Source organism: Lithobates pipiens, unplaced genomic scaffold, assembly GCF_037356315.1.
Source record: "Lithobates pipiens isolate NorthernLeopardFrog02 unplaced genomic scaffold, aLitPip1_a1.2 Scaffold_1, whole genome shotgun sequence".
NCBI lineage: Eukaryota > Metazoa > Chordata > Amphibia > Anura > Ranidae > Lithobates > Lithobates pipiens.
This window is the reverse complement of record NW_027507685.1, coordinates 1984670-2128848: the sequence shown is the minus strand read 5'-3', so window position 1 is coordinate 2128848 and position 144179 is coordinate 1984670. Positions and strand designations below refer to the sequence as shown.

Genomic DNA, 144179 nt, shown 5'->3' with positions numbered 1-144179 from the left:
CCCAGATCTACCCCACCTGTGCCTAGATCTACCCCACCTGTGTCCAAATCTACCCCACCTGTGCCCACCTGTGCACCGCCAGTGCCCACCTGTGCACCGCCAGTGCTCCATCTGTGCACCACCAGTGCCCATCTGTGCACCGCCAGTGCCCGCCAGTGCCAATCGGTGCCCATCTGTACCAATCGGTGCCCATCTGTGCCTCAGCAGTGCCCATCTGTGCCGCCTCAGCAGTGCCCATCTGTGCCGCCTCAGCAGTGCCCATCTGTGCCCATCTGCTGCCTTAACAGTGCACATCCGTGCAATAAATCAGTGCACATCTGTGCCGACCCATCAGTGCCCATCTGCCGACTCAGCAGTGCCCATCTGTGCCGACTCAGCAGTGCCCATCTGCTGCCTCAGCAGTGCCCATCTGCCGCCTCAGCAGTGCCCATCTGCCGCCTCATCAGTGCACATCCGTGCAATAAATCAGTGCACATCTGTGCCGACCCATCAGTGCCCATCTGCCGCCTCAGCAGTGCCCATCTGTGCCGCCTCAGCAGTGCCCATCTGTGCCGCCTCAGCAGTGCCCATCTGTGCCGCCTCAGCAGTGCCCATCTGTGCCGCCTCAGCAGTGCCCATCTGCCGCCTCAGCAGTGCACATCCGTGCAATAAATCTGCACATCTGTGCAATAAATCAGTGCACATCTGTGCCGACCCATCAGTGCCCATTTGTGCCACCTCAAAAGCGCCCATCTGTGCCACCTCAAAAGTGCCCATCTGTGCCACCTCATCAGTGCCCATCAGTGCTACCATGGCTAAACGTGTCTTTTCCACTGAGGAGGCGTACCAAATTATTTCCACGGCCGACGAGAGCAACGAGGGAGCTCTCCTCTTCAGATTCCTTTTCGGATTCAGATTCTGAAGCCGACGTAAATTATGAGCCAGTCCTCAGCAGTGAAACACTGACTGAATCCGAGGAGGAAGATATCCGGCCCATCAAGCGAAGGCGTTCTAGTGAGGCAGTGCCGTCCACCAGCACCGAAGTGCCGTCCACCAGCACCGCAGTGCCGTCCACCAGCACCGCAGTGCCGTCCACCAGCACCGCAGTGCCATCCACCAGCACCGCAATGCCGTCCACCAGCACCGCAGTGCCCCAGCAAGAAAGGCCAAGTACCAGTGGGGTGTCATCTCAGCCCCAAAGGGTTAGGAGCCATGCTGGCCTTCCCTATGCCCTTCAGAACCCCTTGTGGCTTCCTCCTAATTCAGGAGAGGCCAATGTTCCCCCTTTCACCGCCCAGCCAGGAGTCCAGGTGGACACGGAGAATTTTAGCCCTATAGATTTTATTAATTTAATTTTTACGGAGGACATGTTGGCGTCAATTGTGGCCCAGCGCAACCTGTATGCACAACAATTTATTTTTCAAAATCCGACCTCCTATTATGCCCGTCCCTACGAATGGAGAGACCTAACGGTGGAGGAGTTCAAGCTTTTTTTAGGCCTCACATTTAATATGGGACTCAACAAAAAAAATCAATTACGTACCTACTGGTCAACCCACCCCCTCCACCACTCACCGCTCTTCTCCGCGGTAATGCCCAGAACCAGATATCAGATCATCCTGAGGTTCTTACATTTCAGTGACAATTCCCAGTGCCTTCCACGAAATGATCCAAAATATGACCGCCTTTACAAAATTCGACCAATACTAAATTATTTTTCAGAAATATTCCCCAAATTGTTTACCCCGGACCAACACATATGTGTGGATGAGTCCCTTATTAAATTTAGTGGCAGGCTTAGAATGAAGCAATTTATGCCCAGCAAAAGGGCCCGCTATGGGGTGAAGGTCTACAAATTATGTGACCGAGCCACAGGGTACACATATTCATTCAAGGTGTACGAAGGGAAGGACACCCAGCTACAGCCCCCTAATTGTCCGGACTACTTGGGATCCAGCGGAAAAATTGTTTGGGACCTCATATACCCCCTACTGGATAAAGGCTACCACCTCTATGTAGATAACTTCTACACATCTCTGCCCCTGTTCCACAACCTTCACCGGAAGAAGATGCCAGCATGTGGCACTGTAAAAAAGAATCGGAAGGGCTTTCCTCAAAGTCTGGTGAACAAGAAGCTGCGGAAAGGAGAAACCGCAAGTCTAAGAAACAAGGAGGTTCTGGCAGTGAAGTGGAGGGACAGAAGGGATGTATACATGTTATCTTCTATCCACAACGATACCTTCGTGGAAATCCCCAGAAGGAATGGCCCCGTAAAGAAACCCAAATGCATTTCCGAATATAATTTGTTCATGGGGGGAGTCGACTTCAACGACCAAATGATGGAACCATATCTGGTCACAAGACGGACATACCATTGGTACAAAAAAGTAGCAATTTATTTTTTTCAATTGGCCATTTATAATTCATATGTCATTTACCGCAACGCCACCCAAAACCCCAAACGTTTCTTTGGCTACCAGGAGGAAGTTTTCACTGCCCTTATTTTCCCAAACGGCCCACCAGAAAATATCAGATCAGACGTTGTTAGTCGACTCTCCGAGCGCCACTTTCCGGATAAAATCCCCCCCAAACCAACAGGCAAAAGACGCCAAAAAAGATGTAAGGTGTGTACCAGAGCAGGAGTCAGAAGAGACACATCTTATTATTGTGCACAATGTCCTTCCCAACCAGGCCTCTGTATAGGTGACTGTGTTCGGCGTTACCATACTTCAATACATTTTTAGTGAAGTATGGTAAACATAATCCTCAGTTCCTGCCTTCATACACCTTCACACCCCTTATGCCACTGCCTGCTCTGTAACTGACCCTGGCTTGTTATTTGACCACTCTTATGCCTGCCGATTCTGTACATACCGCTGCCTGATCTGGAACTGACCCTGGACTGTTATTCGACCATGCTTCTGCCTAACGATTCTGTACATACCTCTGCCTGATCTGGAACTGACCCTGGACTGTTATTCGACCATGCTTCTGTCTAACGATTCTGTACATATCTCTGCCTGATCTGGAACTGACCTTGGACTGTTTGACCACGATATTTGCCTGCCTCTTGGACTGATCTTGTATTCTGCAACTGGACTAGTGGGATTCAACACGGGGTCTCACATATGTGAGGGGCTCCAGTATAGTTTTTCTGGAAGAAGAAAACAATTTTCTTTGTTTTCTTATTCCTAGATTAGGGTCTGGAGACTCGGAGGCTTCAAAGAGATTTGGGAGGGAGAAGCCTCTACCCCTATCCCCATTCTGTCCTGAACGAGGCTCTACTTCTGTCTGCTGCCTGTAGGACTTACTGCCATCATGCCGCACTGACCACACCACAAGGACCTGCCTACTACCAGGACCAATATTTTTGGCACTGCTGACATCTCTGCACTGACCCTGGACTGTAATATGGACAGTATCCCTGCCTGCTGCCTAAAAAACTGTGTTCGCTGTTGCTGACCAAGTCCCTGCCTGCTGCCTGGACCAGTGATATCCTCCTGTGGACAACTGCGCTTCTAAAACCACAGGTGATCTTTTCTTTACCCTTTGCTCAGCATAATGTATTTGGGGGTGTATTTCTTGGTATGTGCAGGCTATGTGTCCCTGGAACGCCGACGGTGTTTCTTGCATGTTACGCCTCTGTATGTGGTCAGGCTGTGTAAACGTCTCACACATGTGGTATCGTTATACTCAGGAGGAGTAGTAGAACGTATTTTGGGGTGTTATTTTTGCTATGTAAATGCTATGCGTTGGAAATATCTTATAAACGGACAACTTTGTGTAAAAAAAAAATGCGTTTTCATTTTTTTCCACATTTTCCGAAAACTTCTGGAAAAAAATGAACCATTGAAAAGACTCATTATGCCTCATAGATTATACGTTGGGGTGTTAGCTTTCCAAAATGGGGTCATTTTCTGGACGTTTCCATTGCCCTGGTGTTCCAGGGCCTTCAAAACTGTAATAGGTGGTTGAGAAATTAAATGTGTAATTTATGCTCGTAGAATGCCTGAAGGTGCTACTTCAAAATTAGGCCTCTGTATGTGGTCAGGCTGTGTAAAAGTCTCACACATGTGGTATCGTTATACTCAGGAGGAGTAGCAGAATGTATTTTGGGGTGTTATTTGTGGTATGCACATTCCGTGTGGGAGAAATAAGCTATTACAATGAAAATTTTGTGGGGAAAAAAAAAAAAAATCGTAATTTTGCAAAGAATTGTGGGAAAAAATGACAACTTAAAATAACTAACCATGCCTCTTACTAAATACATTGGAATGTCTACTTTCCAAAAAGGGGTCATTTGGGGGGCATTTGTACTTTACTGGCTTGTTAGGGTCTCAAGAATGGAGATAGGCCTTAGTACATCAGATGTGATCTTTTTTTGCAAATCTTTATGATTTGCACCATAAGCTTGTAGACTCTATAAATTTCACACAGATCATATAATATGCAAAAATTTGGGTTATTTTTACCAAAGATGTGTAGTAGTATAAATTGTGGCCAAAATTTATGAAGAAAAATTGCTAATTTGCTAAATTTTGTCACAGAAACTAAGAAAAATTCTTTTTTTTTTCAAAATTTTCGGTCTTTTTTCATTTATAGCGCAGAAAATAAAAAAACGAGAGGTGATCAAATACCACCAAAAGAAAGCTCTATTGGTATGAAAGTACAAAAAAATCATTTGGTTACAGTGTTGCATGACTGAGTAATTGTCATTCAAAATGTGATAGCACTGAAAGCTGAAAATTGGTCTGGGACTGAGGGGGGTTTAAGTGCCCAGTAAGCAAGTGGTTAAAGAACAAGTTAATCTTTTGTAACATGTAACACTGATATTGAAGGTGTAACATGTTACGAATGGTCTACCCCTGACCTGACAGCTAGCGGGGATCTTGTCCCTTCCCGCTAGCTGTCACAATTTTAAGAAAAAACATGACACTTTGAGGCAGGGGAAGCATTTTCATTCGCCAGAACCGATCAGCAGGATTGATTGGTTCTGTAACAAATCTGACTGCCGCAAGTATGGGGGGGGGGGACCCTGCCCGCGGGAGCAAGGGACGTACAGGTATGCCCATTTGCACTACCTGTGCCATTCTGCCGACTTATATTGGCATGCTGCGGTCGGCAAATGGTTAATTTAACTGCCTACTCCCAAACTATCATTTGAAGATCAGGAACAATCTGAAAATCGCCACTCAACGCTCACCAAACTTTTACTAACATGAAATTAGCAGAGGGGGCCCAGAGGTTGGGCTCGAGAAATGAACATCCTCTTTAATACTTCCGTAGTTCGTCACTACGTTCGCATTTCTCGAAAGAACAATTTGTGGATCGTGTGCTGGACAAATTCCTGCACGTGCGCTTTTGACAAAAAAAAATAAAAAATTTTAAAAATCAGATGCTCGGTCATATGCCGATCAAACAGTGTGTACGAGGCTTAACGGTCTCCCCATACCACAGCTCATCTTACCATTCCAGAAGCAGTCGGTTTTGCAACCATCTCAAACAAGGTCTTGCTGAGGCACCCAACATCAAAAGGAAACTATTCATTATGGCCAATAACCCACCAGGCGGAGACTGGGAGAAGAGACCGCCAGCACCGCTCACCCCTGGTGCTGACACTTTCACAGATCCCACTTGTAGAGCTCCGCTCCCTCCTCTACACGCCCCTGGACCTCACAGACACCGGTTGTGTGTATCAATAATTGGGATTATTGATACAGCTTATGTTATTTTGTTTTATTTTATTTTTTAATCAAAGTGGATGTAAAGCTCAAGACCCCTTTCACACTGAGGTGCTTTACAGGCGCTAAAAATAGCGCCTGTAAAGAGCCTCTCCTGTCTCTCCAGTGTGAAAGCCTGACTGGAGCGGTGCACTTGCAGAAAGGTAAAAAAAAAATAAAAAAAGTCCTGCAAGCCAGATTTTTGCAGCGCTGTAGAAGCGGTGTATACACTGCTCCTAAAGCTGCCCTGCCCATTGAAAACAATGTGGCAGCGCCGTCAGACTGCCGCTGCAGTGGCACTTTGAGGGCGGTTTTAACCCTTTTTGCAGGCTTCTAGCGGGGGTTAAAAGCACCCAGCTAGTGGCCAAATAACGCTGCTAAAACGATGGTAAAGCGGCGCTAAAAATAACGCCCCTTTATCGCCGATGGCCCGCCCCAGTGTGAAAGGGCTCTTAACATATTTTTACCTTAAAGCGGAGTTCCACCCATATAAAAGTCAGCAGCTACACTTTTTGTAGCTGCTGACTCTTAATAATCAGACACTCACCCGTCCCGCGGTCAAGCGATGTGGGTGCATGAAGCCCCGCTCCTCTTCACGGAGTCGGCATTCTTACTGTGGCTTAATAGCCGGGTGCACACTGTGCATGCCGTGCTGTGAATGGCTGGGCAATCTTCTGGGACCTGTGACGTGTCTCAGAAGATTGCAGGGGAGGGAGATATGATCTTCCTTCTGGCGCCAGGGGAAGAAGTGGGAGCTGGGAGCCAAAAAAAAAAAACACACAAACAGGATACCTGCTCCTCCCCCCCAAAAAAATGACATACCAAATGTGGCATGTCAGGGGGCCACCAGCACTTAAAGTGGAAGTTCCATTTTTGGGTGGAACTCCGCTTTAATGAATTCCTTACTTTAACCACTTAAGGACCGCCGTATTGCCATTCTACGTCATCAGAATGGCACAGGCAGTCACAAGCACGTAGATGTACGTGCCTGCCTTCCAGCGGGTGGGGGGTCCGATCGGACCCCCTCCCGCTGGCTACAGTGGTCCGTTTCCCTCCGGGAGCGATCCATGATGAGGGGATGGCCGTTGGTTTCTGGCCACCCCCTCTCGATCGCTCCTGGCCAATGACGAACTTCCTCCCACTGTGTATTGTTTACACATGAAGGAGGAAGTGATGTCATTCTCCTCGGGGCGGTCTTTTTGACTGGACTACGAGGAGAAGACACAAAGTAAGTGCACCAAAACACTACACTGACACATAGGTACACAAACCCCCCCCTGATCGCCCCCCCCCCCCCCCAGTCACAGTGTCACTGATTGCATTGATCATTTCTTTACTGATCAATGCATTCAGTGTCAGTTGTAAAAGTAAAAACTGTCAGGGCAGTTAGTGTTAGGTCCAGGGTAGCCCCCTACCACCCCCCAATAAAGATTTAACCCCCTGATTGCCCCTAGAGTTAACCCTTTCACCCCCTTTTGCCAGTGTCACTAAGCGATAATTTTTCTGATCGCTGCATCAGTGTCGCTAGGTAGCTAGTTATTTTTTTAGGTTCACCGCCAGGTTTTTATATCGCTAGGTACCCCGATATACTACCCAATAATGGTTTTAACATCCTGATTGCCCCTAGTTAACCCTTTCACCCCCTTTTGCCACTGTCACTAAGCGATCATTTTTCTGATCGCTGCATCAGTGTCGCTACAGTCGCTAGGTAGCTAGTTATTTTTTTAGGTTCACCGCCAGGTTTTTATAGCGCTAGGTACCCCGATATACTACCCAATAATGGTTTTAACCCCCTGATTGCCCCTAGTTAACCCTTTCACCAGCGATCACAGTATAAGTGTCACTGGTGACGCTGGTTAGCCAGTTCGTTATTTAGGTTCCCCGTCAGGTTTTTATATAGCGCCAGGGACCCCCATATACTACCTAATAAAAATTTGAACCCCCTGATTGCCCCTAGTTAACCCTTTCACCACTGATCACCGTATAAGTGTTACGGGTGACTCTGGTTAGTTTGCTTTTTATAGCATCAGGGCACCCACCATTTATTACCCAATAAAGGTTTAACCCCCTGATCACCCGGCGGGTGATATCAATTAGGTTTTAGGGTCAGGGTCTGCGTCGCCCCAGGCAGCGCTAGGTTAGTGCCAGTACCGCTAACACCCACGCGCAAAGCATACACCTCCCGTAGTGGTATAGAATCTGAACAGATCAATATCTGATCTGATCAGATCTATACTAGCATCCCCAGCAGTTTAGGGTTCCAAAAAAACGCATTGTTAGCGGGATCAGCCCAGATACCTGCTAGCACCTGCGTTTTGCCCCTCTGCCCAGCCCACCCAAGTGCAGTATCGATCACTGTCACTTACAAAACACTAAACACATAACTGCAGCGATCGCAGAGTCAGGCCTGATCCCTGCGATCGCTAACAGTTTTTTGGTAGCATTTTATATTTAAATCCGGAAGGCAGTGCTTGGTTTTCGGGGTCCCGTACGTGGCTAGGCTCCCAAAAAGTCCCCCACATGTGGTATCCCCGTACTCGGGAGAAGCAGCAGAATTTATTTTGGGGTGTAATTTGACTTCTGCCCATAGCATGTGTGAGCAATATATCATTTAGTGACAACTTTGTGCAAAAAAAAAAAGTTTGTAATATTCCCGCAACTTTTGGCAAAATATAAAATATTCCATGGACTCAACATGCCTCTCAGTAAATAGCTTGGGGTGTCTTCTTTCCAAAATGGGGTCATTTGGGGGGGTTTTGTGCTATTTTGGCATTTTATGGCCTTCGAAACTGTGATAGGTAGTGGAGTTAAATCAAAAATTTGCACCCTTAGAAATCCTGAAGATGGTGATTGGTTTTCGGGGTGCCGTGCGCGACTAGACTCCCAAAAAGTCCCACACATGTGGTATCCCCATACTCGGGAGAAGTAGCGGAATATATTTTGGGGTGCAATTCCACATATAACCATGGCATGTGTGAGCAATATATCATTTAGTGACAATGTTTTGTAAAAATTTTTATTTTTTTGTCATTATTCAATCCCTTAGGACAAAAAAAATAAATATTCAATGGGCTCAACATACCCATCAGCAATTTCCTTGGGGTGTCTACTTTCCAAAATGGGGTCATTTGGGGGGGGGTTTGTACTGCCCTGCCATTTTAGCACCTCAAGAAATGAGATAGGCAGTCATAAATTAAAAGCTGTGTAAATTCCAGAAAATGTACTCTAGTTTGTAGACGCTATAACTTTTGCGCAAACCAAAAAATATACGCTTATTGACATTTTTTTTACTAAAGACATGTGGCTGAATACATTTTGCCCTCAATGTATGACTAAAATTTAGTTTATTCGATTTTTCTTATAACAAAAAGAAGAAAATATCTTTTTTTTTCAAAATTTTCGCTCTTTTTCCATTTATATCGCAAAAAAAAAAAAAAAAAAAAAAAAAAAAAAAAAAAAATCGCAGAGGCAATCAAATACCATCAAAAGAAAGCTCTATTTGTGGGAAGAAAAGGGCGCAAATTTCGTTTGGGTGCAATATTGCATGACCGCGCAATTACCAGTTAAAGCAGCATAGTGCGAAATTGGAAAAAGACCTCTGGTCCTTAAGGTGTTTATTGGTCCGGAGCTGAAGTGGTTAAGGTAAAAAAAATTTAGGTGTCAGCACCCCCTCTACCCCTTTTTACTTACCTGAGCCCTCATTTGATCCAGCGCCGTGCACATTTACCACTCTTCTCTGTCCTCACTTCCAGGTCTCACTGGCTTTGCTGGGGCACTGGGAGACATTGGTTCTCAGTGCTATCAAAGCCAGTGACGAGGGAGCAGAGCCGAGTCTTGCTGTCTGTGCCAATGCAGCGGGGCTCGGGTGCGAGCACTGGACAGAGGGGAGGAGCCACCAGGGACCCAAAAATATTTGTTCGCTCCCACTCTGTGCAATTCCATTGCACAGAGCAGGTAAGTATAAAAAAATAATAATAATAATATTTACCTTTATAATCACTTTACGTTGTATACGCTAAAGATTTGATATGTTAAAGACACAGGTATACTGTAAGTAGCTATTCTACACACAAAAGACTTCCGGAATTCCGTTTATTTTCAAAACAGGGCTTGCTTTACAGAGTCACGTTTCATAATAAAATCCAATTTTCTGGACTATCAGTGCTCTCACATACAAAGCATGGACTATTTACACACAAGACATTATAAAACCTTTGTAATAGAAAAATCACTTGACATTAGATTTGGCCAAGTCCTCGGGCATGATGCGCCCTTTCTTGCGTGCTCTGCTTTTCTTCTTCTCTACCTTGGCCATTTTCTTCTTTTTGATGTTGCGTTTCCTCTTGTCCTGCCGCTGTTGCATTCTCTCCGTAGTCTGCAGCATTCGATTGTCCCAGCGCTTCTTCCTCTGCTCCCGTTTCTTTTCCTTGCGCTTCAGGGCAGTTTTTAACATCCCTTCATCATCTTTGATCTTCAATCCTTCAGCTTTATACAACACATTAGTCCATTTAATTTTAGATTCATACTCATTGGCTTTCGCCTGGTCTTTGGCCCTTAGTTCTTCCAACTTACTCTTTTGCGCCTCTAGGCGGCTCAGCAGCTGTTTGTAGTTTTTGCCAGTCATGGGCGTTATTTGCCCCTTCACCCTTTCTTTTTTCTCTTTTTTCTGCAAGATTTTATTGAGAGGTTCGTCATGGACTTCCACCTTGTTGAAAACTAGCGGGACCTGATGCGTCTCTTCTACATGTTTTTCTACAGTCTGCTCCACTTTAGCGGCTTCACCTTCTTCTGTCTCCTGCAAAGCTTTAAGTTTCAGCTCCTTCCTTTTTCTCTTCTTCCTTTCTCTCTCATGTTTCCTCCTCTGGCGTCTTCTTTCAATTTCATCTACTGAAAGAGATTTGTTGGAAAACTGTAGAAAAATAAAGTTAGATTAGATAGATAATTGCCATCAGTAGGTAGAAGGGTTCTATATATAGAAAGAATAAGAGACTAAGCAACTTGACTATGATAACTTATTACGGTGCCGTTATAGAAACATCCAGCCTCATACCTCCTGCTATCCTACTAAAAATTAGGCTCTACATCCCTGTGCGGTTTCCTCAGTGTCCACAGCTACAGCCAAAAGGCTGTGATGTGCAAAGCTCATCATATATTGCCCCTAAAGGACACTAATCAGACAAAAATCTCAGTTTAGCTTATGGTAGAAAAGACTCTGGGCCACATTTATTGCACCCAGCGTGCTCATTTAACTATGATGGATGAGTTATTTTAAAGTAAACTCAAAAAATATTGCAGGTTACCAATTAGATGTGGTGGCTGCATTTTTAGATTTATTTCCTATTTTCACCTGGTAATCCAGCCAGCAAGTCTGTTATTTTTCAACTTCCATTAACAGACCAAGCTGTCCAGCAAAGTGGCAGTTAGACGACTGGAAGAAAAACATTTAACACCAACAGTTAAGCAGTATAGTCAGGGTTTATCTGGCACCCCAGATGGAGTAATACTTAGGGGTATAGTCTGTGGCTGTAATAGCTGGATGGTTATGTATCCATAAAAAAGGGGTATTAAGGGTTAAAAAGGAAGGCAGCCATCCTTCAAAGTGTGTCCAGAACTCTGCAAGACATGTAAGGAAAAAACAGGGAGGGGAGGTGCCAACCTGAGTGTAGCATTAAAATGATGACTTTAATAGGATAAGATTAAAAACTCTTACAAGATGATAGAAGATGCATGCTCGTCAAAGTAAAGTGCAGTCCCGGCATTCTACATGGCTCTGTGGGTCCCATCGCTGTGCCGGATAGCTGGAAAGGATTGAGCAGCTGGCTGGAATGGATCACAGTGTTTTTCCATCAGCAAAGGAACCAAGCAGCTCCACACAGACCAGCATGGACCGTGGTAACAGGAAGCGATATCACCGGCGGATGCCAAAAGAAGGAGCAGTCAGCTCAGAGCGCGTAGCCTTTCATCACTGCAGCCCTGATGGACAAGATTCCAGCCCTACCTAGGTCCAGACACCGGTGACATCACTTTCTGTTCCACGGTCATTTAACACTGACAGGGGTACTTACAACGGCCAGTATTTTATACATTTGTATAAACCTTTAAAAGAAACAAAAAAACGCCCCTTTCTGTAACAGCTTAAAAAGTTTTAGCTGAAGACTAAGTTAAGTTTATCTACATTTGCTAAGTGCTTGTAACGCTAACCTCTTCCAATGTCACTGTCCAAAGGTGTCTTCGTTGCTCCTAAAGACAGGAAGTGCGTCACTGGCCAGATCAGCAGGTGAAAATAAAAGAAAAGCTGAGTTAAGACTTCCCGGGAACTCCCTTTCTGAGAGTCTTCCAGGACAGCCCATGAGACCTACAGCTCCTCCTACCAGGACAGGAAACACGTTAACCCCCACACCAGATAAAAAAGGGTGGTCCACCAGGCCCCATATCAGTATTCTCTAGAGCTGTAGGATGTCCCTGTAAAACATATGCATAATGCACATAACTTCAACACAAAACCGGGTGGGAATTCGGCTGTCCTGGAAGATGCTCAGAAAAGGAGTTACCGGGTAAATCGAACTCAGCTTTTCTCTAAACGTCTTCCAGGACAGCCCATGAGACGATGAGCCAGAACATACCAGTCTAAGGGAGGGACAACTGCCTGAAGGACCTTACGACCAAATGCCAGCTCCTCCGCAGATAGGAGATCCAGGAGATAATGTTTAATGAAGGTCGAAAAACTAGACCATGTGGCAGCCCTGCACATTTGTTCCGGTGAGGGTCCTGCCCTCTCAGCCCAAGATGCAGACAGAGATCTTTTTGAGTGCGCAGTGACAAAAGGAACTTCCCCAATTTTGTAAGTTTCAGAAATAGCTTGCTTTATTCATCTAGCCAAGGTGGCTTTAGGTGTACTCTTTACCTAGTGTGCTCCTGAAAAGAGGACAAACAAGGTGTCTGTTTTTCTAAAGGTCTTGGTGACCTCAAGGTAGAAAAAAAAAACTATTTTCTTTCATGGTTGCCATTTGGCGAACTACAAAAAGGTTAGTAGTACAACATACTGGGATCTTTGGAATGTACTGGCCATTTTAGGCAGAAATCCTGGATCAGTTTTCAAAACAACCAGATCCTCGAAAATTGTGAGGAAAGGCTCCCTCACTGATAGGGCCTGTAACTCACTTACCCTACGAGCTGAGACAATTGCCACAAGAAAAATCGTTTTTAGAAGGCAAGTAACTTAACTGAAATATCCTCTAGGGCAGGAGTCTCAAACTGGTGGCCCTCCAGCTGTTACAAAACTACAAGTCCCATGAGGCATTGCAAGGTTGACAGTTACAAGCATGACTACAGGCAGAGGCATGATGGGACTTGTAGTTTCACAACAGCTGGAGGGCCACCAGTATGAGATCCCTGCTCTAGGGGCTCAAAAGGGAATTCTACCAGAGTTTGAAGCACCAGGGATAGGTCCCAGGTTGGACAACTTCTAACCACTACTGGTCTGGACCTAGAAATTGATTTGAAGAATCTAGTTATAGTGGGATTTTCCAAGACAGAAAATTGGAGAAAAACACGGATAGCTGCCGCCTGTACCTTTAAGGTACTAACTGAAAGATCTTTGTCAACACCCTCTTAAAAAAACTCCACTGGGTTCAGAGAAAAGAAATTCCGTGTCTTGCGATTGTTCTGCTCTGCGAACAGGTCCACTTCGGGGTATCCCAATCTGTCGGTGAGACCCGCAAACATTCGGGGTGAAAGGACCGATTGTCTCAACATACCCGGTAGCGGCTGAGAATCTTCCAGAAAGTTATGTGTCCCCTTCAGGCGCATTGCTGTAATTGAGGCTAGATTCCCTTTTGCCCATGATAAAATCTCCTGGGCGATAGATTGAAGCATCTGTGTCCTCGTACCTCCCTGTTTGAGGTACGCAACCATAGCAATATTGTCGGATAGAATCTGGGAGAAGATTGTGACCCCTGATTTTCATCTGAATGGTCTGCAAAGCTCTCCGATTCAATGAAGCTCTTGCTTCCATTAAGGACCATTCTCCCTGTGCCATTGTGCTGCTGAGGTGGGCTCCCCTTCCCCAGGAACTGGCACCCGTTGTGATCCTCTCTGATTCGATGAAACTCTTGCTTCCATTGAGGACCATTCTCCCTGTGCCATTGTGTTGCTGAGGTGGGCTCCCCTTCCCCAGGGACTGGCACCCGTTGTGATCCTCTGGGATATAGGAATGGACCATAGTAGACCTCGTTAGGTGCAGGTGCGTCCTCCACTACCACAAGCTTCTTTTTACCCTGGAGGGTAACAAGACCCTTGATTCCAGAGAACTTGCATCTCCGTCCTAGCTCCTTAGCAGATACAGCTATGGGCGTTGATTAAATCTTGCCCATGGACCTGCGGGAAAGCAAGAGGTCATCAGACCCACTGCTCTTGAAAGAGGAAGTAAAGCCTCTGAAATAAATAAATAAATAAATACACCCTGCAAGACAAAGCGATATTCCGCGAGTGGCACTTTCTCCCAGCGCAACATGGCACCGGAAGGGAGAGCACCTCTCCATCTCAGCAATCCTCTGGGACAATCACAGGTCCCAGATGATTGATCGGCCAGTCACGGCGCACCGCTCACCCATGCCCACAGTAACAATGCCACAGTAACAATGTACACAGCGTGGCCATAGACTTGAAGGAAGTTCCCCAATTTATCTCAATACTTTTCTAAAATGTTTTTTTTTTTTTTTTTTTTTAAAGACATTTTATTGAAGATGCAATTCACAATACAGAAAGTATGAACAGTGCAAAATCAACAGGAATCAATAAAGAACAAAAAAAAGAAGAAAAAACAATTGAATCAATGGCATTTGTTACAATTTGTAAGCGAACTCAAGCGCCTTAAATGAAAGACAGGATATAATAGTAGACAACAAAACGTTCTGTGTGATTATAAAGGGGTGTATTAGCAAATAAAAATATACCATGTGACATATATAAGGTAACTAGCTTGCTTCCTGTAGATCATAGGTGTTTAATCGAGTCTCTGAGGATGTTAAGTGTGATTTGAGCATCCCTGCCAAGGCAGATTAATCGTTAAGAATATAGACAGAGGAATAAAGTGATTCATGCGAATAACTATTGGAAAGTGTGTGTATAATATATCAACATGAATATTTAGCAAAATACATAAGGGGTTTTGTAGACTTCTGAATCCTGGGAGTCTAAGAGGTTATATGCTGTATTACAATAAGTAATTTCATTTCCAGGGGTTAAATTCCTATGAGAGAGGTCCTGGCCTCATTCCTAGCTCTCAAGTCTGCATAAGACTTTTGTATTTGTCAGAGGTCTGAAAGTGAATCCAACAGGCCCATGTAGTTGTGAACTTTGCAGGGGTATCATTGGCCTGGTGTATTAAGTCCTCCATAGTCATTACATTGTTAATACATTGAAGCCAATCCTTGAGTAGGGGGGTGTCAGGGGTGCGCCATTTCCGTGGAATGCAAGCCCTGGCAGCATTGATCATGTGCATGGCTAGAGATTTAAGGTAGGAACTATTTGAGTGGTCTGAGTGATGCAGCAAAAATTGTGCCGGAGTGTATTCTAAATGGTAAGTCGTGACTTCCTCTATTGTTTTATGTATTTCCGACCAATAAGTCTGTATGGCCGGGCATGACCACCAAATATGCAAAAAGGTTCCAGTATCCGTGTTGCATCTCCAACATTTCTGGGAGATGGAGGGGTCAATTATGTGAAGTTTGTGTGGCGTAAGGTACCACCTGGAAGCTATTTTAAAGGCAGTCTCTTGCGTGTTGGCATTAACCGAACCCTTATGGACACATCTATATATACGATCCCAATCATTTTCAGAAACTTCTATTTGAAGGTCAGTGGACCATTTTTGCTGTATATGGAGGTTGTGCTTCGCGCTGTCTTGAAACAGCAGTGAATATGTGTGCGAGATTAAGTGGCGTTGGGGTTCTTCCTGATTGCATAATTCTTCAAAGGCAGTCAAAGCTCTGGACCATTGTGGTCTGATTGTATGATTAAGTAGAAAATGGTGGATCTGTAGATATGCCCATAATGGAAAGGTTTCTTGCTCTACGAGAGATGCCAAATCCTCCCTGGAGAGGATAACATTATCGTGGAAGAAATGTGTCGCTCTGACCGTCTTATATGGCCACCTTAGTGTAGGGAAGGATGGGAGGTTACCTGGTGGGAAATCTGGATTGCCGCGAAGAGGGGTCATTGGACCTTTTGTAGAAGAGATGTGGTGGTGGGTGTTCGCCCAGTGGAAAGAGTGTAGTGTTGGAGCTATCAAAGGGTGGGACTTAAATGTTCGCTTTTGATAGGTATGATCTAGCCATGGGAGAGAGGTTAATGGGTTAGGGGACATAGCCTGTTCGAGACGAACCCAATCCTTGAACGGGGCATGTATATGCCAATCGATAATCCTGGTAAGGTGGCAGGCCACCTGGTATTTGTGAATATCTGGGAGGCCTGTACCCCCCTTCAATTTAGGTAAAGTAAGTTTGGGGAAATTTAGGCGTGAACGATGTTTGTTCCAGACAAATTGTGTACATAACTTGCGATATGTGGAGAAGAATGTAGAAGGAAGTTTTATAGGGATAGTCTGCAATAAGTATAAAATTCGTGGGAGAATGTTCATTTTGATTATTGCTATTCTACCGAACCAAGAAAATTTTTCCGGGGACCACTTCTGAAGATCTGCCCCGATCTTCTGTATCAACGGGGTATAATTTAAGGAGTATAGGTTTGATAGAGAGGCTGGGAGTTGGATTCCCAAGTAAGTAATTGCAGTTTCTTTCCATTTGAACGAAAAGTTAGTACGGCATATCGAACACAGCGAGGCAGGCAATGATATATTCAAGGCGCTAGATTTGTCAAAGTTGATCTGTAAGTTAGAAAGCGTTTTAAAGTCCGAGAAGTCTTGTAACAAGTTGGGGATGGACGTCAGTGGGGCGGAGAGGAAGAGGAGAATATCGTCCGCAAACGCTGCGACCTTGTATGTGTGATTTTTAATGTCGATTCCTCTAATGTCTGTGTTAGCTCTGAGCCGTCTTAATAGGGGTTCTAGTGTCAAGACAAACATCAAGGGGGATAGAGGGCATCCCTGACGTGTACCATTCGATATGGAGAAGGCGTCCGACAGATGGCCATTTACTTTCACCTTTGCTGTGGGGACAGAGTAAAGAGCTAGAATTGAATTCAATAAGCGAGGCGGGATATGTATAGCCTTCAGTACCTCAGACATATAGTCCCAGGCCACTCTGTCGAACGCCTTCTCCGCATCCAGCGATAGCATGAACCCAGGTGTCTTAGAAATTGATAGCCAGTGACCTACATTCAGGGCTTTAAGGGTGTTATCCCTAGCTTCTCTTCCCGGAATAAATCCGACTTGATCTGGACTAATGAGTTGGGGTAGAAGTGGTAAAAGTCTATTAGCTAGGGCTTTGGCGTACCATTTAAGGTCTACATTCAGTAGAGAGATTGGTCTATAGTTCGTTACTGTCAGGGGGTCCTTTCCCGGTTTCGGTATAACCGCTATATGTGCTTGTAAAAATTCAACAGGGGGAGGGATAGGCTCAGCAAGTGAGCGGAAAGCCTTCAGAAAATGTGGTAACAGGATGTCAGTAAACGTTTTATAATAGGCTACTGTTAACCCGTCAGGGCCTGGGCTCTTCCCTGGTTTGAGCTGTTTGAGAGCTATAATGATTTCTTCTGACGTTAAAGGAGAGTCTAAATCTCTAGCTGTGTCATCTGAGACGGGGTCGGGACTGTAGCGAAGTAAAAAGTCTTTGATTTTTCCTTGTCGTAAAGTCGATTGATCTTCCGTCTGTGTCGGGGGGGTTAGATTGTAAAGCTTTGTATAATACTTAACGAACTGATTAGCTATTTCTTCAGATTTGTGCATCTTTCTGCCATTGACATCGGACAGAGAATGAATGGTATTGGCGGCTCTTCTAATTTGAAGTGCTCTGGCCAATAGCTTGCTAGTTTTGTTGCCATATTCGTAAAAAGATTTTTTGTAAAGAACATATTTGCGTTTGGTTTGTGTGTCTAACAGTTCTAGGAGTTTTGCTCTAGCTTCCGTAAGTTCCGTAAGTGTAGCTACTGCTTGGGAATGTTTGTGGGCCGCTTCTAGTCTCTTAATTTGAGTGGTGAGGTCTAAATATATCTTCTTTTTTTCGCGGTTGCGTTTGGCTTTAAGAGCAATCATTATTCCCCTAATTACACTCTTATGTGCCGCCCAATTATTTAAAGGGGAAGTATCTTCAGCTTTGTTTTCGGTAAAGAAGTGTTTCAAGTGGGTATTGAGTTCTGCCTGAATGGATGCGTCGGTGAGTAGGGATGAGTCAAGTCTCCAACTTGGGGTCAGCGATTTGGCTATCGGGAATTGTAGGGTGATCGAAATTGGGTGGTGATCCGATATGACCATTGGGTCTATGGAAGCTTTTCGTAGTAGCGGTAAGTCTTTTTGTGTTAAGAATAGAAAGTCAATACGTGAATATCTGTCATGGGGGGCTGAATAATAGGTATAGTCTCTACAGTCAGGGTTCAAAGTACGCCAAGTATCATGGAGTAACAGTGTAGTCAGGGATGAGTTGATAGCCTTCAAGGCTCTATATGGAAGAGAGGACGTGCCGGTGGATGTGTCAAGGATGGGTACAAGGGGAGCGTTAAAGTCTCCTCCCAGGATCACAAGTCCTTCCTGGAAGGAGATTAGTAAGGTCGTTATCTTCTTGAAAAAAGCCACCTGTTGAGTGTTTGGGGCATATAAGTTGACTAAGGTAATTGTTGTGCCAGCATATTGACCTTTGAGGAAGATAAACCTGCCGTGTTCATCTATTAATTGATCAGTGAGTTGAAAGGGGCTATTTTTGTGAAACAATATTGAGACTCCTTTCGACTTTGTGAGAGGGGAAGTAGCGTGGAAGGCTGTAGGGTATTTATCATCCCGAAGTTTTGGGGTTGCGTTTGTCTTAAAATGTGTTTCTTGCAGAAAAATGATGTCTGCTTTATCCCTGTGCATAGTGAGGAGGAGTTTGGATCTTTTCTCCGGGATATTCAGACCCTTAACATTAAGTGAAATTATTTTAGCTGTGAGGGGGACTGATGGATTCAGGGTAGAAGACATGTTGGGATATTCCTCTGTCTATGTGGAGAGAGGGGATGCAGTGAGAGCCGAGTCGACTCTAGGTGAGGGAAGAGGTTGAGTAACCGGAGTTTACCCAACCAAGGTTTAACTGGCGTGGTAAAGTCCTTGGAAATCCTCAAAGGGACACCCGGACTATGTATATATAGTCGCCAGATAGGGTCCGCGGTGTTGTAGGGTAAGTGTTATTGTATATCTGAAAGGTACCGCTGTAGTGGGGTTGACTCAACCCAGGACGAAGATGGAGCGCCTATAGAGTTGAAATTCTATCAAAATTGGTATTGTGACAAAAGGTCAACTTTTTCCGTTGGTTTGTACCAAAGAACTGAAAATTATACCTAAATCGGTACGGTATCCAAATCAATTGTGATCCGTCTAGCCTGCGGCCGGATCAGCAATTGATAAAAAAAGATTACCATCAGCTAGTGTAGGGGATGTCATGTAAACCTCTGCTAGCCCAGCTAATTATGCCTAAGGTCGTTATAGGATAGAATCCTCGACTTGAAACAGTAATGGGCTATCAGTGGAATAGATTACCTCCGCTCAGTTAGTTTAATTCTTGAGTATGTCGCTATGAGCGATGTTAGTGACATAGATTATCTAGGCCATAGATCACATCAATGTGTGAAAGACCTGGCCCGTGGACTTGTTATCAGCTACTTAGTGAAGCAATAGCTTGAAAAATAAGGTGTAAAACATAAACCAGAACCAATGTCTAACTAAAATATGAACAAACAATATCAAAATCCCAAAAGGACTGTTGCACTCTCATGCGTTAACATCATCGTATAATCCCCCTTGTCTTTGAGATAATAACTCGGTTAAAAGAACGAAAGACTAAAATATGAAAACACTGAAGGTCAGACGTCAAATATCACAGTGAAGAGGGCAGCTCTATCATTATGAGAAATATTGTCACCTCCGGGAAGGCCCCCACAGAGCGTCATGGAGGAGCCCGGAAATGTCAGTGGGTGGCGATGAGCCTGTCACCCTTGTTGCTCCTGTGCGACTACTAAGCCCAGGCTTACATGAGGTCTGTTGTGTCCAACCCCTTGGGATGGAATAAAATTATCACTACCTCGTACCTCTCTAGCGTGGCTAATAGAGGATGGACACAGCAGAGCCCGCCGGTAAAAACCACATATGCTGTCTAGATCATTAGTCTCAATAAAGCAGGATGAAGCTCCATTTACAAAGCGTTACCGTAATTCTGGAAATGAGCCCTTCAGTGCGAGGACATGAGCACAGTCCTATCCCTTTCGGCATATCTTCGAGTTTAGATGCAGTCCACGTTGCTGAATAAGGATCCTGCTGTTTCCATGTATAATGAAGTCGGTCGTGCTGGAAGGGTGCGAACGCCCATGTAAGGTATGGAGAGCAAAAGTTCGGATTAACGTTCAAGTCGTAACGACCTCCTTCGGTCGGAGGTGTAGAGTTCCGTGCATACATCCGTACGTGAGTACGTTCGCAGGTGAAGGTTCTAAAGTGTAGCCTTCCGATCAAGTCAGTGGAAAGCTGTCCGAAAGCAGCACCGACGGTGTATGATGGTCGTAGCGTCCGATCGAGTTTCTTAGTGAAAAGGGACGTGTTCGATCTTGATCCGAGGGAACCCAGTTGAGAAAAGAGGTTCAAGGAGACGTGCTTGCGTCTTTCAGTGGGAGTAGCTTGGCAAAGTGAGCTGGTTAGTAACATTAAGATCGGATCAAAGACAACCATGTACATAGATAGTAGCGTACAACGGAGGGTATATACGAGAGTTTTAAAGCGGAACCATAGTGGTGTAACGACAGTCTATAACTGGGGAAACAACAGTGTTAGACATGGGTTGCTCCAAAGGATGATATGTATACCAGCTTACCGATCCCTTCGTGCCCTTCTCGGTAGCGGTGCCGCAGAGGGGCTCGGTGGCGGGTGCCTGACGCTGGAACCTCCTCCTGCCCTGCTCAAAGAAGGGGATCTGCGTCTCCGTGGATTCGATGTTTGAAAGTCCATGCGTTCATGGTCTGGGTAGCCACGCACCGGGATTTGAAAATCCGCATACCAATTCGGGAGGTCTATGTACGGGATGTCCAGCACACGGCAAAACGAATCCAGCTCCTCCGGGACCCTTAGGGTGGCGGTGCGGCCAAGGTGTGTGGCTTGTAAAGCGAACGGGAACCGCCAACGATAACGTATGTCCCTGTTCCTCAAGACATCCAATAACGGGCGTAAATCTCGTCGGTGCCTCAATGTTATCGCCGATAAGTCTTGAAAGATATTAATAGGGTTGTCCTCATATGTTAATCCTGGTCGGTCTCGGGCCTGTTTGAGAATCTCTTCCTTAATTGCAAACTCATCGATGTGACAGATTACATCCCTTGGTGGGTCCGCTTCTTTGCCCTTGGGCCTCAGTGCCCTGTGTATACGCTCCATAGCGATAGCAGTCTGTTGAGGCCTATCCAGGAGTTGATTAAATACAGAAGTCACAGCCGGGATCAATTGTTCTTGGTCGATGGATTCAGGCAGGCCGCGCACCCTGAGATTATGCCTGCGGCCTCTATTATCAATATCCTCGACGTGGCGTTGAAGATCACGGAGCTGCATGGTGTGGGTGTCAACACGACGGTCGGTTCTGTGTATGGCCTGTTGGTGCTGTGAGGCCTGAGTTTCCACCGCGTGTACGCGACCTGCGATGTCATGGAGTTCTCGGCGGAGGTCGGAGATCGCAGCTGTAAGTGTGTCTTTTATGTCCGCCGCTACCGCCCTCAGGTCTTGTAGGCTGGGGTGTTGATGGAGCGGAGGGTGAGCGGGTCCTGGCGCCGGCGGTGTGTCCGTTGGGGTAAGTGTGATGCCGACATGGCCACGGGCGGGAGAGTTCAGCGCCATGTTTGCTCCTTGGGTCCGGAAAAGTTCCGGGATAGTAGGGGCTGAGCGAGTGCTAAGGTCTCTTGGAGAGCGGGAGCGGGATGTCGAACGACTCCGGGAAGAGGTGCCCATTGTTTGAGCGGAGTGTGCTGGTGGAATTCCCCGGTAATCAGGTTATAGGCCACAGGCTAGACGGAGCTAAGGAGTCAAGCAGCCATCTTCATCCCAAGGCAAGCCACGCCCCCTTCTAAAATGTTTTATCCAACAATAGACAATATGTTCAAATTGAAAACATTACCTTTGCTTAAATTTTGAATCATCACATAAAATGGACATCTAATGGTTAAAAGCCTTATTCTCTGATTAATTCTTATTTAAACTATACTAAAGTCTTGCATTTTTTTTAAATAACAAACATGTTATACTTACCTGCTCTGTGCAGTGGTTTTTCGCAGAGCAGCACAGATAGTCCTCTTTTCAGGTCCTCGCTGGCGCTCTTGGCCCCTCCCTCCTGCCCCCACAGCAAGCAGTCCATATAGACACAAAGCCAAGGCTGGGTCACACACCCCCTCCCTCCTCATTGGCTCACCGACTGACAGCAGTGGGAGCCAATGGCTTCCGCTGTTGTCTCAACCAGTCAGGACGAAGAGCCCAAGACAGCCGAGGCTCTCACATATCGCTGGATCGAGATGGGGCTCAGGTAAGTACTAGGGGGGCTGCTGCACACAGGTTTTTTTTTATCTTAATGGATAGAATGCATTAGGATAAAAAAAAAAAAAAAGTTCTGCCTTTAGAACCACTTTAACCATCTCCTCAAATAGCACTTTGCCTGCTCTCATTTTAACGTAATCCACAGTTGTCACCAGTTAACATGTGTGATAATATTTGAGAATGGACTTCAAGACTGGGTTCACACAGCTTCTGTGTGGCAATGCATGCACATTAGAGTGTGTTTCACCAAGATGGCCCAATAATCTAAATGGTCTGCCTAAAGTAGCAAAAAAGGTGTAAATTATATATATTTTGTAACAATGTACAGTTGTGGTATGTTGCAATGTACGTCCATTAGCAAGGTACTGTGGGGTGCTGTTAAGAATGCACATACTACCTCAGCAAATGAACCCAGCCTTAGAGACAAAAGTAAAAAAAAATAAAAAATTGATATAGAATATATATATATATATATATATATATATATATATATATATATATATATATATATAGTGAACGCATAAATACAACATGCATGTGATAAATCTTTTTGGTTCACTGACAAAAATTTGAGGTGTCCAAGTACCGATTCACACTACAACACTACAGCGACTTGGGATCCGACTTGTCAGACCTCAAATCGCCCCAAGTCGATGGACATAAGAAATTCCATTGAAGTGAATAAGAGCTGTGTTAATGTATACTACTGAAGTCGCTCTGATGTCAGAAAAGTTTCCTGTACAACTTCAAGGCGACTTCTAGCCGACTTGAACCCATAGATTTCAAAGGAAGGTGCCTCCAAGTCGGATCCTTAAAGCGGAGGTCCACCCTAAAGTGGACCTTCCGCTCATTGGAATCCTCCCCCCCCCCGGCGCCACAATTGGCACCTTTCAGGGGGGAGGGGGGTGCAGGTACCTGTGCAGTACAGGTATCTGCACCCACTTCCGGCGTAGATTCTGCAGAAGGTACGCCCCTTTCCGCAGAATCTACGCCCCTTTCCGAAAGTCCCCCGCTGCCTGCTGGGAAACACACGGATCCCAGAGACAGCGGGGACCATCCTTATTGTGCAGCGCGACTCGCGCATGCGCAGTAGGGAAACGGGAAATGAAGCCGAAAGGCTCCACTTCCTGATTCCCATACCCAAGATGGCGGCGGCAGCACCCGAGAGACGATCGAGAGATTGGCTTCGGGTGACGACATCGCGGGCGCGCTGGGCGGGTAAGTGTCACTATTTTAAAAGTCAGCAGCTGCAGTATTTGTAGCTGCTGGCTTTTAAAAAAAAAAAAAAAAAAAAAAAAAACGGGGGACTCCCGCTTTAATTGATGTGAATTGGATTGAAATTACAGGAAGATTACCCAGGCATTCCCTGAAGTTACCTCCAAGTTGCCTGGCAAAGTCATGCAACTTTCAGGTTGCTGTAGTGTGAACCGGCACTTGCTTTAGCTGTCCAGGCTTTTTAGCCATAAGCATCTGAGCAAATGGACAGAAATGAGTCAGTCTAGAAATTTTAGGTCATGGGGAAAGTAAAATTAGAGTGGAAGGCAAGCTTTGCAAGTATTCCGCCAGAACTTGGTTCTGGAATACAGGATCCTACTTATTAAATTTCCATAGTTCAATTAGCTGCAGTTTGATAGACCGATATTGCAGCATTAGTCCATTGCAAAGCTTGACTTACAAGAGCAGAGTTTTCAAAGCAAGTGCAACTGCAGCCAAAACTTTTGCCCTCATGTTTCCATTGTTCTGGAGAGGTTTTTCTCTGTGGTCAATGTTACAGCATAACTAAAAAGGTAGAACTTTTTGGGGGCGTGGCCTGAACCTGCATGGAGTAGGACGCGTGTCTCCGGAGCTCCGCCGAGGAATCCTGTTTCCCACGCTGATCCTGTGACACCACAGCACCGATACTCACCTTAATACTTCTGGCAGGCATCCCTTCAGTCCGGAGCATATGTCTCCCTCAAAATCTCAGCGATCAGCGGCGGCACGGCTGTCCCAGTACCGCCGACATGTGAGTGAGGAGGGGGAGGAACATGGCGGCGCGGAGGACCCGGGAGGGCCGCGTGTGGCGGGAGACACAGACCGGCTACTTGAAGCAATTACATTATGCCGCACGTCCCTTGCATCCCAGATTGAGGAGGTGCAAATGGACATTTCTTTATTAAGACAAGATTTCCAGAAGCTGCGGGACCGGGTGAGAGACACTGAGACCCGTATCAGCCATGTGGAAGATGCTCTATCACCTCTGCAAAATGACACTGACCACATGCAGAAGCAAATAGACCTCCTGATTACTAAACAGGACGAAATGGAAAACCGCATACGCAGATGCAATATCCGACTGATTGGTCTTCCGGAGGGGGCTGAAGGTAAGGACCCCACAACTTTTCTGGAGCAATTGCTGATAAGCACCTATGGTAGAGAGTCTTTCACCCCCATGCTGGCGGTTGAACGCGCGCATCGCATGCCTGCCAGGCCTCCACCTCAGGGTGCACCTCCACGCACCTTTATTGCAAAACTCCTGAACTATAAGGACAGAGATGCTGCCCTCCGCATGGCCCGGGAAAAGGGTAATATCCCGGTGGGCAATACTAAAGTTGCAATATTCCCTGATTTCTCCGCGGACGTCCAGAAACGCCGGCAGGGTTTCATGGAGGCCAAACGATTATTGCGTGCACAGCAAGTGAAATACTTGATGCTTTTCCCTGCGCGCCTCAGGGTGGAGGCAGGGGACCGGGCGCTCTTCTTTGAACAACCCAGAGAGGTCATAGCATGGCTGGAACGCAGGGCGCCTCGTGATGGAGCCGCCTGAAACTCCTTGGGACATGTAAGCTACCAATTTTCTTATCCCATCCCTGGGCTCCTGGAACTCTGACAGATTGCCTGATCTTTTTGTGCTGTTCTATTTTTGCTCAAGGAGCCTACACCCGGAGCGTATGTTAAACTCTTACTGCAGTGTGACCTGCTGAACTTCTTGAATCTGGAACATATGCACATGCTGCTGGTGTCAACGTATATGCATCAACTTTTTCCCTTTTTTGTCTAGTGTCCCTGATGAGGGATCCTTTCTGCAGTACATTCCTGTTTGCTTTGTTTCAAAACTTTTTTGGTTTATACTTTTTCTTTTTTTATTCTTTTTTCTCCCGGAGCAAGGGGAGACATGTTGGACCTACGGTCTAATTGCACGGTGCAGCGGAAGACTGCTCCACTGTCTGCTGGGCCTCTTTTTTGCTATGAGGGAGATGGTCACCGGGGCTGGACAGCAACAGACACTCTTTCTTGTTCAACACTGTGTACCTCTATACAGGGGGTTCTATTTTACCTTGCCCTCTGGTACCGGTGGCCACAGCCCTCTCTCAGACTTAATGTTCTTAACTGTTTTATTGATTTCATGAAACAGATTTTCCCAGCCAGACGTGTTTGGTTTTTCAGGGAATATACCCGCACGAGTTGGGGTTGGTGCAGGGTAGGGTGGGGGGAGGGGGGTGAGTTGGTTGGGGTTTCCATGCAGACAGTTACTATAAATGTGTTAGAGTATGTACCTAAATTAAGTGTTGCTTTCCCTGAATGTCTTTTACTACTGCTGTCTATGAAGCCCCTGCTCGGGCTTGACCTAGCACAACTGCTTTGGGGTGTGTTTATGGGAGGGCTGTGTGGCGGTGGGTTGCCTGCACTTGTTACTTTCTATGTGTCCATATGGCGTCTATACGGTTTCTTACCTGGAACGTGAGGGGCCTGCGTGACAAATTTAAGCGCACGGCAGCCTTCACGTTCCTCAAAAAACAAAGGGCGGAGGTGATGGTTCTGGTTGAGACGCATGTAGAGGGTGGACTGCAGATGGCCCTCAAACGCCCTTGGATTGGGTGGGCATTTCACTCCACCTACACGTCTCATTCGCGGGGGGTTTCGGTACTTGTAGCCAAGTCTGTCCAATTTGAACTTTGCGAAATTCTTACTGACCCACAGGGCAGGTTTGTTTTTTTACATGCTAAACTCTATGGGGAACCCTACCTTATTATGGCTTTCTACATCCCCCCCCCCCATTTAACATGACGTTGGTGGTTGAAGGACTGTCTTATGTCCAGACACCAGGCGGTTCCTGTTGTCTGGCTGGGGGATTTTAACACTACGCTTAACCCCTCTCTTGATAGGCTCAAGCCCCCTGAACTGCTGATGGGGCAAGCTGGGTCCACTAGGCTGTCCAGGCTTATAACTACTGTTCACCTTGTGGACACTTGGAGGTACAAATTTCCTCAAAAGAAGGAGTATTCATGCTTCTCACCCACACACGGCTCTCTTTCCCGGATTGACTTTATACTAATCTCTAAACAACTCACTCCCAGACTTAAGGAAGTATTGTTTTGCCCCAGATTACTATCGGACCACAGCCCCTACTCTGTAGTGCTTGACGTACCCCTAGGTAGACCCCCGCGGGCGTGGCGACTGAATCCGTTCTGGCTGACATTACTGCCCGATGATGACACTATTGAGACGGAATGGAAAACGTTTTTTGAGAATAATGACCACACGGCATCAGTTCCGGCAGTGTGGGACACGTTTAAATTACACGCCCGATCGGTACTGACTGCCCGCATTAATAAACTCAAGGCTGACTCGGCCACTGTTATTGTTGAGGCTGAGGCAGAACTGAGCTCCAGGGAACGCACCTACGTCGATGACCCGTCTACGGCAAATGCAGATGCCCTTAGATTACAGTCGAGAGTGGTTTCTCAGCTGCACCATGACAAGGCCCGACAGAAACTTTTTTTCTCCAAACAAAAATATTTTGAATCCGGAGAAAGGGCTGGTAAGTTGCTGGCATATTTGGTCCACAGGGAAGACAGACCCCCGGTTGTTATTTCTTTGCGGGGTCAGGGTGATGAGATCATCACGGACCCTTCTGCGGTAACAGAGAGGTTTCGGGATTTTTTTGCGGACTTATACACCACTACAGTCTCAAATGACACCACCCCGATGGACCGTTTTTTGGCTCAGGTTTCCCTCCCTCAAATTTCGGAGATGCAGGTGCAGGCTCTGGAGGCCCCCCTGACCACCGATGAAATAGTAGAAGCTATTGCGGGATTTGCAAAATCCAAGTCACCAGGGTCAGATGGTCTTCCCATTGAATTTTATTCCCGTTACCAAGACATGCTGGTGCCTAGGCTTCTCGACCTTTATAGGAATCTTTTTGACACGCTAACATTGCCTCCGTCAATGAGGGAGGCAACGATAGTTTTGATTCCCAAACCTGGAAAAGATCCGGGTTTCCCGGAATCCTACCGCCCAATATCCCTATTACAGGTAGATGTTAAGATTCTGGCCAAAATACTTGCTACCAGATTGAACGTAGTGATTCTCAGTCTGATTCAGGCTGACCAGGCGGGGTTTATGCCGGGGCGGAATACGTCGTTCAATCTGCGTAGGCTATATATAAACCTTCAGGCAACCCATGAGGAGATGGGTGAGCGCGTGGTTGTGTCACTTGACACGGCCAAAGCATTTGACTCAGTAGAATGGGAGTATCTTTGGAAGTGTTTAGCAGGGTACGGCTTCGGCCCGAACTTTATTCGGTGGGTGAGACTGTTGTACCATCACCCAACGGCTAAGGTGGTGGCAAATGGATGGCCTTCCCGGGCGTTTGGCCTCGGTAGGGGTACCAGACAGGGGTGCCCACTGTCCCCGCTACTATATGCCTTGGCGGCTGAACCTTTAGCAGTGGCGATTCGGGCCGACCCTGAGATCAGGGGACTGGCGATGGGTCGACTTATCGAGAAAATCAGTCTATACGCTGATGATACATTGTTATATCTAGCGGACTCTGGCCCTTCCCTTGCAAAGGCCCTCCGCATGATAGAATGGTTCGGTAGCTTTTCCGGTCTCCGCATAAACTGGGATAAATCCCAAATTTTACCTATTGACAGTTTTCCACAGTCGGAGTCCCAGGCCAGTCTGCCTCTTCAGCGAGTAGGCACTATTAAATATTTGGGGGTCTATGTCTCTAGGAACCCAGCTGATTATATTGTGTTGAATGTAGAACCATTGTTTGCACTGGTACGTACCAAGATTCAGGCCTGGTCCCGTCTCCCCTTAGGGGTTTGGGGACGAGTTAATCTGATTAAAATGGTCCTATTACCTAAACTATTGTATGTATTGTGGCATGCCCCGGTGTATTTGCCATTGAAATATTTTAAATCCCTTGAAAGTCTCCTTAGGCCCTTTGTGTGGGGGACTGCTAGACACAAGCTTGCTTGGCAGGCTTTGAAAAGCCCGACTGATATGGGGGGCTTGGCCCTTCCGGATCTGAATCTTTACTATGTTGCCTCACAACTGTCTCAACTTTTTCACATAGACAAGACTGATAAACAACGCTTTCTAACTCTTCTATGCCCCACTTGGGCACAAATTGCAGATGACCCGATTGCGGCTATCTCGACGGGAGCGGGGAACTCTTCCATGGAGCCCGGTAAACATTCCATGCTCTTTCATTACAGAAAGATCTGGGATCTGGCATCCACTAAACTGAATGTGGCATCGCCGAATGACTATACCCCACTTTGGCATAACAAACATTTGCCGGAACTTCAAAAGCTCCAGGGTATACAGCTATGGGTATCGAGGGGAATATACTACCTACACCACCTAATTCACCAGGGTGTTGTTAAAACGTTTCGGGCACTGCAGGAGGAATTTAATGTTCCAAACACTATGTTATTTCAATACCTACAGGTTCGGCATGCACTTGGAGCACAATTTTCGCAGTCGTTGCCTCGGCCTGCTCCCAATCCTGTTGTCGCCATAGTGAAGGATAATGATCCCAAAAAGCTAATCTCGTGCTTCTATGGCATGCTTACGGCCCCCGTCTCGGCGAGACTAGCGTATGCTCTCAAGTCCCGCTGGGAGGGCGATGTGGGTGCTTTGACAGACGAGGAATGGGAGGAGGCTCTGGAAACGTGCAAATTGGTGTCCCCTAGGCTCCAGGACAGGCTATCTCAGATCTACATAGTACATAAAGCATACCTCACCCCACTCAGGACTGCTAAATATAATGCGAATCAATCAATGCTCTGCTCAATGTGTTCCCTTGAGACTGGGACGTTTTTCCATCTTATATGGGCTTGCCCCAAGCTGCAGGAACTCTGGCAGCAGGTGGTGTCATTTCTACATGATGTCATGGGTTCCCCTTTGGCCCTCGATCCCAAACCCTGTCTACTAGGGATATTTCCTGACGTATTGGATAAAATTACTAGCACTTTCTTACAGGAAACTTTGTTTTCTGTTCGAAAAGTGATAGCTAGACAGTGGATGAGGCCCCTTCCACCCCGAATTGAGGACTGGAAGCGGGAAGTTAATTCCACTCTCACATATAAAAAAATTTTGTATAAAAACAGGGGTTGTCCAGCTAAATACCATAGAATCTGGGATAAATGGTTGCAGGAGGTTGCCACGTGTGATGAGGGAATTTGATGTTCTGTTACGATGAATAACATGTCACTATTGGGATCCTTTGTTCTTTGTCTGTGATGTATGGTGTCTACTGGTTTGGAGAACTGTATTTCCTTTACTGTTATGGCTATGATACAACACCTCTTTAATGTTTGATATGTACCTTTATGACTGTACTCTTGCACTAATGTTCAATAAATATTACCTGTTTGAATGGAAAAAAAAAAAAAGGTAGAACTTTTTAGGATAGGGTGGAGAGGAATTATAAAAAGTATCAGGTTTTTATTGCTGTCTGTGCCCCCCCCCCGTCAAGGATATTGACCCTCTCTATTAGACCCGTTTACCATTATCATCAAAGTAAAAAATAGAAAATCCCAAACGTTGGGTTGTCTCCAGAAAAGTAATAGGAGAAAGTCTTCCAATAAGTACACTAGTTCTGGTGACCAGGGGTCCCCAAGGAATTACATTCAATTTTCAGGGATTTCCTCTCACTTCCCGTTTGGCTATGGGAAAGGAAATTATGTGAAATCTCTGCAATGGGACACAAATGGTGGGGAAAAAAAAAAAATCTGACAGGTGTCGTTAACCCTCCCTTATACTATCCAAAATAAAAAGAAAAGTTTTGCCTATGGTTCTACTTTAAAGTGGTTGTAAAGGCAAAAGGCATTTTATCTTAATGCATTAAGATAAAAAAAACAAAAAAAAACTGTGTGCAGCAGCCCCCTCATACTTACCTGAGCTCTATCTCAATCCAGCGATGTTGTAGGAGAGCATGAGCAGTCTGGGACTCGCCCTCCTGATTGGCTGAGACACAGCAGCAAGCACCATTGGCTCCCGCTGCTGTCAAAGTTAGTGAGCCAATAAGGAGAAAGAGGAGGTCGGCTGAGCCGTAGCTCCATGTCTAAATGGACACACAGGTACCCCCCATTGCAAGCTTCTTGCTGCAGGGGCAGGAGGGAGGGGCCAGGAGTGCCGGCGAGGGACCCAAGAAGAGGAGAACCCGAGTTACTCTGTGGAAAACCACTACAGAGAGCAGGGAAGTAGATTTTTTTTTTCGTTTAAAAATAAAGCACACAACAAGATATCACTTTAATTCCTGCAATAGCAGTGCTGTGTTTCTGCTGTAGGATAATTCAAACCAAAGAAAGCAAAAAACTGAAGCCATTGACATTAAAATGAATTCAGTTTCCATATAATAACCCATTACAAAAACATGGATGCTGTCTGTACTGTGCCCTCACCTGTCCACGTGACTCCTCAATCTTCTCACGTAATCGCTTCTTTAATATATCAACTGTGGAAAAGGAGTTCAGAGGGGTATCTACAAAAGGAAAAATAAGTATGACAAAAAAATTACAGGTCAACTACGACTTTTTTTTTTTTTTTTTTTTCTCTAATCCTAATAGATTTGAACTCTTCCATACACTATCCAAAACGGAAAAAAAATAACTTGGCTTGATATTTAACCACAAAAACAGCAAATGACAGGGTGACCCCTCTTGTTGCAAAGTTTTACATTTACAGTGGGTATAGAAAAGAACCCAACCCTTTTAAAATGATGACATTTTGTTGCTTTGCAGCCTGAAATGAAGACACCGTTTTTGTGTTATTCAGCTGTATTTACTATGGAAGTGATATAACAACATGATGCAAGGAAAAAAAAAAAATCTAGAATTGCAGAGTTGGAAAAAGGATCACCCCCTTGCGTCGGTATTTTGTTGAACCACTTTTTGCTTTAATTACAACCTTTAGTCTGTTGGGTTATCTCTCTACTAACTTTTCACATCTAGACTCTGCAATATTTACACATTCTTCTTTGCAGAACTGCTCAAGTTCAGTTGAATTTGATGGTGACTGTCTGTGGACTGCAGTCTTCAAGTCATTCCACAGATTTTCAATGGGCTCTGACTAAGACATGGATATTCACCTTTTCCTCCTTCAATCACTGTGCTCATTCTTGCTGTGTGCTTTGGGTCATTGTCATGTTGGAAGGTAAACCTTCTTCCCAACTTTCTGGCAGAGGGTAGATTTTCCTCAAGAATTTAAATTGTATTTTGTCCCATCCATTGTTCTTCTATCCTGACAAGTGCTCCAGTCCCTGCTGCAGAAAAACATCCCCATAACCGGATTTTACCACGTTCATGCTTTACTGTAGAAATGGTGTTATTTGGATGGCGAGCTGTATTGGATTTCCTCCAGACAGAACGTTTGGGTGTGGAGGCCAAATAATTCAATTTTAGTCTCCTCTGACCCATAACACCTTTTCCCATGTGGCCTTAGAATCTTCAAGGTGCGTTTTGGTAAAGCTCAGTCCTGACTGTGTGGGGCCTTTCTTGAGGAGCGGCTTTTTTCTTGCAACCTTCCCATACTGTACAAGCTACATTTGTGGAGAAGTTGTGATAATGTTGTCAAATGTACACAATGACCCTTCTGTCAAATTCCTGCAACTGCTTCAGAAACTATCTTTTGGTAGCCTCTATGACAAGTTTCCTCCTGGCCCTTTCATCCAGTTTGGACCGACAGTCTGATCCAGGGAGAGTCTGTGTTGTACCAAAATACCTTCCACTTCTTAACCACCTCCCACTGCACATATATGGCCAGGTGGGTGCTTCCCCCCCGAGTGGACATTCAGAAACGTCCTTCAGAAGGAGAGGGATCGCGCGTGAAGTGGCGCGATCCAGATGTGCTGTGTCCAGGTGACGCGAGCACATCTCAGAACGGCAGGAGGGCTCTGAAAGACCGCCGCGCAAATACAGCGTGACATAAAATATTCCAACAACCACCATTTTCTAGGGTCTCTGCTAAAAAAAAAAAAAAAATGTGTATGTATATATGTTTGTATATATGTTTGGGTCCCAAGTAATTTTTTAGCACAGATTTTAACTTGCAGGAAAATGCTTAGTCTAAGTGGTTACGCTGACCTCATTTACAGACCGAAGTTCATCCCTTTGAGCTAAAAGAACCAAATGATACAACGTTTCCTTTCATCTCAGCGCTTAGCAATGTTGACATTTAGCAAAACATTTGCCGGACATTTTTTTTTTCCTTTTTTGACAGCTGTGAGTGAGCAGAGAACAGCTCTGCACTCGTTACATGAACGAATCGTGGAAATGCCGGATTAAGATCGTGAGGGGGTTGAATCAAGATCACAATTTAACGATTAACCATACAGCTCTAATTCATAGCATGCATGATCTGGATCAGTCAGCAAAAGAGCATTTCCAGAACAATTCCAGCAATAATAGGTTCCCTTCAATAAAAGCTACAGTCATAGGGGAGAGATGAGGGAGGCCTGGCATAGTCCCTTTTATTGCTCACCTTTCCTCTGGGATTTCGGGAAGACGGGATTAGACGTTTTGGGAGGAAATCTCTGCGTGCGGTTATCATGTTTCAGGTTCTGTGGCTTTCTAGTCCTCTTTTTCTTCTTCCCAGTAGTATGCTTCTCAGTGCCATCAACAGCAACTGCTGTAGGAGAGTTGGGAGACATATTAAAGCATACTGCCTGCTAAAACACATCCTTCAGCATTGTTTAATATCCCCAACTTTGAAAGATTTCCCCTAAATCACCCTATGCAATCCCATATGCTCAGAACAGTACTGTACATACCAGGACATCCTCCCCTTACACATGCAGCTGTTGGGAGGAGCTACTCCACAAAAACCGCTGGTGCCTCAATCCCACTCATCCTGCTGTCTGCAGAACATTACAATTGTGCGGCCACTCTGGGCCCTTTAAACTGTGCCTGTACAGTAGGGCTGCAACTAACGATTATTTTTATAATCGATTAGTTGGCCGATTATTGTTTCGATTAATCGGTTAATAACCTTAAAAAAAGTGTGGTGTATCATTTAGTTAATATGTAAAGTTTTAAAAAAAGGCAATGTATTCTTAAAGCCAGCAGCTACAAATACTGCAGCTGCTGACTTTTAAAATAGTGACACTTACCTGTCCAGCGAGCCCGCGATGTCGGCACCCGAAGCCGATCTCTAGATCGTCTGTCGGGTGCTGCCGCTGCCATCTTGGGTATGGGAATCAGGCAATGGAGCTTTTCGGCTTCATTTCCCGGTTCCCTACTGCGCATGCGCGAATCGCGCTGCGCAATAAGGACGGTCCCCGCTGCCTCTGGGATCCGTGTGTTTCCCAGCAGGCAGCGGGGCACTTGCGGAAAGGGGCGGGCACCTGCGGAAAGGGGAGTAATCTACGCCCCTTTCCGCAGAGAGCTATCCCGGAAGTGGGTGCAGAATACCTGTACTGTACAGGTATCTGCACCCCCCTCCCCCCTGAAAGGTGCCAATTGTGGCGCCGGAGGGGGGGAGGATTCCAATGAGCGGAAGGTCCACTTTAGGGTGGACCTCCGCTTTAAATATCTCTATGCAGTCGTAAATAAAAATAATCAACTATATAGTTTTGGAGCAAAATATCTAATCCACTCTGAGAACAGATAGAAGAGATATACTGTATATACAATTAGAGAAAAAATAAAAAATTATACACACACAATTAGAGATATATAGATAGAGAGAGAGAGATGTGTGTGTGTGTATATATATATAAAAAAAATTCTCTCCCCTAATTGTATATATATATATACACACACACACACACACACACACTTATATATATATACACACAATTAGTGGATATATATACTATTAGAGGAGATATACTGCATATGCTATTAGAGGAGATATACTGCATATGCTATTAGAGGAGATATACTGCATATGCTATTAGAGGAGATATACTGCATATGCTATTAGAGGAGATATACTGCATATGCTATTAGAGGAGATATACTGCATATGCTATTAGAGGAGATATACTGCATATGCTATTAGAGGAGATATACTGCATATGCTATTAGAGGAGATATACTGCATATGCTATTAGAGGAGATATACTGCATATGCTATTAGAGGAGATATACTGCATATGCTATTAGAGGAGATATACTGCATATGCTATTAGAGGAGATATACTGCATATACTATTAGAGGAGAGATATACTATTAAGGGGTCAATCTGGTAAATATCATCAGACTCATTAACTTTAACCCCATTTTGTTACTGGCCGATTAATCAATTATGAAAATAGTAATCGATTAATTTCATAATCGATTAGTTGTTTCAGCCCTACTGTACAGTGCGCTCTCCCCACTCCAGGCTGCTCAAACTGTACGCTTGTTGCGTGCACCCTCCTCATCCTCTAGCTGATGCTGGAAAAGCGCACTGTGCATGCGCAGAATTTGTATGGCCCTTGTATTTGTATTTGAGTCGCCACCATGGTGCACAGTTGTAATGTCCAGCCCAGCCTGCCATTTGTGGAGGGGGCAGCGATTATATAAACAGAAGAGGTGCTGGAACACAATAGCTCAGTAGGAGTGTTTCCCCCATTCACCTCGAGTGCGTGGATGGGGAATCAGGTCATTTTTTTTCCATTCAATGAAAAAAAAAAAAATAAACATTGACTAGTGTATGGGCTGCCTTAGGCAGGCTACCCAGGTGGGGATTCTCGTTGATTATCTTATATTTCACTCTATGGCAATGTATACATAACACAGAGGGAGGTCCAGCATCCTGTATTAGCTACATATTTAATGACATAAACTGTAATTTCCCCACCATTGTGGTATCAGCACTGACATGGAGAAGAGTCTACTATCCTCTGAAATGGGTTGGATGTTCCATCTCTAACAGCAGTTGGCTGCCCACAATGGCCAAGGCCATGTCTGCTCATGTATGGTGGGTTGACTCACCTATTTTGCGTTTGCGACGTTCTGTAGCTTCCTGTGCACAAACCTTTCTGCCCAGACTCTGTAGGTAGGAATCCTTACTGGCCAGAGAAGACATTGCCATCTGAAAATAAAAGTAATATCGTCATGATAGGATACAGATTGTCTGTAAAATAGCATCAATAACAATACAATATAGAATCAATGACTGGATGATGTATGCATATGTAATAAGGACACAACAGGAACAATCATTTAGAGAGGATGATATACCTGGGTGTAATGATACAGGAGTAACAATCACTGATACTGAATGATATAATACAGAGATAAGATTCACCTATATAGGATGATATAGTGAGGCTTTATAAGGATCTGATATGGGAAGAACAATCACTTATACCAGCTGACATAATATATTTAGAAGGCCTAGTTTACATTTAAGGCTCGGTGTGGCTAAAATGTAAAATGTGCGGTTGAGCCATATTTTTACACCCCAACTGCTCCCCATTAAAGAGGAAGTAAACCCTGATGGGTTTACTTCCTCTTTGTCTCCCTGCAAAGGCAAAGCATAATGGACTACTATGCATCATATTGCAGCCCATTATGCGTCACTTACCTGACACAGGAGCCAGCGATGTCACCGCTGTCCCCTGTAGCGCAGAGCGTCCATCTTCTTCCGGGTATCGCTGCTCCGGCCACTCACAGAGCCGGAGCAGCGATGACGTCACTCCTGCACTTGCACACGGGAGCCGCCACTAACGGCATATCACAGTTAGCAGCGGCATGCTCAGTGCGCCGTAGACAGCGGTGCCTGTCTTTTTGTAAATATCTAATAAACCGTGTAGGTTTAGGAGATATTTCTTGGACCTATAGGTAAGCCTTAATCTAGGCTTACCTGTAGGTCAAAGTAGTTTGTAAGGGTTTACAACCACTTTAAGCTGCAAAGGCAGCAAGATTTACTCCCTGTCATGTTTGGTGTGCAGTACTACCTGCTGAAAACAGCCCATTCAACCGAGGAACAAAGCATATCCCTCTAAAGTGTGTACCTGTCTGAATTCAGAGCACCAAGTCTGCTGCTTGGTTCTTCTGCTATCTGCACAAGACATTTCTGACACCGAGAGATAAAAAGGTGACAGGGGAGGGTGTTCCAACACACAGCCTGTGATTGATAGCCACAGCTCTGCTTCTGTGTGAAGGCGGGTGTCCATCAGCTTTCACTGTGCTCCAGTTCCACCTGCTGAACACAGCCCATTCAACTGAGGTGGTGGCAATTCGATGTGGATTGCTCTTCAGCGGGCACTACAGGGAAAAGTGTGAGCTGGAGTTTGTTAGTGTATTTAAATCCGCTAGTACATCTAACACCCACCTCTCCCCCCCCCCACCCCAGACTGACAATGCTGCTGTCTGCTGTGCCCCGTGTGCTCCTTCATCCAGAGCAAGGAAGTCTTAGCCTAGATTCACATTGGAGCGATTTGTCATGCAATTTGAGAGATCCAATCGCAATGACAAGTCACAGCCTATTGGAGGCAATGGCACTGTTCTAATTGGCGTGACACCGATTTTGCGGCGCTGCATCGATTTTCAAAAGTAGTACAGTTTTTTCAAAAGTAGTTGGTGCGGTGCTGTAAAGTCGGCGTCACACCGATTGTGATGGTGTCATTGCCGGCAATAGGCTATGACTTGTCAAATCGCCTGACAAGTTTAGGGCTGCAACTAATGATTATTTTCACAATTGATTAGTTGGTCGATTAATCGGTTAATAACCTTAAAAAATAAAAAAAAGTGGGTCAAATTGATGTTCATTTTCAACCACGGTGACAGGAAAATTTGGAAATAATAGAAAACTTCTCAGTCAAAGGAATTTTCAGACAGTGTATGTGGTTTTTGTTCAGAAATGAAGTGAAAATTTCAAACAAAATTCATTCAGCGAATGTACAAAGATTTTTCATCTGAATATTCTCACCTGAAAATTGACCTGTGAGGCGCAGCATAAGGCTCGGTGCACACCTATGCAGTTTTTGCTTTTGATTTGTTTCTGCAGTGCCTTTTGCTGTGCGTTTTTGATTTGTGCGCACGTGATTTTACTGCAATTTGCTTTTTTTTTTTGGGGCAGATTAAAAAACACAAATTGCTGCAAAAACACATTACATGCTTTTCTGCAGCTTCTCTATTGAAGTATATTGAACCAAAAAAAAGCACAGTTTTGCGTTAAAAGTCCCCGACCCTTTCCAAATACGCAGCAGCTGAAAAAAAGCACAGATGTGAACGTGTCCCATAGGAAACCATGTAAATGAACTGTGGTGCGTTTCTGCAAAAAGCACCAATAAACACATAGATGTGAAGCAGGCCTAAGATGTGTAGTAACATAATGGGGTTTAAAAAGACTAAAATTAGCCCTTTATAGTACCAAAAAAGCAGATAATCACTACTGGAAGGGGTTAAATTTTTACTGTAGAACAGTGAAAGTAATATTTGTAGTAGTGATTATATTTTTGTACTATAAAGGGCTCATTTTAGTTTTTTTTTAACCCCCTTATGTTACTGGCCGATTAATTGATTATGAAAATAGTAATCAATTAATTTCATAATTGATTAGTTGTTTCGGCCCGAGACAAGTCGCTCCAATGTAAACATCTTTCAAGTCGCACTCAAAATGCGGCTTCAAAATCATGCAATTAGAGATGAAGTCGCCCGATTTCAAAGCCGCGTTCAATGTGAACGAGGACTTAAAGTGGTTGGAAACTCAGAAAATATTTACCTTAGATCGAAGCTGTTGCAGCGGCCCCCGGCGTTATTTCCAGGTTTGCGGGGCTCCGGCACTGTGATCACTGACATCACTCCCGGGAGCCGCTGGTCACAGCACAGCTACTGAAGAAACGGCATGAGGGCAACGTTTCTTCAGTTCTGATGTTGGCACGTGCGGATACATTGAATATCTCCTGGTGCACATTTAGGACATAGTCACGGCGGTTAGGGATGGGCTCAGGCGTGTTCGCATGGAACACGTGCAGAGCCCGCCAGGAAGTTGGTGCAGTGCTGCGCTTATCACAGGCAGCGAGACATTTCCCCAATGTGCAGCTGCAGAGATCGGACAATGTCTCCTTGCCTGTGATTAGCGCTGCACCGACTTCCTGGCGGGCTCTGCACGTGTTCCACGCGAACACGCCTGAGCTCATCCCTAGTCACGGTACCTACAGGTAAGCCTTATTATAGCTAAAAGTGGCAGTTTTGGGTTTACAAGCACTTTAATGTGTCTGAGGATTCTTTGATCCCACTGATACCCATGATATGGGGTCTGTTTGTCGGTCGTGTACTCCCTGGCCCGATTCTGTATAAAATGTGGTGAAGTAGATGGGGAAAAAAGGTTCCCCTAAAAAAAAAAAAAATACACTGTGACCCCCCCCTCACATGGAGAGGGCACTTTGCACGCTGCATTTCCCTCTTGTATCCTTTGTAGATGTTCCTCCTAATTCTCCTCAGATGATGGTAGCTGTGACCACGTGGTACCGGAGGTGTCAGGAGAGGAACATGATAGAGTGGAGTACAACGTACAGGTATTTACAATCAGCGGGAACATCATACCGTGTCACGGATCACAGCCCCCCTTCTATAGATATCTCTGAGGAATCATCACCCCACACACGCTACAAGCAGAATCCGATACTTCCAGCCCTCATCGTCTGCTGTGTGCACCCACTTCCGGTCCCCCCTCTGCGCCGCACATGGACTGCCAGACCCGACTATCGGAGCGCCGATCTGCCCGGGGGGGGGGGCGTGGTGTACGGCTGTGTCAGTGCGCCCCCTACCTCCGCCTTCCGTGCCATGTAGTGACGTGTCTGTCTCAGACTCAGGCATGAGAAGTAGAGGTCAGAGCGGAGCCTGCAGTATGGGGCTGTGTGGCCGCAAATCCAGTGCTAGCTCCTGGCTGTCATCCCCGTCCTTTGGCTTCAGTTCTGAGAATTTGGATTAAAATGCAGATTAGGAGGCGTCATGTCCATGAGCTTCAAGCCTTGTTGTGGGTCCCTGTATTGGAGGATCAGCCTGATAGCCAGTTAAAGCGGTAGTAAAGCCACTGAGTTTTTTTTTTTTCATACCTGCAAGGGAAATGGCATAATAAGCTAGTATGCACAGCATACTAGCTCATTATGAAATACTTACCTTATAACGAGGCCCCCGACATCTCGCCTGATGCATGCCGAGGGAGCTGACATGTTCCCTCGGCGTGTCTTCCAGGTATCGCGGCTCCGGTGTTCTGCCGTATAATGTCCGGCCATCAAATAGTGTCCGGCCCATACTGCGCATGCGCAGTATGGAGCAGACGAAGCTTCGGAAAATCTCTGAAGCTGAACGGCGCCTGCACCGTGAGTGGAGGTGGTAGCCCCACCATCCAAGCGGACATAGGGTTGTGAATATTAGAGGGCCCCTCGCGGGCGAGCTTCGCTCGCCACGCTTTGGGCTCGTCCTCGCTGCGCTCGGCTCTTTTTTATTCCTACTCTATGTCCACTTGGATAGTGGGGATAGAACCTGGACTCGCGACGCAGGCGCCGTTCATCGTCGGCAATTTTCGGAATCTGTGTTGCTGTGTACTGCTCATGCGCAGTACGCAGCGGACACTATCCGATGGAGGACGTTATATGACAAGACACCGGCGCTGTGAGTGGCTGGAGTTGCGATATCGTCACTCCCGCGCATGCGCATGGGAGACTTCTTCCCAGCAGGGTCCGGCATTTGCCGGACTTTCAGCCGAGAATCACCTGTGCAGTCAGCGGCGCATTTCGAGGGTAATATCTCCTAAACCGTACAGGTTTAGCAGATTTTTTTTTTTTTTTTTACCTACAGGTAAGCCTTATTTTAGGCTTTCCTGTAGGTAAAAGTTGTAAAAAGGACTATACAACCGCTTTAACCAGTTTCTAGAGGCAGTCAAGGGGCCTGTGTAGAGCGCACACCTCCCAACATTGTGAGTAATGTTGTTGTGAGGAGATGAGCTCCGGCATGTCCGCACAGCCCACTTGCAGAGCCCGCCAGGAAGTCGGCACTGCGGAACGCTAATCACAGTGCCCACGTGCGGGCTCTGCGAACACGCCCAAGCTCACCCTTAATTGTGAGCTGGGAATGAGCGACACCTACTAATAAATGTATGTAGGCATAGGACACGCCTCCTGCCACACCCCCTTAAAGGAGAATTAACCCCCCCCCAAAAAAAGGTTAATTAAATCCAGAAGTGCTTTTTTTTTTAGCATTACTATTCCATTATATTGGCTTTTAATAAGAACAAATGCCGCAATTTAGAATTTGGATGGATGGTTTAGCTCTGGGAAACACTTTTTGAAAGATAGAAAGTGAATTTTATACACAACGATATAGATCTGATTAAAATGAGGAGGGCAGAGGGACATTGCTCCAAATCAGGGACAGTCCCTCAAAATCAGGGACAGTTGGGAGGTATGAGAGGGGTGTGGGCATGTCAGTGACATTAGGGCACTTTCGCACTGCCACCAGGGTGCAGTAAAAACAGGCATCAGACTGGTTTTGCCAACCTTACAGCTAGACACGCCACGGCTGGAATGCTCTGCGAGTTTGATTGTCATCTGGCAATTTTTTTTTTGCCTCAGGAGGTGGCAGTTGCACCTTCTGAATGCTGCTGCTATACACCCCTTTGAAAAGCAATCCACAACCAATGCTTTTTAGAGTGCAGTGAGTATTAAGTACCTGAAAGAGCCCTCAGCGTGATCAGAAATCATTGACTGGTGTACTTGACCTGCATTCCCCTGTGCCAGGTGGGTCTGTATCTCCTTAGATTTGTGTGGGAATACAAAACCCATCTGACATGAACCCAGGCCCTCAGTTGTGTGGTTGCTATGGAGACAGTGCAGTTTGGCTGCTTGTGTAGTGAAGAACTCTCATGAGCCTTAAAGCAGAACTTAAGTCATTTTTTTCATATTTCCATCTATTAAATATTCTGCCCTTGTTTTACCTTTGGATAGTAAAACATTTTTCTCTTATATTCACCGACCGACACGGCTCCTCGCTGTAACAAAATGGGTTGTCAGCCCTATCACTGGAGATTACTAGGCAAAGTTGTAATACAACACGTCAGAACTCTTAGTTCTGCCCAGGGGGCGGTCCCTCAGGCTACAATCCCCCACACTCTGCACTAGAAGCCTCAGTTTTTTTTGTTTTTTTTTGTCTAGTGAGGAGATACACCTAGGAACCCTGGGGGCCCATAGGTCCCGGTTTTCTGATGCAGAAGCTTGGCTTTTTGCGCAAGATGAATGATCCTGTGATCTTCTATCAACAGCCGGCTGGGGGATAGGCTGGTTCACTTTTCCTTGTAGTCTCCCCAGCCATCGAGCGCGTGCAGGTCGCAGCTACGGCTCGGCAGACCACGACATACCTCAGCTCCAGAGGTGGTCAGTGAGCTTTTATGCTCCGGGGCATACATTTGACCGGGCTACTGATGTCTGCGTCACAGTTACATAGTTACATAGTTAGTCAGGTTGAAAAAAGACACAAGTCCATCCAGTTCAACCTTAAAAACAAATAAATAAAATAAAAAATAATCGTACAATCCAGATACCCAATTTTATGCCCACAATTGATCCAGAGGAAGGCGAAAAAAAAACCCAGCAGAGCATGCTCCAATTTGCTACAGCAGGGGAAAAAAATTCCTTCCTGATCCCCCAATAGGCGATCGGATTTTCCCTGGATCAACTTTACCTATGTTAGTACCTAGTTATATTATGTACCATCAGGAAAGTATCCAAGCCTTTCTTAAAGCAATCTACTGAACTGGCCAGAACCACCTCTGGCGGGAGTCTATTCCACATTTTCACAGCTCTAACTGTGAAGAAACCTTTCCGTACTTGAAGATGAAATCTCTTTTCCTCTAGACGTAAAGAGTGCCCCCGTGTCCTCTGGGTTGACCGTACAGAGAACAACTCAACACCAAGTTCACTATATGGACCCCTAATGTATTTGAACATGTTGATCATATCCCCCCTTAATCTCCTCTTCTCAAGAGTGAATAAATTTAGTTCCTCTAATCTCTCCTCATAGCTGAGTTCCTCCATGCCTCTTATCAGTTTGGTTGCCCTTCTCTGCACTTTCTCCAGTTCCCCGATATCCTTTTTGAGAACTGGTGCCCAAAACTGAATGGCATATTCCAGGTGAGGTCTTACTAATGATTTGAACAGGGGGCAAAATTATATCTCTTTCTCTGGAGTCCATACCTCTCTTAATACAAGAAAGGACTTTGCTCGCTTTGCAAACAGCAGCTTGGCATTGCATGTTGTTATTGAGCTTATGGTCTACCAAAACCCCCAGATCCTTCTCCACTATGGATTCCCCCAGTATGCCGGGCCAGTAGCCTTCCCTGTACTGATCAGGAGTTGGCTACAATGGAATGTCTCCCAGCTCTTTAGGACTGGTAAGTACAGCTCTCCCTGTCTCGGCAGGGTTGAGCAGCTGGGCATTCCCTGGGAGGTCGATTCTGGGGCCCCCTCTCTTCTCTTTCCCTGTCCTCATTTCCCCTCCTCCCCCCCCCCTCGGGGGGGGGGGGGCTGTGCATGGGTACTGAGCGGTGTGTGTGTGTGCCCCTGGGCTCTCACCTGGGTTCTGGCTGACTGGAGGTGCCTGGATCCTGAGTGCTTAAACTCCCGGGAGGTGCCTGTGAGGTTTGCCCCTGTGTCGGTGCAGCGCTGTGTCTCTGCCACATGATTGGCATTAAGCACCAGAGATTGGTATTAAGCACCATCAAAGGACAAATTTCAGCCTTAGCTGTCTTTTTTCAACGACCGTACTGATATGCAGTGTTGTTTTTGAGCCAAACATCTTTTGGAATTGTGGCCAAAAAGTACCTTGCTTTCATCAGACCATAACACATTTTCCCACATGGATTTGGGAGACTTCGGATGTGTTTTTGCAAAATTTAGCTGGGCTTGGATGTTTTTCTTTGTAAAAAAGAGACTTCCGTCTTGCCACTCTACCCCATAGCCCAGACATATGAAGAACACTGGAGATTGTTGTCACATGTACCACACAGCCAGTACTTGCCAGATATCCCTGCAGCTACTTTAATGTTACTGTATGCCTCCTGGCAGACTCCCTGACCAGTTTTCTTCTCGTCTTTTCATCAACTTTAGAGGAACGTCCAGTTCTTGGTAATGTCACTGTCTTGCCATATTTTCTCCACTTGATGATGACTGTCTTCACTGTTTTCCATGGTATAATCTAATGATTTGAAAATTCTTGTGTACCCTTCTCCTGACTGAAACCTTGTAACAATGAGATCCCTCTGATGTTTTTGCTGTAGGATGCGACTAAGAAAATGTCAGGAAAGACCTACTAGAACAGCAGAACTTTATTTGGGGTTGATCAGAGGCACTTTAAATGATGGCAGATGTGTACTGACTCCTATTTAACATGAGTTTGAATGTGATTGCCTAATTCTGAACACAGCTACATCCCCAGTTATAAGAGGGTGTTTTTCCACATTATTATATTTTTTTATCCCCCCCCACATTAAAGGTGGAAAAAGTTCTGAAATGGTTTGTCTTTGTCTCATTTCTTTTGTTACATCACAGAAACCTGACATTTTAACAGGGGTGTCTAGACTTTTTATATCCACTGTGTATACAGTGGTAAATATAAATAACCAGCTATATGGTTATGGTGCAAAATCTTTAATCCACTTTGAGAATAACAGACAGACTGTATATGCTATTAGAGGGTGAATCTGGTAAATATCATCAGACTCAGAGATCAAATTTGTTAAAGAAAAAAAAATTAAAGACTGTTTAGCGGATTTTCAGACAGAACTGTCATCTATTATGTATGACAGACTCCCTTGTCATAGGCAGGTGGCTTGATAAAAGATCCCTGCTCCTGCTGTCACTTATGCTGGCTATACAAAAACAACGACTTCCTTCAAAAAGTTGAAAAAAAGGGGGGAGCAGATACCTATCTGATTCAGGTATTTGCTCCAACTTCTAGCAAAAGAGCGCCGCAGAATCTGCGTTGAACTATGCCATGTCTGGCCCCTCCTCTGTCCCCCCGCTGTCTTCTGGGAGACACACAGGGCCCAGAAGACAGCAGAGACCATTCAGAACGAGCCGTGCGACTCGCGCATGCGCAGTAGGGAACCAGGCTGTGAAGCTGTAAGGCTTCACTTCCTGATTCCCTTACTGAAGATTCCGGCACCTGCACCCGGAGCCAAGTGATGGGTCGGCTTCGGGTAAGGACATCGCGGGCACCCTGGACAGGTACAGTGGTGTGAAAAAGTGTTTGCCCCCCTTCCTCATTTCCTGTTCCTTTGCATGTTTGTCACACTTAAGTGTTTCGGAACATCAAACCAATTTAAACAATAGTCAAGGACAACACAAGTAAACACAAAATGCAATTTGTAAATGAAGGTGTTTATTATTAAAGGTGAAAAAAAATCCAAACCATCATGGCCCTGTGTGAAAAAGTGATTGCCCCCCTTGTTAAAACATACTATAACTGTGGTTGTCCACACCTGAGTTCAATTTCTCTAGCCACACCCAGGCCTGATTATTGCCACACCTGTTCACAATCAAGGCATCACTTAAATAGGAGCTGCTTGACACAGTAAGGTCCACCAGAAGATCCTTAAAAGCTACACATCATGCCGAGACCCAAAGAAATTCAGGAACAATTGAGAAAGAAAGTAATTGAGATCTATCAGTCTGGAAAGGGTTATAAAGCCATTTCCAAAGCTTTGGGAATCCAGCAAACCACAGTGAGAGCCATTATCCACAAATGGCGAAGACATGGAACAGTGGTGAACCTTCCCAGGAGTGGCCGGCCGCCCAAAATTACCCCAAGAGCGCAGCGACGACTCATCCAAGAGGTCACAAAAGACCCCACAACAACGTCCAAGAACTGCAGGCCTCACTTGCCTCAGTTAAGGTCAGCGTTCATGCCTCCACCATCAGGAAAAGACTGGGCAAAAATGGCCTGCATGGCAGAGTTCCAAGGAGAAAACCACTGCTGAGCAAAAAGAACATCAAAGCTCGTCTCAATTTCTCCACAACACATCTTGATGATCCCCGAGACTTTTGGGACAACATTCTGTGGACCGATGAGACAAAAGTGGAACTCTTTGGAAGGTGTGTGTCCAAGTATATCTGGCGTAGAAGGAACACTGCATTTCATAAAAAGAACATTATACCAACAGTAAAATATGGTGGTGGTAGTGTGATGGTCTGGGGCTGTTTTGCTGCTTCAGGACCTGGAAGACTTGCCGTGATAAAAGGAACTATGAATTCTGCTGTCTACCAAGAGATCCTGAAGGAGAATGTCCGACCATCTGTTCGTGTACTCAAGCTGAAACGAACTTGGGTTCTGCAGCAGGACAATGATCCTAAACACACCAGCAAGTCCACCACCGAATGGCTGAAGAAAAACAAAATGAAGACTTCGGAGTGGCCTAGCCAAAGTCCTGACCTGAATCCTATTTAGATGTTGTATTATGACCTTAAAAAGGCCGTTCATGCTCGAAAACCCTCTAATGTAACTGAATTAGGACAATTCTGCAAAGATGAGTGGGCCAAAATTCCTCCAGGACGCTGTAAAAGCCTCATTGCACGTTATCGCAAACGCTTGTTTGCAGTTGTTGCTGCTAAGGGTGGCCCAACCAGTTATTAGGTTTAGGGGGCAATCACTTTTTCACACAGGGCCATGATGGTTTGGATTTTTTTTCACCTTTAATAATAAACACCTTCATTTACAAATTGCATTTTGTGTTTACTTGTGTTGTCCTTGACTATTGTTTAAATTGGTTTGATGTTCCGAAACACTTAAGTGTGACAAACATGCAAAGGAACAGGAAATGAGGAAGGGGGCAAACACTTTTTCACACCACTGTAAGTGCCCTTGTTTTAAAAGTCAGCAGCTGCTGTATTTGTAGTTGCTGACTTTAAAAAAACAAAAAATCCCCCATGTGAATGAGTATGGGATACAGTCTACCCCTACCCTTTCAACAACAAAAAAAGTAGTGTAGTGTGAAAGAATACAGTAGACAGTTTTTGACAAGTCTTCTATTAAAAATATCTTGTCCGCTTCTTCCTCCATCTTTTCCCGCATCTTGCTCATCCAGTCTTCTCCTTCCGCTCTTCTTCTTCCTCCTGTCTTCTTTGTCCGGTGTTCTTCCTCTGCCGCAGCCGACCCTCCTCCGATGCTACGTCCGGCTGATCTGTCTGTGCCAACGTCAAGCATTTCCTAGATAACTACAGGGGCGTGGTCATCGGATTACATTATATGGAGGCCCTGCCCCCTTGTGACATCATGGATCCATTATGTCCTGGTCGGTGACATCACAAGGGGTGGGGCCTCCGGATAACATAATCCGATGGCCTCCTCACTTGTCCCTAATTTTGGTCTGATCTATATAGTTGTATGTTCTGCATTTGTAAATTTCAAACGCTAGGTATAAAGGAATAGTAGTGGTTAAAAAAAAAATACTGTTGGGTTTAACTAAATTTTTTTTTGTGTTATTCTCCTTTAAGGAGTGTGTCCTTTGTCTACATACTTTTTCTAATAGGTTTTCCTCATACCCATCTCAAAAGGTTGGGAGGTATGCTGCACAGAGTCTTTAAAGTGATTTTTTTTTTTAAACACCAAACATGTTTTACTTACCTGCTCTGTGTAATGGTTTTGCACAGATCAGCCCTGATTCTCCTCTTCTCGGGTCCCCCATTGACTCTTCTCGCTACTCCTACCTTCAGAGTGCACCTACAGCAAAGTAAAAAAAAACTTCTGCCTTTAGAACCACTCACTTTGTGTCCCATGAGGCATTGCTCCTCACACATTCACATTCACAAGTTTTCAGACCCTTACTGACATGTATGGACTGTGTAACGAGTTGTATGTGTGTTTCACTGTATTTCCTGATATGTAAACAAATAATAATTCTGTATGCTGATCAACTAATCGGCTGACCAATTAATCAATTATGAAAATAGTTGACAACTATTTTTATAATCGATTAATTGTCAATTGTTTTGGTCCTACACTAGCGTGAACCCAGGCTTAAGGGTCCTTTCACACATGCAGACCATTTAGGTCCACCTGTCAGTTTTTCAGGCGGATCTGAACGGATGCTCCATGCACCTCTATGGAGCGATGGATGTCAGCGGTGACATTCGATCCGCTCCCCTGTGCTAAATCCAGATGGATGGAAACCCTATTTTCCATCTGACCTGACAGGTCCGTCTCTGCACAGTGATCAGAAATGGATCAACGGAGCGATCCCTGCTGAGCAAGCGGGGTCCGTGAAAATCAACAGATGTGTGAAAGAGCCCTAAAGCAGAACTAAACCCATCAATTTAAAGGGATTGTAAAGTTACATTTTTTTTTATTTTTTTTTAAATAACAAACATGTTATACTTACCTCCACTGTGGAGCTCGTTTTGCACAGAGTGGCCCCGAACCTGCTCTTCTGGGGTCCCTCGGCGGCTGTCTCTGCTTCCTCCCACAGGTACTTCTCATGTTCATGTGAGCTCCCTCGCATGGTGAGAAGCATCTGCAGGTGCGCTCCCGTGATATAGCCGCTCGCTGTATCACACAGCCCCGCCCAGGCGCTGCACTGCTTTCCATCCATCCACTCCAGCCAATCAGCGGCCAGGCTGAGTGGTGAAGAAGGACGGCAGGGGCGAGCGCGGGATTTTCGAGGGGTGAGGTAAGTAAAACGGGGGGGGGGGGGGGGGGGGGGCGGGCTTGGGGGCTCGGGGCGCAGGCACTGTCAGATGTTTTTTCACCTTAATGCATAGAATGCATTAAGGTCAAAAAACATTTACCTTTACAACCCCTTTAACAGTTTCACAAACAGTAAGGCTGCTTTCACACTGGGGCTGTGCGGTAAAGCACCGCTATCGTTTTAGCGGCGGTCTGCGGGCGCTAGCGGGGTGGTTTTAACCCCCGCTAGCGGCCGAAAAAGGGTTAAAACCGCCCGCAAAGCGCCGCTGCAGCGGCGCTTTGCCGGCGGTATTGCCACGCTGTCCCATTGATTTTCAATGGGTAGGAGCGGTGAATACACCGCTCCAAAGATGCGGCTAGCAGGACTTTTTTCACTGTCCTGCCAGCACACCGCTCCAGTGTGAAAGCCCTCCGGCTTTCACACTGGAGTGAAAGGGGCCAGTGTTTTTCAGGCGCTACACAGGCGCTATTTTTAGCGCTGTAACGCCTGAATACCGCCCCAGTGTGAAAGCAGCCTTAGGTTCCTGATAACTGTCACATTGGTTGTGCTCTCAAACAAACTGTCTACCATCAAATGGCCGGAGTCATAACTGATCATGCGCAGCATCATGGCAGTTACAAATTAAACTGAGGCTGAGATGGCGGCTTCTATGGCTGAAAAGTATAGGAGGGTTTAGTTCCATTATAGAGCCTAAGTTTAGTTTGAATAAAAAAAAATAAGAACAGGGGGAACCGTTTACCATAAATGTTATGTGCTCTTTGTGCGGTTATCTCCTAGTTGGAGTATCTCCTGCCTCTAAAGCCCTCATCCAGAGCCGCTGTCCTGTCAAAATCTCCAATTACGTCACTTCCAGTGACTCTCCAGCATCAGTAATTGGAGATTTCTACGAGTTACCTGTTTTCACAGAAAAGGCAGCGTACACAGTACAGTACATAATATAATCACTAAACATTGTGAGCCTGCTGATAAGCAGACAGCGACAACTTTTTTTTCCTCCTTAGCTGCTGTTGTGTCAAAACAGCCAACTCATTGTGTACCATACTGTATACACTGCCGGTGTTCTATGAATACAGGTAACTTGTCGAAATCTCCAATTACAGCTGCTGGAGAGTCACCGCAAGTGACGCGGTTGGAGATTTTGAGAGTTGGCTCTTTTGACAGAACACCGCCAGAATGCACTGATGGAGAAGATTTTACCTGGGCGGTTGAAAAGAAGTTGATCAATAGATGGACTTCTGTTTAACTGAAGTAGCCACACATCAGCTGGACCTGGCTAAACTGGCCAAATTTTGATCCATTTATGGCCACCTAAAACCATTTCCCTATGCTGTCTATATCCGTGTTTTTACTGCGGCAGAAGGGCATGGGTGGGCGAAAAACTATGTTACCTTATGTCGGATCACCTTTTGACCACTGGGGGGGGGGGGGGGGGGGCGTGTGAGCGCCGCTGGAGGCGCACACTTGCGCCCGCGGAGCCGATGACCGCCGGGCACCTGCGATCGCTCCACACAGACACAGAACAGAGTTCTGTCAATGTGAACAGACAGGTCTCTGTGCTGTCAGGGGTGAGGTGAGCGATCTGTTGTTTATACTAAGTATGAACAATGATCGGTCTCCTCACTCAGGCTATTGGGGATATTTATCATAGTCAAAAGTACAAAATATTGCGTTTTTTTCAACATTGACGCTATTTTTTTGTTTATAGCGCAAAAAAAAAAAAAAAAAAAAAAAAAAACGTAGAGATGATCAAACACCACCAAAATAAAGCTCTTTGTGGGGAAAAAAAGGACGTAAATTTTGTTTGGGTACAACGTCGCACGACTGCGCAACTGTTAAAGTTACGCAGTGCCATATCGCAAAAAATGGCCCGGTCATTGAGCAGCCAAATCTTCCACGGCTGAAGTGGTTAAAGAATACCAAATCACATGCAACGAAATTGAGAAAAAAAAAACCTGTATTTTGCCTGCACGTGATTGAGTGATAGAGGTCAGCAGAGCATCGACTCATTGCCTAAGCACTTGCAAGGGTCAACTTCCCTTGCAAAGTAAAGTCTGCCTTTAGGCCTCTTTCACAGGAGCTTCAGTTGATATAAGAGCAGTGTGAACAGCAAGCTTTGGTAGATCAGTTGCAGAGCCTTTCGCTTTCAGCTCCAGTTTGTAAGGCCTCATGCTCACGGGCGTTTTTACAGACACTTTTAGGAGCATTTTTTACTGCTTAAAAATGCCTCTCCAGGTTATTCTTTGGCTTCCTGTAAACACAGACGTTAAGGACCTGTAAGTGGCATAGGCGTTAAGCTCCAAAAAAAAAACAAAAAAAATAAAAAAAAAAAACAGCGCAGTCTGAGGCTCCAGCACTAGGGCTGGAAAAACGCCAGACGCCGGTAAAAGCTGTTAAACGTAGTTTAACGCTTTATACAGAGGCGTTTCTCTCCCTATGGGAGCCCATTGATTTGAATAAAAGTTGCACCAGAAGTGGGATCATGATGATCGGACTTGCGGTGCGACTTGTGCAGTAAGGATCTTGAAGGGGAATCCCCGCCAAAATGTAAAAAAATATATATATAATTGGCATGGGGTTCCCCTCCAGGACAATACCAGACCCTTTGGTCTGGTATGGATTTTAAGGAGAACCCCCACACCAAAAAATCCCCCCCCCCTGAAGTAACTGATCAATTCAGTCTAGTACTACTATTATCAGTTATGTATTCCTTTGTCTAGTCCCTATAGTTCAGCTAAGCCTCAAATACGCCAAGCACATGTTATTGTTAATATCACAATACTACCACCCTTGGCTATGAAATCAATACACGGTCTAAGATCAATCAAATCTCATTTATTTCCCAAGGAAATAATACAGCGTGCATAAGGTATCAATAGAAGTTACAATAATACATAGCATACAATCAAAGTACAATATAAGCCATACTTATCGATCCTCGTGACTGGGTCTCCTGATGGAATAAAGAGACCCAACTCATGGTTGCAACCCTTTTTGTTAAACATACCTCAGCCATACCACACCCCATAGCCCATCCTACTTTTCCCGTAGACCAATCAGCGTCTCTGGGGCGTTTCCTCCCCCAGGCTAACAGTCCTGCCATACTTTTCCTCTGGGGGGGCAGTGTTTGCCCATGAATTGCAACTGCTCCGACTGGATTGCCATCTTGTGGCTCGATCTCGGACGCCCCACCAGCTGTCCTTTGGTCCTTTCAGACAAACGGCACCATATTGTCTTTGAAGTTCAGTACATTCCAGGTGGGCTGAATAGAACTCATTCTGCTATTCAAATTGTGTCACATTCCTTGCTTTTAAACATGTGAGACTGCCTGGCATCAATATGGCTGAGTTCGGCTGTACAAACAGCTGTGTAGATGTATAATATTAATTCCTGTCTGATTCCAACACCCCCCCAACATCCATAGCAGACGAGCGAGTTTTGGGGCAGGGGGTCCTGAGCCCTCAACCTGGGGGGTGGGTGATTTGTAGCAGGAGATCCTGTGTCCCCCACCACAAAGCACCTTGTGCCCATGTTGATGAGGTCAAGGGCCTCTTCCAGATAACCCTGGCTGGTGGTTGTTGGGGTCTGCAGGGGGGGGGGATTATTGCAGTCTGGAAGCCCCCTTCAACAAGGGGGCCCCCACCCTGTCATTCAATTGTATTAGATATCCCGGGGTTTGGGTATATTTTTTCTTTCACAGATTGTAAATAGTCATCTGTGAAAGAAAAAATATACCCAAACCCCGGGAGATCTAATACAATTGAATGATTGGGAATGTCCCTTGCTAAAGATGGCGCTGGAAGGTTTGGCGCATGGGTGGAACACCGCACCCTATATAAATCAGAGAGGAGCACCAATATGGCCACTCTTGATGACGTCAGTGTGACGAAACCGGTAGGCGTGGCCATAGAGACGTGACTTCTCCTGGATACACCGCAGCAGCTAGCGGTGAGAGGATTTTACACAGCGGTTTTAATTCTGATGTAATGCGAGTAGGTTTTTTTCTTTTGCTTGCAATAAACCTCCTTTAAAGACTGATTACACTATGGGCTCTCTTCCTCTTTCCAGGTGATACATGATTGGAAACTAAAAACGTGGATGAATGGCCAGATTCCCAGGGAGACACCAGAAAGTGACACAGGGGCTTAACACTGTGAATGCCGTTTTTCCCCCAATAGGGGCAAAGGATCTGGTGAGCGCAACATAATTTATTCACATCAAGCGTACCGGGGATCTTTTTTGGATATCTGCACAAGACACCACTTGGAAATTATTTTTTTATTTTTATTAACCGTTTGACATATCTGAAAGGACTCATTGGCACTTTATATTTATTTTTTTCCACACTGAGGATATGAGTAGATTATTGCACGTATACTATTAATCTTTTGAACACAATTAGAGGCTGTATATGTTATACATTGTAAATGTAAAAGGTATAGCGCCATACCTACCTGATTTCTTTTTTACATGTGTACCAGCCCCACTCACTTAGGGAGGGGCATACCAAGTAGAGGCAGCTCTTACCTTAAATATTCACTCAGTATATTACCTTATGTATCACTGATAAATTGGTTTATCTTGCACTATTCCATAGCGCAATCTATATTATTATTTTTTCATATTACCATAGGTACTATGCATGTTGTGGACAGGTGGAGGTTGTTCACCATATACCTCGCTGTATGAAGACAGAATTTTAAAGTATTGATTTAAAGTGATTGTAAAAGGCTCATTTTTTTTTTTTTTTTTTTTAGAAATAACAAACATGTTATACTTACTTCCTCTATGAAGTTGGTTTTGCAGAGAGCAACCCAGATCCTCTTCTTCCCAGGTCCCGCTTTGGTGCTCCTAGCCCCTCCCTCCTTTGAGTACCCCCTCAGCCAGCGGCTTGCTACAGGTTCTCACCCAAGCCGAGCCAGAGCTCCGTGTAGCCATTCAGACACTGATCCCCAACCTGGCCCCGCCCCCTCTCTCCCCTGATTGAGATACTTTGATTGACAGCTGCGAGAGCCAATAGCATCGTTGCACTGTCTCAGCCAATCAAGAGGAGTGTACTGGATGGCTGGAGGGAATCGTGGACATTGTTGGAGAGAAAGGAGCTCAGATAGGTAATTGGGGGGGTGCTGGGGCGGCTGCATACAGGGCCAGATTAACAGCATCATGGGCCTGGTGCTGAGGATTTTGGTGGGCCTTTTTTACGGAAACAAAATGAAAATGCAAAAATGTTTTGCTAAAACAAATTAAATATACTTTCACCAGTAATATCGGCCGTGCAGCCTTTGAGCAGCAGGAACACCCCCAATACCACCTGCTATGCGGTCTCTCAACAGCAGCAACATAGGAGACCACATTTCCAAACTGCCATTCAGGGAGATCCCCCCCTTCCCAAAAAAAAAAAAAAAGAGGGGGGATGTAGTCTCGGGTTGATGGGGAAATAGGTGGCGGGGGGTGATTTTTCAGGCAAATGGCACTTAGCACTTAAAATCATCCTGACGCTATGCTTGATATGGCATCGGGATGATCAAATTCCATTATTTCTATTACTACATTGTAATATATAGTGAAATAGTTCAACTCACCATGATGCATTATCAGTGGGAACCTGAGCTTGTCACTTCCCACCAGATGCAGTGTGTCGCTTGCCACCATTGCCTGCTGCCAGATGCCACCTGCAGCCTGCCACCAGATACAGTGTGCCACTTGCCACCAGATACAATGTGCCACTTGCCATCAGCATGCCACCAGATACAGTGTGCCACTTGCCACCAGCAGCCTGTCACCAGATACAGTGTGCCACTGGCAGCCTGCCACCAGATACAGTGTGCCACTTGCCACCAGATACAGTGTGCCACCAGATACAGTGCCACTAGCAGCCTGCCACCAGATACAGTGTGCCACTTGCCACCAGATACAGTGTGCCACTTGCCACCAGCAACCTGACACCAGATACGGTGTGCCACTTGTCACAAGCAGCATGCCAGATAGTGTGCCACTTGCTACCAGCAGCATGCCACCAGATTAAAGCGGGATTCCACCCTAAAGTGGAACCTCCGCTGATCGGAACCCCCCCCCCATCCGGTGTCACAATTGACACCTTTCAGGGGGGAGGGGGGTATTTTCACCCACTTCCGGGCATAGACTCCCACGGGAGTCTACGCCATTTCCTGCCCTGCCGCGCTGTCTGCTGGGACACACACGGGTCCCAGTGACAGCGCGGAGATTTCCTATTGCGCGGCGCAGCTCGCGCAGTAGGGAACCGGGAAGTGAAGCCGATTCGCTTTACTTCCTGATTCCCTCACCTAGAATGGTGGCGGCAGCAGCCGAGGCACGAGCGGTCGATCGGCCTCGGCATCGCTGGAACCCGGGACAGGTGAGTGTCCATTTATTAAAAGTCAGCAGCTGTAGTATTTATAGCTGCTGGCTTTTAATATTTTTTTGGGGGCGGAATCCCTCTTTAAGTGTGCCACTTGCCACCAGCAGTCTGCCACCAGATACAGTGTACCACTTGTCACAAGCAGCCTGCCACCAGATAGTGTGCCACTTGCCACCAGCAGCATGCCACTAGCAACCTGCCACCAGATACGGTGTGCCACTTGTCACAAGCAGCATGCCAGATAGTGTGCCACTTGCTACCAGCAGCATGCCACCAGATACAGTGTGCCACTTGCCAACAGCAGCCTGCCACCAGTTACAGTGTGCCACTTGTCACAAGCAGCATGCCAGATAGTGTGCCACTTGCTACCAGCAGCATGCCACCAGATACAGTGTGCCACTTGCCAACAGCAGCCTGCCACCAGTTACAGTGTGCCACTTGCCAACAGCAGCCTGCCACCAGTTACAGTGTGCCACTTGCCACAAGCAGCCTGCCACCAGTTACAGTGTGCCACTTGCCACAAGCAGCCTGCCACCAGTTACAGTGTGCCACTTGCCACAAGCAGCCTGCCAGATACAGTGTGACACTTGCCACCAGCAGCATGCCAGATACAGTGTGACACTTGCCACCAGCAGCATGCCAGATACAGTGTGACACTTGCCACAAGCAGCCTTCCACCAGATACAGTGTGCCACTTGCCACAAGCAGCCTTCCACCAGATACAGTGTGCCACTTGCCACAAGCCGCCTTCCACCAGATACAGTGTGCCACTTGCCACAAGCCGCCTTCCACCAGATACAGTGTGCCACTTGCCACAAGCAGCCTGCCACCAGATACAGTGTGCTACTTGCCATCAGCAGCCTGCCACCAGCAGCAGTGTACCACCAGATACAGTGTGCCACTTGCCACAAGCAGCATGCCAGATACAGTGTACCACTTGACACAAGCAACATGCCACCAGATACAGTGTGCCATTTGCCACCAGCAGAATGTCACCAGATACAGTGTGCCACTTACCACCAGCAGCCTGTCACCAGATACAGTGTGCCACTTGCCACCAGCAGTGTGCCACCAGATACAGTGTGCCACTTGCCACCAGCAGTGTGCCATCAGCAGCCTTCCACCAGATAGTGTGCTACTTGCCACCAGCAGCAGTGTGCAACCAGCAGCCTTCCACAAGATAGTGTGCTACTTGCCATCAGCAGCCTGCCACCAGATACAGTGTGCCACTTGCCACCAGCATGCCACCAGATACAGTGTGCCACTTGCCAACAGCAGCCTGCCACCAGTTACAGTGTGCCACTTACCACCAGCAGCCTGCCACTGCCTCCAAGACTCTCCCCAATTGGATAGAAGAGACAGGGCCTGCATAGTCAATCAAATCCCTGGAGCCCCCACCCCTCCTGAGCTGGGATGGTATGTATGTATGCCAGGAGTTTTGTTTAGACCAAGTTGTACAGGGTTGTGTGTGCAAGCTTTTGGGCTCACACTGGTGTGCTGCAGTTGGCTGCACTGCTCATGTATCTGCAGTTTTAGCTGCAGTCCTATTGATTTATATCAGGTTGCAGGTTTTTGCTGCATTTTCTGACAGTGTGCCAAAGATGCAGCATGCAGGAATTTTGGTGCGCTTTCAGAAAATGCAGAAAAAACAAACAACCTAATAGAAATCTATAGGACTGGGGGTAAAACGCAGGAAAACTGTGGATACACCAGCAATGGGCCAAAACACAGCAAATCAGTGTGAACCACCTAAAAGCACAAGGGACCACCAAGCACTGCCACAGGCTGATGACACAATTCTAAACACTTTGGCTGCAGTTATAACAGCTACTGCTGGTGAAAAAAGTTAAAAACGAGGGAAAGGGATATAAGAAACCAGTCACTGAGCTCACATGTGGACGGTCCCTGGAGGCTCATCACTCAGAGATATCCTGTTCACCTTCTATCTGCCGGTGTTTCCCACCCACACGGCTCCTTCACTGCACAGACTTCACAGAGGGGGAGGGGAAAGGCAGAGCCGACTCAGCCTCTTCCATTTGTGTAGGGGGGGAACTGTGCACTGTGACATTGTAATAACCACAGTGAGCAAACACAGATGCAGCCAGACACCCCTACATTTACACACACTTCTCCTGTCCCATAGAAGTTTATGGACAGGAAAAAAAAAAATCGGGCTTATGCTGCTGGCTGGGTGGGCCTATTTTAAGGCAGGGGCTTGGTGCTGCAGCTCCATCAGCCCCTATGTTAATCCGGCCCTGGCTGCATAGAATGCATTAGGACAGGGATCTGCAATTAGCGGACCTCCAGCTGTTGCGAAACTACAAGTTCCATAATGCCTCTGGGTGTCATGCTTGTGGCTGTCAGAGTTGCATTTCTGCAACAGCTGGAGGTCCACTAATTGCAGATCCCTGCATTAGGATAAAAAACCTTCTGCCTTTACAACTCCTTTAATGCAACCTACATTCTATATGTGGTCTGTAAAATGGGTAGAGAAGCCATATGTCTGCAACGGAGATTGAATACAGACTGGGCAAAATAAAATGCAAACACAATGTTAGAAAAAAAAAAGTTTTAATTTTTAATTTTACCTTCTACAATATATACAGAACAAAACCAAAACTCGACTGGCGAGCAGCAGTGTTACTTGTCTACATGGTAACCAAATATAAAAAAAAATAAATAAAAAAAAAACACTTAGTGCACTGCACTTTACCCGACACTGGAAATAAAGGGTTTAAATGTTCACACTTGGCAGTTAAGCCTTCTCTTCCCAGAGCACACAGCTCAGTGAAGCACTGATCACAGACACTATCACAAACAAAAAAAAAAAAAAACAAAAAAAGTATCTGCAGCGTCGAGTCTGTACAGCAAGACAGGTAAGCTGTGAAAGGGTCTCCTACTAGTTGTTCCCTGAAAGTTACAAAAATACTGATCGATTTCCAATCCCCCATGCAGGTACATTTACTACTAACACTATATGTGCTGCACAGTGTCTGAACTGCAAATACCCACATTCTAGGACATTGAAGCAAGGGGTCTTATCCAGGGGTCCTTGGGCAGGTGTGAATAAAGCTTGTATACCACACATCACAGGGGAGCAATCACACCACCGCCTTTAAACAAATAGCAGCTTCATCAGATTTGCCTTATCAAATGTAACATTTAGGCTACTTTCACATGGGCAGTCAGAGCGCAGTAAAACCAGATGGTTGAACCACATTTTTACAACCACCCAACCTACAAGCGTGCACCTACAAGTTCTGCCCGTTGAACTCTCCCATGTAAGTGAATGGGGTTACACCGCAACCACAAGCCAAACAGCTGGCTCACAGTTGCGGTGCAGTCCCACAATGTAAAGTTGCCATTGAGCAAAAAAAAACAAAGAACAAAAAAGCAACAGATATCAGTATTGCCCACTGAACACTAGGCTAAACGCCTTTCACCGCCCTCTGAAAAGCCACCCATTGCACATTGCTTTTTATTGGGGCATTCCATCATACAGCTAGTGTGTAAAGGAGCCCAAGTCCTTGTACACAACAGATTCAGTATGTGAAAGAGCAATGTGTTCAACAAGCTTTTACAAAGATTTAAGCAACATTCAAGCTAGCTTTATTTCAGCCTTTAAAAGAGATGTATGGGTTTGTATAAGAATCATACTTGGATGCTGCATCTGTCCCCTTGCACCTCCAACACTGAGAATCGAGAGATTGAAAAACGCTAATCGCTCGGTTCTCACAGCTCCGTGAGCAGGGAGCTGCTGTCAGTCAGCCGCTCTCTGCTCCATCGCACTCACTGGAGCACTGGGCTGTGGAAGGGGAGAGAGCAGTCAGCTTAGGCTCTCAGTAGCCCGCTGAGAGGCTGAGTCGGTTGCTGGTCCAGGAAAATGGGCAGACCCCAACTCCATTGTCACTATCTTGCCCGAGCCTGGACCAGCTCCAAGATGTCAGCCGACAGTGGGCTTCAGCCTGCTTTCTGATGAAAAGGGGTCACAGGAGTGCAGAACGAACTACACTCCTGTGATCCACCGGAGAAGTACAGCCAAACGAGCTTTGGCTGTACCTCCTTTAAAGTAAAGTAGTTCTCAATTGCAAAACAGTGAGATTTAAATCTTAAGAGGATTGCAGTCTGTCACCTTAAACAGGCTGCTATGAAGCTTCAGCGAGCTCTCAAGATTCAAGTAGTGTTGAAGATTATGGAAGACGGCTAAGCAGCTTGTTTAAAGGGACAGTACTCGGTTTAGCCTCTCCAAACTGGAGCCGAATGGCTTAAAACCCCATGACATCAATTGGAAATACTTTGTAAAAAAGATTGCTGCACACACTGTTCTCATACAAGCTGAAATGTAGAAGGCCAAAGATAAAGCAGGGGTGAGCAATATATCATCTTACACTTCAAACCCTTTAAAGAAAATGTCCACCTTTATAGAGTCAGCACTACCACAAAGTTCGATTTGAAGTGATTGTGTCAGATTTGCCTTTGTCTGAATTCCAAGATCTAGATTCAAAATGCATATGGCTGATATAGCTTGATGCCTGACAAAAACAGCAACAGTATGCGAGTCTGCTGATGCTTGTATCAGCAGCTAGACAAGAAACTCCACTACCAGTTGGGGAGACAGGTGGGCAACAATATGGAGTGTGGGTGATCCTTCCTCTTTGTATGACCAAATACAACGAAGTGGGAGACATGGGAGCTTCTCTCAGGAGAAATGTTGGAGATCGAAGGTCTAATAACATTGCTGCCCCCCCCCCCCCCCCCCCCTCACTCCAAAGCCTCCTCAATCTGCAGATATTGCACCCGAGTACAAGTGATTATAGAACATTACCTATGTGTGATTGTGGAACGGAATGGGCAGCTGTGAGTCTTTAGTAACCATCTATGTACATGCTGACGATGGACCTGGATGTGGAAGTGGACAAATAAACACTCAGCTGTGTTCCACCATGCCTCCGCCATTTAGGTGAGGAGATGCATGAATTTGGTTATTGCTGGAAGCGGTCTCTGCTGATATCAATGGCGAAGAGAAATCCGGAGGCGAGGAGTCCAGGCTGTCGCAGTTCCAGTATGCTTCACACAGCGGGAGATCACTTGGCTCACACACACTGTAGCTTACAACACAAAGGCCAACAGGTAAAGCAGAGAGTGTCCGGGAAGCGAAAGGAAAGTGGAGAGAAAAGTAAGACAGAAGTAAAGGGTTAAGAAAACAGCAGAAAGAATTCATTTAATTAAGGACTGAGATAACGATCCTCATATATGCCATAACTACATGGAGCAGCAGCTGGCCATATGGGAGCGCGGTCACATATATGTCACCAGTTTACACCCCGTGCTGGGAGAAGATGCTAATAGTCACTATAAAAGGGTCGAGTACAAATATATGGCTTATCTTCATTCTATTATAAGCACAAGATATTTACTTCCTGTTAGGTTAATTAAACTTGAAAGAATTTATATTCTGTATATAAAAACTACATTTTTGTTACAATACAAGATAAAAACAACACAACCATGTGCTGTATGTAGAAATACTATTTCCAATGCACACTATGGAAGTTGGATCATCTATGGGCATGCCATACATCACATGGGTTCAATGCAAAGGCTGCACTCTGCCAGAAGGGGCGCCCTCATCTCCCAGCATCAGCTGCCTATGGTGATAAACAGTACTTACACACTATAAAATAACTTGTCATTGAAACAAAACCTTATTTTCTATAGTGCCATGTGAAATTTGTGTGTACCTAGATAATAGAACCTAGGTTTTCAGCTTCTGACATTCCCCGTGTGCTGCGCTCTACTAACAGGCAATACCACTTATTACATGTTCTGTCATCCAGAGTCTTCAGACTGGCAGCAAAGAGAAGTTGTGAAGCTGCGGTCCTTATCGCTGGACACATGAACGCACTTAGGTTGCGATTTAACCTCCCTGGCAGTATGATTATTTCTGATTTTAGGTGCTGAAAGCGGTACAATTATTTTGGATGAAAATTTTGCGTTTTATATTGTAGGCCTTCTTAGGAATAACTCTCTTAAATCCGTTCAAACCAGAGTCTAGTAGACATCCCAGGTATGATAAAGTTTATAATATAATAAATAACTATAAATAATGATAACAAATAATACAAATTATTCAATAATGTAATCAAATCCAAAAACACTGAAATTTGCTCATTTGCAGAATTGTCGCTGTCATTACATTTAGTGTTTGATGACGGATCTCAATCGCTAATCGCTCAATTGTGCAAGTGATTCTAATTTATTATCGCTGTCTTCTAGCTGGTCTAAAATCACTTTTGACATAAAGGGACACTTTTTGGTTGCTATGGACAATCTCTTAATTCCAGGCAGAAAAAAAACAGTATTTATAATATAAAAAAAGTGCATGCAGGGCACTGGACAGACCACTAGGGACAAAAGGGGTGTGTATTTTTTTTTATACAGTACTGTAATCTGTAAGATTACTGTATGTGTATTTTTACTTTTTTGAATTTGGCGCCGATCTCCGCTCCCCTGCGTCGTAACGTCGCAGGGAACGGAGCTCGGTGGCACTCGGGCACTGTGTGAATCGAGCGGAGGGCGGCTCGCACACACAGTGTGGAGGACATCGCTGGATCCAGGGGACAAAGTAAGTAAGTCTCCCTGTATCCAGCGATGCGATCCCGAGTCTGGCATGGGGTTACCACTCGTGGTACTGAAATTCCAGCCCGAGCCAGACTTGGGATTACCGCCAGGGAGGTTAAGAATCAAACTGACCGAGATAATATGGAAGAAACAGTTGGTGAGAAGTGCAACTTTATATGAGATATAACATTAAATGTTCTATTGCTCCCAGTCCGATTGAATGTCACAAGATATACAGGAGATTTTATTTTATTTTTTTCAATAAATGATTCTATACTGTATATTCCTTCATATCTGACAGCATGTGTACATAAATAGAGAACAAAGAAGCTGTAAAAAGACAAGTTTCCCAAGGGATTCTCTAGCTGAGCCCATTCATTTCTGGACTCTCTTTTAGAAACATGCACATACACTACTAGAGTACCAAAAGTATTTGGACACCTGCCTTTACACGCACATGAAATTTAATGGCATCCCAGTCTTAGTCCGTAGGGTTCAACATTGAGTCGGCCCACCCTTTGCAGCTATAACATATTCAGCTCTTCTGGGAAGGCTGTCCACAAGGTTTAGGAGTGTGCCTATGGGAATGTTTCACCATTCTTCCAGAAGCGCATTTGTGAGAACAGGCACTGATGTAGACGAAAAGACCTTGCTCGCAGTCTCCACTCCAATTCATCCCAAAGGTCTTCTATGGGGTTGAGGTCAGAACTCAGTCAAATTCCTCCACCCAAAACTCGCTCTTCCATGTCTTTATGGACCTTGCTTTGTGCACTAGTGGGCAGTCATGTTGAAACAGGAAGGGCCATCCCCAAACTGTTCCCACAAAGTTGAGAAAATGAAATGGTCTTGGTATGCTGACGCCTTAAGAGTTCCCTTCACCGGAACTAAGGGGCTAAGCCCGACCCCTGAAAATAACCCCACACACACACACACACACACACACACACACACACACACACACACACACTATAATCCCCCCTCCAATAATGATTTGGACCAGTGCACAAAGCAAGGTCCATAAAGACATGGAGGGGTGAGTATGGGGTGGAAGAACTTGACTGGACTTCACAGAGTCCTGACCTCAACTCAACAATACACTTTTGGGATGAATTAGAGCGGAGACGGTGGACCAGGCCTTCTTGTCCCCATCAGTGCCTCACCTCACAAAATGTGCTCCTGGAAAAAGGGTCGAACATTCCCATAGACACACTCCTAAACCTTATGGACAGCCTTCCCAGAAGAGTTAAAGTTGTTAAAGCCACAAAGAGTGTGCCAACTCAATAATGAACCCTACGGACTAAGACTGGGATGCCATTAAAGTTCATGTGTGTGTAATGGCAGGCATCCCAATACTTTTAGTAATATAGTGTATGAAGGGATTCTGAGGTGGTTTATCTTATGCAACTTCTCACACATGGAGCCTACTGAGAAGAGAGTCTTCTTAGAAAATGGTTTAGAGTGGAACCCTGAGCACAGAGATTTTTTGTAAATTCTGGTCTATAAAGAAATCTTAGCACTCCTGTCAAATTTCAACAGTTGTTACAATTGTAATTGATAATTAAGAGCCGCATCTACGTCATGTTCAAAATTTAGAAGAGTTGTGCAAGACTGCGTTTGTGTTCTTTGCCAATTCCCTCCAATGTTTTCCTTACACAGTCTCTACTTAAAGCCAACCCCAGGACAACTTTTTTCTCCCAACATTCCTCAAAACTTGTATTATACACTATCCACCATGCAGATATTGGCAATACTATGAAAGAGAAGAATGGTTGTGTGTGCCCACCTTAAGACAAGTTAGGCAAAATAGAAACACTTAGGGAGGTCAACGCAGCTTTATTCTTCATATATTACTATCATAATATAAAACCAATTATATATTCATTAAAAGCCACAGGCAAAACTTAACTGAAGTATACAAAAAAAAAAAACCACCATAATCTGGGCCTATTTATAAAGATCAAAGAAAAAAATTAAAGACACCATTGCACCACCCTGAGAAAAGGTCCTCCTTTCTTTACACTAAATTGAAACTGATGGATCATGGTTTTTATAACTTTATGATGTCTGTCTGCAAACTACATTTAAAGCGATTATTACATTACTGGGCGGTGGAGGGGAAGAGGAGGGGAAATAATCCTGGGGCAGCAAAAAAAAAAAAAAAAAAAAAATTAAAAAAAATTGTTCTTGCGGGAAAACAGTGCAAAAATTAGGATTTTTGGTTTACCTGTAAAATCCTTTTGGACTACATCACAGGACACAGAGGGGTTAATAGTCATTAATACATGGGTTATGCTGCCACTTTCAGGGGAATGGACAGTGGCCATAAAAAAAAAAAAAAAAAAAAAAAGGCAGTTCCCACCTGGGCATAACCCTTTCCAGCCCAGCCTAAGCCCTTATACACAAACAGTCGGACACTCCGACAACCAAATCCGTCGGATTTTGTCCGAAACTGTTGTATACACACGGTCGGACGAAGTTGTCAGAAAATCCGATCGTTCAGAACGTGATGACGTTATTTTGTTACGCCGGGACTACGTTCAGGCTAGTAGCCAATAGCTTTGATGTAGGAATTTGATCTGAGCATGCGTGGCACTTTGTCCGATCGGAATTCTCTACACCTGATCGGAGGATGTCTGATCGGAGCATTATGTCGGAAAATTTTACCAACAAGTTGGAAAACTTGGTCCGTCGGATACTCCGACGGAAACAGTCCGATGTAGACCACACACAGTCGGATTATCCGACAAAACGGTCCGATCGGACACATTCCGTCGGAATCTCCGACCGTGTGTACAAGGGCTAAGTTTTGTAGCAAGCAATGAGGAAAAACAAGCCAGAAGTGAGAGATCTATATGTCCCGTTTACAGGTAAACCAAAAATCCTAAAATTTCTTAATCGTACATCACAGGACACAGAAGAGTTAATAGTCAGGGATGTCCCAAAGCAATTCACCTGAGGGGGGAGCAACACAGCAACAAGCCCAATCTCAAACCAGAAAAGGGGAACCCCCTTCCAAAAGCTGCCTGCAAGACCGATTCGAAATTGGCATCAGTTGAGGGAAAAACCTGGTAGAATGTGTGAAGAGAATTCCAGGAAGCAAACTTACAAACTTATACAAGAGAAGCTTGAGTGGCCCAGGAAGAGCATACATTCCCAGTGAAATGGGCCTCAACTGGAAAAGAAGAAGAGCTCTGATCCCATAGGCCTGGAAAACGAGCTGACACATCCACCTAGAAGTGGATTTAGAAGCAGCCCGACCCTTACAAGGTCCTTCAAGCAGACCAAACAGGAAAGCAGACTGTCAAAAATGAAGTCGCAGATACATTCGAACAGCATCCAAAAGTGTGAAGTACCCCCTCTTTTGGATGCTTAGCAGTATGCCAAAAAGGATAGCAACAAATTAAACCACCTTAGACAGAAAAGAGGATGGAGGCATCAACACCACCTTATTCTGTGTAGAAAGTGATAAGGTAATCTCTCAGCCAGATTTATAGAGAAGGCTTTGACCAAAGAACAAGGCCCAATTAGTATTTTAAAAAAGCATAGCCAAGCCGGAGTTTTGTCCTTTGAGGGTAATTAAAGTGGAGGGCCAACCTGAAAAAAAAAATTCCATTAAAAATTATAAAAAATAAAAAAAAAAAAAATGAAAAAAAATTTTTTTTTTTTTTTTACTTACCAGAAATGCCTGTTGCTAGGCACATCATCCTAATCTGCCTCTTCCTCCTCCGCGGAGATCTTTCTTCTCTCCTCTGTGCGGCGTCTTCTGGGTAATGGGTCGCACTGTGTTTTGGGAACTCTGTCTCCCAGAACACAGCACGTCCCATTCACAAAGCGCTGCGCGACTCACGCATGTGCAGTAGGAAACGGGCAGTGAAGCCGCAAGGCTCCACTGCCTGTTTCCCTTAGCCAAAATGGCGGCGCCGGGACACGAGACCGAGGGACGGGTCAGCCTAGGGTGGCCGACATCGCGGGCGCTCTGGACAGGTAAGTGTGCTTATTAAAAGTCAGCAGCTACAGTGTTTGCAGCTGCTGACTTTTAATTTTTTTTTAAACCGGCCCTCCTCTTTAAAGCCAAGGACATCTTTAGACCAGGCTACAGAACAGCTAAAATAAGCCCTATGACATACCGTTGATGATGGAACTTACAAATTTCACGCTAAGTAAAATAATGCCTTTCCTGTACAATGTTACACTTTTCTAGACGTCAACTTTGTAGAGTCAGAAATGTCCCTGTCTCTCAGGACCTGGGCTTCAACAGGATGGAGAATCAGATCCTGAGAAAACACTTTCATGCTGTCCGGATCTGTGGATCTTCCAATGTCCTTAGACTCCCACCTGGGCTCAAAGAACAACCATTTTTTTTCTGAGCAAGCCTGAGCCATATCCAGGGCTAAGCCCAAATGCCTAAGGCATTGGATTGTAACCAATTCTGATGGTTTGTCACCCAGCCGAACCTCTCCAGAACTTGTACGGTCATCTGAATGTAGCATGTCAGCCTTCAATGCAACTGCTGAGTAAGTCATCCATGTAGCCCAAACCAAACTAGAACCAACGTCTCGATAAATACCCTAGGTGCCATGGACAGCCTGAAGGGTAATGCCACAAACTGGATCTTCCACCATAAAATGCAGAAATTGTTGGTAAAGCTGGAAAACTGGGACATGTAGGTAGGTATCCTTGCTGACTGACACCAGAGGGTCCTTTGATTAAGTAAAGCAACCAGTTAGTGGGAGGACGCCATCCTGAATTTTTGTATTTTCAGGATCTTGTGGAGAGCCTTGAAATTGAAAATAGAGGTTTCTGATTTGACTAGGGAATCGCGAACATGTCGAGTACAAACCTTGAGACCTCCCCTCTACTGGCAAAAGTGCAACGAACCTTTGGGACAGTAGCATTTCCAGGGCTACAAGGAACAGGTTTTTTTTTTTTTTTTTGTGGATCAGAAAGCACATAAAGCATGAAGAGGGAAATTAATGAAATTCTAGCTTGTATTCCTCTAGATACCATTCTGCAGACCCAGTTATTTGTGATCTCACATCTATGTGGCTGAAAAGGCTCTTAGAGATCCCACCACCTGAGCAAGTAGGTGCAGCCCTTCATCTAGAGCAGGATTTGCCTCCACAATTTGAAGTGCTTGGGGTTCCAATTCTTCTCATGAAACTGGTATGTGGGCTTCTGTTTTGAGCCCTACACTGGTTTCTTACAAAATAACTCTTCTTGGACTCTCAAGACATTTTTGGCTTCTGACCAGTAATATTAGCCTTCTTAAAGTGGTTGTAAACCTATGGGGGGGGGGGGAAGCAACCTGCAAGGCAAAGGCATAATGAGCTAGTATGCATAGCATACTAGCTCATTATGAATAAAAACTTATCTGAGAACGAAGCCCCCGAAGTGGTCCTCCGTCTTCATGTTCGCCGCTGCCATGTATCCCGGAGTGACTTCCGGGTCTCGCTGCTCCGGCGCTGTGATTCGCCGGAGCCGCGATGACGTCACTCCCGTGCATGCGCACGGGAGCCGACACGAGCGGCATATCGCTGCAATCTGCGGCCTGTCCAGTGCGCCTGCACGCACTGACAAAAAGACAGCGGTGGCTGTCTTTTTGTAAATATCTCCTAAACCGTATAGGTTTAGGAGAAATTTCTTGGACCTACAGGTAAGCCTTAATCTAGGCTTACCTGTAGGTCAAAGTGGTTTGTAAGGGTTTACAACCACTTTAAGAGGTAATAGAGTACTCTTCCCTACAGTTATCTTCTGGATATTGACATCCAAGGACAGTCCTAATAAACATTCGCTCTCAAAAGAGCAGCCTCTAAAGTTGCTTCTTGGATAGAAGTTCTGCCAACCAACACTTAAAGAGTAAAAACACACCACTCTGGGTGATCAATGTATATTGCAGGAATTTTATCTTTTGTGTTGACTTCAGGGAAAAATCATTGAGTCAAAACACACAAAGCAGGAGATAATGCCTTCTGAAGGCATTCCTTACACCAAAGGTGTACAGAACGCCTCCAATCCACTGCAGATTAAAAAAGGAAAGCTAATTTTAATAACAATTACAACGTGGCTTGTGTAACAACTGTATGTGCTATATTTTTTATTTGCTTTATATTTTTTTCTCATGAAAGTGGCATTACCCTTTAAACCATGGACTCCTCATGTGGACAGACATAATGTCAACTTCTAAAAGCTGACTTTTGGAGTCCTCTGCGGCATGCACTAAGAAGGTCAGGGCTCTCGGAAAGTCTTCCAGGAGCTGCTAAATGGAGTGAAGCATCTTCAACTCCAGATTCCCAGACCTTAAAGTGGTTGTAAACTCCTATTAGTTAATTGTACCTATCCGTAAGCCTATAAAGAAGGCTTCCCCATGGGTACTGTAAATATCCCCTAAATGTGCCCCATTTAGGAGGTATTTACTATATATGCAGCTGATGAGATCATTGGCGCATGCGCTTTGAAGGAACAGCCACCCGTGCCATGACTGGCGGTGCTTCTGCAGGAGTGACGTCACACGGCTCCAGCCAGTCACACAGCTGGAGTCCATGCTCCCGGAAGGAAGACAGGTGAAAAATGGATAAAAAAAAAAAAAAATCAACCCTCCACAACAGGAGGCTTTATTTGCAGGTAACTTTCACAGAATGTGCTAGTATGCAATGCATACCACTACATTATGCCTTTACTTTGCAGGTCAGAAAACAAACAAGTGGTTTACTGCCTCTTTAAGGCCTTAGCACACTTCTATTGCAGCCACCGCAGGATGCAAAGCAGCTCCCAACTGAGAAAAACGCCTCAAAGCTCTTATCTGTGGTGTCTTTAAAGACTGAGATAATCAGGGTGTTCAAATAGGAAAGGGCTAGGTAAACCGCTGACTAACCCCATTTCTTGTAGTATTCTCTCTTTTTCTATGGGGCTCCAGTGACAAAAAAAAAAACCCTTCTGTGGGTGAACCCAATCAGCATACATCCCTTCCTGCAAGCCGGGGGTACACTGGAAAGCATTTGAGAATTTTTTTATTGGGTCAGGCCCCAAAACCAGTTGACCTTAAGGGAAGAGTATTCTGGCAGCAGGAAACTTATGGTTAGTGTTAGAACCGCATCTACCAAGAAGCCAATATATACAGTGTTCCTGATCCTCCACAGCTTCCACTCCTTCTAAGTCCAGAGAAATTTCCTCAGACGCTTCATACGCCAGAAAAAATGGGAAGGGAAGGAGAACACTTATGTTTGTGTCCCAGGCATTCCTGGCGAGTGAGCACCACTGAGAGATAATCTCGATGTCCCGATATGACTGCAGAGAATTCCTCTCTTTACACAAAGGAAGTGAAGGATTGTGCCCCTTAAACAGCCAAGGTACCAGATAAGGGAAGGCTATCAGAGCTTATCTGATCCATGGGGGACCCATTGCAGGGCAAACTTTGCAAAGGGACCTCCCTACCCGATAAGGACAATGGGATGCCCAGATTCCTCTGTTCCAACTCCTCTGTCTGCATGAAGCCATGGCTTGCTGAGGAATGAAAGGCCTGTAATCCAGCAAGAAGCAGTGTTGGCCTATGCCAGAATACCAAGTTGGCACCACTTACAGGAGCCCCTGTACTTGCTGTAGTCTGATGTTAAGAAGTCACTCACCAGATCACATTGCAGGTCCTTAACAGGCCCAAAGGCCATCCATTAGGCAGGCAAGCCCTGCAGGGTCTTCAGCAACTCAACTCCCCTCCAAAAAAAATCTTTGCCCAGGACCAGAAAAGAACTGTGCCAGCGAGATCACCTGGTACACTGTAAGTGCATGCTGTTGTGTCACTGTTCGCAGGATCCCGTGTCAAACTCAGATATTACTGACTACCCCCACTCTTGTCTGCTGGCTATAGTAACCGATCCAGATAGAGCCCAAGGAAATAGGAAGACCCCAAAAAAAAAAAAAAAAAAAAAACATCTTCGGAGAGACTCGCGGAAGCACGCATCACCTTAAGATGCCGGCAGCATAACCCATGAGGTAATAAAACTGTTGATGTACAATTAGGAAATTCAAAATTCAAACTTTAGAAAACAAGCCCTAGGTGTATCATAAGGTCATGGAGGAATATCACTCCGATTATTACAGTCTCTCAATACATTAAAAAAATGACAAATCCCCATGAATAGCAAGCAGAATACCAGAGGTGGAATAAAATGTCCTGGGCCGCAATCTGCAAATTTATGTAGGACAGAACAAACAAGTCTCAAATCCAGTTACTATGAGGTGCACAAAGTAAAAAGCTTCACTTTCCCTGCTGAGCCAATTCCCCTTTTTAATATTGGTCTCACACTCTCCCTCCCTGACACTGCATATGACAGAGGGAGAATTTAAGTAATATCATACTGAAAGCAGTGAGCAGGACTAGGTGTGAACAGGAGCTGATTGACAAGCTACAGGTTTGTGAATTAGTGCGACAATGCTCATAACCACATCTCTTGCAAAAAAATTCCAACTCACTGTAGTGAAAGGGGACTCCACCTACATGAGTGGCAACTCTGCTCTGAATTCAGGAGTAGTGCAGCATCATTGTCACATCATCACATGAGCCTACATTATAGGGACTTCAATGGCAGGATTAACAACTATTTATGGGACTTTTCAGGGGGACTGAGAGAAAACTGAGTACATTTGCACTTATAATGAAGTGCTGCAGCACATTTTTTTTTTTCATATTTTAAGTGGGAGACCATAGTTCTATTTTAAAGTGTATTTTTTACCCAGACTGAGGCCTAACTTTTGTAATGCTTACCATCTAGTATGTATTACAATATGGCACACAACAGTGATTCTACAGGGTTCATAGGCAAATATATAACCCAAAACACTGGCAAAGGCCATCTCTTATTTCATTAAGGCACATATGTCTGCCGTCACTCCAGCCACCAATATAAACTACATAGTCCAAGATGGCTGACAAAGGCACGCTTCCTGCAAGATGCCATTTTCAGTTGGAGCTGCACCCAGGCCCCTATTTATACCTGGAGGAGTAATATTCCTCTTCCAGCTCATAAAGATCGATGGCAATCTCGTCCCGTAGAGAAATGAGCTTTTTGTCGCATTCATCCTGGAGTGTTCGCAGCTGTTGGTTCCTCTGATTGATGGCCTCATTCACAGAAGGAAAATCATTCAGAATGAGGTACTGCTTCAGATCGGAGACCAGTCTCATGAGAGATTCACCTGCACGCACCTACAATGCATAAGAACAGTGATTGGTGCATCTAATAACACTTTTCAGAATAGTAAACTGGTGATCCCAAATCTATTGGGAGTCTGCAAAGGGGAGGTTACCTCCAAAACATGCCCTACTGTGGACAAGTTACCCATCCCAACGACCTGAAGAGAAGGATCTGTTTGGTGGCTGCATCAGATACAATTCTTTAGTTGGCACGTCAGTAACTGAAAATAGCGAATTATAACTGGAAAATGGTAGTGACTTTACCACTCTGCACCCCTTCAGAAAAAGATAATGTACTCTGTGGTGCAAAAAGTTGTAGGAGGGGTGTATTTCATTTGTGCTCAGTTGACTTTCTCCAGGAAACTATTCTCTGACACTACATAAAAACAATGGAGAATGACAGCTCAAGAAAACAAATGTTCACAAGAAGATTTAACAGACTGTGCAAGCCATTGTACACAGGGGCGGAGATTCCGACAACCAAATCCGTTGGAGTAATTCCGACAGATTGATTCTGGAAGAGGTCCGGAAGTGATGTTGCATACACACGGTCAGACTAAGTTGGCGGAAAATCCGATTGTACATAACGTGATGACGTTATTTTGTTACGACGGGACTACGTTCACGCTAGTAGCCAATAGCTTTGGTCTAGGAATTTGATCTGAGCATGCGTGGCACTTTGTCCGTCGGAGTAGGCTACACATGATTGGAGTATGTCCGATAGGAGCATTTTGTCTGAAAATTTTACCAGCAAGTTGGAAAACTTGGTCCGTCGGATATTCCGACGGAAACAGTCCGATGCAGACCACACAGAGTTGGAATATCCGACAAAACGGTCCGATCGGTCGGAGATTCCGACGGAATGTTTCCTATCGGACCGTTTTGTCGGATATTCCAACTCTGTGTGGTCTGCATCGGACTGTTTCCGTCGGAAAATATCAGACGGACCAAGTTTTCCAACTTGCCTGTAAAATTTTCCGACAAAATGCTCCTATCGGACATACTCCAATCATGTGTAGCCTACTCCGACAGACAAAGTGCCACGCATGCTCAGATCAAATTCCTAGACCAAAGTTATTGGCTACTAGCCTGAACGTAGTCCCGTCGTAAGGAAATAACGTCATCACGTTATGTACAATCGGATTTTCCGACAACTTATTCTGACCGTGTGTATGCAACATCACTTCTGGACCTCTTCCGGAATTAATCTGTCGGAATTACTCCGACGGATTTGGTTGTCGGAATCTCCGACCGTGTGTACAAGGGCTAAGAGGTGTCTTATGGAAGATCAATATTGGCACGGTGATCCATACAGGGACCTTTTAGGAACATTTTAGCCCTAACTGCACAAGGGACCTTAGTTTAGAACTAAAGTTCAAACAGGTTATTGTCGTTTCAGGAAAAAATAAATTGGAATGGTTTCTTATTTATAAAGCTGGTCTGCACAATCTCTTTGCTAATATTTATATTATTACTATTAACCCCAAAAAAATCTGCATGATCTACTCTATACGGCAAATTATGTAGTCAATTTCGAATTACTCTCAGGTATTTGCACCAATAACAGATGCCAACCAGACCACTCTCCTTAACATACATGAAGTATAGGCAATCTCCACAATAAAGATCTGCATATAGTATAGGAGGGTAACGTGATGCACTTTGAACATAGAATTCTGTTTGGTGTGCAATGCAGGCATTGGATAGGCCATCATATAGGGTGTTCAATCCTATAACCTTCAGCAGTGGTACATTTCCCATCACCCACTACCACTGCCTGCCATACTTACTATGTTAGCAGCTCGGACGTGCATCTCATAGTTATCCTGCTCTCCTTGAGTTGAGCGCAAGACTTGATGCTCTTCTTCAATCTGTAAAACATAAATGAAGTTGAATTCTACATTTGTTTCAAAGCTTGACTAGAGTGAGGAAAAAAAGTATTTGATCCTCCTCCGATTTTGTACGTTTGCCCACTGACAAAGAAAATATCAGTCTATCATTTTAATGCTAGACTTATTTTGAACAGTGAGAGGCAGAATAAAAAAAAAAAAAATAAATAAAAAAAAATTCCAGCAAAAACTAAAACTTAAAAAAAGTTATAAATTGATGTGCATTTAAATGAGTGAAATAAGTATTTGATTCCCTATCAAACAACAAGATTACTGACTCCCAGGTGTCTTCTATACAAGTAACGAGCCGAGATTAGGAGCACACTCTTAAAGGGAGTGCTCCTAATCTCAGCTTGTTACCTGTATAAAAGCCACCTGTCCACAGAAGCAATCTGATTCCAATCTCTCCACCATGGACAAACAAAAGAGCTGTCCAAGGATGTCAGGGACAAGATTGTAGACCTACACAAGGCTGAAATGGTCTACAAGACCATCGCCAAACAGCTTGGTGAGAAGGTGACAACAGGTGGTGTGATTATTATTCGCAAATGGAAGAAACACAAACAAGCAGTCAATCTCCCTTGGTCTGGGGCTCCATGCAAGATCTCACATCGGCGCGTTTCAATGATAAATGAGAACGGTGAGGAATCAGCCCAGAACTACACGGGAGAATCTTGTCAATGATCTCAAGGCAGCTGGGACCATAGTCAGCAGGAAAACAATTGGTAACATATTACAACATGAAGGACTGAAACTCTACAGCACCCACAAGGGTCCTGCTCAAGAAAGCACATGTACAGGCCCGTCTGAAGTTTGCTAATGAACACCTGAATCATTCAGAGAACTGGGCGAAAGTGTTGTGGTCAGATGAGACCAAAAATCAAGCTCTTTGGCATCAACTCAACTAACCATGTTTGGAGGAGGAGGAATGCTGCTTATGACCCCCAAGAACACCATCCCCCACTGTCAAACATGGAGATGGAAACATTATGCTTTGGTGGTGTTTTTCTGCTAAGGGGACAGGACAACTTCACCGCATCAAAGGGACGATGGACAGGGCCATGTACCTTCAAATCTTGGGCCAGAACCTCCTTCCCTCAGCCAGGGCATTGAAAATGGGTCGTGGATGGGTTTTCTAGCATAATGACCCAAAACACATGGCCAAGGTAACAAAGCAGTGGCTCAAAAGAAGCACATTAAAGGTCCTGTAGTGGCCTAGCCAGTCTCCAGACCTTAATCTCATAGAAAATATGTGGAGAGAGCTGAAGTTTTGAGTTACCAAACGTCAGACTCGAATCCCTAATGACTTGGAAAGGATCTGCAAAGAGTAGTGGACAAAAGTCCTAAAGATTTGTGCAAACCTGGTGGCCAACTACAAGAAACAGCTGACCTTTGTGATTGCCAACAAGGGTTTTGCCACCAAGTACTAAGTCATGTTTTGCAAAGGGGTCAAATACTTTTTTCGCTCATTAAATCCAAATCAAATTTATAAATTTTGTGAAATGAGTTTTTCTGGATTTTTTTGTTGTTATTCTGTCTCTCACTGTTAATATAAAATCGACCATTAAAATTATAGACTGATCATTTGTCAGTGGGCGAACGTTAAAAAAAAAAAAAAAAAAAAATAAAAAAAATCAGCAGGGGATCAAATACTTTTTTTTCCCCTTACTGTATAATAGATAAATGTTTGTAATCATTTTGGATGAAGTTGGAAGTTGATGAAGTTGGCGGGAAAGCGTTAGCTCAGGTTTACATTCACTTTGTCTCACGATTATGGCCTGCAGCACATGAAGTACTATACGAATTTGGTAATTATCGATGTGCTACTTAACATGCTTGGAGGCTTCACACACTACAGCTAAGTTTCCATTTAAAGCAGGAGTCCGCCGGGACTCCGCGTTTTTTTTTTTTTTTTTTTTTAAAAGCCAGCAGCTACAAATACTGCAGCTGCTGACTTCTAAAATAGTGACACTTACCTGTCCAGCGCGCCCGCGATGTCGGCACCCGAAGCCGATTTCTAGATCGTCTCTCGGGTCCTGCCGCCGCCATCTTGGGTATGGGAATCAGGAAATGGAGCCTTTCGGCTTCATTTCCCAGTTCCCTACTGCGCATGCGCGAGTCGCGCTGCGCATTAAGGACGGTTCCCGCTGCCTCTGGGATCTGTGTGTTTCCCAACAGGCAGCGGGGCACTTGCGGAAAGGGGCGGGCACTTGTGGAAAGGGGCGTAATATACGCCCCTTTCCGCAGAGAGCTATCCCGGAAGTGGGTGCAGAATACCTGTACTGTACAGGTATCTGCACCCCCCTCCCCCCTGAAAGGTGCCAATTGTGGCGCCGGAGGGGGGGGGGGGGAGGGTTCCGTTGAGCGGAAGGTCCACTTTAGGGTGGACCTCCGCTTTAAATATACATGCTTTTGGGCTCAGTGACTATTCAGCATCTGTAGCCATCAGCTCACGTCGTACTGCTGTATTTTTTGTTTTTCTCCTCATTAGCTCACTAATTTCGATTGACAGCAGTGAGAGCCAATCAGGAGGGAAAGTCCCAGGTAGTCACTCGTGCAGCATCGTTGGATCGAGATGGAGCGCAGGTAAGTATTAGGGGGCCTGCTGCCCACAAAAAGGTTTTTTAACCTGATGTATAGAATGCATGAAGATAAACAACCACTTTAGGCTAATTATAATATTGGCAAATATTGACTGTCAAAGTTAATTTCTCCCAATCAATTCTTGTGTGTCCCTTAAAGTGGTGTTGCCACCAAAAAATTAAAACAGCTTAAAATTCGTAAAAAAAATAAAAAAAAAATAATTGGCAAAAAAATAATTTTTTACTCACCTCTAAATACCGGTTGCTAGGGGGTCCCTCGTAATCTGCCTTCCTCATTGCCCGGGCTGGTGACATCACTTCCCCTCACGCCGCACATTCACCTGGGACCTGTCATGTGTCCCAGGTGACTGTACGGCGTATCACGGCGCCCTGCGCCGCTCGCGCATGCGCAGTGGGTGCCCGGGTGCCCACAGTATGCATGACGCCGCGAGCGGAGCGGGGAGCGAGGGGGGGGCTTCGTTCCCCCGCATCGCTGGACCCTGGGGCAGGTAAGTGTCCGATTATTAAAAGCCAGCAGCTGCAGTATTTGTAGCTGCTGACTTTAAATTTTTTTTTTTTTTTAGGGGGTACCCCACTTTAACATGCCACACCAGGTACAAAGTTAAATATAAAAGTACAATACAACAAAACATAGAAAATGGTGCCAGAAATTAAAGCAGTCAGTGTCCGAATACATTTTTTCCAGTCTCCCAAAATGTATCAAACTTCAAGGGGTAGCCTCATGGTTTATAGATCAATATACTGTATACAGGAGGTAGTATTTGATTTATTAATCTGTTCCAAGTGTTGAGGTGAATTAAAAATCAGTGGATATCTAGTGGAGTACCACTGTTTTCCTGGCATAGAATTAAAGTGATCTTGGGAATGTTTTATTAAAAGCACCAAAGACACAATTTTGGGATACAACGGTTAGGGGCATCAAAGTTGTGCAAGGTAAAGGCTGTGTCTTGTGTCCAGAAAGGTCTGACCGTCTTACATGCCCATATCATATGCTGCAGATCCCCATCGCGTTTTTAAAATTTATGTCAGGAGTCTCTTTTATCAATCTGAAGCAGGCAGGTGTGCAAAACAGCGTTTCTAAACCTTTTTTCAGCCAAGGCACCCTAAAATGATGCAAAATCTCAAGGAACGCTATTCTTAAGGTGATACTAAAGTCTTTTTTTTTTTTCCATTACAAATAACAAACATGTTATACTTACCTGCTCTGTGCAGTGGTTTTGCACAAAGCAGCCCCAAATCCTTCTCTTCTGGGATGCCTCTTTGGTGCTTCTGGCCCTTTCCTCCTGTTGAGTGCCCCCACAGAAAGCAGCTTGCTATCGGGCACCTGAGCCGAGCCGCAGATCCCTGTGTCCATTCAAACACAGAGCCACGGGCCCGGCCCCTTTCTCTCTTCATTGGCTCAATGACTTTGACTGACAGCAGAAAGAGCCAATGGAGCCGCTGTGCTGTTTCAGCCAATGAGGAGGTGAGTCTCAGACAGGCGAGTCTCTTGTGCAACATCGCTGGATAGAGATGGGCTAAGGTCAGGGGCGGACTTACCATTCGGGCACTCAGGCACTGCCCGAGGGCCCCATGCCACTAAGGGGCCCCATCAGGGTTGCCAGCCTCAATGAAACCAGGGACAGCATGTAAAAATCGGTTTGGTTTTAAAAAAAAAAATCCCAAGATTATAGCTGCCCTGCCTCTCCAGTACCCTTTCAGCGTGTGTATGTGTATTCTGTGTGTGTATATATTGTATGTATACTGTGTGTGTGTGTAAACTGTGTGGCCCTATAATCTCCTTTTGCCCGGGAGCCCCATAATCTTTTCCTATTGCCCGGGGGCCCCATGAGTTGTCAGTCCGCCCATGGCTCAAGTATGAGGGGGGCCTGCTGCATAGAGAAGATTTTTATCTTAAGCCATAGAATGCATTAAGATATAAAAAAATAAATAAATAAATAAAATAAAAAAACCTTTTGCCTTTACAACCACTTTAAATTTAGGAAACTGAAATAATAGTTGTACATAACACAGCAGCATCCACAAAAGTAGCTTTGCACACCGGTACCGGCTAGTATGCCACAGCATTTCTCTTCTCATTCAATTTATTTCCCTCACACAGCTAAAACAACCCCGTAGCTGACAGAGAGGGGCAAACGAAGATAATGTGCAGGCTCTCACTGTTCCAGATCTGGCCCACACAGTGCCCAAGGCTGTTAATGCTGCAAAATAAAAACCCATGGCTTTGTGTCACCAAAAAAAGTTAAGCTTGAGCCACCCACTGGCTTATTGAAAATGCTTGGGCGATTTTAAGCATTTAGTAACGGCACTCCTGAAGAACCCAGGTAGCACCGAAAGATGAAAAAGCTGTAATAGACTATGAAAGTATCTCACTTCAATATGTTTGTCCCTAGAAGAAATAACTATAAAAATAGGAGTTAAAAATTCCTGCCAACTTTGGTCAGAGATATTAGGAATATCTTTACTCCTTTATCTTAGTGCGCTTATATGGTCCAGAGATTAAAGTGGTTGTAAACCCTTACAAACCACTTTGACCTACAGGTAAGCCTAGATTAAGGCTTACCTGTAGGTCCAAGCAATATCTCCTAAACCTATATGGTTTAGGAGATATTTGCCCGAAAACGGGCACCGCTGTCTACGGCGCATGCGCCGTAGACAGCGGCGCGCAGGCGCACTGAGCGCGGCATTTCCGAAAATGGAGCTGCCGCGTGTGTCGACTCCCGTGCGCATGCGCGGGAGTGACGTCATCGCGGCTTCGCCGAATGACAGCGGCGGAGCTGCGAGACCCCACCAACAAGATGGATGCGGCGGACTACAGGGGACACCGGCGACTTCGCTGGCTCCTGTGTCAGGTAAGTGACACATGATGGTCTACTATGCGATGCATAGTAGTCCATTATGCTTTGCCTTTGCAGGGAATGAAAGAGGAAGTAAACTCATCAGGGTTTACTTCCTCTTTAAGCTGGTATGGACCATCTGGAGAAATGCACGTTGCACCACGTTACACGCTAAATAAAGGGTAAAAAAAAAAAATACTACAAAAGATGGAGGCTCCTAACAGCATGTTAATTGTTAGCGCAAACTGACTGGTTGTCCATTGCTGTGCATTTATCTCTGGGACTGAGCTCTTCTGCACTGGACTGCAAGAGGCTGATGTCAAGTCCAATTCAAATACTTGCACTAGTTACTTTCAAAAACACAGCAAAACTATTTTGTTATGAAACCCATAGCTGGTGTTATTTCTTATCTGCCTGGAGTTCAGCTTTATCATTATTCATGGTTATAGTTAAACACTATACACGTTATCCTACATTTCTATTAGATACCCAGAGGTAAGAGTGTTAGGACCATCTTTTGGTATTCCCTCTCTTCCTGCGTTAATCCATGACTATCAATTAATTATATATTTACAGTCTATTACAGGAACTCCCATATTGGTTGCTCCTGATGAGTGGATACTACTCCACGAAACGCGTCGAGCTTATATATTTGGTGTCCTGTCACGGTATCCATGTGTACGCTATGGGTTTTATTCGCCTGTGTCATTCAAATGTTGTTCTCAGCCCCTGTACACACGGTTGGAGATTTCGACAACCAAATCCGTCGGATCTTGTCCGAAACTGTTGCATACACAACGGTCGGACTAAGTTGTCGAAAAATCCGATCTTTCAGAACGTGATGACGTAATTTGGTTACGATGGGACTACGTTCAGGCTAGTAGCCAATAGCTTTGATGTAGGAATTTGATCTGAGCATGCGTGGCACTTTGTCCGATCAAAATTCGCTACACATGATCGGAGTATATCCGATCGGACCAGTTGGTCGGAAAATATTTCTAGCAAGTTGGAAAATTGGGTCTGACGGAATCAGTCCGATGCATACCACACACAGTCGGATTATCCGACGACACATTCCGACGGATTCTCCGACCGTGTGTACAAGGGCTTAGATAACTTTTTATTACTATATATTTGTGCCCATTTTGGTTATAATATTGATACGTATTTTACTATGTTACATTGCTTACTATGTTATGAATTGTACATTATGTTATGATGGAATAATCAAGCTTTATGTGCATTGTATCAAATTACTGATCCAATTAAAAATGTTTATCAATTACTGTAATACGCCCATTATTGCCACTTATTTAATAATATATATATAGAATATTTATCGTATGTCTCATCCCCACTGAGTGGTGTGCTTCATATAAAGTCTCAATGTCCCTTATATTTTCCCCCTTTTCCCTTTAATGTTTCCATATCAATAGGGATGGAGACCTGTGTACCGGTTGGTCATGGCCTCATATAAAGTCCCAACTTCTTCTCCTTTTTTTTGCATAGTTAAACACTCACCCGGGCAGTTTTGATGATCTCAGTGAAATTGTCCATGATGGACTTAATATCATCTTTCAGTCGCTTGTTGTAGGACTGGAGCAAAGTTTCCTTACTTTGAGGTAAAGCCCGCTGCTGAGACATGATGTCACTGGAAGAGCAGAGAAAAACGTTATGACATCACTGCAAATAAACAAACATACACACCACCCCCCCTCCCCCCCCCCCCCCCCCCCCAACAGCCCCAGATTTCACAGGCCTATCACATGAGTTGAACAAAAACCTGGGTTCTCATGAACATATCACCTGGGGGTTCTTGTCCCTGCCAGTTCCAGTCATTATTTAACCACTTGCTTACTGGGCACTTAAACCCCCCTCCTGCCCAGACCAATTTTCAGCTTTCAGCGCTGATGCACTTTGAATGACAATTGCGCGGGCATACAACACTGTACCCAAATGAAATTTTTATATTTTTTTTTCCCACAAATAGAGCTTTATTTTGGTGGTATTTAATTACAGCTGGGAGTTTTATTTTTTGCTAAACAAACAAAAAAAGATGCAAAAAAAAAAAAAATCATGTTTAATAGTTTGTTGTAAAATTTGGCAAACAGGTCATTTTTCTCCTTCATTGAAGTGCGCTGATGAGGCGGCACTGATAGGCTGCACTGGTGGGCACTGATGGGCATAGTTAAGGTGGCACTAATAGGCACAGATAAGGTGGCACCGATAGGCACAGATGGGTGGCACCAAGGGGCACTGATAGGTACCACTGATAGATGGGACTGATGGGCACCGATAGGTGGCTCTGATAGGTGGCACTGCTGGGCACTGGTAGATGACACTGATGGGCACGGATATGTGGCACTGGGGTGCAGCACCGTTGTTGAGGCAGATTGTGGGCACTGCTGGGTGGCACTGTGGGCACTGCTGGGTGGCACTTATTTTTTAATGAGGTGGCGCTGGCAGGGCTGGCCATGATCGGGACTGATGTCCCGATCACGGCCACCGGTGATCGGCTCTTTTTTTTTCTCCTCGCGCTGTCAGCGCAAGGAGGAACAATAGCCGATTACCGGCTCCGTTGTATCACATGATCAGCTGTCATTGGCTGACAGCTGATCACGTGGTAAGGGGTCGGGATCGACCCCTTGCTCGGATCAGTGATCAGGCGAGTCTCATAGACTCGCCGATCACAGAGCGTGCCGCGCGCCCCCGCTCGTGCACGGGACGACGTCAATAGATGTAGTCCCGGGAAAGGAGGTCCATGCTGTAGCCGTCATTCGGCTATAGCGCGGGTCTCTAGTGGTTAAATTAAAGCAGAGTTCCACCCACTTTTACAACTTGGTCTTAAAGGAAAGACCACCCCTCGTTTTTGGATAACGATTTTTTTTTTTTACTCTTTCCTACCTTTTCTGAAGTACATAATGTACTTCCCCGTCCTAGCTTGTCTGTGGCCCAGTGCGTCATCTCCTCCTGCCCCCTATTCCCCCCCGCTGCCTTCTGGGACCTACGTGTGTCCCAGAAGACAATGGGACATTCAGAAAGCGACATGCGACTTGGGCATGCGCAGTAGGAAACCAGTTGTGAAGCCTGAAGGCTCCACTGCCGGTTTCCCTTAGTTACAATGGCGGAGGCTGCACCCAATCCAATGGGTGGGTCGGTCTCGGGGGGGGGGGGGGGGGGGGCTGACATCGTGGGCTCCCTGGACAGGTTAGTGTACTTATTAAAAGTCCACCTCCACAACTGGGTCATTCATTCCCAGAGATCTGTGAATGAATAAAACTACAAGTCCCATCTGACACCTGAGCTGGAAGACTAGTCTGCAGAAGCCAGAGCATTGCACCCCAAACCACTGATCATAGTTGTAATGATTGCAGATTTCAATGCAAAAAAAATCGTTTTATATAAAAAAAAAAAAAATGCGTACACTTATTTATTTATTTATTTTTTTGCAGGAGGGTTTCTTTCATCCCTGTGTATCATCTGAGGCCGTTCACTTCACTGGGTATATGTGAGGGTTTACATCCATTTTAAGTGAATAAAAAAGATAAATGGATGTATTTTAATGGGCCAAGTTTACACTATCGCAGTACTTTATGCCTCTTGCACACAGGGCGTTTGCCCAGCTCCTCTAAATGCCCATTCTCCTGGCAGGGAAAAAGCAGCTTTAAAAAAAAAAAAACTGCCTAAAGTTGCATTTCGCAAACGTGTTTAGACGCATCAAGCATTTGGGTGTTCATTCATTCCATTGGCAGAATATTAACATTTCTAGCCATTGAAACGAACAAACTCTCAAGTGCTAAACATGCCTAGCATTTAGGTACATTTAGACGCGTTAAGCATTTTTTTTCCCGCTCAAACGCCCCTCTCTCCTGAACACGCAGTTGATAGTGTTTGGGGTTTTTATTGCATGTAAAACACTTCTCTTCTAATACGCCTGTAAACACCCATGTGTGCATGAGTCCTAAGGCCTGATTCGCACATGAACGCAGTCCATATTCCTGTATGACTGAGTGTGGTGGGATTTTCAGCCCATTCATTTGACTGGGCAGAAATCGCACTGCATCACACCAGCAGTAGTGCGCTACTTACCATAAACAAACTGCACCGGAGCACATTGTACTGCAGTACCATACCATCTGGTACAAGCAAACACATGGAATTTGTCATCGGATTTGTTAGGATTATATTGGTACCTGCTGCAGATCACACACCCAGTGTGTTTTGAACAAGATGCATGGAATGTGGGTTTTCCACCTTGCAGTCTCATGTGAACGAGTCCTTAGGGCCAATTCACACCTGCAAATGCAGAGCAGCCAGTGTGATTCAGCACTCCAGCCGCTCTGCATTGCCTGCTGGCTAGGGGGCAGTGTGGTGCACAATTCAGCACACTGCATCGTGCCCGTTTTTCTTTTTTTGGATCAGCTTTATTTGAAATGTACAAAACGTACACTTTTAAACGTTCCAAAGCCGGGTATCACTGCCTGACATTGCAATGCAATTCTGGCTGGTGCTCTGCGATAAAATGCAGCATGTCTGTATTTTAGCACAGCACTAGGCTGTGTTGCAGTGTGAATGGGACACGTAGTTAACCACTTAAGGACCGCCGCATGCCATTGTACGTCATCACAATGGCATGTACAGGCACAAGCACGTACATGTACGTGCTTGCCTTCCAGCGGGTAGGGGGTCCGATCGGACCCCCTCCCGCTGGATGCGGTGGTCCGGTTCGCTTCAGGAGCGATCTGGGATGAGGGGATGGCCGTTGGTTTCTGGCCACCCCCTCTCGATCGCTTCTGGCGAATGAGAAGCTTCCTCCCACTGTGTATTGTATACACAGGCAGGGAGGAAGTGATGTCATTCTCCTCGGGGCAGTCTTATTGACCGGACTACGAGGAGAAGACACAGTAAGTCTGCACCAAACACTACACATAGGCACACAAACCCCCCCCCCATCACCCCACACCCCCCCCCCCCCATCACAGTGTCATTTATTTACTGATCACTGCGTTCAGTGTCAGTTGTAAAAGTAAAAAGTGTCAGGGCAGTTAGTGTTAGGTCCAGGGTAGCCCCCTACCACCCCCCAATAAAGATTTAACCCCCTGATTGCCCTTAGAGTTATCCCTTTCACCCCCTTTTGCCAGTGTCACTAAGCGATCATTTTTCTGATCGCTGCATTAGTATCGCTAGTGTCGCTAGGTAGCTAGTTATTTTTTTAGGTTCACCGCCAGATTTTTATAGCGCTAGGTACCCCGATATAGTACCCAATAATGGTTTTAACCCCCTGATTGCCCCTAGTTAACCCTTTCACCAGCAATCACCGTATAAGTGTCACTGGTGACGCTGGTTAGCCAGTTAGTTATTTAGGTTCCCCGTAAGGTTTTTATATAGCGCCAGGGACCCCCATATACTACCTAATAGAAATTTGAACCCCCGATTGCCCCTAGTTAACCCTTTCACCAGTGATCACCGTATAAGTGTTACAGGTGACTCTGGTTAGTTAGTTTGCTTTTTATAGCATCAGGGCACCCACCATTTATTACCCAATAAAGGTTTAACCCCCTGATCACCCGGCGGGCGATATCAATTAGGTTTTAGGGTCAGGGTCTGCGTCGCCCCAGGCAGCGCTAAGTTAGTGCCAGTACTGCTAACACCCACGCGCAAAGCATACACCTCCCGTAGTGGTATAGAATCTGAACAGATCAATATCTGATCTGATCAGATCTATACTAGCGTCCCCAGCAGTTTAGGGTTCCAAAAAAACACATTGTTAGCGGGATCAGCCCAGATACCTGCTAGCACCTGCGTTTTGCCCCAGCCCACCCAAGTGCAGTATCGATCGATCACTGTCACTTACAAAACACTAAACACATAACTGCAGCGATCGCAGAGTCAGGCCTGATCCCTGCCATCGCTAACAGGTTTTTTTGGTATCGTTTTATATTTAAATCCTGAAGGCAGTGCTTGGTTTTCGGGGTCCCGTACGTGGCTAGGCTCCCAAAAAGTCCCCCACATGTGGTATCCCCGTACTCGGGAGAAGCAGCAGAATTTATTTTGGGGTGTAATTTGACTTATGCCCATAGCATGTGTGAGCAATATATCATTTAGTGACAACTTTGTGAAAAAAAAATAAAAATTAAATTGTAATATTCCTGCACCTTGTGGCAAAATATAAAATATTTCATGGACTCAACATGCCTTTCAGTAAATAGCTTGGGGTGTCTACTTTCCAAAATGGGGTCATTTGGGGGGGTTTTGTGTTATTTTGGCATTTTATGGCCTTCGAAACTGTGATAGGTAGTGAGGAGTGAAATCAAAAATTTGCACCCTTAGAAACCCTGAAGGCAGTGATTGGTTTTCGGGGTGCCGTACGCGGCTAGACTCCCAAAAAGTCCCACATATGTGGTATCCCCGTACTCAGGAGAAGCAGCAGAATATATTTTGGGGTGCAATTCCACATATAACCATGGCATGTGTGAGAAATATATCATTTAGTGACAACTTTTTGTAAACTTTTTTGTTTTTTGTGTCATTATTCAATCACTTGGGACAAAAAAAAAAAAAAAAAATATTCAATGGGCTCAACATGCCTCTCAGAAATTTCCTTGGGGTGTCTACTTTCCAAAATGGGGTCATTTGGGGGGGGGGGGGGGGGGGGTTTGTACTGCCCTGCCATTTTAGCACCTCAAGAAATGAGATAGGCAGTCGTAAATTAAAAGCTGTGTAAATTCCAGAAAATGTACTCTAGTTTTTAGACGCTATAACTTTTGCGCAAACCAATAAATATACGCTTATTGACATTTTTTTTTTTACTAAAGACATGTGGCTGAATACATTTTGCCCTAAATGTATGACTAAAATTTAGTTTATTCGATTTTTCTTATAACAAAAAGTAGAAAAAATATTTTTTTCTCAAAATTTTCGGTCTTTTTCCATTTATATCGCAAAAAATAAAAATCGCAGAGGCAATCAAATACCACTAAAAGAAAGCTCTATTTGTGGGAAGAAAAGGACGCAAATTTCGTTTGGGTACAACATTGCATGACCGCGCAATTACCAGTTAAAGCAGTGCAGTGCGAAATTGTAAAAAGACCTCTGGTCCTTAGGCTGTTAATTGGTCCGGGGCTGAAGTGGTTAATAGGAATGCACCGAAATTTCGGCCGAAAATGCCCTTTTCGGCAATTTGCCGAAAGAGAAAAACGGCCGATAATGGAGCCGAAAATGGGGCGGGGCCTGGTGCCGCCCATCATGCGGGTGTCCTATAGTGCAGGAGAGCCATCTCCGCCGCCTGTTTGATCACAGCGCCCGGATCACAGCTTTCATTTCAATAGCTGTGTGTTCCTGGCCGCGGGCCGTCACACACAGCCCCTCACCTTTGTCCGGGCACTTTGATAGACAGATCACCCATCCCAGGATTGGACAGATGATCTGTCTATAAAAGTGCCCGGACAAGGGGGAGGGGCTGTGTGTGACAGCCCGCGGCCAGGAACACATAGCTATTGAAATGAAAGCTGTGATCCGGGCGCTATGATCAAACAGGCCGAGGAGGTGTCTCCCTTCTCTTTCCCTCACAGGCTAGCTGCAATAGAGGGGACAATGGCTGGATGCATCTGACGGGCACTGGTGAGGCTGCATTGATCTCCTGTACCACGTCCCCGGTCTCTGACCATCTCCTGTACCACGTCCCCGGTCTCTGACCATCTCCTGTACCACGTCCCCGGTCTCTGACCATCTCCTGTACCACGTCCCCGATCTCTGACCATCTCCTGTACCACGTCCCCGGTCTCTGACCATCTCCTGTACCACGTCCCCGGTCTCTGACCATCTCCTGTACCACGTCCCCGGTCTCTGACCATCTCCTGTACCACGTCCCCGGTCTCTGACCATCTCCTGTACCACGTCCCCGGTCTCTGACCATCTCCTGTACCACGTCCCCGGTCTCTGACCATCTCCTGTACCACGTCCCCGGTCTCTGACCATCTCCTGTACCACGTCCCCGGTCTCTGACCATCTCCTGTACCACGTCCCCGGTCTCTGACCATCTCCTGTACCACGTCCCCGGTCTCTGACCATCTCCTGTACCACGTCCCCGGTCTCTGACCATCTCCTGTACCACGTCCCCGGTCTCTGACCATCTCCTGTACCACGTCCCCGGTCTCTGACCATCTCCTGTACCACGTCCCCGGTCTCTGACCATCTCCTGTACCACGTCCCCGGTCTCTGACCATCTCCTGTACCACGTCCCCGGTCTCTGACCATCTCCTGTACCACGTCCCCGGTCTCTGACCATCTCCTGTACCACGTCCCCGGTCTCTGACCATCTCCTGTACCACGTCCCCGGTCTCTGACCATCTCCTGTACCACGTCCCCGGTCTCTGACCATCTCCTGTACCACGTCCCCGGTCTCTGACCATCTCCTGTACCACGTCCCCGGTCTCTGACCATCTCCTGTACCACGTCCCCGGTCTCTGACCATCTCCTGTACCACGTCCCCGGTCTCTGACCATCTCCTGTACCACGTCCCCGGTCTCTGACCATCTCCTGTACCACGTCCCCGGTCTCTGACCATCTCCTGTACCACGTCCCCGGTCTCTGACCATCTCCTGTACCACGTCCCCGGTCTCTGACCATCTCCTGTACCACGTCCCCGGTCTCTGACCATCTCCTGTACCACGTCCCCGGTCTCTGACCATCTCCTGTACCACGTCCCCGGTCTCTGACCATCTCCTGTACCACGTCCCCGGTCTCTGACCATCTCCTGTACCACGTCCCCGGTCTCTGACCATCTCCTGTACCACGTCCCCGGTCTCTGACCATCTCCTGTACCACGTCCCCGGTCTCTGACCATCTCCTGTACCACGTCCCCGGTCTCTGACCATCTCCTGTACCACGTCCCCAGTCTCTGGCCATCTCCTGTACCACGTCCCCAGTCTCTGGCCATCTCCTGTACCACGTCCCCAGTCTCTGACCATCTCCTGTACCATGTCCCCAGTCTCTGACCATCTCCTGTACCATGTCCCCAGTCTCTGACCATCACCTGTATAAAAATATTTTTTTTAAAATATGTTTCGATATCGGTTTTCGGCCTAGTGTATTTTTCATTTTCGGTATCAGTTTCGGCACCCAAAAAAAACATTCGGTGCACCCCTAGTAGTTAAAAACTGTTTCCTGTGTGTCCATGTGGTGAAAGCCAGTTTATCATGCAGTGAAATGTCTGTCACAGCATAGTGTGAATTGGCCCTTCGGTGTGTATCTGCACCGGACCACATGGTACAGAAGTAACATACAATCCAGTTGCAGTGTTTTTCCAAAGATAGTTTCCATTACATTTGGTGCAGTGCGGTGCGACTTGAGTTCTTTCACAATGAATGGGCTGAAATGGCACCACACAGAGCGCTTCTGTGCGATTCCTAATGAACCAACCAGTGCAGTATGCTGCATTTTTCCCACACCACAAAACACACACCAACATGTGTACAACATAAATGCATGCAAATGCAACTTTGTACACAAAATAAAACATTTTGGGATGGGAATGTACAGGGATAGGGAGAATTGTAGGCACTCACTCAGGTTGAACTGGATGGACTGGTGTCTTCATTCAACCTTACCAACTATGTAACTTACTATGTAATTTTAACAAATTCCCTACTGGCCACATCATATATACACTGCAGCAGGGAAGCGGTTATACTGGGATCATGGTTCAGGTTACAGCCACGACCCCAGTGTCTTTTTTTTTTCAGCTGGCGATTCTCTTTCAGAAAAAAAAAAGTAATCTGAGTGGCTGGGCAGCCACTGGATAACTTTTAGAGGTGGCAGAAGGGGGTCCTGCCATTCCCGGGCTCTCCGGAGTGATCAGGAAGCCCGATATCGATGCGGCTGACGGCATCCTTCTCCTGCCTCACAGTGAAAGGAACGGAAGGTGTTCCTTCTGTGTGTGACGTCAGAATCTGGAAGTGACCATTCATCACTGCCGCATCCGGCTCTCTGTTTACAGGCTGCAAAGTGGCCAGTGAAGCAGCCAATCAAACCGATCCGTGTCTGATCGATCGGCTGCATTGGAGCCCAAAGGACAAATGGGGGTTCTAACAGACACCCCCCCCCCCATCTCTCCATAAAGAGTAACTGTCATTGCTGTCAATGGGATGTTTTATTCATTCGTGTATTCATTAGTGTATTTTTTCCCCAAAAAACACCAACCATTTTATTCCCTAGGGTCTCTGCTATATATATATATATTATAATGTTTAGGGTTTCTTAGTAATTTTCTAGAAAAAAAAAAAAAAAGGTAGATTTTTTTTACATGTATGTGAAAAAAAAGAGTCAGACTTGGGCCGGTGTCCTATCACATTGTGTCCCCCATCGGATAGTGTCCGCTGTGTATAGTGCGCATGCACAGCACACACGGATTCCAAAAATATCCGAACATGAACGGCACCTGCACCGTGAGTCCAGGTTCTAGCCCCACCATCCTAGTGGACATAGAGTTAGATTAAAAAGAGCCGAGCGCAGCGAGGCCGTGCCCAAAGTGCGGCGAGCAAAGCGAGCCCGCGAGGGGCACTCTAATATTTGCAGCCCTATGTCCACTTGGATGGTGGGGCCACCACCTCCACTGACGACGCAGGCACCGTTCATCTTCTGAGATTTTCCGAAGCTTCTTCTGCTCCGTACTGCGCAAGCGCAGTACAGGGCGGACAGTATCCGATGGCCTATCATATACTGTCCCCCATCGGATAGTGTCCGCTGTGTACTGTGCATGCGCAGTACACACAGATTCCCGAAAATACCCGAAGATGAGCGGCGCCTGCGCCGTGAGTCCAGGTTCTAGCCCCACCATCCAAGTGGACATAGAGTTGGAATAGAAAAGAGCCGCGCGCAGCGAGGCCGTGCCCGAAGCGCGGCAAGCGAAGCGAGCCCGGGTGGGGCCCTCTAATTTTCACAACCCTATGTCCGCTTGGATGGTGGGGCTAGAACCTGGACTCGCGGTGCAGGCGCCGTTCATCTTCTGAGATTTTCCGAAGCTTCGTCTGCTCCGTACTGCAGTACGGGGACGGACACTATATGATGGCCGGACACTATCTGCCAGAACACCGGACACTATATGATGGCCGGACACTATATGGCAGAACATCGGTATTGAAGTGATTGTAACCGCAGAGCGAATGTAGCGATTGCTCGGTGTGTAGAACGTGTGATGCCGGGCAGTGTAGTGACCCAACACTCCTACAACACTCACAGCAGTTTGGGGTGGAACCAGTGCCCACATGTAGCAACCCCTCCCCCACCACGGCACCGACCTCCTCACCCACCGACTACAGCCCCGTCCACTCACCACCCGGAACTCCGCCCTCTCCGCGCTGACCGATTGCCTCAGCGGAATAGGCGGGGCAGAGAGCCTTAAAGGGGCCGCGCAGATTTTGTGCAGCAGTTGCAGATGAAGGAAGATGATTGGCGTAGCCTCGAGTCCGTCCAGGTTTCCTCAGACAGAGAGAGCAGCGACCTGCACTCCCTTTCCACTGCCAGCAGATGGCGCTCTTTACCTCCACCCACCCACCCACGGCCATACAGCAAGTGCTGCTGTTCCACTCATCCGCCGCTAGATGGGGCTCCTCCTTTGTGATGTAGGCGAGAACTTGCGTCATCCGGCCCGGGATACTTATATTACCCAGAATTCTCCACTCTTCCTTTCTCTCCCCCGTCCGCCATGGTGAGTGCTGTGCGCCTCAGAGGCCTTCTCTATCTGCCGCCATCCTCTCTTGTTACGCCCGGTCCGGAGCTTAGCTTTGGGCTGCTGCTTTCTCCTAGTCATTTCCTCCACACTATCGGGGATATGAGGAGGAGAGCGGGCTGTACGGTGCCGGCAATGAGGGATGGTACCCGGCTCGGGGCTGTGTACACCCGGGTGGATGTGAGGCCTCTGTGTCCCCTCATTGTGTGCTCTGTATAGTCCGTTCCCGGCTGCAGCCATCTATATGTGACGGTATGTGTTCCGGTCCTCTGCTGTGTGTTATTTGTGTATTATACGGTGTGTGCTGCGGCCTGTACCGTGTATATATGCCGAATGTGTGTGTGTGCAGGCCTTCTGCTGTGTGTCATCTAGAGAGTGTGTTATGTGTGCAGGCCTTCTGCTGTGTGTCATCTAGAGAGTGTGTTATGTGTGCAGGCCTTCTGCTGTGTGTCATCTATAGAGTGTATGTATGATTTATTTTTTGTGTATGTGCTCTGTATACTATAGTGTGTTGCCTGTTGCACCCCCCCCCCCCCCCCCACATAGTGGCCTGCTGCAGTGTGTGTGTATATATTTTTGCCTGCTGTAGTGTGACTATGTGCCCAGGTTCCCTAACTCTGCTATATACAGCTAATAATGCGCCCCCCCCCCCCCCCCCCCAGCTATAGTTGTAGGCTCTGTACACGGGGTGATTATTCTGTACACCGTGGTTGGGTTGGAATGTATTGGTGACCAGTATAAGTTCACTGAGGTGAATCTTCAGTGAACCTCGACAAGCCACACCATGTCCACTGATCTGCATAGATCTACACAGGATCAGTGTAGTGCAGTGATTCTCAACCGGGGCGCCTTCGGAGGTTTCTGGGGGGCGCCTTCGGAGGTTTCTGGGGGGCGCCTTCGGAGGTTTCTGGGGGGCGCCTTCGGAGGTTTCTGGGGGGCGCCTTCGGCATTGGGACATTTCTGCCTCTCGGATAAGCTCCCACCGACACCATTGATCTTTTAAGCTATCTGTAAGGAGGTAAATTATTCCCAATAGCCATGCTTCCCACTGACCATCACACTAATGTATCATGAGTTGTAGATTTCTCATTTTTAGCAGGGGGTTCCCTGAGACCGGAGAACTATTTATTTCAAGGGTTCCTCTGTGTTAAAAAGGTTGAGAGGCTGGTGTAGAGAATAGTGTTGTATGCCCAGGTCACACGTTGCTTTAGAACGACGTCCACATAGTTGTGTAGCACAGCTCCGCATGTCACTGAATGAACTGTCACTTTTTTTTTTTTTTTTTTTTTTTAACGTTCAAACGAACACAACCCTGGTATGTGTGGTGAATGAAGCCTCATCCTGCCCTGACACAATCTTGGGCTCAAGTCAATGACTGGGATTTGTCACGGTTTTTCAGCTCCTAGTAGTAACTTCATGTGTATTGAGTTCCTAAAGACGCAGATGATGACCCAATATTTGCTATCTGATCTGTGTGATTACACCAACCACCAAGATCACTGATGCGTCTGTAGGTGCTGTGCCCCTGGTAGGATGCTGTTCCATCGTTGTACTAATTGTCCCTTTTCTCCTCCCCCCAGCCTAAAGGAAAGAAGGCCAAGGGGAAGAAGGTGGCTCCGGCCCCTTCTGTGGTCAAGAAGGCTGAAGCCAAGAAGGTGGTGAACCCCCTATTTGAGAAGAGGCCCAAGAACTTTGGCATTGGTGAGTGAGTTGCCTGAGAATCCACGGTGATGGCCAGTCAGGGGTCACCACACTCTGGAAAATGTAGGGTTTTGCTGTGTTGGAGCTACTCTTCCATAGCATTGCAAGGTTGTATTCACTACTTTGACCAGAAGCCTAAGTCCTCCGTAGTCCTAGATGCTTCTGTTGAAGATGCGGTAGTTTTTCCACACTGTTGATCACTTTTTCTTTTTTTTTTCCTGCAGGCCAAGATATCCAACCCAAAAGAGATCTCACCCGCTTCGTGAAATGGCCTCGCTACATCAGGCTTCAGCGTCAGCGATCAATCCTGTATAAACGATTAAAGGTTCCACCAGCAATAAACCAGTTCACCCAGGCTCTGGACCGGCAGACAGGTGACTGAGGGTGCTGCTTGCAGATAAGATGAGGGTTTGTGTACAGTGGCTGCATGTGGTACCTGAAGCCACTTGTGGTCAATGACACCAGATTCCTGAGACCCTTAAGCCACATCCCTGTTGGACACAAGCTGAATATTTTCTAGAGGACCTGTACTGAGAATTTAAAGGATACGATCACTTTTAGAAAAGTGAAAAAAGCTGTTGGTACTTTTAGTTTTCCCATTCACAGAACACTGTATCGTGTTTGGGGGGCTGGTGCATTTGTAACATGTTGCACCCTGAATATTGGTGTAATGTTACAAAAGGTGGTCTTATCCTTTTTAAACTCCTTTGCAGATATATAAAATGCAATGTCTCTAGTAGTTTCACTGATCCAAAAGGCATCTGTTTTCAGGTGCAGTAGTGATTACCTTTTTCTCTAGTAATATGCTAAATCCTAGAGGTTTAGATTGCTCTCCTTATTGAAAACCTTTCTGAAGAAAGATGGGTTTGCAATTGCTGAGGTTTTTCTAATCTTCCAGGGATCACTGCTTAGAAGAATCTGCACATGTCATTTCACATGTCTGATTCTGCTTTAATGCTTTTTTTTTTTTGTAACAAATGTTTGCTTGTGGAATTTAAATTGGGTCTGTGCACATGATGATATATAATATTTGCTATCTGAGAGATGTGATTACACTCCCACCAAGATCGCTGACGCACAGACTGAGGCCTATAGATGAGGGTTCTTCTGATGTGAACGAAAACTAATCACGTTCTCCTCCTACAGCCACTCAGCTCTTTAAACTGGCACACAAGTACAGACCAGAGACCAAGCAAGAGAAGAAGAAACGCTTGCTGGCCCGTGCAGAGCAGAAAGCTGCCGGTAAACCAGATGTCCCTACCAAGAGGCCCCCGGTCGTCAGAGCAGGTGGGTTGTTTTGGCTGCGTGTGGGTTGCTGGCTGCATGTCACTGCGATGATGTCTGAATTTCTTCACCTGAAAAAATTATGTGGATCTAAACATGAGCTTTTTAACCCTGAGCATTGACTGCTATTCCTGATATTAGGCCCTCATCTAACATGTGACCAGCTGACATGTGTCAATCTTTGCAGGTGTCAACACAGTGACCACTCTGGTGGAGAACAAGAAAGCTCAACTGGTGGTTATCGCCCATGACGTGGATCCCATTGAGGTGTGTACAGCTTTGTGGTGCTATTCTGGGCTGCATTGTAGCTGGACAGTTGTCCCAATTCATGCAATGATTGTCACAAAGCACAAACTACTTTTGGGAAAGGGGGGGGTGGGTGTAGTGATCAGCTTGCATTAATAAATTAAAGTAAAGGTTTTAAAGGGGGTTGTTTTAAATAAAAAAAAAAAGTTTTACTTCCACTGTGCAGCTCGTTTTTTGTACAGAGTGGCCCTGAACCTGCTCTTCTGGGGTCCCTCGGTGGCCGTCTCTGCTTCCTCACGCAGGTACTTCTCTCGTTCATGTGAGCTCCCTCGCATGGTGAAGCGCCTGCGGGCGCGCTCCCATGATACAGCCGGTGTCTATAGCCGCTCTATCACACGGCCCCGGCGTGCTGCGTCATTGGATCTGATTGACAGTAGTGTGAGCCAATGGCTGCACTGCTTTCACTCCAGCCAATCAGCGGCCAGGCTGAGCGACTAAGAGGATGTTGGGGGCGAGCGCAGGACTTTCAAGGGGTCAGGTAAGTAAAACGGGGGGGGCTTCGGGCGTCGGCACTGTCAAATGTTTTTTCACCTTAATGCATAGACTGCATTAAGGTGAGAAAATATTTATCTTTACAACCCGTTTTAAAAGCAAAGGTCAGGGGAAAGTTATTTAGAGGTAAGGTCATTGCAAAAGACAAATTTATTTGCACTTGGAGAAATGGGTTTTAACTGTCGCATATGGAAAGGCTTCTTTAGCATAAGGGCTGCAAAGATATGGAATATATTACAGCTGCTAGTTCTCTGGATTGTCTTGAATAGGGGCTGGCTGAGTCTAAATATTAGTAGCCATGTTTTTTTGTAAAACATTGTAAACTGTTGCTTCAGTGAGTTAAATGCCATTCTTTTAGAAATCAATAAGACATTCTCCCCGCCCCCTACAATTGGTACTGTCTTAGTGGACCTAAAGATGTGAATATCAATTTGGAGTTTCAGATTTGTGTTCTGAGACTGGACATTTCATGCGTGCTTTGACTTCAGAGACCATAGATTGCAATGATGTAAGAATTTCTTCACCTGATTCTACTGTGAAGAGTAAATTTGAGCTTTTTAACCCTGAGCAATTGTGGTCAGTTTCCTGGGTGGTCACAGCATTGTATTCTAGATCTGTCATTCTCATGTATTTATTTTTTTTTCTCCCCAGCTGGTGGTCTTCCTCCCAGCCTTGTGTAGGAAGATGGGAGTGCCCTACTGCATTATCAAAGGCAAAGCCAGGCTGGGACGCTTGGTACACAGAAAGACGTGCACCAGTGTCGCTTTCACACAAGTTAATCCGTAAGTCTCGTATCCTTGCGTCCAGAGTTTTGCATGTTTCTGGCTATGATGTAAATAGAATTTCTTCAACTGAAATGTCACCGTGTGGTTTTCTGAGCTTTTTAACCCTGAGCAGCCAAGGATTTGTGTTGTAATTATAAACCCAGTCTAGTAGACCCTCGCTCACTTGTTTTTCCTTTTACAGTGAGGACAAAGGAGCTCTCGCCAAACTGGTGGAAGCAGTAAAGACCAACTACAATGACAGACATGATGAGGTAAGAGTTGGGCTAAAGTGATCTGTTGTGCATGCTGGTCTGTTGCTGGAATGACTGAAATCATTTTCCTTAGCATCTTTTGGTCATGCCAGTGTCTTTTCTACAGACGAGCTTTTTTTATTAGAAATGTGTAAATATCTAGATATGAAGGAATTTCACAGCCCCTTAAGTCTAATCGTGAATTTTGCCTTTTATGTTTGAATCGTGTCATAAGCATGTGAGACACAAGTGCTTTATGCAGGAAAATTCCTCTAGGGTTTTTTAATTTTTATCTTCCGCTCTTAAACTTTTTTGCTTATGTGAATTCTAGTTTTCTTGTGTACTCGGGTGTCAGCACAGCCTTTCCAGCCAAACACAATCACTCTTATGCTTTGGGGAGAACTGCAGCTCCTATCCCAACACAAAATGCTAGAATACATTTTACACAGGCTAGTTGCTGATGAATTGGCACTTAGTTTTAAAACTGCCTGAATTGCAGCTTTACATGTATGTGCAAGTGTTCTAAATGTCCTAGTTGCGCAAAGATATCTGCAAATCTTAGAAGATTGCTACATTGGATTCCTTTCTGTTGCTTTTAAAAATGGGTTTGCTCAGTCAGTTAATATCTGGAGATGAAATGTAGCATATAGATGTATTTAGTTGCTTTTTGAAAGCAAACACAATTTTGTGGGCTCAAAATTCCCTCAGACGATTACATAGCATATACAAATGCATATCATCTTTAGAGATGTGGAGATGCATTCGTTTCACTTGCATGAGCCTTTAGGCCTGTCACAGGTCTGCCACTGCAGGCCTTTTCTAATTCTCAAAAGCATGGTTGCCTCACTTTTGCTGACCTGAATTAAATGTTCAGATCAAAGTCTGACATCAGCTCACCCAATCTGTATAATTCTGGGTACATTTCCTTACTGAAGCGGTCAGCATGACAACCAGTCATCTAGCATTTTCAGAAGGAGGCCCCTAAGCGGTCTATATGTATTTCTACAAGTTTGCATTAGATTCATATGGTTTGGCTCTTGTATTTTGTGCTTAAAGCAGTTCTAAAATTCTTTCCATTTTGAAACGGGAAATTGATATAACACAATTTTTGCAATCTGTGACCCATTATGTAGATGCTTACTGTCCTGTAGACAAAACAATCTCAAGTGAAGTGACTCTTAACACAATTGTCAAAGTACCCTACCCTTCTGGTGACTCAAAACTTAGAATTTCCAATTGCTCAGTCCCCGCATGATTGTGTAAATATCCTTAATGGGAGTCAGACAGCAATAAAAACATGAAATGCCTTTTATCCTTGACTGCTGTTTAAAACTTGCCTTCTAGTGCACTTTATTGTATGTAGTGTTTGGTCTTATTAAATTCAGAGTGTACAAAAATGTTAATTTTTATCTTTTCCCTGCAGATCCGCCGTCACTGGGGAGGAGGAATCCTGGGGCCCAAGTCTGTGGCCAGAATTGCCAAGCTGGAGAAGGCAAAGGCCAGGGAACTGGCCACAAAACTGGGCTAAATGTACCGGGCGTGTCTGTCTTGTTCTGTACATAATAAAACTTCACCAACTTTCATTGTTTGTGTTTTTTATTTACAAAGGCTTAATTTTGTGAAACCTTTTTGTACAAGTAAAGCTGGCCAAGAAAAATTACAACTTTAAAAAATTCACATTGCCTCTTACTAAATACATTAGACCGTCTACTTTCTAAAAATTAGGGGGGATATTTGTACTGTCCTGGTAGCCCAATGCTTCAAGAAATGGGCAAGTCGGTACATCTGGACTAATCCGATTTTTTATTTTTTTTTATCTAAATACCATCAATTGTAGACTTGGTATCAGACTAGTATACACTGATTTTGTGTTTTCAACAGAAATGTAGCAGAGTACATTTTGCCCTAAATTTAAGACTTTTTTTTTTTTTTTTTTTTTTATTATTTATTTACAACATTTTCTAACCGAAACTGCTTCCCACCCCCACCCCCCCCCCCCCCCCCCCCCCTGGATGGTTTGGAGAGAGGCTCTTAGCACAGAAAACATCATAAAAGCAGGGAAACATGCCTTAGTCCCTCAGTATGTGTTTCCTCTGGCCAGGCAGGAACTCCAAACAGATGTTTATTTTTCCAGCCTTCCTCCTAGGTGACAGGGGTATTCCTGGGGTATGAGTCGGTTTGGGCCACCCAGTGACCTAATGGAACAGTCTGGGGTGAAGGTAAGGGATCCCCCTCTCCCAATTGAGTTGTAGCCTCCGTGAGGTACCTGTGAAGAGTGGAGGAGGTGATTCAGTGGGTCCATTTGAAATGGCACAGCAGGGTGTTCTAGTGGAGGCGCAGGGCCCTGCATGGTCTGGGTACCTCTTTTTCTGTTTACAGATCTCCATGTGCAGGGCTTCTCTCTCACCAGCATGTGGCTCATGCTGGTGGCGCAGAGTGATGTAACTTTTCAGGACTGGGTGACGGCAAGTCCAGTGGTGGCCATCTTGGTACTCCCAGTGAAGCCTAGCTGGGAATAACGGCTGTGCCGGAGGGCAGCATCAGATCCACCCTGTATTCGCCACACTTCCTTTATATAAGGGTCTGAATAGCAAGATGGTGCTGAAGGCTTCCATGTCTGGAGGTGCCATCTGTTGATTCAAGCCCTAAGGTAAGAAAATAGGGGGCAGATTGCCCCTTCCCTTTTCTATCCTCGTGGGGGGGGGGGGGTGTTGTGGTTTCTTCCAGAGCCTGTTTTTGTTATGCTTACTGTGGACAGGGGTTGCACATACTAGCCTAGGCTCCAGAGTTGGGTACTTTTAAAAAGGTTCTTAGATTTGAATTTTTGTTATCCACAGGGTTTTTGTTACGGGTATTGTCTTCAGTGGAAGCAATGTGCTGGTGTTTGTCATTTGACTCATTTCATAACAAAGCCCATGAGCCCAGAGATGGCAAAACAGATACCCAGAAAATGCCTTATGGGTGGAAGAAAAGTGCATGTCAGGGCTGTATCGACAAAGCTCATCTAAGGTTCAAAGATCCTTTTCCTGCACAGGAACTATATTAAAGGCTATATGACACCCTGGAGCTGGAGGACTAGAAGTTGTCTGTACAGCCCGATCTGCTCATATACTGTTGTGCTTCTGCCAACCTAGCAATATATCTTGGTGTTTGTTGGTATCTTTTCATCTCTTTATAAATCCTATTTCTCCACTATGTTTTAACCTCCTCGCGCCCGCCCTATGGCCGAATGACGGCCGTAGAGCAGGCGCCTTCGTCCGGGTTGCCGTCCCTGGACGGCGTGATGTTTACTTCCGCAATGCGCGCCGCCGCGGGCGCACATCGCGGAAGTTCTGTGTTCGCCGTGTCCCCCGGGGACAGGCAAACACAGATCGCTGTAAACGGCCAATCACAGCGGCCGTTAACAGCGTGATCGGCGTGTCCAATGGGAGATGATCTCATATGTTTACATATGAGATCATCTCTCAGCTCCGCTCTCCTTCCTCGCACAGACAGTGCGAGAGGGGAGAGATGAACAGCGGCAGCCGTTCTGCCTGTGAATGAAAAAAAAAGTAAAAAAATAAAATGGTGCCATCCTCCCCCAGCAGTGCCATCCTCCCCCAGCAGTGCCATCCGCCCCAGTGCCACCTGCCCCCAGTGCCACGTGTCGTCAGTGCCACATAGTGCCATCTGTCATCAGTGCCACCTGTCAGTGTCATGTGCCATCTGTTGTCAGTGTCACGTGTCATCAATGCCACTTATCAGTGCCATCTGTCATCAGTGTCACGCGTCATCGGTGCCATGTATTAGTGCCATCTGTCTTCAGTGCCACGTGTCTTCAGTGCCACGTGTCTTCAGTGCCACGCGTCTTCAGTGCCACATATTAGTGCCATCTGTCATCAGTGCCATGTATAAGTGTCATCATTGCCACGTATCAGTGCCATCTGTCATCAGTGTCACGTGTCATTGTCCTGGTGCTTCAAAAGTGTAATAAATAGTCAACAAGTTAGATGTGTAACTTATGTTCCTAGAACACATGATGGCGCTACCTGCATGTTGGGCCTCTCTATGTGGCCAGGCTGTGAAAAAGTCACACACATGTGGTATTGTAATACTCAGGAGGAGTAGCAGAATTTTTTGGGGGGTGTCATTTGTGGTATACACATGCCACGTGAGAGAAATAACCTATTACAATGACAATTTTGTGGAGAAAAAAATAAATAATGAAAAATCTTAATTTTGCAAAGAATTGTGGGAAAAAAATGACAACATCAAAAAGCTCACTATGCCTCTTACTAAATACCTTGGAATGTCTACTTTCCAAAAAGGGGTCATTTGGGGGGTATTTGTACTTTTCTGACTTGTTCGGGTCACAAGAAGCGAGATAGGCCACCAGTACATCAGATGTGATCAATTTTGTGCGATTCGCACCACAGCTTGTAGACGCTCTAACTTTCACAAAGACCAAATAATATCCACTAATTTGGGTTATTTTTACCAAAGATATGTAGCAGTATAAATTGTGACCAAAATTTATGAAGAAAAATTAATAATTTGCATAATTTTGTCACAGAAACAAAGAAATATGCGTTTTTTTTTCAAAATTTTCGGTCTTTTTTCATTTATAGCGCAAAAAATAAAAACCCCAGAGGTGATCAAATACCACCAAAAGAAAGCTCTATTTGTGGGAAAAAAAGGACAAAAAATTCATTTGGGTACAGTGTTGCATGACTGAGTAATTGTCATTCAAATTGTGAGAGCACCGAAAGCTGAAAATTGGTCTGGGCAGAATGGTGTTTAAGTGCCCAGTAAGCAAGTGGTTAAGTACTCCAAATTATGGATTTTATAGATTTTTTTTTTTTTTTTTTTTTTTTTTTCAAACCAACTTTTCAGAGGGAGTCTCTGGGTTTTTCCACTGGCTGGGGATTAAGCTCTTTGCCGCATTTAGTAGGCTTGGGATCAATGATATCATATATTGGCATGGTGGTCCCGTGAAGCAGGCATACCTTTGGATCCTCTGGGATATCTAAACCCGTTATTTCTTTAATAGTTGACAGAACGGTCTTCCAAAGTTTTAATTTTGGGGCATGTCCACCATATATGTACCACCAAACCAATTTCTGCACATCCCCTCCAGCACAAGTTAGAACTCCTGCTCTGAAACTGGTATAGTCTGTCTGGTGTTGGGTACCACCTGGCCATACACTTAGTTCATTTCCAATAGACTACAGTCTGGGGAGATTATATGCGGCATTTTTAGTATTTTCTTAATCTCCACCTCTGTACTTTTTATCCCAATCTCTTCCTCCCATTTTTTAATATATGCTTGGGTATCTGTGTTTTTCAGTCCGCTCAGTATATTATATATCTTCGCAATCCCTCTCCTTCCTTTAGTCACCGTACACAACTGCTCTAATGGGAGCAAAAGGTCAGTAGACAACATCGGATGTGGGAGGGATTCCACAAAATGTTTCAGCTGAGCATATCTCCACCAATTAATATCTAACACCTTTTGTTTCATTTTTAAATCATGAAATGTGCAAATTTTCTCTTTTATTAGTAATATCTTTTATCTGTGCCTCCCTATTTCTAAACCACCCCACAAATATCCTATCTTTCCCTGGTGAAAAATAGTTGGTGTCACATAAGGGTATTAACGGGGAATTATAATCCCTTTTTTGTGAACCCTATCCCATATTACTATTGCAACCCGTGTAATTATGTGCGTATGGGTGTCTAATTCTCTTAACTGTGACGGGATCTAGATCACTTTTCCTAGTGCAACATTACTTATCCCTTAAAATTGCATAGTAATAGGTTTTAATATCGGGAACCCCCAACCCCCCTTGGGTCTTATCTCTAGAAAGTATTCCCATGCTTATCCGTGGTTTTTTATGCCACCAGATAAACCTGCAAAATAGCAGATTTAGTTTCTTAAAATAAAAATTGGAATTGGTAACATTTGAATTGGATATACAACTTTAGGGAGTATTATCAGTTTTAAACAATTTATCCTATTAATCCAAGATTTCTGTCTAGGGGCCATTGTATTCAATTCTGATTTAATATCGTTCATTAACGGAATAAAGTTTTGTTGGCATAACAAATCACATGAAGGTGTTATTTTAACGCCGAGATACTTAATTTCCTTCTCCCTCCAAGTAAATGGGAAATTTTGTTTGAGTGTTTGAACCTCCTGTGGGCCGAGATTTATATTTAGAATTTCGGATTTTGCGGGATTCATTTTAAAGTTTAAAACTTCCCCATACCTTTTCAAGATGTTCAATAGGCTCGGGAGGGTTGTCCTAGAACTAGTCGCGTAGAACAGAACATCATCCACATAGGCAGCTATTTTATGCTCGACATTGTTAATCTCCATTCCCTTAATATCTGAGTTCGATCTTATCCTGGATAACTGGTTCCATTGATGGAATAAATAGTAAAGGAGAAAGGGGACAACCCTGCCGTCTCCCATTGAAAAATCTCGAAAGGCCCTGATTGGGACCCGTTTATTTTGACCCTCGCTGTGGGATGTTTGTATAGGGCATTTATCCAGCTTAGCATCCTAGGGCCAACTCCATATACCTCTAGGGACTTTTGCATGAACCCCCAGTCTACTCTGTCGAACGCTTTCTGAGCGTCTATAGACAGTAGCAGACCTGGGGGTCCACTTTCTTTCAGTTTATGTATAACTAGAAGGGTTCTGATGCCGTTATCCCTACTCTCCCTACCCGGGATGAATCCCACTTGGTCTGTATGAACCAAGTCATTCATTACGTTTTTAATCGGCTGGCTAAGATCGTTGCATACAATTTTACGTTGGTGTTTAATAGAGAGATGGGCCAATAACTTGAGCACAAAGAGGGATCTTTTCCCTCCTTCGGGATGATAGTAATCTCGGCTTCTAACGCTTCCCGTCGTATCTCCCAGTCTCCACCTATCCCGTTCATATATGATACCATTCTGGGCGTCAATATCTCGCTGAATTTTGGGCTTTTCCCTGATGCCGACTCTTATTGTTCTGAGTATTTCTCATTCTGTTATTGGGTCCTCTAGTGGGGCCGCTTTATCTGGGTGTATTTTCTTTAAGCCACATCCCTCGAGGAAGATTCTAGTATGCTCTGCTCTTTTTTTAATATTAACTAGGGGTTCCTTTTGATTTATTGAGTATAATTTCCCGTAGTATTCCCGAAAGGCCTGTGCGATCCCTGGGGTAGAGAAAACCTTATCTCCTTTCCCTGTTTGTATACTCTCAATAAAGATGGCTTTATTTTTCTTTTTTAACATTTTAGCGAGGTATTTGCTCGACATGTCCCGCCACTGACACTTCTCTTTCTTAAACCGATAGTAAATTGATCTATTTTCTTGTTCAATGACTTTTTAAACCCTCTTTTTTAATATTTGATTCCTGTGCTGCCCTTTTACCCCCCCCCCCCCCCATTTTTGAGTCCCTGTTCAAGCGCTTGAATTTCTTTGACTAACCCTTCCCTAATCTGTGTATTTGCTTTTTTTCTTCGCAGTTTCAATTGAAATCAGAATCCCCCTCATATAGGCCTTATGTACTTCCCACACTGTGGCTTCCGAAGTGTCGCTCCCACTGTTTGTTGTAAAAAAACATTCCAGTTCGGCCTTAATCTTTTCAACAACCTCAGTATCTTGTAAAAGTGCAACATTCAATCTCCATCTTTTATACTCCTTACATTCCCCCTCTTTCCTTAATTTTATTGATACTGGGGTGTGATCTGAGAAGACCCCGGTCTCAATCTTTGAACTCTTCACTGCGTTTAGCATCCTATGTTCGACTAAAAAAAAATCAATCCTCGAGTACGTCCTGTGCACAGCGGAGTGGAACGAATAGTCCCTTATTTTTGCATGTTGTATTCTCCACACGTCCATCAGTTGATGTTGGTGCAGCTTTTTTTTTTTTTTTTTTTTTTCCGCAATTCCTTCTCCGTCTGCTGTGCACGAGACATGCTATCCACCATTGGATCCATACTAAAATTAGTCTCCCGCCAGCAACACCAAGCCCCTTTTAAACTGCATAAACTTATCTACTACTCCCATAAAAAACCCTATTAGATTTCTTTAAGGGCCGTATATATTAGCTATTGAATACATAGTTTCCTCTATTCTGCCCCTTAGGAACAAATAATGTCCCTCCGGGTGTGCTCTTCTTTCCTCGGGTACAAACCTTATCCCGCTCGCAATGCCTATGGCGACTCCCCTCGACTGGATGGGGAGTCTCTATAGAACCAGTTCGGGTACTCTCTGGACCATATCCTTAAACTTGAGGCCTGTGCTATATGCGTTTCTTGGAGGAGAACTATGTCAGCGTTTAAATATTTAATTTCTCGCAAAATATTCGCTCTTTTAATTTGGTTATTTAGTCCCAGGACATTATAGGACACTATCTTTAATGTGGTCATCTGGGATTTTGAAGCCTCTCGGCAGCCCTTCCTACCCTTTTGGTCGCTTCGGGCCTCGGTTGCCCCTTACCCTGAGTAGAGGAGAGACCACCCTCCCCCACACCCGAAATGAGGGGCAAATGCCCCCTCCCCCGTACCCTAAAACCCCAACCTCTTTATATTTCACCCTCCCTCCCATCCCCGTAATCCAAAAACGCTTCCCTATCTAACGTTTCAAAGGGTTCAGAGCTTTTCTTTGAGGACTCGGGCACCCTAAAGGAGCAAATGAACAGGAAGGCAGAAGGGTATTTTAAGAAAGCGTCGGAAGCCTGCTCTGCTATCTTTAAGCCAGCACTAGCCACTACATGCATGGAGCGCATGCTTGATTTGTGGCTTAAACAGCTCTGGCCAAATAAATATTTTCCCCTTCCAAAGAGCTATGTCTTCCCTCCTACAGAGTATGCTGGAGGAGAAGGTGATAAGCTTCACAGCCCCCCCCCCTTTTTTTATTCTCGCAGCAAGTGAACAGGTACGTAAGGGAAACCACTATTAAAATGGCCCCAGTCTTGGAAGGTTTAACTTCGCTTCCCGCTGTGATGCAGCAAGGATAAGGTAAGGGGAGAAGCCTAGAAACTGTAAAAGGTCCACCTATGCTTTTTCTCCCATATATAAATATAATTAACTGTCTTTAAAATGTTTCCTCTAAAGGGAGTATATTACACTTGCCTAGTACAATGCCTTTTGCAGCAGCTCTGTGTCTGCCTATAGCAGCAGGTGTGGTCCCAGCAGCCAGAGGGGGTTCTTAATTGAACAGATGGTGTTCCTCTTCTGATGGATCTAAAGGGGTTACAGCAGTAGTTTATGAACATACAAAAGCAGCTATTTGCATTTTTTTGTGTAGCGCTGACATGCTTGTTTATTAATGTGTGTTTCCATGTGATAATCAAAAGTCTATGGACATTTCTATGGCTTAGTATTTGGCGCCATCTAGCGGCCAAATACTGGTACGGAACTTAAATGTTTATTGCTTTGAAGAAAGCACAAAAGACATATACAGGAAGTGACTGTTTTGATCAGAAGGTTGACTCTTTTTACCCAGGAGGCATGATGACCTACCCATGAACACTTTCTCTGGCAGTGCATGCTGGGTAGGACATAAAAGGACCCTGAGCGGCCATTTTAGGTCTCTTGGGACCACGTTGCCTGCCTGAGCGCATCTGTGGGGAGGCTTCCCAGAGACATCAGCCGACAGCCATCGCAGAGAGCCAGCCTGTTTGTTTGTGAGGTGACCAGATGGAGCCTGAAAGCCGGTGGCCGGATTAAGAAGGTCCAGAGACACTCCGCGGAGAATCGGATTGATTCAGCGAAGCGATACAGAGCGTCTGGCTCAGCTGACAGAGGAAAGCTACAGTCACTGGACCAAAGTGATCACACGGAACTCCGATCCAGTTGGTGAGCAGGTTGCGACCCACCATTTGTTAACTTTTGCATGTAGTTTGACTCACATACAGGCCTCCGTGGAACCTGTAGTTCCACGGTGGCATAGCAGAGCAACTGACACTGAGCAGGCTTGAGGCCTATCTACCTTGGCGCCTCAAGCGTTTGTAAATAAGTTACTGGAGTTACATCAGGAGCATTTCAGTTTAATCCTCCATGAACTTTGGATTACAAATACAAAGGAGTGACTTTAGCTAGCGAAGAAAAGAAGACCCCGGATAAAAGTACTTTAAGTGAGGCCTTACGTATAAAATTTAAAGCAGGGGGAGCTCCCAGGTTATACATATATATACCTTTTGTATTGTGTTATATTGTGCCGTCGTCCTACGTTGGGATGACAGCACAATTCCTGTAATCGCCTGTGTAAATATTTAGCAATAAAGGTATTTCTGGTTCCAAATGGATTTGTCAAGTGATTATTCAATCTTCAGCTTAAAGAAGAAAATTCTTCCTTCTCATGTTCGAGCACACTCATCCAGGATGATTAGTGCCTCTTGGGTGGTGCATCATCAGGCCTCTATGGCTCAGATCTGTAAGGCCGCAACTTGGTCTTCGGTCCATATGTTTATCAGATTTTATCAAATCGATATTAAAGGTCATAAGGATATTGCCTTTGGGCGCAGTATACTGAGGCTGCAGTTTGAGCCCCATGTCCTCCTGTTTTTTGTTCTGTCTCCCCCCCTTCAGTTGCCATTGCTATGGGACATCCCACATAGTAATTACTATGGCTCTGTGTCTCCGATGTAAGAAAAGAAAATAGGATTTTTATAGCAGCTTACCTGTAAAATCTTTTTCTTTGATTTACATCAGGGAACACAGAGGTCCCTCCCTTCTTTGGGATACACTTTGCTTGGCTACAAAACTGAGGACTCCCAGTAATGGGAGGGGTTATATAGCCTCCGAAACTGTGATAGGCAGTGAGGAGTGAAATCAAAAAATGTACGCACTTAGAAAGCCTGAAGGCGGTGTTTGGTTTTCGGGGTCCTGTACATGGTTAGACTGCCAAAAAGTTCCACACATGTGGTATTCCCGTACTCAGGAGAAGCAGCAGAATGTATTTGGGGGTGTAATTCCACATATAACCATGCCATGTTTGAACAATATATCATTAAGTGACAATGTTGTGTAAAAAAAAAAATACATTTTAATTTTCCCGAAACTTGTGGCAAAATATAAAATATTCCATGGACTCAACATGCCTCTCAGCAAATAGCTTGAAGTGTCTTCTTTCCAAAATGGGGTCATTTTGGCGAGGTTTTGTGCTATCTGGACATTTCAGGGCCTCCGAAACTGTGATAGGTAGTGAGGAAGTGAAATCACCATTTTACGCCCTTAGAAAGCCTGAAGGCGGTGCTTGGTTTTCAGGGTCCTGTACACGGCTAGGCTCCCCAAAAGTCTCACAAATGAGGTAACCCCGTACTCAGGAGAAGCAGCAGAATGTAATTCAGGGGTGTAATTTCACATATGCCCACGACATGTTTGAGCAATAGATCATTTAGTGACAACTTTGCGCAAAAAGAAAAAACAATAATTTTTCCCGCACCTTATGGCAAAATATAAAATATTCCATGGACTCAACATGCCTCTCATCAAATAGCTTGGGGTGTCTACTTTCCAAAATAGGATTATTTGAGGAGGGTTTTGTGCTATCTTGGCATTTTATGGCCTTCAAAACTGTGATAGGCAGTGAGGAGTGAAATCAAAAATTTACACCCTTAGAAATCCTGAAGGCGGTGGTTGGACTTCAGGGTCCTGTATGCGGCTAGGCTCCCAAAAAGTCTTTGTAATATTAAGCGTCACCAATGAGGTAGCACCAATGAGCCGGCACTGACGGGCACCGACGCTGGACACTGATATGCAGCAATGATGGCCACTGATAGGCGGCACTGGTGGGCACTCTTGAAAATTGGCACTGGTGGGCACTCTGAAAATTTTGGTTTGTTGTGGAAACAAGGATTGGTGATAAAGCTTCAGTGGAGACACCTTTTCCCATGATAACTCTTACATTTCCCTTCCTAGAGGTAGATTTTCTCTCACTTCTTGTTTTGTCCCTCCATTTTTAAGCATGAGTCGTATGTAGGTTGGATGTTTGTAACTCGGGGACTGCCTGTATATGGATGATGGCACTATAATTATTTTAATAAATAATCAATATAAAGCTGTAACAAGACCCAGACCTTTCCCAGCCTGTCTACAGGGAAACATAAGCAGGAGGAGCTTCTAGTCCTCTGCTGCTAGTCACATGCTAAAAAAAAAAAAAAAAAAACAGTCTTCAGGATACAGAGTAAAAATAAATAAGTAATAGCAATAAACTGTTATAAATTGTCATAAAAATATATATTTGAAATCAAATCTTTATTATTTTGTGGAAATAACATGGTGTGGGCAGATTTCTCCAGTCACAGGCTGTGTCACGCCCCTAAGCCTGTGTCTTAGAATAAGAGGGAGGTGAAGCCTTCATTAATCTACATATTATATCCGACCCCCCATTGTGTTTAGCTAGTAGGTGGGTATTGAGGAGGGAGGGAGTGGGCTGCCAGTTACCACTGTGTGTACTACCACATCTGTGACTGTATTCACATGGGCTACTCAGATGTTATAGTGAGGAAATGCTTAGCATAGAAACTCACTGAAACTGAGCATGTGCAGAGTTGTCACCACAGCTGCAAAATCTGTAGCTGAATTTAAGACATGAACAGAAGGTGGAGATAAAGAACAGCAGGATCAGAGGGGGACCAGAGGAGCAGGTAGAGCAGGCAGGGGGACCAGAACAGCACTCAGGGGAGCCCATAGAGAAAGAGAAATGTGGTGGACAGTCGGGGTGATCAGTGTGGCGGTGGAGGCAGTTACAAGCACTGATCTCTTTGTATGGCTTTCAATGAAGCAGCTGAAAGCAACGGGAGGGAGAGGAAGAGTAGTGGCTTTCAGCTGCTTCATTGAAAGCCATATAGGGAGATCAGTGCGTGTAACTGCCTCCATTGCTGCACCGATCACCCCCAAACTGTCAAATTTCACCATCCACGTTTCATCATCCATGGATGCCGGGTTGGTCAGGCCACAGTGGGCCCCTGACTTCGAGCCTATGTTAGTAAACACCTTGCATACGTGGATGATATGCCACTGCTGCCGACATTTCCAATAGTGACAGGTTCCAACCACAATTCCAATAATAAAAAGCCTCACCCACTTTTGCAATAATGGCAAAGCCCCAGCCACATTTTACTATAGTGACAAACCCCACCCACATTTCCGATGGTGGCAAGCCCCACCCACATTACCAAAAGTGACAAGCCCCACTAAAATTTCCAATAGTGACAGGCCCCCCACCCACATTTCCAGTAGTGACAAGCATTTGCTCTTCCCTTGGATGATTACATCCAAAAAGTAACTGTGGGTAAGAGTACCCAATTACTACTCAAGAAGAAGTCTGTCGTGCAGAAGCCTACTCTGTCTACTTCCAAGAAGCACCCTTTTCGTTTTTCATAGACCTCCAGCTTTAAGCCTAAGCCCAATACCCAATTCCTCATAAAGCCATGGACCTCCAAATCCTCCAAAATGGGAGGACAAGTCCAATAAAGGGAAGCCTTCACCCATGATTGCTAGCATTTGCAGACAATTACAGTAGGTCTGCAGCATAGGCTCAAGGTTACAAGCTTTAAATTCTAAGCCTTCCAGGTTTCATGCTTTCAAATGTTTTGGAGAACAGACATTTTCAGTTCATAGCTCTGCCATGTGGCCTCTCCACTGTCCCCAGGATACTAACAAAGGTGTTTTCTCTGAGCTTGGGTCTCTTGCATTTGCAGTGTATTCCCATTGATGGTTACCTGGATGACCACCCGCTCTGGGATTAATATGCTTTGCTTCTGGAATCCAATGTACATCAGATGGTACTTGCTATGGAAAGGTTTGAGTGGATTCTGAACTTCCAAAAATCAGCCTTGATCCCAACTTAGAGACTGAAATATTTGAACATGGATCAGTTGAATGTGATCCTACCCCTGGAACAATGTTTGTTGCTGCAATCTCAGGTGAGGTAGTTTCATCTGCATGAGGGTCCTAGGGAGGATGGACTGTTTTTTTTCCCCAAACAGTGCCATTTTCCCATTTCCATTCTAGCCCCATTCAACTGAATATTTTGTCAGTGTGGAACAGTAATGCCGCATACACACGACTGGACTTTCCAGCAGAAAAGGTCTGAAGGTCTTCCCGATAGACTTTCGACGGAGTTCCGTCGGACATCCGAACGAACAGACTTGCCCGTCGAAAGTCCGTTTGTTTTGAACATGACGACGTAATACAGGACTAGAAAAGGAGGTTCAATAGCCAGTAGCCAATAGCTTCCCTTGCGTTGTATTTGGTTCATCAGACCAGCATACAGACGAACAGTTTTCCCGATAGGAATTGAGTCCGTCGGACAGATTTGAAACATGTTCTATTTCTAGGTCCGTCTGAATTTTTTAAATCGTGTGTGGGATTATCCCACACACGATTGGAATGTCTGACGGACTGATTCTGTCTGACCTATTCTGCCGGAAAGTCCGGTCGTGTGTACGCGGCATAAGACACGGTGACTAAATTCTCTTATGTGTCTGTTCCACAAAAGATAAATTTGTCATTAGACTGCTTAGATGTTCAGGGCTCTGCAACCTTCAAGCTGAGGGTCTTGCAGGCGGCTGAGGTTCTAACCTGCATTGGTTTTTGTTTTTGGGGCCTGTTGGCATGTTGCCTTCCCCTCATATTAAATGCTTTGGGACATCCCTATTGTAACAGAGATGAAGATACCCTGTGTCCTGAGATATATAATAAAGAAAATTGGGTTTTTGGTTTACCTGTAAAATCCTTCACATCACAGGACATAGGGATCCCACTCTTTTTCCTATGTGCATGGATTGCTACAAAACTGAGGCTTGTGCCTAGAAGGTTAGACCTGGAGGGGATTACAGCTTTTTTTTGGAAAGTGTCCAACCACCTGATGGTGGAAGCATAACCCTATCATAAATGTGGGAGCAGTGGTTAGATGGATCCTTACAGAAGGTCCTCGACTCTGTATCCGCGAGCTCCAAGGAGTAAATACTCCAAGATGGCCTTATCTGAGACCAGTTCACTTGTTGTCCTCCAATGCTCAGGTTGAGATATAAAAAAGGAACAGAGGGGCTCCAAATGGTGCAGGTCAAAAAACACTCATAGGTTTATTGCAATATGTCAATATGTCATAAATAAAATGACACACCAAAAAATATCCATAAAAAGTGATTACGAACAATAGTAAAAGCAATGGGGGGTACAAGAAAGCTGCCCGACGCACGTTTCGACTCTAGAGGTCTTCATCAAGCCCCTGTAGTAGGGCAGTGTTTTCTCTCTTTTCAGATTGATAAATCAGACAAACAGATCTATTATTAACAAAAACAAAGACAATCATACATCATATCAGAAAATACAAACATATTATTAGAGTGTTGGTACAGGTCAGATTAAAGCATTTTATTCACAAATACCTATTCTTCCAATTCCTCATGAAAAAATTGTTTATCTCTTTATTACATATCAATTTATTCCTTTGGGAAAAAACAAGCACACTTACCCAAAATGGATATAGTATAATAGACTAGTTGTCCATAGAAGGAAAAGGGTCAATGATCTCAAAATATAGCCTGCTGCCCCATGAAAGGGCAACCTTCAGGTTAAAGTATCGAGGCCAGGTAAACTATATCAGCCAAAAATAAATTAATAAATTACAAAAAAAAATGGAAAGGTATTAGCTAGCAAGAGGGTTCATCACTGTACAGAATAGACCAAGCTAGAGATGTACTATATAGCCCCTATTTGTCAAAGTCTGTATATATAAAAGGGGAATGCTAACCCAAGATCTGAGTTGATATGTATATGATATCGTAGTGAATCAAAGATGAAGTCCAAGTAGATTTTAATGCATGTACTGCGATTGAGGGGCTCACCACACTATACTGACTCGAGAAAAATCCAAGCTTAAACCATTCATATAAATAAAGTGATAGATTGATAGCACATTGTCCACCTCAAAAAAAAAAAGTAACTATGCTTACCCTCAGGTGTGAAAGATGGACGCATGATGCATAAAACAGCAATAATTCAAAATCCCAAATAGAGCCCTTTTTGGAATTTGGAATTGTTGCTGATTTATGCATCATGCATCAATCTTTCACACCTGAGGGTAAGCATAGTTACTTTTTTTTTGAGGTGGACAATGTGCTATAAATCTATCACTTTATTTATGAGTGGTCTAAGCTTGGATTTTCCTCATGTCAGTATAGTGTGGTGAGCCCCTCAATCTCAGTACATGCATTACAATCTACTTGGACTTCATATTTGATTCACCACAATATCATATACATATCAACTGAGATCTTAGGTAAGCATTCCCCTTCTATATATATACAGGCTTTGACAAATAGGGGCTATGTAGCTTGGTCTATTATGATACAGTCATGAACCCTCTTGCTAGTTAATATCCCTTCCTTTTTTCTTTTGGTTGTTATAGTTTACCTCACCTTGATACTTTAACCTGATGGTTGCCTTCCCATGGGCTGGCAGGCTATATTTTGAGATCATTGACCCTTTTCCTTCCATGGACACCTAGTATATTATACTACATCCATTTTGGGTAAGTGTGCTTGTTTCTTTCCAAAGGGATGAATTGATATGTAATAAAGACATAAACAATTTTTCTCATGAGGAATGGGAAGAATAATTGGTGGATAAAATGCTATAATCTGACCTATACCAACACCCTAATGTTTGTATTTTTTGGATATGATATTTGATTTTCTTCTTTTTTTTTTTTTGTTATAGATCTGTTTTTAAATTGTCTGACTTAACAATCTCAATGTGCCTAACTCTTCTGGTCCTGACAAAGCGGATGATCCATGAAACGTATTGACCCTTCTAGCAGACCTTATGCACGGATTTGTTTGTAATGTGTATATTATTATTGCTTTTTATATTGTGTAAAATAAATGTTTTTGTGCACACGGGAGTATATTTAAAGTCCGACTCCCAACACCCATTCCCCCTCTTTGCTACTATATACAGGACGATACCCCTGTGTTCCCATGTTTTCAATATAGTTACACTCCTTCCCACAAACACAGATTCCTCACATATATATAATCTGGGGTGCCTGTGCCAAGTTTCAGGATCAGCTTAATATTTGAGAGGAACGCTTGCCCAATGTGTGTTTTTGCTTCACAATGCTGAGGCTGCCACTCCCTCTTATCTTGGGATATAAAGTTCCCTGGAACTTGTGTTCAGTCCAGTGTAAACCACGACCGAGGCTGAGTTTTCACTTGTGTCTACTTGACGTGGTATCCCCATGGCAGGCAAACTAACTGTTGTAGAGGGCATGGCTCTGGCTGAAGTTATTGCTGCAAACTGGGAGCAAATCTACAACTTCCAAGCAAGACCTGGGGACATCTTGATAGACACTTACCCAAAATCTGGTAAGCACATAGAAAACTCAACTTTTTTTTTTCTTCAATATTTAATCTAGAAGATATCCATTTAGGTTCATACTTGATACTGTATAGAGAAGACTTAAAGAACTTAGATTTATTCCTTGAATTAGAGCTGTTAGACTGGTGAAATTTACCACTATGGTGTGTATTGGAAGTGAATAGATACTTAGCAAGGTCCTCCTATTTCCTTATTTCACAGCATGTTTTGTAATGGATCATAGCTGAGGAATATCTAAATGCTATGTGGCTAACCTTAGTGCACCCTTTTATAATAAGACATCCAGAGCAAAAATTGGATGACAATTTATTGTGTATGCAGCACCACTGCTGACTATGGTGGAAAATATTTTCAGTATACCCTGCTTGGCATCTGTGTTAGTAAGAGTTAATGTGCATTTGGCACAAACAATTGTGAGTTATATGTTAACATGGTTATCAGCAGCTTCTCCCAGGACTCGGGTCTTGGAATGATTGAACTATTAATCTTCTGTAATATAAAAATTTTGTGACTAGAAGGTAGCAATTTCATAAAAATACAAGGAGCAATGACACTAACCAAGCCTTGCTGGCTCCCCCTGCAGGTTGGGTGCTTGTGCTGCCTAGAGTTGTGATCCCCACACCCAATGTACGCAAAAGAAACAGCATATGTGATATGTAAATTTGTTAAATAAATCTTTTACTTGTTGGGTTCACTAAGTGCAGTCATTTCTTCTATGAACTTCATTTAAAAATTCTCAACAGTTTTGTCTAAAATGTTTATTTGTTTCAGCTAATTCTCGTAATGGTCTTTTTTTATCATACTAAACTTTTACTATTGATTATTACAGGACCAGCCCACCCACAACTGTTCCTACCCACCTTGTGGTGTGCCCACTCTTTCTACTTGATTTTATTTGTTTGCATATGCGGTAAACGATTAAGTATGAAATTGTTGATGCTGTAGTCCCAACATCTGATATATAAAACGACTGAATCATGCCCCCATAAGGTTTTATTTTTTTTAGATATAATGGACACTGCTATTTGTATATGGAGGAAGCAGGGATGAAAGGAAAAGGAGCAAGAACTGATGGTAAAAGGGGGGATAGTTGTGGAAAAAAACAATGGTGGAAGTAAAGGGGCAAGTGGTGGAAGTGGAGGGAGCAAGAGTTGATGGGGGGGGGGGGGGGGGGTTGGGAGGAAGGAGAGGAAGCAAGAGTTAAGGTATCACTAAAGGCAAAATAGTTTTTCTTTTTGTTTTAGATTGCAGAGGGATTAGAACACTTGTCAGTTATTATAGCTGTCTGTGCTCCTGTTTTGGAGATTCACCCTCTCTATCTGTCCTGTTTATCATGATCATTGAAAGTAAAAGAAAATCACAAATTTTGGGTTGTCCCCAGAAAGGTGATAGACTGTAAATCTTCCAATGGGGGTACTAATTCTGGGGAGCTAAGGGTCCCCAAGGAATTCCCTTAATTTGCAGGGAATTCCTCTCACTTCCCGCATGGCTATGGGACAAGAAATAAGGGAAATCTCTGCAATGGGACACGGATGGGGAAAAAAAAAATCTGAAACGAGTTATAACCTTCCCTTACTTTATCCAAAAAAAAAAAGATTTGCCTATAGTTTTACTTTAAAGCGGTTGTATACAGCTGGAAGTTTTTTTTTTTTAATTCCTGCAAGGTAAAGTCAAAATGGGCTAGAACGCATCGCATACTAGCCCATTAGGTAAAACTTGTGAAACCTTAAAATGTTCCAGCGCCATGATGCTTCCATTTTCACCTGTCTTGCTTCTGGGTTCCCGGTCTCTGTCATTCACAGCACAGGGCTCAGAAGGAACGGCACTGGCTGCATGTAATGTAAATATCTCCTAAACGGTACACATTTAGGAGATATTTACACTACCTATAGGTAAGCCTTATTATAGGCTTACCTATAGGTAAATGTCAGCAGAGGAAGTTTACTTCCTCTTTAATGGTGGAAGAAGGGATAGGGGAGGAAGAAGAAGGAACGAGAATTGATTGTGGAAAGGTGGATGGGGGTGGAAGGAGAGGGAACTGAACGAAGTGTAACATGGTAGAAAATCATTTAACAGCTTCCGGACTGCCCCACGCATATATACTGTGGTAGGGCGGCCCTCCATCGCAAAATCACGTACCTGTACCTGCTGTAACAGCAGCCTCCTATCATGGGGCTGTGCATTTAAATCTGTATTTGTCACAATATTGTTTTTTTATTGTTGATTTCCATTCAAGATTGGACTTGCATATATATTTTTCTACTTTAGCTTTTTTTTCACTTTAACTATGCTGGTGACACTGGTGAGATGTACAGAGCTGGCACAAAAGAGAGGGACACTGCTGGAACTGGAGAGAGGAGACAAAGTGGCACAGAAGAGGGGGACACAGATCATACAGGAAAAGAGCAGAGATAGCACAGAAGAGGTGGACACTGACAGAGAAGTAAGGAGCAGAGCTGGCACAGAACAGGTGGATTCTGACAGAGGGGAAAAAAAACAGAGCTGGAACAGTAGAGGTGGACACCAACAAAAGGGAAAGGAGAAAAGCTGGCATAGAAGAAGTGGACTTCAACAGAGGGGAAAGGAGCAGAGCTGGCACAGAAGAGGGGAACACCGACAGGGGGGAAAAGAGCAGAGCTGCCACAGAGGGGAAAGGAACAGAGCTGGCAAAGAAGTGGACACAGACAAAGGGAAAAGGAGCAGAGCTGGCACAGAAGAGGTGGAAACCGACAGAGGGGAAAGGAGCAGAGCTGGCACAGAAGAGGTGGACACTGACAGAGAAGTAAGGAGCAGAGCTGGCACAGAAAAGGTGGACGCCGATGAAGGGGAAAGGAGCAGAGCTGGCACAGAAGAGGTGGATACTGACATAGGGGAAATAAACCGAGCTGGAACAGTAGAGGTGGACACCAACAGAAGGGAAAGGAGAAGAGCTTGCACAGAACAGAAATAAACAGAGCTGTAATAGTAGAGATGGACACCAACAGAAAGGAAAGGAGAAGAGCTGGCACAGAAGAGGTGGACACCGACAGAGGGGAAAGGAACAGAGCTGGCATAGAAGAGGGCTACACCCACAGAGGGGAAAAGAGCATAGCTGGCACAGAGGGGAAAAGAACAGGGCTGGCAAAGAAGAAGTGGACACAGACAAAGGGAAAAGGAGCAACAGAGGGGAAAAGAGCAGAGCTGGCACAGAATAGGTGGAAACCGACAGTTGGTGGACACCAACAGAGGGGAAAAAAAAGCAGAGCTGGCACAGAAGAGGTGGAAACCGACAGAGGGGAAAGTAGAGTTAGCACAGAAGAGATGAACACAGAAGAGGTGGACGCTGACAGAGAAGTAAGGAGCATAGCTGGCACAGAAAAGTTGGACGCCAACAGAGCTGGCACAGAAGAGGGGGCACCAATAGAGGGGAAAGGAGCAGAGCTGGCACGGAAGAAGTGGACACTGACAGGAGAGAAAGGAGAAGAGCTGGTGTGACGGACTGGGGTTTATATGGTCACAAAACAGACACCCCAAAGCAAAGTACATATTCATTTTTTTTATATTTCTAAATATGGCCCTTCTATTCTATTAATAACCAGTAGATGGCAGAGAAGGTACACAAACAGAGTCTATATAAGGCCACATCACCTTATCTCATCGCGTCTACAATCATCGGCTCTCTTAATTCACATTTTGAGGCCGGTAACACTGGCATAGAAGAAGATCAAAGGATCCGAGCTATTACAGGACAGGTGGATACTGATAACACTGGGGAAAAGGAGCAGAGCAGGGTTTGGGTGCAGACAGGAGAGGGGTCCACAGATGTGGAATGTAACATTTAGTTTCTGTTCACACTAATACTGTGCAGGAAACACTGCGATCGTGTGCATTTTTCTCAACACATTCAAATCGCACTCCACTTGCAATCCACAGCGGGCGTCAGTGCAATCTTAAGGTCACCCTAAATGCAGGTCGCAAACACAGTGCGTTTGCTGGCACCAGATTACATGGTACAAAACGCCCATGAAATTTGTTTGCAGTGAGATAAAAAAAAAATCTGAATGTAAGTCTTTCGTGTGATGCTGTGTGTTATGAGGCCATTCAAAATGAATGGGCTCAAATCGCACCTCATTATATCACATGTGAATTGAACAGAAAAGCAGTGCGGTTCCTGTGCAATTCACATGTGGTTTAAAGGGGAGAGGATTATTAAGGAGGAGAATGAAGATGGAGTAAACTGCTGAGGTTAACATATGAAAAATCCCCTTACCTTCCTTAATGGAAAATATTGTATATTGCTGGGATCTGCAATTAGCGGACCTCCAGCTGTTGCAGAACTACAAGTCCCATGAGGAATAGCAAGACTCTAACAGCCACAAGCATGACACCCAGAGGCATGATGGGACTTGTAGTTTTGCAACAGCTGGAGGTCCGCTAATTGCATATCCCTGTTATATTGTGTACTCCCTCCCTGTGTATTATATCTGGTCCAAAAGTCCAAGATTTGAGAAACCATGGTATTACTCTCCAACATCTACAGAATGTATACATTTGGGTAGAGTAGCCCTTTAACCATTTCTGCTATATGCATCTAAGGCAGTGATTCTCAACCAGGGTTCCTCCAGAGGTTGTAGGGGTTCCTTCAGCATTGGGCAATTTCTGCCTCTCAGATAAGTTCCCACTCACACCGTTGATCTTTTTAGCTATCTGTAAGGGGGTAAATCTTCCCAATGACCACAAGTGTAAGGACCATTCTTCCCACTGACATCACACTAATGTATCATGAATTGTAAATTTCAAATTTTTAGCAGGGGTTCCCCGAGACCGGAGAACTATTTCAAGGGTTCCTCTGTGTTGAAAAGGTTGAGAAAGGCTGTACTAAGGTTATGGGAAAGCTCTGCAGGGGTAACTATTTCATAGTGTGTAGATTAATCTCTTTGTATATATAGTGATGCTTGATACGTGTGAATTTTGAATTTCAGGAACCACTTGGATGCAGGAGACAGTGGATCTGATCCTACATGATGGCGATGAGCAGATATGCATGAGAGCACCAGTATATGAGAGAATTCCCTTCATTGAACTCCTTCATATGATGAAGCCAGGTCAGGAGACATTGTTAGCCCTTGTACACACGGTCGGAAAATCCGTCGGAATGTGTCCTATCGGACCGTGTTGTCGGATAATCCGACTGTGTGTGGTATGCATCGGACTGATTCCATCGGAATATCCGTCGGACCCAATTTTCCAACTTGTTGGAAATATTTTCCGACCAACTGGTTCGATCGGACATACTCCGATCATGTGTAGAAAATTTTGATCGGACCAAGTGCCACGCATGCTCAGATCAAATTCCTACATCAAAGCTATTGGCTACTAGCCTGAATGTAGTCCCATCGTAACGAAATAACGTCATCACGTTCTGAATGATCGGATTTTTCGACAACTTAGTCAGGCCGTGTGTATGCAACAGTTTCGGACAAGATCCGACGGACAAAATCCGACGGATTTGGTTGTCGAAATCTCCGACCGTGTGTACAGGGGCTGAGACTATACTGATGATTGTATGTACACACACATCCTCAGTGTGCACTGCCACCAAAGCAATGTTGGACACCGAGAAACTATAAAGAGCAGTTGACCATTCACAGATCAAAAACTAGCAGAGGTGGGTTTTTGGTCTGTGAAGAATAATTTATTAAATGCTGAGCTCAAAATACCTGCCCAGTAGAGGGCTCAAAGATCGTGATAATATGAAAACAGAATGCTGTAGCTGTGGGAACCTCTATCTACTATTAAACAGCTCAAGGGGATTGGATAAAAATGTGGGTATAATATGACTGGTTACAGGCACATCCAGACAAAATTCTTGGGATCCTGCTGAGATCTTTATCATATTACAAGTCATAACAGGATGTACTAATAGAGGAATCTCATGTTTTTTTTCACTACTCTCTGCCCATAGTTGGAACATTTCCAGTGGGTTGATGACATGGCACAGGTTATTTCAAGTTGGCATCAAGCAGTAATCTTGTTAATCATTTACTTGTTAGGCTTGTGAGATGGCCTGATGGACAGATGCATAAGACATATCAATAGAAAGAATTTAAACAATACTGGACATAAGAGCATACTCTAATGCCCCTGAATTTTCCGACAACAAAACCGTGGATTTTTTTCCGAAGGATGTTGGCTCAAACTTGTCTTGCATACACATGGACACACAAATGTTTGTCCAAGATGTCATAAAAAAGGGGGCAGGGTGCTAAAATAGCACACTGCAGAGCTCAGTAGGAGAGCTCTGAGAGCTTATTGGAGGGAAGCCCCCCCCCCCCCCCTTAAACAGCACACAGGAACAGAGCTGAGGCTATCAATCAGCTGGAGCTTCCTCTCCTGTCACCTTTTTTCTCTTGGTGTCAGGAAAACCTTTCAGAAATGACTCATGCAGATAGAGGAATGATCAGTAGACATAAATAACAGTGCTCTTAATTGAGACAAGTACACCCTATAGAGGAATATGCTTTGTTCATATTTTATGTCTGCGGTTTACAACCACTTTAAGTCTTCTGTGAGGGGGTCAGTACTTGACCCTTCAGGGCCTGCATGCATCAGTCTGATCCTTGCACATGTTGGTGTGAAAACTAAGACTGGTGACACTCAGGCAACTGCGCTACTGGCAATAAATTGCCAGTGGCAGGGTCATGCAGGAGAGCCTTCCACTTACTGTACCTCTGTGAAACTGCACTCCTACTAGCCCTGGATGCTGAGGATCTCTCTTTTGCTAACAAGAGAAGAACATCTCGCTGGTCTGGCTAGCGAGAGGGCAATTCCATATAGACCAGTAGATGGTCTCTTGGCAATCTGTACACTAGCATCAGGATCACCCATGTGACATCATGCTAAAAAGGAATAGATGGCGGCTTGTAGCCATGTGATGATCCTCATAATAAAGTGATTAGCGGTTGGAGGTTGCCATATTTTGCTCTCTATAGGAACTATTCCCTTGCTTCGCCATCAGATGGATATATTTTGGAAAGGCGGACGAATCAGGCAGTAAAACATCTATCTCTGACATCTACATTGCAGGGATTGAAGAGGTGAATGCCAGGCCATCACCACGAGTACTGAAGAGCCATCTGCCCTACCAGCTGGTTCCACCATCATTCTGGAAACACAACTGCAAGGTAGTTGCACTGAGCAATGTTGATAAATCCTACACTGCAGAAGCGACATTGACTAGAATGACAGTATTTTCTTTACAGGTCATTTATGTGGCACGCAATGCCAGAGATACTTTGACTTCCTTCTACCACTTTGACCATCTTGTGCGGTTCCACCCAGACCCAGGACTGTTTGAGGACTACGTGCAGAGGTTTATGAAGGGAGACGGTGAGGGGGAAAGACTGAATTAAGGTCTATTAGGGTTAAATCTGTAGGCACAAGGCAGCAGGTGACAAAATGTTTTTGAGCCTTTTAGAATTTTTCTTATGGCTCATGGGGTGTGATCTCATCTCCATAATAAAGGCAGTCTTATGCAGGCCATACACGGTCGAATTTCGAACAAATGTTCTTTTCAAAATCAGAAAATTCGTTTTTTTTTGTGATCCGATGATGCCACCATTGATTTTCGAAATTCGGCCGACCAAGCCTTCAATTTCACCTCATGTTGCTACAGAAAAGAATTTTCTTGGCCGGGAATCTTCTTTTCTCTCCGTAAATTTTCTTTTATCTCCGTACATTTTCTTTTCTTATTACATTTCTCGCATGATTCTCCCATCATTGATTAGAAAATCGTTTGTTTTTCAAAAAAATTCCAACATGTCCGATTCCTCAAATTTTATTTCCGCACGAAAATCGGCTGTTGCTGCAGCCTCACTAATGGTGCGAAATTCATACGAAAATTCTTAGATACGATTTTCGAAAGAAAATTCTTTCGAAATTCGAACCGTGTATGGCCGGCATTATTTAAAGCTGACCTAGCTAGAACTTTGACAATATAAAAAAAACAAAAAAAGTTTTTTGTAGAGAGAAAAAAAAAAAAAAACAGGCAGGCAAAATAATTAATTCAGTCTCCCCTCCTCTAGAAATTGAGATTTACATGATTGTATCATCTATGACAGGCATCTCTATCCAGGGAGTAGATAGTAACCCTGGATAAAACCTGAACAAAGACGGAGCTATATATAAAAAAAAAAAGTGAAAACCAAGGCCTCCTTCCATTCTCTCAGCGCTCCGGAGCTTAAATGTTATTAACAATGCACTGGCACATACTGTATGTATCGCATATACTTTATTAATCAGCAGCTACTTAAAGTGGTGTTGCCACCAAAAAATCTAAAATAGTTTAAAATTCTTCAAAAAGAAAAAAATTAAATAATTGGAAAAAAATTTTTTTACTCACCTCTAAATACCTGTTGCTAGGGGATCCCTTGTAGTCTGCCTTCTTTCTTGCCCCGGCTGGTGACATCACTTCCCCTCGCGCCGCACAGTCATTTGGGACCTGTCACGTGTCCCAGATGACTATGCGGCGTATCACGGCGCCGCTCGCGCATGCGCAGTGGGTGCCCGGATGTGAAGCCACAGCCGGGTGCCCACAGCAAGAATGACGGCGCCGCGAGCAGAGTGGGGAACGAGGGGGGGGGGGGGCTTCGTTCCCCCGCATCGCTGGACCCTGGGACAGGTAAGTGTCCGATTATTAAAAGTCAGCAGCTGCAATATTTGTCTTTTTTTTTTTACTTTTAATTTTTATTTTTTTTAGGGGGCACCCCACTTTAAAATTTAAATTTTATATCAAATAGTATCAAGTCCACAGGTACTTCTATAAGTACTAGTATATACTAAAGCAGCACTATTGTCATTTCGCCATGTGACAAGTTTTCATATGATTATAGGCACATGAGAAAATATAGAGGACAGTTGGTGATGAGAAAAAGTCCAAAAGACACAGGATGTGTCTAATGCTGGATAATACAAGTGCACCTCACACCAAATTCCTCCAAAACGTGCATCGCACTCCCCTTAGGGGTTTTCACTCACCACTGTTTAGGAGTAAAAAGTACATGCGGAGGTGATTGGCGGTTCTGATCCAACTTAAGATGTGGATGGCGTATCTCTTGGCATATTAATGGCTGACTTTATGCTTACATCTGGTAAGTGAAAACCCCTAAGGGGAGTGCGATGCACGTTTTGGGGGAACTTGGTGTGAGGTAGACATGTGCGTTCGTTTTCGTCCGAATGCATTTTCGTCCGAATTTCAGCTATTTTCGTTTTCGTTTTGACAAACGATAACGAAAGCACAAAATCCGAAAAACAAAAGATCCGACATAAATAAATGCTTTATTTTCGTTTTCATTGTTACAACAGTTCGATATAGAATAGGAGATTGGGTCCTGCCCCAGGTGACATGTATCAATGCAAAAAAAAGTTTTAAAAACGGCCGTTTTTTCGGGAGCAGTGATTTTAATAATGATTAAAGTGAAACAATAAAAGTGTAATATTCCTTTAAATTTCGTAGGGGGGGGTTGTCTATAGTATGCCTGTGAAGGGGCGCATGTTTCCCGTGCTTAGAATTGTCCCTGCACAAAGTGTCATTTATGCAGGAAAAAAAGTCCTTTAAAATCACTCGCAGCTATAATGAATTGTCGGCTCCGTAATACAGAGAACACTCATTGAAAGTCATTGATAAAAAAATAAATAAATAAATAAAAAAAAAAAGCGTGGGGGTCCCCCAAATTCAATTACCAGACCCTTCAGGTCTGGTATGGATATTAAGGGGAACCCTGCCTCAAATTTAAGAAAAAATTTGACGTGGGGCTCCCCCTAAATATCCATAACCAGACCCTTCAGGTCTGGTATGGATATTAAGGGGAACCCCGCATCAAATTTAAAAAAAAATTGACGTGGGGTTCCCCCTAAAAATCCATACCAGACCCTTTATCCGAGCACGCAACCTGGCAGGCCGCAGGAAAAGAGGGGGGGACGAGAGAGCGGCCCCCCCTCCCTCCTGAACCGTACCAGGCCACATGCCCTCAACATTGGGAGGATGCTTTGGGGGTCTGTGACCCCTCAAAGCACCTTGTCCCCATGTTGATGAGGACAAGGGCCGCATCCCCACAACCCTGGCCGGTGGTTGTGGAGGTCTGCGGGCGGGGGGCTTATCAGAATCTGGAAGCCCCCTTTAACAAGGGGACCCCCAGATCCCGGCCCCCCCCCTGTTTGAAATGGTAAGGGGGTACAAAAGTACCCCTACCATTTCACAAAGAAAGTGTAAAAAATGGTTAAATAAAACAAACACACTTTTGAAAAATTCCTTTATTAAAAATAAAAAAATAAAAAAAAAGATTCCAGCGGCGGTAATCCACTCTTGCTATCCAGCGACGGACGATCATCTCTCTAACGATGTCTCATCTCATCCAGCGCAGCGAATACATCCTTCTTCTGTCTCCTCCACGGAGACACTGCAGGCATTCCGGCGGCTGACGTTTCTTATATACGGAGGGCGGGGCCACCCGTCACCTGACCCCGCCCCCCTCTGACGCAAGGGGAAACCCGGGGTTCCCTGTGACGTAGGGGTGACCCGCACCCCTCTGATGTAACACAGGCAGGTTTCCGTTACATCAGAGGGGGGGCGGGGTCACCCATACGTCACGGGGAACCCCGGGTTTCCCCTTGCGTCAGAGGGGGGCGGGATCAGGTGACGGGTGGCCCCGCCCTCCGTATATAAGAAACGTCAGCCGCCGGAATGCCTGTAGTGTCTCCGTGGAGGAGACAGAAGAAGGATGCTGCGCTGCGCTGGATGAGATGAGACATCGCTGGAGAGATGACCGTCCGTCGCTGGATAGCAAGAGTGGATTACCGCCGCTGGAATCTTTTTTTTATTTTTAATAAAGGAATTTTTCAAAAGTGTGTTTGTTTTATTTAACAATTTTTTACATTTTCTTTGTGAAATGGTAGGGGTACTTTTGTACCCCCTTACCATTTCAAACAGGGGGGGGGCCGGGATCTGGGGGTCCCCTTGTTAAAGGGGGCTTCCAGATTCTGATAAGCCCCCCGCCCGCAGACCTCCACAACCACCGGCCAGGGTTGTGGGGATGAGGTCCTTGTCCTCATCAACATGGGGACAAGGTGCTTTGAGGGGTCACAGACCCCCAAAGCATCCTCCCAATGTTGAGGGCATGTGGCCTGGTACGGTTCAGGAGGGAGGGGGGGCCGCTCTCTCGTCCTCCCCTCTTTTCCTGCGGCCTGCCAGGTTGCGTGCTCGGATAAAGGGTCTGGTATGGATTTTTAGGGGGAACCCCACGTCAATTTTTTTTTTAAATTTGACGCGGGGTTCCCCTTAATATCCATAACCAGACCTGAAGGGTCTGGTTATGGATATTTAGGGGGAACCCCACGTCAAATTTTTTCTTAAATTTGAGGCAGGGTTCCCCTTAATATCCATACCAGACCTGAAGGGCCTGGTAATTGAATTTGGGGGACCCCCACGCTTTTTTATTTATTTATTTATTTATTTTTTTTATCAATGACTTTCAATGAGTGTTCTCTGTATTACGGAGCCGACAATTCATTATAGCTGCGAGTGATTTTAAAGGACTTTTTTTCCTGCATAAATGACACTTTGTGCAGGGACAGTTCTAAGCACGGGAAACATGCGCCCCTTCACAGGCATACTATAGACAACCCCCCCCCCTACGAAATGTAAAGGAATATTACACTTTTATTGTTTCACTTTAATCATTATTAAAATCACTGCTCCCGAAAAAACGGCCGTTTTTAAAACTTTTTTTTGCATTGATACATGTCCCCTGGGGCAGGACCCGGGTCCCCAAACACTTTTTAGGACAGTAACTTGCAAATTAGCCTTTAAAATTAGCACTTTAGATTTTGAACGTTGGAGTCCCATAGACTTTAATAGGGTTCTAAAGTATGCTATATAGTTAGCTCCGTCAAATCTTCTTTATACATTGACAGACACCATAAGCCTTCCAAGACAGATTCGACCGTAATTCATGTGGATTTTCGGACGAATGCAATTTTTGAACGAAAAACGAAATAAATAAAAACGAATTTCGGGAGTAACTAAATAAATTACGTTTTCGGACGAAAACGAAATTCTGAAACTAAATATTTTACTCTGCACATGTCTAGTGTGAGGTGCACTTGTATTATCCAGCATTACCACATCCTGTGTCTTTTGGACTTTTTCTCATCACCATCTGTCATCTATATTTTCTCATATGCTTATAATCATATTAAAGCTTGTCATATGGCGAAATGACAAAAGATGGAGCTATCCTTACAGAAAGGAAGATGAAGGTTTTTGAGGAAGTAATGTGATCTCTGTGAGAAATAAAACACCAAACATTAAAAGAACTTACAATAAAGAACTGCAGGTATATTAAAGCAAAGCACAAACAAGATTAATCAGCAGTCATTTATTTAAAAAGTATGTGAACCCTATCTGGTAACTACAGGGAAATATTCTGTGTTTGATAAATGAAAATATCTTTATGTATTGACTGATTTCAAATTCCCAATTACGATCTTTTATTCAACACCTGTAGCTCCTAGAGGCGTGGGCCCGTTTGGCAGGATTTTCCAGTGAGGTTACGATTTAGTGTGTGGCTGTATCAAATTTTTCTGAAATAAAAAAATCCTAACCCGACAATACATAATATTAACATAATCCCTCAGTAAATATAATGCGCAGCCATTATGTAAATCCTGAGACATTTCCAAGAAAACCCAACAAGGGTCACATTTGGGGTCCACAGGGAAGACTTTAGAATAAACATGTGGGATTGTATCCCGAGTAATTAAATCATGTAGTAGGACAGCTAAGATCGAAAATGAGATGGGAAACACAGGCGCCTCTAGGTTAGAACTGTAAACATTTTAATGAGATACAGGTGCATTATCCACTTACATGGAGGTTAAGGAAGTAAGGCACGAGTCCTTCCACATTGGCGTGGAATTCACTTCAGAGCGGCGTTCTGAACAGCTGATTTTTCTGGCTGTGGGGGAGAAATCCTAGGGGGGGGGGGGGGGGGGAGAGAAAGAAAATTTATATGGGAAGATACATGAAATTATGACTACTATGTGTGAAATAAATGGTAAATTAATTAAAAGAATATGTTTACACTCTGTGTATTTGGGAAGAGTAGAAAAGATCAGCAGAAAAGGAGGTTATGCAAAGGGCTGAGAGCCAGTTGCCCTGAGCATCCGGCACCACAGGCTTGCCTGAGGTGGAGTCCTCAAATGAGCCCACCAGGGGCCAACTGAAGCGAGAGAAGGGTCCTATGAAGTTGGAGCCTCTACCTTGAGGTACCGCTGGGTGGTCGAATAGAGAAGTAAGAGGTGAGGGATCCGAGGACATCAGTGCCTGCATGCCCTTTTTGTACCATAGGTAAAAGGCCGCTGTTGTCAGTGAAGAAGTAGAGGAGAGTAAATATAGTTGTTGTCCATGTCCCCATAGTAGGAGCTATATTATTTTAGCTCTGGGTATTTAATGTAGGAAAGCATGTCACATCCTTTCCACTAGATGGCAGTATTCCAAGGCATATAAGGCTGTCTCACTAGCGTGACAAAGGAGCGTGCCCAGAGTCCCATCTACCAATGCGCATGCTCCGAAACGCCGTTGCAACCCACCAGTGATAAATGAAGAATATGTAGCGCTACCTGTTTTCATAAAAATAAATAAATAAATAAATATCACCTAGCCTAATCATAATGAAGCATACATATAAGAAAAAATGTGCAATCACAGTAAATAGTGCAAAAATATATAATAAAGTGACTATAGTGCAAAAACGCATATACCATCGATAATAATCCACACTCAAATAAATGTGCAAAATACAAAGATGAATACACAGTCACATTTCAAGATAGCAATACAGAAGTCCATCCAAGAAAAATTCCAGTGATCCAAACTATCCAGTGCTATTCAAAAAATATTATTCAAATAGTGACAGTCCTTATAATCATGCAGTGTGTATACGAGTGCAGGCAAACTCCACAATTAAACCGCTCCACCATCAGTGCTCTAATGGTGCACCCCCGTTTCCCCCAGCCTCTCACCTCATTTTCAGACCCCTAAGGGTCATATGTACTTGCAAGGGAAAACTGCTGGCTCTTCTTTATACGATACGCTCATCCATATATTCAAAGCATAGTGCATCCGACCATAGGGAAAGAGAAGGGGACTCTCATGTGCAGTAATCTCCAAAATGTTTATTAAAAATAAAATCCACACTTACATATAAATACACTGTAGTGCGTGTAAACAAAGAGACTTCCAGTCTCGGCCGCAACCGGAAGTGACGAACGAAACACCTGGCTCCTCACTGACGCGTTGCGTCACAGACACATGACTTTTTCACCCACCAGTGATGTAATCACGCCTGGCAGCACGTTCCAGCCCTCACCATCGGCCTGATCCAAGCCTTGGTTCCACCGCTGTGGTCCCAGAGATCCTGCTGGCTAGGCAGAAAAATCAGCTGTTCAGAACGCCGCTCTGCAGTGAACGCTACGCCAATGTGGAAGGACTCATGCCTTACTTACTTAAAGAGCTCTTTCAGCCGTGATTTTTTTTTTTTTTTAAGTCAGCAGCTACAAACACTGTAGCTGGTGACTTTTAATAAGGACACTTACCTGTCCAGGGAGCCCGCGATGTTGGGCCCCTGAGACCGATCTGTCGCCGCCATCTTAATGAAGGGAAACAGGCAGTGGAGCGTTGCGGCTTCACTGCCCATTTCCTACTGCGCATGCACGAGTCGTGTGGCGCTTTGTGAATCGCCCTGTTTTCTGGGACACACACATGTCCCAGAAGACAACGGGGCAGCTCGCCAAAGAGGAAGAAGTGTTGCTGAATAGGAAGAGGCAGATTAGGAAGACTGCCTAGCAACAGGGGCTTCTGGTAAGTAAAAAAAACATTTATTTTTTATTTTTTATTTTGTTTAAATGTTAATGTAAATTTTTTATTTTTTTTTTAAATAAAATTTTTTTTATTGCTTTTTACTATAAATGACAAGCAGTCAAGAAACAAAAACAGTAAGTATACAAGAGACACTTAATAATCATACATGGTTCATAGTTGACAACCATATGCCTAAGAAGCCGACATGTGTACAGCAGAGTCCATGGGAACAATAACTCAACCTAGCAAAGAGAAAAATACATGGCAGAGCAATACAGAGTCCGCATATAACATAAGCTAAGAGTCATTATGCTGTAGAGCAAGACTGGGGGGGCTCCTCCCCCAGTGTTTCCCTGGGTAGTTTTAGCGATCCCAGAGAATTAGTAATGTCCCTCTTTAGGTACCATTCTGTGAATCTGAATGGCTGCATAATCCTGTGTATATCTTCTTTTGCAAAGACATGTTCCAAAAAAATGCGCCATCTCGAAAAAAAGCGTGAAGTTGATTTGAAATTTAGCAAAATAGTATCTAATCGTTCTAAGTAGAACAGAGTTTCCAGGGTTTTTTTCACAGCCTGTATTGAAGGTGGTGAGGGTTTGATCCATTGTGTCAGGATAGTTCTCCGTGCAACCAAGAGACATATATACGCCCATTGGGGTATAGCTGGGTAGCTATCTGAGAGGTGAGGTTCAGCCAATGTGGTATATCCGAAGAGACATAGAAGTCGGTCTCTGGGTAGGTCCCAATTTGTTACAGCATGAATAAATTGTAACACCAAGTTCCAAAAGGTCTCAACGTGTGGACATTCCCATAAACGATGGAGAAGCGTAGGATGCAATTTTGAGCACCATGGACAACATTCCTGGCTAGGGTCCGCTCGGTTGATACGGAAGGGTTAATACGCCCTATGAAGAATCTTGAATTGGGTTTCTCTCCAAGTTTCGGAAACTGTAATCTTTCTAGTCTTAACATAACCCTCTAGTAATTTTCCGGGAAGGTCCACATCCTCAAAAATATCCGCCCATTTTCGGAAAGGTTGCAAGCGGTATTTGGCAGAGTGGAATTCAATAAGGGAAGTATAAATAGTAGAGACAGAATAGTCACCACTGTGTATGATCGTATCCATGAATGATTTTTGAAACTGATTTGTTATATATCTATGCCTGTTACCCAGATAACTAAGGAGCTGATGGTAGTGGAAGGAATGAGATCGCGGCAAGGAGAATTCTCTGGCTAGCATTGAGAACGGCTTGGGCCTGCCAGAGACATTCGAATAGACATCATATACCTTCGTGAGACCCTTAGATGCCCAACAAGTAAATACACTATGCATTGTGGAAGGAGGGAACATGGGGTTAGATTGGATTGGTAAATAGCGGGAAATATCGGACGGTAGCCCTATTAATTTACGCGACTCCCTCCATGCTATCACAGTATCCCTAATCAATAGATTAGATCTGAAATGAGTGGGTAATTTGTTTGGATTCGAGTGAAGGATAGCCGATAGGGCAAACGGGGAGACTACTGCAGCTTCTAAGGATTCATTAGAGTACCTAGAATTTCCTGTAAGCCAATCTAGGCCCTGGCGAAGCAGACATGCTAGATTGTAAAATCGGATATTGGGTAGGCTCGCTCCTCCCTCCATCTTCGGGAGGCATAGTTTATTCAAAGCAATCCTCGGTTTTTTCCCGGCCCATAAAAATTTCGTTAAAGCTGAGTGAATTAATCTAATATCCGAATGTTTAACTAAGAGAGGAATGGTCTGCATTGGGTACAGTAAGCGGGCAAATGAAACCATTTTAAAAAGATGACATCTCCCGAAGAGCGAGAGAGGAAGAGCCGTCCAAGCCTCTAATTCGTGTACAATCTTCGATATCACTGGAGGGAAATTAAGGGAATAGATAGTGGAGGGTGTTCTGCCAATGCGTATCCCGAGGTAAGTGATATAGTGTTTCGCTACGGCCAAGGGGGAGCTAGAGGTCCAGGCGGTGGCCATGTTAGGTCGAAGGGATAGGATTTCACTTTTGTCAAAATTAATGCGCAGTCCAGAGTATGACCGGAATTTGTGGAATAAGTCTGCAAGGCGTATAAAGTCTCCCGACGGATCCGTAGAGAACAACAAAATATCGTCCGCAAAAAAGGCCGAGCGAAGCGTATGGTCAATTTTTTATTTTAGGGTGGACCTCCGCTTTAACCTCCATGTAAGGGGATAATGCACCTGTATCTCATTAAACTGTTTACAGTTCTAACCTAGAGGCGCCCATGTTTCTCTTCTCATTTGCATATCTGGAGTCTGCTTTCAACTCCCCACTGCTAAGGTTGTTTTGGACTGCTAACGTAATCTATACAGGTATCCCATCTTCATCTCTGCCCCTCCATGTATACTGAGTATTCACTTCAAGGACTTGGACTTGAAGATTGATGGACTAATGTATTAAATCTCATACTATTTAGCAGCGCCAATACCCATTTTTTCAGCTAAGATTGGATTCTGCAGTGAACACTGTAATGTTAATTGTGTCTTGAACAATTGGGCTTTGTAGTAGGATAAGTAAGAATGGATCCTGCAGTGAAGACTGTAGTGTAGATAGGTGAGAATGTGTCCTGAGGAAATGGACTGTGGGATAGGACAGGTAAGACTGGATCCCGCAAGTAAAGTCTGTAGTGTAGATAGGCAAAAAGATTTTTCTTATTCTTTTGTGTCTGTTACCTGTTGTTTTCTATCTACGCAGTGGGCTGGGGCTCCTGGTATGATCACGTGAAAGGTTTTTGGTCAGCGAAAGACAAACACAACATTTTATATGTTTTTTTTGAAGATCTCAAAAAGGTGAGCACATATATAGGCATATATTTTATTCATGAAATTAACAACCTGATTTTGAATTGGTGGAGACCTTGGTATATAAAGATTTTATTTTTGTGTGTTACTTTCTGCTGGATTTGCATAGTAAAGAGAATGGAATCAATGTCTAAGCCCTTGTACACACGGTCTGAGAATCCGTCGGAATGTGTCCTATCGGACCGTGTTGTCGGATAATCCAACTGTGTGTGGTATGCCTCGGAATGTTTCTGTCGGAATATCCGTTGGACCAAATTTTCCAACATGTTGGAAATATTTTCCGACCAACTGGTCCGATAGGACATACTCCGATCATGTGTAGAGAATTTCGATCGGACAAAGTGCCACGCATGCTCAGATCAAATTCCTACATCAAAGCTATTGGCTACTAGCCTGAACGTATTCCCGTCGTAACAAAATGACGTCATCACGTTCTGAAAGATCAGAATTTTCGACAACTTTGTCCGACCGTGTGTATGCAACAGTTTCGGACAGAATCCGACGGACAAAATCCGACGGATTTGGTTGTCGAAATGTCCGACCGTGTGTACAAGGGCTTATAGGTTCTACCTCACACAAAACCCAGTCATTTAAGGTCCAGTGCTGGCAAAACAAACTTCCAAAGTGATGGAGGACAGTTTAGACCGAATGGAATAAATAACCCTTCCTGATCCTACAAAGGCTTTTGGATCAATGCTGTAGCTCAGAATATTCCCACGCCATTCTTTATAACTGATTAGCCTTCATTGTAAGAAAACCATTCAAAATAGTTTAACCTTATTGATTTGGGCATCACAATCCACAGCTTAAAGGCTCATATCCAAGAAACCTTTTCCATACCGATTGTAAAATCATCCCTATTCAAGAGAATACTGATATCATCCTGTTCTTTGTACAGCAATGTAGTTCACTTTCTTCATATATTCCGATTACTCTCTCTCAGAACCCCTCACAGGAGATTCGGAAAGTGGCAAAGTTTCTAGGTAAAGAACTGTCAGAAGATTTATTAACCAAAATTGTGAAACTCAGCTCCTTTGAACACATGAAGAATAACCCCATGGCCAATTATTCTGAATTCCCTAAGGAACTTCTTGACCAATCGGAGAAAGGCTTCATGAGAAAAGGTAGGTTGTAACGTTGATAAATGGGTGCTAATGATTTTATCCATTCGAACGTCAAGACTGTGTGGAGCCCAGGCATGTACTGGCCATTGGGACTACAGGGAGTTTCCCGGTGGGCCGATGGCTCAGTGGGCCGGTTTCGGTGACAAAGTAATGGCTGCATGCCTCGCCCTCAACTTCATACAGTGATATGAGACAGATAGAAAAATACAGAGGAGAATAAGTGAAATAATAAAAGAGGTTAGTGAGGACTCCTTATGTTATGCTACATATGTTTTTTTTTTTGCACAATTGCGTATAGTTTTATATACTGTTTTATGCTTGTTTGCAAAATTAAAGTGGGCTGGTCTGGATGAAGTCCAGGGCCAAATTTTTGTCCCAGTCCAGCCCTGGTGGAGCCAGTAAAGTCCTGCCCTAAATACACATCAGTGCTTTATATTTACAGCACAATTTTCTACAAAAAAGGGTAGTAGCGTTGAACATGGTTGAAGTCAGTCAATGGGTAGGTAAGAATTCTAGAAGGGGATATTGCGGGAATTATTTGCAGCTGCTGCATCCTTCGTGTATGGCTTATTGCCGTGGGTGGAGTAAGAAAATCATCCTAGAAAACATAGTGTAATTGTGGGTTGCTGGGTGCAACTGCTGTATAAATGAATAACAGAAGATGGGGTCTAGGTGGATTTCTCCCTAATCATCACATGAACTTACTTCCATTTTCTACAGGAGGGTTAAAATGTGAGGGGGGGGGGGGGGGGGCATAAAATTGTTACTGACATTTTCAGAATTTGTCTTTTTGTGCTGGCAGGTAAAGTTGGAGATTGGAAGACATTGTTCACCGCTGAACAGAACAAGATCTTTCAATTAGATTATGAACGTCAGATGAGTGACACCACTCTGAAATTCCCAGATCCGAAGTGAAGAATGGATATGGATGCTGCTAGCAATTAGGATAAGTCCCTGTTTTGGGCCTGGCCATCGGGTACCTTCCTTGCACTGCCCCATCACTTCAGTTTAGTTAATAAAGTCCTATGTTCTTTCATATTACAACCATGGAAATAAAACATAGGTATGGCTTTAAAAATCTAACACTGGTCTTATTGAAGCAAATTCCATTCTCATACAAGCAGGAATTGCAGTCACTAAAAACATTCATACATTAGGGATGATTTAGGAAAGGCAAATTGTCTGTGCATTGCAAGTGCAGTTGCACTAGATCTGAGCGGAATATGCAAGGAAAATGAAAAACATTTTTGCTTACACATGATTGGATGATAGAAATCAGCAGAGCTTTCCCTCATTTCAGAGCTTCTCCTCAGATCTAGCGCAACTGCACTTGCAGTGCACAGACTATTTGCCTTTAGTAAATCAACCCCCGATGCATTTCCTTACTTTCATATGTAATTACAAAAAGAGAATAAACGAATTCTGTATCTGACACCTTTACAAACCATATATTTTCACCTAGATCCTGCTCTTTTCCTGCCTCAGAGTTGTTCAGCTGTCACATACTGTGAAGGAAGATGACACAACAAACAGTGACCTTATGTGACCATTGTACACAGTGCTGCTCAGCTCTTCTGTAACCTTGAATCACTTAGGGACCAAGCCAAAATGAAAATCTGTGGAGAAGCTCCAGTGTATTCACGCAATCCGTAAACAAAATGTTCTGTCAATTCTTTATAGTTTCCTGGCACTAGGCGAAAATATACAAATTTGCAGCTCTGGCGCCTGATTTTGGCCTCCCTCAGTGGCGTCTGGTACTCAAAAAATTTTTGGGGGGGCGCAAACAAACTGAAAAAAAAAAAAACATCAATAGCAACCACTGTGCCATCAAATGCAGCCACTGTGCCAAACACTGCCACTGTGCCATCAAATGCAGCTACTGTGCCAAACACTGCCACTGTGCCAATCAAACGCGGCTACTGTGCCAAACACTGCCACTGTGCCATCACATGCAGCTACTGTGCCCATCAAATGCTGCCACTGTGCCAAACACTGCCACTGTGCCATCAAATACAGCTACTGTGCCAAAAACTGCCACTGTGCCAAATGCAGCTACTGTGCCATACACTGCCACTGTGCCATCACATGCAGCTACTGTGCCCATCAAACGCTGCCACTGTGCCATCAAACACAGCTACTGTGCCAAACGCTGCCACTGTGCCCATCATGTGCTGCCAGTGTGCCCATCAAATGCTGCCAGTGTGCCCAACTGCCCATCATATGCTGCCAGTGTGCCCATCAAATGCTGCCAGTATGCCTAACTGCCCATCATATACTGCCAGTGTGCCCATCAAATGCAGCCAGTGTGCTCATTAAATGCTGTCAGTGTGCCAAATACACACCATATGCTGCCAGTGTGTCCATCGAATGCTACCAGTGTGCCCCGCCTGCTTGCCATCTACCTGGCACTCACCCTGTGTCTGTGGGGTCTGCGAGGCAGCGGGTGACGGCGACGAGCGGTGTCCTTCATGCGTCTCCTCTCCTGCCTCATCTCCCGTCCTCTCCTCCTGATAGGCATCCAATAGTGGCGCCTGTCATTTCAGCCAATCAGGTGACAGGTAACAGACCTGAGCACCTGATTGGCGGAGAGGCAATTCAGTGTTAGAAAAGCGAATAGTCATTTGCTTTCCTAACACAGCTGAGTGGACTGCGAGCTCCAAGCATGGCACTCGCAGTTCACCTATTTTGCAACCTTACCTACCAGCTCCGCTCCTGCCGTGTGTTCCACGGAGTTTCTGACATCACTTCTGGTTTCCCTCTGGCACAGGGGATCAGGAAGTAACGTCTTAACGCAAAAAACAAAGCACCGGGCGGAAGGTGTTCGGCGCAATGAAATGCTCCACAAAGCAGGTAAAAATCCTGCAAATGAAGCGCCTCATCTGCAATCTCGTGATTGCATTGATGTGGCACTTCCCATAGTGCACTGTGCCCGGCGCCCAAACACAATGCACTTAAAGGAAATTTTTTTCAATTTTTTTTAAAGGACCTTTTAAAAAAAAAAAAAAAAATATATATATATATATATATATATATATATATATATATATATATATATATATATATATTTTTTATTTTTTATTTTTTTTCACTGCTGGCGGGCAGTGCCCGTGCACCCCTTATGGGCGCGCCACCACTGGCCTCCCTGTTACATGCTACATGAAGCATATACAGCAAAAATCTACCCTAAAAGGTTTCTGAGTATGCTAGAGCTCAACTCCAGGAGTCTGTAAGTGTTAACGTACGACCTGTTCATCCTACTAGTACATCTGTTACTTTTCCACTATTTGTTATAAAGTGCCAGCTAAACACATTCCAGGTACAAAGTCTGAGCATGCAAGAGAGGGTGGCTCCGTTCCTAAATACAGTGGGACCATGGAGAACAAAGGAAGCCACCCTCTAACAGAAATCAGATCACAGCACCAAAAAAGAAAAACAGATTTTAGTGTCACTTTAAGTTAAAGAATAAGAAATGAAAGCCTAATTCCAACTAACAGTTTTTACAAAATAAAGAATTAGACCACATGAATAAAAGCAGACTGTTGAAAGCACCCGTCAGTGTTATATGGTTTGTCCAAACCTTTTTTACTGTAACGTCTGCTAGACAGCTCGGCCTGGAAAAGGAAACGGAAAAATTATGGAAAATTGTCATCAAATACTTACCATAATTTTCCTTTTCTGGCCTACCCTCACGTCAGCACATAATGGGTTAACGCCTCATTTGGCGCCCAACCCCCATGGCCACCTTTTCCTAGCCGCATCAGCCCCGGAAGATTGTACTCCCTTCCTGACCTGTCCTTTCTTTCCCACAAAAAGAGCGTAAATTAAAAAAAAAAAAAAAAAAAGCATTATTTTTCACTTTTTGCTATAATAAATATCCCCCAAAAATATATAAAAAAATATTTCTTTCCTCAGTTTAGACCGATATGTATACTTCTACATATGTTTGGTAAAAAAATATTGCAATAAGCATATATTGATTGGTTTGCGCAAAAGTTATAGCGTCTTCAAAATAGGGGATAGTTTTATGGCATTTTTTATTATTAATTATTTTTTTTACAAGTAATGGCGGCAATCTGCAATTTTTATCAGAACTGCGACATTATGGCAGACACATCGGACAATTTTGACACATTTTTGGGACCATTAGCATTAATACAGCGATCAATGCTATATATAAATGCATTGATTACTGTAAAAATGTCACTAGCAGTGAAGGGGTTAACACTAGGGGGCGATCAAGAGGCTAATGTGTTCCCTAGTGTGTGTTCTAACTGAAGGGGGGAGGGGACTGTGCATGGGAGATGACAGATCGCTGTTCATAATCTGTATGAACAGACGATCTGTCTGTTCTCCCCTCAGAGAACTGAAAACTGTGTGTTTACACTCACAGATCCCGCTTCTCTGTGTGTCAGCGGCGATCGCTGGAGCCTGGCAGTGATTGTGACTGTCGGGCACTCGCATCGGCTCGCCCAGCCATAACATTGTTTCGCTCATCTGTGCCATTCTGCCGCAGTATAGCTGCGGCGGCTGGCCAGCAAGTGGCTAGCTGAATAAAAGACAGCACCTCCCCCACTGCCGTGTTCGATAATCTAGCCAGCGACAGGCCACTTGGGAGGGAGTCCTGTGCTGACGTGAGGCTAGGCCAGGAAAGGAAAATTATGATAAGTATTTGATAACAATTTTCCGTATTCCTGGCCATACCTCACATCAGCACACAATGAGATTTAACTACCTGAATAAATAGGTGGGAGATAACACATGAAAAGAAACATTGACAATCGCAGAAAAGCTGCCAAAGACAAAAATTATTTATATGTCTCGTTCAAAACTTTGCAGAACTTGCTGACTGCAGGCCTAGCTTGTAAAGTTGAATGAATGACGGGCTCTCATCAGGCATGTACTGGCCATTGGGACTACCGGGAGTTTCCCGGTGGGCCGATGGCTCAGTGGGCCACTCTGATGTAAGGGGGCTGGTGATGGGACACTCTGATGTAAGGGGGCTGGTGATGGGACACTCTGATGTAAGGGGGGCTGGTGATGGGTCACTCTGATGTAAGGGGGCTGCTGATAGGACACTCTGATGTAAGGGGGCTGGTAACAGGACACTCTGATGTAAGGGGGTGTTGATAGGACACTCTGATGTAAGGGAGTGCTGATAGGACACTCTGATGTAAGGGGGCTGGTAACAGGACACTCTGATGTAAGGGGGTGTTGATAGGACACTCTGATGTAAGGGAGTGCTGATAGGACACTCTGATGTAAGGGGGCTGGTAATAGGACACTCTGATGTAAGGGGTTCTGATGGGACACTCTGTTGTAAGGGGGTGCTGATGGGACACTCTGATGTAAGGGGGTGCTGACAGGACACTCTGATGTAAGGGGTGCTGATGGGACACTCTGATGTAAGGGGTGCTGATGGGACACTCTGTTGTAAGGGGGTGCTGATGGGACACTCTGATGTAAGGGGTGCTGATGGGACACTCTGATGTAAGGGGTGCTGATGGGACACTCTGATGTAAGGGGTGCTGATGGGACACTCTGTTGTAAGGGGGCTGCTGATGGGACACTCTGATGTAAGGGAGTGCTGATGGGATTCTCACAATGTAAGTGGGCCGGTCTGGATGAAGTCCAGGGCCAAATTTCTGTCCCAGTCCAGCCCTGGCTCTCATATACTCTTCATCCTGGCATAATTGCCCCAAAGGCTGTCACCCCTGTTCTTGAGCAGCAAAATGAAAAGGATTGTCCACTTTCCTCATGTCTTTGATCTTCACATGTACACGGTGTCTTCATGCTGTATACCAGGGGTCTCAAACTGGTGGCCCTCCAGATGTTGTGAAACTACAAGTCCCATCATGCCATTGCCTTTGGGAGTCTTGCGCTTAACTGTCAGCCTTGCAATGCCTCATGGGACTTGTAGTTTTTCAACAGCTGGAGGGCCACCAGTTTGAGACCTCTGCTGTATACTCAGTAACTCTATGTGAATGCTTGGAGGGACTGTCCTCTGGTTTTCCTGGAAACTGGATACCACTTGGAGATGCACATAGTATCATTAAAAAAGACACAACAGGGATCTTTGCAGGAAAGTGCTGCAACCTCCAACATCCTTCTGTCTGAAGCAACTGCTGTCAGAGGAACTAGTTTTACCACTAGGGACCGCAATGGAAATTAAGCTATTGGAGCAAAGGATGCCTGTATGAGCGCTTTCAGAACCAAGCCTAGGTCCCATGAAGGGAACAAGAATTTCTTTGGTGGTCCTATATGGATTACGGCCTGCATGAAGCATTTATTCAATGGACTTGTATACCAGACCAACCTCAAGCGCCAAATGTAAAAATGTCTAGAGCTGGGGTATTTGCGTTTAGGGCTTCTGCTCCTAAAATCATGCAAAATACCATAATGAATTCCTTGAGCACTCTTTTGAAGATATGTCCCAAGCCCCCCCAGTACCTTTGTTAATCTTCTGTGCCACTGACAGGTGTGTTGAGCTCATATGTGCAAAGAAATATGGAAAAAAAACATAATTCTGTCACCAAGAAAAACAAACAGGTACCTTGTCTCTTTAAAGAGGAAGTAAAGGCAGTAAAAAAAAAAAAAAAAAAAGGCAACCTGCAAGGCAAAGGCATTATGAGCTAGTATGCATAGCATAACTTACCTGAGAACGAAGCCCCCGAAGCGGTCCTCCGTCTTCATGTTCGCCGCTGCCATGTATCCCGGAGTGGCTTCCGGTTCTCGCTGCTCCGGCGCTGTGATTCGCTGGAGCCGCGATGACGTCACTCCCGCGCATGCGCACGGGAGCCGACACGAGCGGCATGTCGCCGCGATCTGCGGCCTGCCCGGTGCACCTGCGACAAAACCAAGTGCATCGTCTAACTCCGTTGGCTGTCTTTTTGTAAATATCTCCTAAACCGTGTAGGTCTAGGAGATATTTCTTGGACCTACAGGTTAGCCTTAATCTAGGCTTACATGTAGGTCAAAGTGGTTTTTAAGGGTTTACAACCACTTTAAGACCCATACGCTTTAATCGAATTATTTAAGCAGCAGCAGGTCAGGTCAGACGGCCTTCCAGAGGCAGACAGGACACACAGAATCTGAGACAAAACCAAGCAGACTAACTCCGGGAACACACAGCACAGCAGGGGAGCAAACAGCAACAAGTCTTTACCACACAAGAGAAAACTGGCAGGACCGCAGAGAGAGGAGAGAAACCAATTCTTCTGCCGGCTCTAAGACTGTTTTTTTTTTTTAATCTCAAATTAAAAAAAAATATATGAAATATATTAGACATTACAGAGCCCAAAACATATGCATTCCATTTGGATAAAACATTGCATCAAACTGACATACAACATGGTGTTAAATAACAGATTAGAACTGACTTCAAATACAAGTATTAAGTCAGAACTTTATACCTCTTCTGTCCGGAGGTTCTAAGACTGTTTAAGCTGCTGCTTGGTCACTGGCAGTTGCTACCCCACACCGCCTACCTCCCTGCCCTCTGTGACATCATCCACCGCTGCTCTCAGACTGAACACAAAGCCAGGAGAGCGACACGCTGCCTATACAAGACAGGAAAACCCCAATGGTGACATTGCAGAGCTCCCAACTTTTGAACTTCAGAATGAGGGACACTTGAGGAAGGAAGTAACCTTGCATAGCGCACCACTGCAAATGTGGGCATGGTAAAACTTATGAAAGTGGGGGGAGCTTTTCTTATTGTTCCGCAAGCAAGAGTATCATGGGCAGGAACTGGCCACTTTGCTTGATGTTCGGATTCAGGCACGACTGTGCCATTCTTCCCACAAATTCTATGAATTTGGGAACAAATGTGGGAGACTGCACAAGCTCTCAAACGTCAACATGACTCGGGGTCATGTTCATAAGCTCACCACCGCAGCGGGCCCTTCTGTGGTACATTCATCGAAAATAGCTAACGCTTTTAGGGACCACTACACCCAGCTATACCATCTCCCTGATACTCTGCCTGGTTCCACATAACCTGCAATATTTGGAGGAAGCCAAATTCCTGCAGCTCACTACCCCAATTAGCAACCAGCTGGACACCCCTATCTCCCTGCCATAAATTGAGGCAGTCATTAAAGATCAGTCATTAAAGAAAGAGCCCTGGCGGCATCATGAACGCCTATTATAGGAAGTTTCCATCACTACTCTTCAGCCCCACATGTGTGCCTATTTCAATGCTTTGGCATTGGGTACTGCGATGCCCAAGGAGGCTTTGACGGCCCACATTACAGTTCTCCCCAAGGAAGGTAAAGACCACACGGTCTCCTGGGAATTATAGGCTGATTTTGCTTTTGAATACCGATATTAACAAATTTGGCAAAAATTTTGGCCAACTGTTTTAAACTGATCCTTCCAACGGTCATACACCTTGATCAAACGGGGTTCATTGCAGAAGGAGAGGTCAGGGAAAACTCTAATAGAGTGATCCAGTTAATTCATTGGGTTGAATCATAAGCTACGTGCCCTCCCTGTCTTTTGCTTTCCACAGATGCAGAGAAGGCGTTTGACAGGGTGGATTGGACTTACCTACGGACGGTGTTGGCCAGACTTGGTCTGGGTCCTAACATGCTGTCATGGATATCCTCCCTTTACAGTTCCCCAGATGCGAAAGTGAATGGGCTGTTATCGGACTCATTATTCGCAACGGGACGTGACAGGGGTGCCCTTTGTCCCCCCTCATTTTCGCTTTAACCCTCCAGCCACTGCTTAACAAGATACACCTTAACAGTGCCATTAAAGGTTTCGCGGTAAGGCCAACGGGACATAAGTTATCTGCTTATGCGGCTGATATACTGTTCTATGTCTCAGACCTCTCGATTTCTCGCTTTAATATGGCCGAACTCTCCGCACTGGCCTCTCCCAAGGACCATCCATGTCCCGACAACTTGGGATGCCTTGAATGGGAAGGGACAACTTTCCCCTTTGATTTCCCCCCTGGCTCCATTGGGGAACATCCCTCCTTTTTCAGGGCTTGGTTGGCCGATGGAGAGACATGGTGTGGCAGATTTAATCAAGACCAGGGTTTATTGCCACTGGCCACATTGAGAATACAACATGGGTCTTTCTCCATGAATGAATAGCGCTAAAGACAGCTCCAACACTTTGTTCATAACCCATCCCAAAGTGTTCGATCCCCTACCATAGTGTCCCCCTTTGAGTGGATCTGTATGTCTACCTCTGTTATTCCACATACTATATCTGTGCTGTATGAATTACTACAGTCATTGGAGAGCTGGGGGGAAACCTGTTTACATAAGGGAATAGGAGAGAGACCTTCAGCATGTCTTTACTGAAACACAGTTGGACCCAAGGTTGTAAAAGATTTAAACATCCCTTCAGAAAATAGCTGATGTGCATACTTCAGGCCAACACGGGCCCAGCGGTGTACATCAGGTAAATAAGTAGGTTCAGCCAAATCGCCATTGAACCACAAGAGGGCGTTAGGAGACAAGGCAAGAGGAGAGGCCTGAAGTCTCTGACTGCATAAGTTACATAGATATATAGTAAGTGAGGTATAAAAAAAAAAAAAAAAAGCCACAAGTCCATTCTATGTATGTGATTATATGTTAGTATTACCTTGTATATCCCTGTATGTTGTGGTCGTTCAGGTGCTTATCTAATAGTTTTTTTTTTTTTAAACTATTGATGAACCCCACCAGTGGAAGGGAATACCACATCCTTGCTGCTCTTACAGTAAAGAACCCTCTACGCAATTTAAGGACCCCCACACCATTCTAATGTATATTGCCGGGATCGGGCAATACATTACAGCCATAAGCAATTTGAGATGAAAAATTTTCCTTTTGAAATATTTTGCTGTGATTCTTTTCTAGACCTGGGGAAAATGCACTACTTTACAGTCAGACTAAGGGGACCCCCCCCCCCCCCCCCCCCCAATAAAGGAATATTTCAGTTTTATTTTTTCACTTTAAGCATTCTTAAAATCACTGCTTCTGAAAAAACTACCTTTTTTGCATTGATACATGTCCCCTGGCCCAGTAATAGGCCTGGAGATCGGGTAGCGCTAGCCCCCCTCTCTGCACCGGGAGTTGTAGTGTTTTGAAGGAGATTCTAGGGGAACGAGAGGGCCATAGGAAGGTTGTAGGTAGGGTGTTGATTTCTCTAAAAAGCTTCCTACATAAATACACTGGGGCATGCCAAAATACATACAGTCAGGTCCATAAATATTGGGACATCAACACAATTCTAATCTTTTTGGCTCTGTGCACCACCACAATGGATTTGAAATGAAAGTAACAAGATGTGCTTTAACTGCAGACTTTCAGCTTTAATTTGGGGGTATTTACATCCAAATCAGGTGAACGTTTGTATATGTGCCTCCCACTTTTTAAGGGACCAAAAGGTAATGGGACAGGTTAACAATCACCCATCAAACTTTCACTTTTTAATACTTGGTTGCAAATCCTTTGCAGTTAATTACAGTCTGAAGTCTGGAACGCATAGACATCCCCAGACGCTGGGTTTCAACCCTGGTGATGCTCTGCCGGGATTCTACTGCAACTGTCTTCAGTTCCTGATTGTTCTTGGGGCATTTTCCCTTCAGTTTTATCCAATTATTGCATAACATTCCACTTCTTTCCCTTTAACTCTTTGGTTGCTTTCGCAGTATGCTTCGGGTCATTGTCCATCTGCACTGTGAAGCGCCGTCCAATGAGTTCTGAAGTATTTTGCTGAATATGAGCAGATATTGCCCAAAACACTTCAGAATTCATCCTGCTGCTTTTGTCAGCAGTCACATAATCAATAAATACAAGAGAACCAGTTCAATTGGCAGCCATACATGCTCACGTCATGACACTACCACCACGTGTCATGGTTATGCAATAGTTTGTCTGCTTACCTGTCTGAATGTGTTCATCTCTAGAGACCAGCCAACTATCACCTGACTGCTTTTATAATCCCTCCTCTGGCATGGCTCCACCCTAGCTCCTATCAGGGAACTCTATATTAACCTGTGCACTGCAGGCCAACCCTGCTGATCAACCTTTGTGTGTTTGGGTTCCTGTTACCTGCTGTGTGCTCTTCATTTGTTTCCGTTACCGATTTTGGCGTCTCCTCGACTAGCCCTGTTTGCCTGTGACCCTGAACCTTTGGCGTGAACTCTGCTGTCCTTGTCTGCTTGTGACCCCGACCTTGGCTTATTCCCTTACTAACCCTATCCTCCTGTTGCCTACTGTGGGTGTGAGCTGGGGGACCCTGGGGGTTGCGACCTGGAGCCAGTTGCAGCCCAGTCCAGCCTCACCACTAGAGGCTCTGGTGAACACCTGCTGGCTCTTAGACTCCATGCCCTAGGGAATCTTACGCTCTAACCCCGGTGGGATCCATCTTGTTGTACTGGCGGCCCTGCCTTCCTTATCACCTTGACTTCCGTCTGCAGCAGTCAGCCGTAGGGTCCACTACTTTGCAATGCACTCCTGATCCCAACGGTGTGCATGAGTCACCTGGCCTCAAGGTGACCTGACAGTTTGATCAGCCATGGACCTGGCTGACATGCCGCTTCCTGCAGTCGATCCTTTGCAGGGCATAGTTCGCAGACTCAAGACCCAGGAATCTAATCAGACTCAGATGATGCAATTCCTTCAAGATCTGGCTTCCTGCTTCAAGCAGCTGCAGGCTTCCTTGGGAACCCCGAACCTGCAGCCTCAAGTACAGTCACCAGCTGCACCTATCGCACCAGTTGCATCCACGCATTATTACTGCCAGCTCCGTCCCGTTTCTCTGGGGACTCCAAGGCCTGCAGGGGCTTCTTCAGCCAATGCACCATTCATTTTGAGCTCCAGCCTTAAAACTTTGTCTGATCGGGCAAAGGTAGCCTATATCATTTCCCTCCTCTCCGGTGAAGCTTTAGCCTGGGCTGCCCCCCTGTGGGAGAAGAATGATCCGTGGTTTCCAACCTGTCCGACTTCTTGAAGCCCTTTTGTAATATCTTCGAGGAGCCAGCCCGGGTTTCTTCTGCGGCTAGTGCCTTTTTACGCCTTCGCCAAGAATCTTGTTCAGTGGGACAATATGCACTTCAGTTCCGCATCCTCACAGCTGAATTTAGCTGGAACAATGAGGCCCTGGTTGCAACTTTTTTACATGGCCTCTCTGACCAAGTGAAGGACGAATTAGCAGGAAGAGCTATCCCTGCTAGTCTGGACAATGTAATTTCCTTATGCAATCAGATTGACATTAGTTTCCAGGAGAGGTCATTGTGGAGCATCCTCTGCCTGCTGAGGAACCCATGCAGCTGGGCCGGACCAGACTAACCCCAGAAGAACGTGCTAGAAGCAGAACTCTGGGCGGCTTGTGTCTTAATTGTGGGGGCAAGGGTCATTACCGGGCCAGAGAAGGAGCTCGGAGAAGAAACTGCTTACATGCACGCAGCTGGACACGCCCCCACATGGAAAGAAGTTTGGACCTTACACAGCAGGTTCTGGCAAGCGCTAATATGGGGGGGGGGGGGGGGGTGTTGACATGGAGGCAGAAGGAAGAGTGCTAGGGAGGCTAGTCCTGAGTTGATACACCACAACAAATATGCCAAGTTGCATGATGTTGGGGATATCAGCTCAGGGGTGGCAGTGCTGGAGCAGGCACCCTCCCTTAGCTGCCAGGGGAATGACTGCTCTAGTAAGGAAGGGGCCAATAACACAGGCAAGGTTAGACAGGTACTGGTGGTAGGAAACTCAATTATTAGAAGGACAGATAGGGTAATACCGTATGTTGTTTACTGGGCGCTCGGGTGCGACACAATGTAGATCAGATGGACAGATTATTGGGTGGGGCTGGGGAGGACCCAGCTGTCATGGTACACGTTGGTACCAATGACAAAGTAATGGAAGGTGGAGCATCCTAAAAAAAGGGTTTTGTGTTCCTAGAGAACTGGGCTGACTTTTCAGTCAGTTACCAGATCTTTAGTAGGGACGTGCTGCACCTTAATTCCTCTTGTTTATGCATGTGCTGGGCAATGAGCGGTGTGGCCGTAGGAATATACCAACCACTTGAACAGAGCGCTTAAAGAGATACATCCTCCATGCAGTCCATGTTCAGAGGGAGTGATTTAATAGTGGCGACATTTGATCTCTGAGATGGGATCAGTATAGCTGGTAAGCGTCAGTATTGTTGGTGGTGGAAAGCCTTTCTCTGCAACTCTGATGACACTTCTTTCCATTGGTGCGGTGTGATAAAACACGGTTGAGAGGATAAGCAGAATTATTGTTGACTGGGAAATGGACTAATATTTTGAACACTTATATATAGAGTTCTTTGTTTGTATTTTTGGATACATTTTTTTTTTTGATCTATCTATCTATTTGTTCAACACATTGGTTTGAATCATTATAGCGCAGCTTGTTTGGAAAAATTGGTATTTGTAATTGTGGGTATCTCACACTTAAGTTGCTGCTGCATTTATTGTATTTATTATATATATTCACTATTTTTTGTCATATATTTTTTTTCACAAATTATTTTTCTGTATTTGTATCTAGGAATAGCGCTGTATTATATGAGTTTTATTTAATAAATGGTGGGTGCCCTGATGCTATAAAAAGCAAACTAACTAACCAGAGTCACCTGTAACACTTATACGGTGATCACTGGTGAAAG

The 144179-nt window shown here is 44.9% G+C and overlaps 4 protein-coding genes and 5 non-coding genes across 16 annotated transcripts; 7 read left to right on the top strand and 2 right to left on the bottom strand.

Annotated features, from left to right (window-relative positions):
- Positions 1-9777: 9777 nt before the first annotated feature.
- SURF6 (surfeit 6) lies at positions 9778-39318 on the bottom strand. Of its 2 annotated transcripts, none has more exons than XM_077465202.1 (5): positions 39157-39318; positions 35596-35695; positions 33157-33300; positions 31080-31159; positions 9778-10608 (listed from the first exon to the last, which is right to left on the bottom strand). In XM_077465202.1, exons 2-5 carry the CDS (start codon positions 35693-35695, stop codon positions 9928-9930), a joined length of 1005 nt encoding a protein of 334 aa, XP_077321328.1. In that variant the 5' UTR covers positions 39157-39318; the 3' UTR covers positions 9778-9927. The 2 variants fall into 2 exon arrangements, with proteins under 2 accessions (XP_077321328.1, XP_077321320.1); XM_077465194.1 differs by having other exon boundaries at positions 33157-33303; positions 39157-39316.
- A 17898-nt stretch (positions 39319-57216) lies between these two features.
- On the bottom strand, positions 57217-89300 carry MED22 (mediator complex subunit 22). 6 transcript variants are annotated; one of them, XM_077465175.1, is made up of 5 exons: positions 89129-89300; positions 79318-79447; positions 72258-72338; positions 70271-70479; positions 57217-59764 (listed from the first exon to the last, which is right to left on the bottom strand). In XM_077465175.1, exons 2-5 carry the CDS (start codon positions 79438-79440, stop codon positions 59590-59592), a joined length of 588 nt encoding a protein of 195 aa, XP_077321301.1. In that variant the 5' UTR covers positions 79441-79447; positions 89129-89300; the 3' UTR covers positions 57217-59589. The 6 variants fall into 6 exon arrangements, with proteins under 6 accessions (XP_077321301.1, XP_077321277.1, XP_077321293.1 ...); XM_077465151.1 differs by having other exon boundaries at positions 57217-59770; positions 89094-89298; XM_077465167.1 differs by having other exon boundaries at positions 57217-59770; positions 89106-89298.
- Positions 89301-89480: 180 nt separating this feature from the next.
- On the top strand, positions 89481-95905 carry RPL7A (ribosomal protein L7a). The gene is made up of 8 exons (XM_077464572.1): positions 89481-89503; positions 91105-91225; positions 91450-91599; positions 92372-92512; positions 92697-92776; positions 93959-94089; positions 94274-94343; positions 95746-95905. The coding sequence occupies exons 1-8, from the start codon at positions 89501-89503 to the stop codon at positions 95848-95850; spliced, it is 801 nt and encodes a 266-aa protein (XP_077320698.1). The 5' UTR covers positions 89481-89500; the 3' UTR covers positions 95851-95905.
- Positions 90963-91031, top strand: LOC143989675 (small nucleolar RNA SNORD24). The gene has a single exon (XR_013277059.1). It is a non-coding gene; the product is annotated as a small nucleolar RNA SNORD24 (small nucleolar RNA).
- Positions 92234-92303, top strand: LOC143989670 (small nucleolar RNA SNORD24). The gene has a single exon (XR_013277058.1). It is a non-coding gene; the product is annotated as a small nucleolar RNA SNORD24 (small nucleolar RNA).
- On the top strand, positions 92555-92629 carry LOC143989651 (small nucleolar RNA SNORD36). Its single transcript, XR_013277056.1, has one exon. It is a non-coding gene; the product is annotated as a small nucleolar RNA SNORD36 (small nucleolar RNA).
- On the top strand, positions 93806-93879 carry LOC143989646 (small nucleolar RNA SNORD36). The gene has a single exon (XR_013277055.1). It is a non-coding gene; the product is annotated as a small nucleolar RNA SNORD36 (small nucleolar RNA).
- On the top strand, positions 94130-94205 carry LOC143989663 (small nucleolar RNA SNORD36). The gene has a single exon (XR_013277057.1). It is a non-coding gene; the product is annotated as a small nucleolar RNA SNORD36 (small nucleolar RNA).
- Positions 95906-111480: 15575 nt separating the features above from the next.
- Positions 111481-131633, top strand: LOC143941043 (sulfotransferase 1C1-like). 2 transcript variants are annotated; one of them, XM_077463307.1, is made up of 7 exons: positions 111481-111678; positions 116653-116775; positions 118757-118854; positions 118933-119059; positions 129320-129414; positions 130370-130550; positions 131353-131633. In XM_077463307.1, exons 1-7 carry the CDS (start codon positions 111552-111554, stop codon positions 131463-131465), a joined length of 864 nt encoding a protein of 287 aa, XP_077319433.1. In that variant the 5' UTR covers positions 111481-111551; the 3' UTR covers positions 131466-131633. The 2 variants fall into 2 exon arrangements, with proteins under 2 accessions (XP_077319433.1, XP_077319605.1); XM_077463479.1 differs by lacking the exon at positions 111481-111678 and adding an exon at positions 112460-112601.
- Positions 131634-144179: the final 12546 nt, after the last annotated feature.

Coding starts and splice junctions, on each gene's coding strand:
- SURF6 (XM_077465194.1), bottom strand. CDS start 35,695: ATGGCAATGTCTTCTCTGGCCAGTAAGGATTCCTACCTACAGAGTCTG. Junction 33,304..35,595: donor ACGTCGCAAACGCAAAATAG/GTGAGTCAACCC, acceptor ACTCTCCTACAG/CAGTTGCTGTTGATGGCACT. Junction 31,160..33,156: donor CCCGAAATCCCAGAGGAAAG/GTGAGCAATAAA, acceptor TTCCTTTTGTAG/ATACCCCTCTGAACTCCTTT.
- MED22 (XM_077465151.1), bottom strand. CDS start 79,440: ATGTCTCAGCAGCGGGCTTTACCTCAAAGTAAGGAAACTTTGCTCCAG. Junction 70,480..72,257: donor ACGTCCGAGCTGCTAACATA/GTAAGTATGGCA, acceptor TATGCATTGTAG/GTGCGTGCAGGTGAATCTCT. Junction 59,771..70,270: donor GAGGAATATTACTCCTCCAG/GTATAAATAGGG, acceptor TTGTGTTGTAAG/CTACAGTGTGTGTGAGCCAA.
- RPL7A (XM_077464572.1), top strand. Junction 92,513..92,696: donor GCCCCCGGTCGTCAGAGCAG/GTGGGTTGTTTT, acceptor CAATCTTTGCAG/GTGTCAACACAGTGACCACT. Junction 94,090..94,273: donor GCTTTCACACAAGTTAATCC/GTAAGTCTCGTA, acceptor TTCCTTTTACAG/TGAGGACAAAGGAGCTCTCG.
- LOC143941043 (XM_077463307.1), top strand. CDS start 111,552: ATGGCAGGCAAACTAACTGTTGTAGAGGGCATGGCTCTGGCTGAAGTT. Junction 119,060..129,319: donor GAGGTTTATGAAGGGAGACG/GTGAGGGGGAAA, acceptor CTATCTACGCAG/TGGGCTGGGGCTCCTGGTAT. Junction 129,415..130,369: donor TTTTTGAAGATCTCAAAAAG/GTGAGCACATAT, acceptor ACTCTCTCTCAG/AACCCCTCACAGGAGATTCG.